Source organism: Alosa alosa, chromosome 8 (assembly GCF_017589495.1).
Source record: "Alosa alosa isolate M-15738 ecotype Scorff River chromosome 8, AALO_Geno_1.1, whole genome shotgun sequence".
Taxonomy (NCBI): Eukaryota; Metazoa; Chordata; class Actinopteri; order Clupeiformes; family Clupeidae; genus Alosa; species Alosa alosa.
Window position 1 is genome coordinate 21,492,080 of NC_063196.1, and position 144,179 is coordinate 21,636,258.

At 40.3% G+C, this 144,179-nt stretch overlaps 4 protein-coding genes and 2 long non-coding RNA genes across 15 annotated transcripts in view; 5 read left to right on the forward strand and 1 right to left on the reverse strand.

Moving 5' to 3' along the window:
- The first annotated feature begins 388 nt into the window (after positions 1-388).
- Positions 389-22,178, forward strand: LOC125299816. The gene is made up of 3 exons (XR_007194457.1): positions 389-430; positions 21,873-21,958; positions 22,130-22,178. It is a non-coding gene; the product is annotated as an uncharacterized LOC125299816 (long non-coding RNA).
- A 796-nt stretch (positions 22,179-22,974) lies between these two features.
- On the forward strand, positions 22,975-36,523 carry LOC125298801 (fibrillin-1-like; the record flags this gene model as incomplete). The annotated part of the gene is made up of 24 exons (XM_048249668.1): positions 22,975-22,981; positions 23,115-23,261; positions 23,368-23,526; positions 23,742-23,879; positions 24,457-24,603; positions 25,233-25,379; positions 25,471-25,617; positions 25,812-25,958; positions 26,050-26,196; positions 26,295-26,441; positions 28,994-29,140; positions 29,239-29,385; positions 29,473-29,619; positions 29,877-30,023; positions 30,138-30,284; positions 30,448-30,594; positions 30,686-30,832; positions 30,931-31,077; positions 31,165-31,311; positions 31,568-31,714; positions 31,829-31,975; positions 32,139-32,285; positions 32,463-32,609; positions 36,468-36,523. Coding segments are annotated over exons 1-24 (3,300 nt in total), but the record flags the coding sequence as incomplete, so codon positions are not given.
- A 99-nt stretch (positions 36,524-36,622) lies between these two features.
- On the forward strand, positions 36,623-54,365 carry LOC125299800 (adhesion G protein-coupled receptor F5-like). Its single transcript, XM_048251242.1, has 14 exons — positions 36,623-36,658; positions 41,802-41,905; positions 42,376-42,434; positions 42,834-42,970; positions 43,224-43,421; positions 43,794-43,991; positions 44,209-44,343; positions 46,227-46,414; positions 51,289-51,459; positions 51,642-53,018; positions 53,137-53,178; positions 53,413-53,469; positions 53,922-53,985; positions 54,160-54,365. The coding sequence occupies exons 5-14, from the start codon at positions 43,271-43,273 to the stop codon at positions 54,225-54,227; spliced, it is 2,451 nt and encodes an 816-aa protein (XP_048107199.1). The 5' UTR covers positions 36,623-36,658; positions 41,802-41,905; positions 42,376-42,434; positions 42,834-42,970; positions 43,224-43,270; the 3' UTR covers positions 54,228-54,365.
- A 27,743-nt stretch (positions 54,366-82,108) lies between these two features.
- LOC125299814 lies at positions 82,109-82,662 on the reverse strand. Its single transcript, XR_007194455.1, has 3 exons — positions 82,611-82,662; positions 82,367-82,428; positions 82,109-82,233 (listed from the first exon to the last, which is right to left on the reverse strand). It is a non-coding gene; the product is annotated as an uncharacterized LOC125299814 (long non-coding RNA).
- An 8,406-nt stretch (positions 82,663-91,068) lies between these two features.
- batf (basic leucine zipper transcription factor, ATF-like) lies at positions 91,069-97,489 on the forward strand. Its single transcript, XM_048251280.1, has 3 exons — positions 91,069-91,340; positions 92,865-92,969; positions 95,976-97,489. Exons 1-3 carry the CDS (start codon positions 91,275-91,277, stop codon positions 96,180-96,182), a joined length of 378 nt encoding a protein of 125 aa, XP_048107237.1. The 5' UTR covers positions 91,069-91,274; the 3' UTR covers positions 96,183-97,489.
- A 930-nt stretch (positions 97,490-98,419) lies between these two features.
- The window catches only part of LOC125299802 (feline leukemia virus subgroup C receptor-related protein 2-like), a 50,799-nt gene continuing 5,039 nt past the window's right edge, over positions 98,420-144,179 (forward strand). For 3 of the 10 annotated variants that reach the window (XR_007194450.1, XR_007194451.1, XM_048251247.1), the window contains exons 1-10: positions 104,056-104,950; positions 108,020-108,161; positions 130,807-130,947; positions 132,610-132,677; positions 132,785-132,888; positions 139,547-139,657; positions 140,330-140,435; positions 140,605-140,716; positions 143,406-143,461; positions 143,665-143,696. Coding sequence is in view for 5 of the 10 variants with exons in the window: in XM_048251247.1 (XP_048107204.1) it covers positions 104,327-104,950; positions 108,020-108,161; positions 130,807-130,947; positions 132,610-132,677; positions 132,785-132,888; positions 139,547-139,657; positions 140,330-140,435; positions 140,605-140,716; positions 143,406-143,461; positions 143,665-143,696 (1,496 nt within the window). In the remaining 5 variants the exon portion in view is untranslated. Of the gene's footprint in view, positions 99,703-104,055; positions 104,951-108,019; positions 108,162-130,806; positions 130,948-132,609; positions 132,678-132,784; positions 132,889-139,546; positions 139,658-140,329; positions 140,436-140,604; positions 140,717-143,405; positions 143,462-143,664; positions 144,092-144,179 lie in introns of those variants that run through there. The other 7 variants (XR_007194454.1, XM_048251251.1, XM_048251252.1 and 4 more) reach the window with 4 other exon arrangements.

Below are 144,179 nucleotides of genomic sequence, written 5' to 3' on the forward strand. Positions count from 1 at the left end.
TACTATGTAAAGCGACCTTGGGTTTGAGAAAGGCGCTATATAAAATAAACATATTATTATTATTATTATTATTATTAAGTACTGCTAGTAGTATAAGTCTATTAGTACTCATAGTTTGACACTTAGGATATGAAGTAGATACACATGACCTATTATCTAACAAGACGACTGGAGACAACACTGTGGCTAAGGGCCGTCTGTTACTGGTATGCACCTCTGATAAAGTTACAGATAATAGATATGCTTCAGCAGAAACAATGCCACCTCCTTCTAGAAGCAGGAAAAGGGAAAATAATTCAAAACAGGTTGATCAAGTCAGGCCTTTCTTTATCAAGTCACGCTGATGCTGAAAGAGTGTTGAATTAGTACTGTTGGAGTGAGGAACAGTGATGGGCTTCTTGAAATGACCCTACAAAGCACTACTACTACAGTAAGTACAGTTTTGATCAGTTGCTATTGCACATCAATCTCCTAACATTAAGTTATATGTTGAGTTGTTTAATCAGAAATGTTATAGTTTCCAGCTGTAGTCGGATGGTAGACATAGCTTGGTTTAAGAGGATTTAACATGGAACAACTGACTGATTGATATAACATTATCAGGATAACATCTTTTTAGAAATGTGTCATTCAGGTATCTGTGTTTTTGACAAGTGAGTCTTTTTAAAACATCTAACCAAGACTGGTTGTAAACTGGCAGGAAATTGGAAGCCTAAAAAAGATAACTGAGAATTTTAGGATGATAGCCCAACAGACATAGCCTGGTAATACCAATACAAACCTTTGGCAAATTTGAGATTTGCTCTGCAGGTCCGTCTGGCCAAGAGGCCATTACAATGTCCCTTAAACACGGGCATGCAAATACAATCGCTAATCTGGCATGGATGTGTATTTCTTTGGAATTGAGTAAACAATTGCATTTAAAACCTTTCTTTACCAGATTGATGCACTTCTGAAACTATTTGGTTTTAAGTCAAACAATTTTGACCTAAATTTCCCAATTTAAGTTTAAAGCAGCACTAAACAAGATTTTCTCTCGGGGTTATGTGCCATCAAAATGATTTTGGAAGCGTTGGTAAACTGCTGCTAGTTACGCCCCCAACTGGAAGTCCTAAGTCTCACAATTCCAATTGAGAAGCTCTGTGTGCTGACCGGGCTACAACAGACACGTAAAGGTCAGTATCATTCACTAAAGGTTACATAAAATGAAACCTTTAGAGGACTTTCTAGTACGCTTTGCATCGTCCCTAACAAGTCAAGTCAAGTCAAGTATTTATATAGCGCATTTCATACACAGAGGTCATTCAATGTGCTTTACATAAACAAAACCGAACAATAATAACAAATAAAAGCATAGAAGGGCAATATAGTCAAAGAATAGTTAAAAGGTAAAGATCATAATAAAAAGAAAACATAAAACACAAGGTTAAATCATTTAAAAATAAAGAATAATTAGTAAGTAAAAACAAAGGCAAAAGTAGTAAAAAAGTAATAAAAGACAAACAATTCTAAAATCATTGGAACCTATACGGCCACTCAGAGCTTATTATCGCTTAAGTATATCATCTAAAAGGCAAGATTGAGACGTCACAAACACACACTTTGTGGGGGCACAACCTTCGAGAATGGACCACAGACAAAGAATGGAATCGAGAATGGACCACAGACATTCCTCTGTTCTCCTGTTAAAGATACAGGAGATAAAGGAGTATTAGTGTAGGCCTACTACAAAACCCTTTCAAACCCCAACTGCACTGTTTTTTTTTATCCCACCACCCCCCAATGGAGGACTATTTTTCTTTTTCTTTTCTTTGTCTCTTTTTTCTTACTTTCTTTTCGTTCATTATAATAATGATCATAAGGAGACAATACAAAAATACATCACTCATGAAAAAATAAGAAAATAATCAACAAATAATAATCAACAAAAACAGTAATATCATCCTCCCTCTGCTTTTAGGAAGTGTGCCTATTTAATAAAGCATTCACTTATTTATCATATTTATTTATCTATTTGTCCATCCACCAGTCTTATTTCAATCTATCCATCTTTCTGCTTCTTTAAGTTTAGCCCATCTTTCAGCATACATAACTTTTTTTGATTCATGTGCCATTTGACATTCAGTTTTACAATACAGTTGAATATAATTTTTAAATCTATTAATATTAATAATATTTTTAGATGTTGATCTAAAAATAAATATTTTTCCAAGTAGAATAATTATATTTTGTATATTATTTGTCTCTGACAGGTTACCAAGTAACACTGTAAACATATCTATATATAATTTAATGTTATTTTTAGTTAGCCATTTCTGGACTTCTAACCAAAATAACGCAGATGTTGAACAATACCAAAATAAATGGTCTACTGTTTCTTCTTCTTCTTGACAGAAACGACAGTTTGGAGATGATTCTATTCCCCATATGTAAAGCATTTTTTTTGTTTCCAAATATTTATATATCAATCTGTATTGGAAATATCTTGTTTTACTATCCAATGTTGTTTTGTATAAATTTCTAAATACCTGTTTCCATGGTATGGAAGTATCCAACATTCCTTCCCAACTTGCAAAAAGTTTATGTGGTATATTCACAATCTTATTTTTTCCCAAATAAAAACTATATATTTCTTTATTTATTTTAATTTTAGCGATCCATTTTGCTGTTTTCATATGAGGTCTACATACCAAATATGATTCAGGCGATTTTTTAATGTATTTTTTCCATAATTGAGGTATTGATCCAATTAGTTGATTATATTGTTGCAATGTACCTATGTCACCAAACTTTTGTCTTACCTGTATATATGATAGGATTCTACCGCCCTCCACTATGTCCTTAACAAAAATAATTCCTTTTAGGAACATCTGCTCAAAAAAAAATTGTATTTCCTCCCATCAATATGTTGGAATTTAACCACAGCATTTGCTGTAGTACTTGCACCGTGTTATCTGGTGGATGGTACTGAAATTGCAACCATTTCATCAAAGCTTCTGACAAGAATCTTGAGATTTTGGCAAAAATAGTTGTTATCATTGGATAATGTATTTTCTGGAAAATATTCTTTTTCAAAAATTGGATGTATTTCAATTGAATTCAATTGAAATTGAATTTCAAGTCAAGTCCTTTTGCAGGAGTTGACTTGAAAGCCAATTGTTATTAAAGTAAAGTTTTGGTATAAGGGAAGCTTTTAATGATATGTTTAAGGCTTTCAGATTCAGTAACTTAATTCCACCAAATTCATAATCGTTATGTACATATACACGCTTAATTCTTTTGCTCATATTCTTTAAAAAAAGATTCACCAGGAGTTGGTAGTGCCTGCATGAGGTATGTGAACTGTGACACTATCAATGTATTAATCAAGGTTGTTTTACCATAAATTGTTAATTTATTGCCATACCATGGTTGCAGAATTTTAGACACTCTACTGAGCTTATTATTAAAATTAATTAATGCAATATTTCCTATGTTTTCTGGAATATAAATTCCTAATAGGTGTATAGAACCATCTGTCCATAGTTTATAATATTTTTCCATTTCATTTAAGATTGCTGTCGGTGTGCTCAGTATATTTGAGTCATCTACAATAATTTTTTGTATATTCTTTTTAGGTATATTTCTTTTTTGTAATTCTAAAAAGAATGTATTGCACCTCTCCCCTTTTTCCATCCATGTTGCCCTTTTTTTTAAGTATGAAATATTAGATTTTTCTATAATAAGGTTTTCATATTCTTTTTGCTTTTGCTCCAATTCCTCCAACTTATCCTGTGTTTCTGATTTATCTATTTTTTACAAACAAAGTGGTGGCAATCAGCAGTAAATTCTCTACATGCCCACTCAACGCATCTGACTCAGATACCGCACTCCTACAACCTCTAGGGACTGCTGGAACATCTTTTTCAGCATTCACGCCTCTCTCCGAGAGTGAAGTATCTAGACTCCTGACTACTGACTCCTGACTCGAGCCTACTTCAGTCCATCAGCCCGACCATCGCTCCAGCTATCACACATGTGATCAATGCCTCGCTAACCTCCGGCACATTTCCAACAGCGTTCAAAATGGCCTGGGTAACACCGTTACTTAAGAAAGCTTCTCTCAACCCTGCTCAAGTCGAGAACTACCGCCCTGTCTCACTCCTGCCTTTCCTATCCAAAGGCATTGAACGAGCAGTCTCCAAACAGGTCTCCGACTTCCTTTCACAGAACAACCTTCTGGATCCAAATCAGTCTGGGTTCAAAAGTGGCCACTCTACCGAAACGGCTCTGCTGTCTGTAACAGAAGCCTTAAAAGAAGCCAGGGCGACCGCTCGGTCATCAGTACTCATTCTGCTTGATTTATCGGCTGCCTTTGACTCTGCCTTAATCACCGCATCCTTCTCTCTATACTCGCTAACATGGGAATCTCCGGTTCTGCTCTCTCCTGGTTTGAATCCTACCTCACAGAACGTTCGTTTAACGTATCATGGCTTGGTCAGCTATCTGCACCTCACCATCTCACCACAGGGGTCCCCAGGGCTCAGTGCTGGGCCCCTTCTCTTTGCTATCTACACCACCTCCTTGGGACAGATTATCCGTTCGCATGGCTTCTCATACCACTGCTATGCAGACGACACACAGCTCTATCTGTCCTTTCCACCTGATGACCCCTTGGTTTCAGCACGGATCTCGGATTGCCTCTCAGACATAGCTACATGGATGAAGGCACACCACCTCCAGCTGAACCTCTCAAAGACTGAACTGCTGGTCCTCCCAGCTAAACCTACCATACACCACGACATCAACATCAAATTTGACTCCCTGTCTGTTTCACCTACCAGGACTGCAAGAAATCTAGGAGTTGTTCTCGACAACCAACTAAACTTCTCAGATCATGTTGCCTCAGTCGCCCGGTCATGCCGTTTAAGCACTCTACAACATATGGAAAAATCAGGACTTACTTGACTCAAGATGCTACCCAACTTCTGGTTCAGGCAATAGTCATCTCACGACTTCGACTACTGCAATGCCCTCCTGACAGGTCTCACAGCCTGCGCAGTGAAACCACTTCAGATGATCCAGAATGCGGCGGCGCGCCTGGTCTACAACCAACCCAAAAGGGCACGTTACCCCGCTGCTCATCCAGCTACACTGGCTACCTATGGCGGCCCTCATCAAATTCAAGGCTCTAACGCTTGCCTACAAAGTAGTCTCCGGTTCTGCTCCCACCTACTTGAATGCCCTCATACAGACATCACGCTACCTCCAGACCGCTCTGCGCTCCTCAGACGAACGACGTCTAGCTCTACCACCGATACGCTCAAGCCAATCCAAACTTTTCTCATCTGTTGTTCCTCGTTGGTGGAACACACTGCCAGTTCCTACAAGGGCAGGGACATCCTTCTCCATTTTCACTCCTTTAGACCCAGCTCTTTAAAGAACATCTCCTCTCATAGCAACACTTACAACAAGTCTTACTGATCCTAGCACTCACCAGCCGTCTTAAACTGACAAGTAACTGTTAAAAACAGCACTCACTGATGCACTTATTCTTACTGTACTCTAATGTTTTTAAATTGTCCTAAAATTGTTGAGAATTGCTCTAAAACTTAAAATGTTTACCATGTTGTTAGTCGCTTTGGCTAAAAATGCGTCAGCCAAATGTATTGTAATGTAATCTATATCTAAAGTCATAACTTCAATTTCTTTTTTGATGTTCTGTTCTTTTTGTTTATATAATTTTTGTCTGTGTGAAGCCCATTTTATTACATGTCCTCTAAAGGCACATTTAAAGGTATCCCAAACCATAAGTGGGTTTGCCGATTCAACATTATCTATAAAAAAATCTATAATAAATTGTTTAGTTTTTTCTACAAATACACCATCATTCAATAATTTTTGGTTAAATTTCCAGTACCCAGGTCCTCTAGGATATTCTGACATTTGCATATGTAATGAGATGAGTTGGTGGTCCGATCTTAATTTGTCCTCTATCATTACCCGCTTCACATTAGATGTCAGTGAGAATGATATGAGAAAATAATCAATTCTGCTGGCCTGCTTTTGCCTTCTCCATGTGAATCTTCGCAAATTAGGATACTTTAGCCTCCAAATATCAACCAAGTCTTTTTCATCCATTATTAGTTTTATCTCTTTTTGAGCTTGAACATGATAGCTGACAGAGTTATTTCCTTTACGATCCAAAATATTATCTTGAGTTACGTTATAGTCACCAACCATTATATAGTGATCACTAAGGAAGTTAGGTCCACTAATGATTTTGTTGATATCTTCAAAAAAACTTGAACTGTCTGAGTTTGGTCCATATAAATTAAACACATCTGTTTGTCATCAATAATAAACTTCAAAATAATCCATCTTCCTTCAGTATGTATTTCTGTATGTTGCATAGTTATATTCAAGTGTTTATTAAAAAGAATCATTCATACACAACACAAAGGTAAAAAAAACATCAAACAAACTAATAATCAGCAATATAGATCAAAACAAAACCAACAATAAACAAAAACAACAACAAACGCTAAACACAGTTCCATGAGTCTTTCAATAATTTCCAGGTTTCAACAAAAATATTATTTCATCAGTGTTTAGTTATCATTTTTCCCTCTTTTTACATCTTGATTCTTTTCTTTTGCTTCCTTTTCACAGCTATCAACTGAAGGTTTAAACATTGTTTTAGTGTTTTTATTTTTTCATGTTCAGACAAGTGTGATGAGAGTGTTACTCACAACCATGTAGTAATTTTGGAATCGCAGTACAGCTGATCATTGATGTAAAGTTTATCCATATTCAGCCGTACCTTGATTGTCTGATCCTTGTGCTCTTTCATAATTGGGTAAAGAGCGCGTCTTCTCTCCACAATTTCGCGAGGAAATTGATCAAACATTGAATAGTGTGAGCCTTTCAGCTTGATCCCCCGTATCATTACATCCATTTTGGCTTTATAGTTCTGAAAATTCACCACAATAGCCTGCGATTTTCCTTGTTGTTCCTTCTTACGGCCTAGCCTGTGCGCTCTTTCAATCACAGCCTTACCAACTTGCTCCTCCGACATTTGTAGATCCTTTTGCATGAATTCTTTTACAAGGTTTTCTGTCGCAGTATAATCTTCATTCTCTTCTTCATTAATTCCCCAGATTATCATGTTGTTTCGCATACTTCGGCACTGTATATCCAACATTTCTGCTTTCAATGGTTTGTTTTCGCTTGATAATCTCGTCGTTTCAATTTGCAAGGAATCAACGGTAGATTTTAAGGCGGCGTTCTCACTTTTTAGATCTTCAATTAATTTATTTGTGAAGTCAACGGACGTCTTCAGATCACCGATGTCTTTAATCATTTCATGTAAGAGATCCCGATTCTTTAGTTGTTTAATTTGTTCATGCATGGCTTCCAGCATGGCCCGATCACCTGCAGTTAATCCGCTGGTTGTCTCGCCATCGCTTGCGCTTGATAGTTCAGATCTACTTCTCTTTGGATCTTGTTTGGTCGACATATTAAAACAGTGATCAATAAAGTTCTCAAGATCCTCAATAGTGTTTGCCAGTATGATTTCCACCTTAATTAGAGCACATTTAATTAATCTTCATGGAACAGCGTTAATCGCTCACACATTCACTCCACCTGCTCCCACATAATTTTCAAATGTCTCTTTCTGAACAGGTTTCAACTGCACAGTTGGCTTGGCACTGATAAAAGCTTGCTGCTAGGTGGTGTTCTGTGGTGATCGAGTAGCCCATAGATATTAGAAAGCTAGATACTGCATTGTCCGTCGAGTTCTATTAGGTGGCATATTGGCCGCCATATTGCTGGGGGCAAACACCTTACTGTATATGGACAACATTTGCCGGCAATCTGAGACACCCTTTTCTCCATTGGCGTCCAGTGATCGTGCCCCCACCAAGATGGCGGCACTATTTACGTACGCTCTGGAGCCCAATGCGGTATCTAGCTTTCTAACATCTATGGACTAGCTGATGTGCTGCAAAAGCTTTATTTCATGGGGTAATTGACAGACCACAAAAACAAGAATGCACATATTTGCCAATCCCGTTTTCCCGGGTTTCTCCCATATTTCAAAGTCATCTCCTGGCGCCCTCCAGTTTTATTTTCATGACAATCAAACTTTATTATGAATAGTCTATCATGGATCCTTTTGTTTTCAATATTAATCTGACATTTCCCAAGTTGCCAGATGCATCCAATCCGATTTGTATACATACAAATCACTCACTTCATACCATTTTAACCCACTTGTCATGAAACGTGGCAACCCAAACCCATGTTGGCGAGCGTTTGCGCACTGCACAGCTACTCTTGCAAGGAAGTGGGCAAGATGAATGCTTGAGAACTGGCTAGGTAGCTGTTGTCAAATTGTTAGGGAAGAAATATAGTGATTGGTGATTTCACATCTGAGTGTCTGTATATAAATTGTTATTGAGTGTTGTTGAGTACACATTACAATAAGCTACTTTATGTCTTCGGAACTTAAATCGACAGCAGTTCAAGTGTTGGAGGTACCAGGATTGCAACATGCAGGCATGCAGCATAGCCTGCCGCAAATGGCAAGATCAGTGCAATGCAGTGTTGCATCTGGAGTGTTGGCTACAGTATGAAGGTTAAATATGCAAACACTGATCATGATGGAGGGTATGGCTAGCGTTTCACACAGCATTAAAACAACAAGTGGGCTATATAGTGCGATCCATTTGTCCAATGTGCTCGTCTTACGAGTAGTAAGTTGTCCGAAAAACAGGATAATGCGCAAAATTATGCGACGGTACACCCCCCTAAACTCCTCTGAAGCGATCTTGTACAAGTCAAAGGACCCCCAGTTCACAGCGAGTTCTTATGACAAGGAAGTTACGTCATTTCACAAGTTGCGAGCGTCTAGTGTTGCCTAGCATTTGTTTTTAGCAACACAGCAACATTGCCGTTTTTACCAACACCAACGGATAAACAACACATTCCACGATATTCCATTAACAACAAGACAACATGACGGGTGGAATGTGTACGAGTAATTGAAATCGACATAACATTTGCTACAGTAAAAAGAAGTAGTAAAAGAAGAGTAAAAGAGCACAGCTACTTAACACAAACACAGGGCGCAGCCTTCTTTGTTTTGAAGTCATAAGAAAGATCTCGAACTTGAGGGTCCACAGGTTTGTACGAGATCGCTTCTCATCAGACGACTTGAAATGGGCGGGTCGTTGCGTAATATTGCGTAACTTTCAGTTTTTCAGACAACTTACTACTTGTAAGACAAGTGTGATGGACAAGTGGCTCACAAAATAGGTCTATAGTTAGAATCTTCCCAAGTAGGCTAGGCCCATCTGACTTTTACATACAGAAGCAGCAACAGCAATGGGTTATGTTAACATTCAACCTCAACTACCCCCCACCCCAAAAGTGAGGCATCTTGCACTGCAGAATTCAATATTATGATTATGAGTTATAAAAGAAAACATACTGTAACCTACACAATCTAACTGTGTAAACGGCAACCTGAATTGACATTAATCTAGCTTTTAATCTTTGTACCTCAAGATGTTGCTAATTAGAATTATAGCTTTGTCTTTGGCAAAAGGTGGTAGCCTATAATGCTTTAAGATTATTTTCTCAAAATATAGAGCCGAGGCCTCATAAACTTCCTAACTTACTAGAAAATAAATGTGTTAGGATAGGAATTCTCTATTAAGCTGTGAAAATGTATCACCAATCCAAGGAACTTACTTCCAAAACTCCAAAGATTTGGTTCCGAGGGCACAAGTTCAGTGTATCAACAACACTCAATAACAGTTTATGTGATATGTTAATCAATTCAATTCCCAACAATTTCACAACAGCTAGTTCTGGAGTAGGCTAGGCCATTCAACTAGCCCGCTTGCTTACGACGAGACTCAGGCTGCGCAGTCGGCACCCGCTTCCTTATTTGGGTTTTGGGTTGCCAGGTTTTAGCCTAAGACAAAACGGTTGAAATTGAAACTAAGTGATCGTGTATATGTAAGGTGTATTTCATACACAATCTGGCAACCTGAATGGATCAATGATTTTAAAATGAAGTTTTATGGCCATGCAAATTACGGGAGTTTTCAGGTAGTAGCCTAATAACAAAACGGGAGGGTGCTGGGAGATGACCTTGAAATACGGGAGAAACCCGGGAAAAACGGGAGTGTTGACAGGTATGGGCTAGCCTACTATTAGCCATTGATAACTTAACAAGGCCGACGAGGCTATGATTGAAATTCGGGACTGGAGCTGTCCCTGACGGGACAAATCAAAATCACCCAAAATGCGGGATGTCCCGGACAATTCGGGACGGTTGGCATTAGCAACCTTAGCCAGGACAGAAAATACATTCGCCCATGACAAAATGCCTTAATAACAACATGTTTTGAAAATTATGCTGTCCTTTTGACATTTGAAAAGAATTTGAGAGCTTTTGTTTAGATAAAAACAAAATCAAGTGATAACGTTGTTGTCAGGTCGTCATGTTTCTGCCAATGCTGCAATTTTAGCAAACCAAACAGGATTGTTTTAAAAGAAATGGCACTAGATGAGATAATTTAGGCTATGCCTACTAGATAATTTAGGCTATGCCTACTAGATGAGATAATTTAGGCTATAGGCTACTCGGTTTATTTTTCAACATCAGCTGAATAGGCTCAGGGCTTAATTTGAGCCGGAACACGCGGGAACATGTTCAACATGTTTAAGTCAATATAAAAAAATAAATCGCCTAAACGAAAATGTAATAATTTACTGTTTTTGTAGTGTTCAATGTTGATATCTTTCTTATTAGTCTTTAGAAATAGGGGAAAGACCAAACAGGATACAACAAGCTAATCGAGGATTTGAAAGTGCTTTATCCACAATATTGGTCACAGGAGGGTGACGCGCTGTTCGGGGAGAGAGAAGTTGAGACGCCTTGCCAGCAGTTTTGCATCGATAGCCCGCGGAATGTCATCAGGGCTCACCATCTCCTCCCCATTTGCTTTGTCGGCCCGCCGCTTGCCCGGTTCAACCACTTTCCTTACGTGAGGTCATGGATTTCTAAAGGACATAGGTGTAGAAAAAGAAGCAGGGTAATGGAGGCCGGGGGTCTGGATGCTGTATGGGCCATTTTGGACAAGTAGGCCTAGGCTACGGTAGGAAGAAATCGCGCTTCCACGCTGTATCTAGTTGATCATTGATTACTGGGTGTGGGTGGTCACCATTGCAATATATAGCATACTTTAGTGCCGAGGCTATTAACCCCGTTGGACTGTTCTGTTGGTTCCCCTGTATCTCCCGTTTTCCCGGTCTGTGTGCGCGCGCGTGCGTGTTTGTGTCTCCCGCTCTCTCTCTCTCTCTCTGTCATATTATGTGTCAGTTCCGATGTGTTTTGATTGGGGGGAGGTGTCCGGGGGGAGTTTAGGGGTTTAGATAGGTATTCAGATGTGTCAATCAGAAATGACTAATCATTCCACGCTGTATCTAGTTGATTATTGATTACTGGGTGGTCATCAATGCAATATATAGCATACTATAGCCTATATGGTTTTTTTTTCTGGGCTATGTCCTTAAGCCCCCCCCAAACCGCAAAAATTAATTATGATTAAATGATACCCGGCCCGTGATCTGACCCGCCTATTTAACGTGCGCTTTTGGTTAATATAGCATATAACATGCAGTGTAGCCTATCATTATTGAGCCTATGTAAAACCTTTACATAAACAGGAACATAAAGCCCTCTTTAATCACGTCAGCCTGCGTTGAACTCTTACAACACTGGCTGGCTAAGTTAAAAGATGCGTTAGGCTACACAAATGGATGTTTCAAGCTTTTCAAAGGTGCATGTGTTTGTCGTGTCGGGGTGTTCCCCATGAGGTTTTTTGAAATTCTGTCCACTTAACACACCATTTTAACGCAGCTTGGGAGGGACATAAATATACATACGTGCAAATATACAGAACAAGCAGCTGGCTCATGTGACGTGAACATTGGCTACCTTATTCATTATCACTATACTACCCTACATGGAGACATATCTCACGTTACTAATGGATAAAACATAACATAGGCTCAAGGATTAAAGTTCTCCGTCGTATGACGGATTTCCGTCAATTTGATTTTAGAAATGTCATATTTGAGATCGATGCAGATCCGATGAGAAAAAAAAATAGGAGGGGGGTCTATCACCTTTTCTTTTCCTTTTTTTAAAACTACAAATATTAGGTCCGATTAATGAATGTGTGTGATGGTAAATGTTTAAAGACCTAATAGTGTTCTTGAGAACTTTCTGTGTCTCAATCAGAGACCGCTCAAGAAGATACGTCAGCCATGAGTTTCGCTTTGTTTATATTGTAGCTACACGCTTGTCTCATTGGCCTGGGGCGGTTGCTTAAAAAAAAAAGAACACGTCTGGAGGACGGTCAAAGTTGGATTATAGTGACACCATCGAGACAGCTGATGAGTTTGCCCAATCCGTTTAACTTTTTTGGATATGATATTGTGAGCTCTATGTGCGAATTTGGAGGCTGTGTTCTTTCCGTGCATCAATGTAGACAATTTCTTACAATCGCAAACTCTTGTCAGGGGAGGTCATTCATTTTGGGTGTCACCTATGACTTGAACAGATAGCCTATTGTTACAGTTTTTGATCAATGCAACTAACAGTATGTGTAAAGCGACGCAATATAAACCGTAGCCTATGCCTATCCCGTCTGTTTTTCACAATTTGCGACGGAAGGTTTTGACTGAGCATGTTAACATAAAATAATAATATCGCGAACTGTTGAGTAAGGAGGTCAGTCGTGTTTGTGACGCACAGACCACCTTGTAGCCTATTTTTCTTAGGCCTCATTTTAACGACAGTAGGTTGTGAGCGTATGTTGACAAAAAATAACCATGCAATTAAAATAGTCAACTTAAAACTTTGCTATTATTAATGTATAGCACAAAACCATAACCAGTAGGCCTACCAGAACCTTGCATATTAGCGTCATGATTTGTGTGCGTCTATTTGGCAAGGCCACTAGCTGTCATGGATGCGTTGCTAGTCAAGTTTATTTATATAGCGCATTTCATACACAGAGGGCATTCAATGTGCTTTACATAAACACCAATGTGCTTTACATAAACAACAATAAAGGAAGGCACAGGTGTCAAAAGTTACAAAATAAATGGAGATGGGCGGCTGTTGGAAACGGGGAGAACTAACAAACCATGGTGTAAAAAATAAAGTGCCAGGGGTTTGCTTTTGCGCGGTTTGCTGCAAGAAAATTGTTTATGGATGCAATAGGAAAATGTTTTAGCACGCCAACAATCAGAAGACCGCCATAAGGTTAACGTTCTTGCACTTCAGGACATCTTCCCTACCTGGTGCAACTAGCCACCACGACAGAGGTAGGCTACGTTTATCTATGGTTGACCGTGTTTGCGCTCAGAAAGTAGGTTACGCATGTTCTTTCATAGCGCAACACGATTGTCGTTATCAGATGCGCAGACCTCCTGCATGAGCACACACAGTATTGCTGCTCATTGGAAAACTTGAGTTGTCTGTAAAACTCAAAATTACCATGTTTTCATTAAATGCAGATGAGGCAACACATGGAAATATGAACAATATCTAGACTGTTCTGATTCGTTACTTTGATGAGGAAATGTGAAGTCTTGCAAACTTGATTTTATAGATTTTACTTAGTGTTGAATTGCATATTAACAAGAAAAAAAAAATCCCCTTTAAACACTTTTGGCCTGAAGTAATTAAATAAGAGTGTGTTAAAGCCTTTCTACAATATTGCTGCAGTAGAAAAGAACAGCAATGGCTAATCAGCAATGGTCAGGGATGGTATTGAAATATTGTTTTGTTCAACAGGAAAACTCAATCTCAATCAAGAACACTCTCAATTAAGCCTTATTCACATGGCTAAAACGAGGCTACAGGGTACACAAACCATAGGATTGTTATGTTCTATGGATTCACCTGTAGGTGGCATTAATTACATAGTAACTTAGTACCCTGTAGCCTCGTTTTGGTGTTTATTTGGTGCTTTACTTTGCTGTTTGCATCTTTTTGTACATTAAAAACCAATAGGTCGCGATAGGGGTGCTATCTCTATAGGTAGATATGAACAACGTATGACTTATGACCTGAAAAAAGTTCAGTCAAACGATTTTTTTTCACTTTAATCCCTGCATAGGCTATTATTTGTGCGAATGGGTTAGCACAAACTTAGCTTTTGGTGAAGGGAGATGCTGATCACTAATTCATTTCTTTGCGCAACAGCCCATGTTCTGCGTTCACTCCAGTGAGACAAGTGAAATTTGCCAGGCTATTTGCTACGATATTTACCTGCCTTCTGTTTTCATGGACAGTTACAGGAATCCACGGCATTCGTTTATCGTTGCTTCAATCCAACCCACGTTATCTCCAGAGTTTGTAAGTTTGTCATTTAGTTTCAGCCTCTCATCTAGCTCCTCTACACACCCATTGGAATTTATTAAGTTTTGTTACACTTTAGAAGAGATGACAAAGGGGGCCTCTGCATGGATGTCATTGTAGAACAGTGCGATGTGCTCAATTAGGCTAGCTCCAGAGTAGGCTATGACTGACGCCGCGAATACGGACACGGCCGTTTAATATTATGGATCATCATTATTATTATTATTAGGAGGCCCCTCATTGGTCGAGGCCCCTGGGCTGAAGCCCAGGTAAGCCCCTGCATTAAGGCGCCAGTGCACACGCGTTGTTTAGTTTTTTTTAGTCAGAGCTATGTACGCAGGTATGTTTGTTGTTGGTCCGTAACGGCTCCCACACACAGCTGCGTGCATCGCGTTGCTGGAGACGCATCCCATTCACTTTAAATGGGCTCACGTGATCCGTTGCCGAACTGAATTGTGGGTCCGTCGCGTCGCGTTTCTCCCGCTGCTCGCGTTGAGGAGTTCAGCTGTTGCTGCATCGACAGACGCACCGCCAATCAAACCCAATCTACGGACGGCACCAACCAATCACATTACGGTTTTACTTCAAGTCATTTGCATAGCTACCGTCGGGAACACCCACTGGAATGCGTTCACGGAACGCAGCTGTGTGTGGGAGCCGTAACCTCAAATCCCCGTTTTGAGTCGCCGGATCCACCCCCCCCTTTGCGCTCTGGCACCTCCCACTTTACAAATTAAGCACTGGTTGGCTAATAACTTTACTTTACCCTGCTCAACGTCTCCTCCAACATCGCGGTAAAGTTAGCCTGAAATTAGATATTCGCCTGACATTCAAAACATAGCTAGATTTCTCTTGAATTTCAGGCAAACTTTACCAAGGTTCTTTCGTTGTCAGTGTGCGTCAGAGGTGTGAAAAAGTTCACATCGATATGTCCTTATACTACATTACTTTGGTAAACTGACAAGATACATAGTTGATCTTATTTATCCTGAATTCTTCTTGTGATAGGAAAATGTTAACCTGACTCTCGCCAGATGAATTTCGTTCTGCCTAGCTCCACTCATCCATCTGGGATCAATCCATTGAAGTGTTGCTTCAGAAGGCTGGGCCTAATCAAAAAATGCTTGCATATGATTGGATAAGCCACACTTCACATCGAAGCCAACCCGTGATGCTGATAACAGTCTCACAGTCACTTCTACACTATGTCACATCTATGAAACTCCCGCACTGCGTCCTGATTGGCTCTACCATAAAATCTGGTGCAGAAATCACTCTCAACGGAAGAGGTCCCAGATGGATGTGAGTGGAGCTAGGCGGAGCTAAGCGGAACGAAATTCATCTGGCGAGAGTCAGGTTAGGAAAATGTAGGCTACTGTTTGGTTTAACTGACTTTGATAAGAATCTCATCTCTCAGTTTTATTTAAACCACCAAGTTTCTTGACCAAGTTTCACATTTATTAATATATTAATAAAAACAATTATATATCTTATTTTATATATATATATATATTTTGCAATAATAAGAAGGCTCTTAGAACATACACAAGGGCACTTTGGACATTAAGGGCACAAAGGGACAGATGCTTAAACACCCTTAGCGCTCCCATATATGTTTGACTTCCACCGTTCTGCCCTTGAGAACTTAACTCTGAGTTGCACGTCTGAGTTGCAATTGCCTTTGTTGAACTCAATGTACCCATACCAAAGAATGTAGCATATGCACACTCAAGGAAATGATACCCTCTTGGGACAACTGTTATTTGCACAATAGGGAAATCATTAACTAACACCACAAGGACACAGATTCCTGTCATATTTGCAGATTAGTACTTTCACTTGGCAATGCTTCTCAGCTCGTGAATGAGGATGTAGGTTGCGGTGACACTACAGCACTGGCATATTGTTTTCTCTCACCTCAGGCTGGCAATGGCACAACTGTCATTATATTTACAACCTTAAAAAGTTTTGAGTGCATTGCAAATCTATTCATGAACATGAAAGATTTTCTTTTAAGTCCTTAGGATAAATGTCTTGATGGTTTGATGCTCTCTTTGCATGTGTAATTTCAATTACTCTCACTTTGGGGGGCAGCCGTGGCCTACTGGTTAGCGCTTAACCGGAGGGTTGCTGGTTCGAACCACGACCAGTAGGCACGGCTGAAGTGCCCTTGAGCAAGGCACCTAACCCCTCACTGCTCCCTGAGCGCCGCTGTTGTTGCAGGCAGCTCACTGCGCCGGGATTAGTGTGTGCTTCACCTCACTGTGTGTTCACTGTGTGCTGAGTGTGTTTCACTACTTCACGGATTGGGATAAATGCAAATAAAAAGAATATATATACTTACATACATACTTAACCACAAACAATTTACCAAGAGTACTGCAAGGGTATAGGACTGGGTGTTCTTCTGGTGCTCTTCAGTTTAGTGATCCAAAAATAAAAAAAAAACGTTTTAAAGAAAACTTGAGGCACTCATGAAGTTTAGTTTAAAAATCTTTTAATCTCACATGGCTATTCTTTTAAAAACATGCTGTTACGTGACCATATATCATAAAGAATGGTTCAACATAACAAGGAAAGCCATAGAGTTGACGTAGTGAAAAGTTAACAAATTTATTAAAGTAAAGCTCCCAGACAGACGGAATAACGTGGCGGTGAAAATAATACAAAATGTAAAAGAAAACCCTTGGACTTACTGACTAAGATGGTATTTACTTTCTGCTCGCGTTTGAAAACAAAATACAGAAAAGTTTGTGAGTCTTCCGGTGTCTTCCTTCCAGAGTCTAACTAAACCTATAATACAAAAAAGTGTAAACCCGTCACCAAATCACCGCCAACGCAAGTACCATAAACTATAATATAAATTAAACAAATTAAGCCATGTGATTAACTATACGGATAAGTGTCAAAACAAATAGCAAAGTGCCGACGGTCTCGACAATGCGCCCCAGCAATGAGGAAGTGCGGCGAGGGGATGGGAGAGGCCGACAGGATGGATAGGTGGCGGCTTAAATAGCAGGAGGTCCAGCCCCCTGAATCAGCGCACGCAGCTACCTGCAGACAAAACACAACAGCACAAACACCGTTCTACTCCCCCAGGCAGAACAACGTAACACATGCCTACACTTTTCGGCATTACTGAAGGCAGATTAAAGGCTTTTAAAATGTATAAACCTCATGAGTGCCTCAAGTTTTCTTTAATACCCTCACATTCACTTGTTTTGGAGACTTGACAACAGTGTTTCCTCTAAAATGTATTCATCAGCGGCGCAGCGCCGCTCCTGGAATTCAAGCGTCACTGCAAAAAAAGTTGCCTAATTAAAAAAAAAAAATAGACGCAAGTGAACTTCAGGAACAGCTGCCGTTCGTTCAGAGGTGTATTCCAGAAAGCAGGTTTACTGGCTTAACTGGGTATGTTAACACAGAGTTAAACCTGGGATTTCAGTTCCAGAACGCTCAAATATGATCAGGCTGTGTAAATAACTATGGTAACATAGGCTCTGAACTGAACTGGGTATGTAAACCCAGAGTAAACGGTAAACCTGGGATTTCAGTTCCAGAAAGCTAAAAAATGATCAGGCTATGTAAGTAACTATGGTAACATAGGCTCTGTACTTAACCTGGTAGGGGGTAGGTTTTGTTCAGGTTATGTTCAATTATGTTCGGTTATTTCAGTGCATGTTCAATCAGGCCGCTATTTTTATACTTGTCACACAATGGCGTTTCATTTTGACGAAAGTCCGATTGACAAAGAAGCACAAAATCATGTAATATTCATCCGTGCAATTCACCGTGAGAGGGCGATAAGACCACATCACATGATAGCCTATCCATTATTTTCCAAACGAGTTTTTCAAGAGCGCTAGAGTTTTTCAGCTGAATCCTAAATATAGGCTACTTGAAAAGCAGCATGGTGGATTAGAATAGAATAAAATAAATATTTAATGTAGGCTACACCATAGTGGACATTTGTGTTTGGCTCACCAGACAGATGGACAAACAACATCTCAGACACATTGAAGATATAATTAAAACAAGTACAGTACAAAAAAGGGGAAACATAGCCTATAGAAAATGGTATAATAAGTTTAAATATAGCTGTACAGCTCAGCCGGGTATGCATGTTGTCACTAAGTTTGGTTAAGAATGCTGATGGCATTTTGGGATAAAATATTTTTTTAATAGGCTACACACGCTCTCCGTCTGGGAGTTTTTGTAGTGTTGGAGACGCAGAGCATATCGGCAAGCTGTCGGTCAGTGCGTAAAGTTTGCCTTGCGCTAAAGCAGTCCCTGCGCAACTTCATTCGTTTTCCTGGACACAAACCCACGAGGATCATTAATGTGTAGTTTCACCAACTGGCAGGTCAGCATCACTTATTACATTTTCCAAATGTGCACTGAAATGTGTCCAATAGGCTACCCATGCCTTCCGACATTAACCCTTCCCAAGATGGAGCGCAAAAGTTTAACTTGGCCCACAGCTGCAGAACCCATGTTAAAATAGAAAATTACATGTGGGATTCTCAAAGATTTCTATGGCCCACTCAATCTGTGACAAGGTAGGCTAGTTTAAGAAAACATCATTCAAAGCAGTCAATACAATACGTGATGTCCAGTGAATTATTTAATTGTGCCTTTGACATTAAATAGGCTATCCTAAACGTACGCATTTACACGGTCAGTTTGGCTATTCTCTGCCAAGCAAGGTCTCGGACGCAGGCGCTTAAGTATTGCTCTTTTTTTTGTTATTACAGTTCTCTCCTCGTAAGCCTCGACTACTCCGCCTCTGAAAAATACGGTGCTCTTCGTTTCGCCGGTTTCACTCATTGTTTCGACTCCCAATAGATGATGCCTTTATAAGTTCGCCGTGAACGCGCACAACTTTAGGTTATCTAACACAGGGTTGATTGAACTAACTGGTAAACGGTGTTTTGCAACCGACAGCTCGGGTTTAGTCGCCACAGGTTCAGACAACCCAGAGGTTAAGTTGTATCTCAGTGTTTGTTAAACCTCCTTTCTGGAATACCCCTCAGGTTTCATGTCAACAAATAATAGTAGGCTAACGTTGAAGGCGCAGTCAGGGATTCCACAGGAGAACACGCTTGTTTGTGTTTATGTTTAAGTTTATTAGCAGACGCAATTTTGTGCAAAAAAACGTAGCCTACATTATGTTAACCAAGGAACCAAATTAAACACGCCAGCGAGATAGCTCGCCCCTACCTTCAGTAGCCTATTCCCAGATAAATCCACGCATTGTTTCGTTTTTGTTTGTGATACAGGCAATGCTTTCAAGCCCTGTGTTGCTAACATACCTAGGCTGTGAAACTAAGGTCTAGGTAGCCTATTGGTGAATTTGAGTAATAGGATACGCAAGCATTTACATCTGAGATAGTTTGTAATTCCTGTAGAGCTCATCAAAATTATAGATATGATACAAGACACTTATCTGCTATAATCCAAGTGAATTTAGTTTCTTCGAATTTTTGACCATTTATTTTACCAAATGACATGGGAACATAATTAATTTCATCCACATATTCTTATGCACCATGCACAACAACGCTACTAAGTTAGCTTAAAACCGTGAGAATCAAGCCAGCGTCACGGGCCGTCACGGCATTAAAGTGACAGGCACTCAATTCGACTTGCACAGCACCAATACAGTGTAATGGCATGAAAGAGAAGTCTATATAGTTTATACAGTGCTGTGCAAAAGTTAAGACACCCATGCTGAAATTGACTAAAGGGAGGAATAAAAACATATTTTGCCTTTTGTCTTAATGCCTTAATTAAAAAAAAAAATAGGACATCAATTATTTTTAATACATCATGTATCATAAATAAATACATTATAGATAAATGTCTTAACTTATGCACAGCACTGTATATTCTAAATAGTAATAATTTGTACAGTGGCCTACAGTGTACAGTTGTACAGTGGCTAATACTAATAATGTAAATGAAAAAGGTGAAAGAAAAACATGAATAATCCTGTTCAAGTACTGCAATAATCATGCTTGTGTTGATGGTTATGTCATAATTTCTAACTCAATCTGTCCATTTCTTCTACAAAATCCACCAGAAGTCACAATTTAAGGAGTCATTTTTTCAAATGTTTCTCTTTTTTTTGGCTTCTTACGATCAACAGCACAGCTGCTGGAAAAAATTCTAGGGGAAACACTGGACAAACAATGTAATGTTTACACGTTAAAATTACAGCCTGTTTCTGCTCGTTGATGGATGATGGTATTCTGGACTCGAAACCTTAGCTTACTATGAGAGTTATTTGTTAAAGGACAATCTCTGTAGAAGTCAATTGCCGAATGCTGCACAAACTAGCCTGCTATCAATGGACACAAAATGGTTTGGTAATCAACTTTTGGGGCCGCCTTTGCCTACTGGTGGTTAGGGCTTCAGGCTTGAAACCAAAGGGTTACCGGTTCGATCCCTGACCAGTAGGAAAAATGTGGGCGGGGGAAGTGGTTGAGCACTGCTCTTCCATGCCCACATCCACGGCTAAAGTGCCTTGAGCAATGAGAATGAGGAAATGTTCTAAGTTGGAATACAAATAATATTATGCAACATATGCAACATATTATGTTACCACCCCTGTGTACTTTCCCTGTGTATGTTCCAGAAGGATACAGATCAAAGTTATATATCGGAAAACATTCCCATCTTATCAATCAAGTATTTTTGCCAGTTGTTCCAGTTTTCTGTGTGTGTATCTTTTTTCCAATTGTCTTGCTTATTATCAGTGGCCCATAGAACCCTTAAGGAAGTCATTAAAAAGAGTAGAATATATTTCAGATAATAGTGTGAACTTAACACAATCAATCATGAGCACAGAGCTTGTATATTATGGCCAACATAGATATCAAGTCTGTTTTTGTTTTTGTCTTTTGTCATGAAATTAAATTGTGACAACAGGACTAGGAAATCGGTGGCCTGGGTGAACAGTATTTGAATTTGCTCTGCAGATGTGTCTAGTGACATTCCCATTCAGCCTGATTTCCAAATAAAAAAAACCTCAGAACCAATCACAGTGGCTTATCCGGGGTGGGATTTATGATGACAGACAGAGGAGTATGATTGGCGGTGCTGAGGGCATTATTGTTAAACAACACGGACGTGTATTTTTTTTTAATTGAGTAAACAACTTCTATTAAAACATTTTTTACAAGAAAGATGTGTTTGCAGCACTTATGAAAAAAATGCTTAGAGTTTAATGTAACAATTTAAGTTTAATTTCACTGCTGATTATGCCCCAAGGAAATTGGTTAAGGGTCCCATGTATGCCATGGCTTCCTATGTAACTGATGTCATGGCATTGAATGGTGCTATCAGTTTTATTTTTGCAAGCAAGTAGACAAATTGGAATAAAGTAGCTTCTTCCATTTAATAATGGAGGTAATTTGTGTTTCCTCTTAAACGTGGACAGGTATGGCAATGTCAAGGGGAGAATCGGTCACCATCATCCTAATGATTTGTTCTGTTGTGGTAGCAGAGGCATTCACTTTTTCTCAGGTAAGGTAGACATTTCTAATTTGTAATTACAAACTGAGTAATGGATCTTGTCTTTAAGGATGTCTCCTTAGTCTTAGTCTTCAGTTAAATTTGCATAATTTCATTGACTCAGAAAGTATTTGTAAATATCTAAAGTATTTATAATATAAACACCCTTTCCTTAATCAACAGCTCACAGATGAGCATAGAATTCAACCCCACCTTCGAATGAAACGGTCTGGTAAGGAAACTTGGTAACACTTTACTTGACGGGTGAGTTCATAACACATTCATAGCAGCTGTCATAAACTGCACATAAAGCATTCATGACTGTTTCATGAGACATGACTCAACATTCATACCAAACCTTTCATGAATGTGGAAGACAGAATGACGGCAACTTGTCAAAATAAAAGTCCAACAATCGCAAAGCAGCATTGCCGTTTTTCTCTCCAGCTTTTGTGAATATTTCATGAATATCTTATGAAGTCTACATCGAATGTCACTTTACTATACAAGCTGTGAAGTATTCTTAATCACTGAGTTTAACACTGGGAGGTAAACTAGCCTACATTCAGCTGACCCGTATTTGTGTAACCTGGAACGGTTGGTCATTCCCAGTAGCAAAAGATGAGAAATCATCTGCAAAGGTTACATCATAACACAGATACATTTTTATGAAACAAAAATTATTTGCTTGACCATGTTCTGTCACTTTGGCATTGGAGTAGCCCATGCAGTAGCTCAGATGTGACGTGATCAGGTAAGAGGTTTGGAACAAAAACGGCAACGCTGCTTTGCGATTGTTGGACTTTTATTTTGACAAGTTGTCATCGTTCTGTCTTCCATATTCATGAAAGGTTTGGTACGAATGTTAAGTCATGTCTCATGAAACAGTCATGAATGCTTTATGTGCAGTTTATGACAGCTTCTATGAATGTGTTATGAACTCATCTGTCAAGTAAAGTGTTACCGGAAACTTTTTCTCACTTCATTTATTTGAAAAAACTTTAAAACAAAATAATTTAATACTTGAAATGAAGTGTTAGTCTGAATTAAACATTTCTCGATATATTCATTTAAAAAAATAAAATGGAAATATATATCATAAATAAAAATATATATTAATAACAATAATTACAGTTGTGCTGTTTATTTTTACATTTGCCTTTTTTAGCTACACAGAACCTACGATTTCTCCTTGAAGTTGACATTGACGTGTCCAGCCTGGGTGTAGCTAACGATCTAAAAAATATTGTGGCCAATTTCAGCTATCCGTTACTAGTGCAAAGTAATAACATCACAGATATTGATGTGTCAACTGGTAAGAAATGGATGGAAACCTTTCTACTGTACATTACACACATTTTTTAGAAAATAAAAAGAACCGTTATGTTATATGATATGATACACATTTCAATTTCTTTTAGTATGTCAACCAAACAACACCGGATACCAGTGCACATGTGAAGAGGACTATTTTTTATTTTATAACACCTGTGTTACCTATGGTGTTTGTGACAGCATTATCAATCAGACATGCGGATGTATTAATTCCCTTCCAGTCAGCGTACCACTGTGTCAAAAAGGTATGAAAATTGCAAATCACACATGATAAATTTGCTGATTTTGCTCATTAAATTATAGGCTCTTTTTGAAATTATGTGAATAGCAGTAATGACAAACTAACAGTGTTTTTAATGCCAGTCTGAGCCTCATGTGAGATTGCCCAAGTTGCCTCTGTTGAAGACACATCCCCTAACAAAGTGGTCCAAACAGTGTTGTTGTTCCCTCTCCTGCTCAGATGTATGTGGCCAGAGTGAGGTCTGTGGGCCCAATTCCAACTGTACCAATGTGCTGGGAGGACACACCTGTTCTTGCTTGCCTGGATATAATTTCACTGATTCAACTTGTGAAATCAGTCAAAGTAACCCATGTTCAGGTAAGGTCTTTATTTTATTATTTGATCGGAAATAATTTACATTTCTATTATTTTTTCCCTTCTTCTGCCAAGAAGTGTGTTGAAATTTACATTTATCACAATCTGTAATTTGTCATAATCTGTATAATGATCACAAAAGCTGTTAAAGCAACAGCAAAGAGTTTTTTGTACCTTAAAATAATGTTTCCAAAATCGTTTCAGTCGTTCATCAACTTGTAACAGGGTGAACGGCACTTATCCATTCGCTTTGCGGCCCTCTATCGGCTATAACCGCACTATGTAAGTTTGCCAGATCGGGTAGCAGATCTGTAGTTCAATGAAATGAGACATAAGAAACTACAAATTTGACTTGCATCTGATGTCGCAATACATCGTACTTTCATAAATCGTGCAACATATTCTACCTTGTCTGTGGACATCGTTATTTGCAAAGCCGGTGCTGGATAAACAAAAGCATGCCTGCGACCGAGGGGAAGTTCTTTGGTGTTGCTTTAATTTCCATTCAGTACCATACTCTCTAATTATTGATTGATTGATTGATTGATTGATTGATTGTCAACTTCTGGTTTACTTTAAGACTTAGATGAATGTCTTCAAACACCGTCAGTCTGTGGTCCAAACTCAGTCTGCAACAACACCATTGGAGACTACAGCTGCTCGTGCTTGAGTGGATATAATGTCAGTGATCCAAGTGTGCGAAGTAGTGCTAACAATTCCTGTACAGGTAATGTTGTTTTTACGAACCATATAAAGGACCTTGGCAGAATTTAACACAGTTTTCTGCATGAATATGCATTTTAACTTAAACTCTACCTTTTTCAGACATAAATGAATGTGATGATATACCAAACGTATGTGGACCCAACTCCAACTGCACCAACACCAATGGAAGTCATAACTGTTCCTGCTTGACTGGATATCAAGTGGCCAACCCAAATCAATCCATAAGTGATAGCAATCAGTGCACAGGTAAATGAAAAAGTACAGGCTTTAGCAGTCTTTTTCTACAATTTCTGACACTTTTTCAACAGACTATTGTTGACTTTGTGTTTTTAGATGTGGATGAATGCCTTCAGACACCGTCAGTCTGTGGTCCAAACTCAGTCTGCAACAACACCATTGGAGACTACAGCTGCTGGATATAATCTCACTGATCTTTGAAGTGGATATAATGTCAGTGATCCAAATCATATAGCACATGTGTTTTGTGCAAACACTTTTATGCTTGAGTTTAAATTTGTATTCCTGTACAGGTAATGTTGTTTTTATGTAAACCATATAAATGACCTTGGCAGAATTTAACACAGTTTTCTGCATGAATATGCATTTTAACTTAAACTCTACCTTTTTCAGACATAAATGAATGTGATGATATACCAAACGTATGTGGACCCAACTCCAACTGCACCAACACCAATGGAAGCTACAACTGTTCCTGCCTGAGTGGATATCGGGAGACCAATGTTAATCAAACCATAAGTGCCAGCAATCAGTGCACAGGTAAATAAAGACATGGACACTTTCTATGTCTATCTCTGAATTATAGTTGCCCATTCTTCCAATAAAATGTTGTTGACCTTATGCTTCTTAGATGTGGATGAATGCCTTGAGACCCCACCAGTCTGTGGTCCAAACTCAGTCTGCAACAACACCGTTGGCGACTACAACTGTACATGCTTGAGTGGCTATAATGTGACTGATCTAAGTGTGCGGAGTAATGCTGACAATCCCTGTACAGGTAAGGATTATTGTCGTGTGAAGGCAGGACTCTGAGTGGAATATTTGAAGCTTGAGTTGACCTTTCAGCAGATCCAGGCCACCAACTGAAGTGCTGGTGTTCTGAGGTCATTTTCATCAAATTTGTCTGTGCAAAAATGCAGTTGCTGTTGGTTTTCCCTTGCTGTGAGTAAATGTTTTTTCACTCTCTTTTAGACATAAACGAATGTGTTGTGATTCCAAACATTTGTGGCCCCAACTCAAACTGTGCCAATACCAATGGAAGTCTTAACTGTTCCTGCTTGACTGGATATCAAGTGGCCAACCCAAATCAATCCATAAGTGATAGCAATCAGTGCACAGGTATATGAAAAAGTACAGGCTTTAGCAGTCTTTTTCTAAAAATTCTGTTTGACCCTTTTTCAACAGACTATTGTTGACTTTGTGTTTTTAGATGTGGATGAATGCCTTCAGACACCGTCAGTCTGTGGTCCAAACTCAGTCTGCAACAACACCATTGGAGACTACAGCTGCTCGTGCTTGAGTGGATATAATGTCAGTGATCCAAGTGTGCGAAGTAGTGCTAACAATTCCTGTACAGGTAATGTTGTTTTTACGAACCATATAAAAGACCTTGGCAGAATTTAACACAGTTTTCTGCATGAATATGCATTTTAACTTAAACTCTACCTTTTTCAGACATAAATGAATGTGATGATATACCAAACGTATGTGGACCCAACTCCAACTGCACCAACACCAATGGAAGTCATAACTGTTCCTGCTTGACTGGATATCAAGTGGCCAACCCAAATCAATCCATAAGTGATAGCAATCAGTGCACAGGTAAATGAAAAAGTACAGGCTTTAGCAGTCTTTTTCTACAATTTCTGACACTTTTTCAACAGACTATTGTTGACTTTGTGTTTTTAGATGTGGATGAATGCCTTCAGACCCCACCAGTCTGTGGTCCAAACTCAGTCTGCAACAACACCATTGGAGACTACAGCTGCTACATGCTTGAGTGGATATAATGTCAGTGATCCAAGTTTGAAGAGCAGTGATGACAATGCCTGTGCAGGTAAGATAGTTTTTACTCATATAGCAATTCCTGTACAGGTAATGTTTTGTTTTGTAAAGCACATTGAACCATAATTGCGCAATATAAATAAACTTGACTTGACTTGAACGAATGTCTCTCATTATATCTGTCTGAAATTTTCATTTTAATGTGTTTTTCCTTATATTTTCAGATGTGAATGAATGTGACCAGAATTTAAACTCAGTTTTGGAGACTGCATGAATATGCATTTTACCAATAAGTGTAAAATCTTTATCATATTCAATATTAACTACCTTTTTTAAAATCAGACATAAATGAATGTGATGATATACCAAACAAACAAAATGGAAGCTATTCATGTGGATATCCAAACCAACAACAACCAATGCATTGGTAACTGCACCAACACCAATGGAAGCTACAACTGTTCCTGCCTGTTCTGTGGATATTTTCCATAGACCAATGTTAATCAAACCATAAGTGTTCCATATCAAGTGGCAATCAATCCATAAGTGCACAGGTAAATATGAAAAAGACATGGACACTTTCTATGTCTTTCTCTGAATTATAGTTGACCATTCTTCCAACAAAATGTTGTTGACTTTGTGTTTTTAGATGTGGATGAATGCCTTGAGACCCCACCAGTCTGTGGTCCAAACTCAGTCTGCAACAACACCGTTGGCGACTACAACTGTACATGCTTGAGTGGCTATAATGTGACTGATCTAAGTGTGCGGAGTAATGCTGACAATCCCTGTACAGGTAATGTTGTTTTTTGAAGGCAGGAACCATATTTGAAAAGTTGACCTTTCAGGATCCAGGCCAAACTAACACAGTTTTCTGCATTTTCATGCAATTTGTCTTAAAAATCTTGCTGTTTCCCTTGCATAAAATGTTTTTGATGATTTTAGACAAAACGAATGTGGATTCCAAACATTTGTGCAACTCAAACTGTGCAATACCAATGGAAGTCTTAACTGTTCCTGCTTGACTGGATATCAAGTGGCCAACCCAAATCAATCCATAAGTGATAGCAATCAGTGCACAGGTAAATGAAAAAAGTACAGGCTTTAGCAGTCTTTTTTCTAAAATTTCTTTGACACTTTTTCAACAGACTATTGTTGACTTTGTGTTTTTTAGATGTGGATGAATGCCTTCAGACACCACCAGTCTGTGGTCCAAACTCAGTCTGCAACAACACCATTGGAGACTACAACTGTACATGCTTGAGTGGATATAATGTCACTGATCCAAGTTTGAAGAGCAGTGATGACAATGCCTGTGCAGGTAAGATAGTTTTTCATATAGCACATGTGTTTTGGCAAAACATGCTTGAGTTTAAATTTGTATTAAATTATGCCTTGTTCAGGTGTGAACGATTTATGCTTTTGTTTATGTAAAGCACATTGAATGACCTCTGTGTATGAATTGCAGTTAAACTTGACTTGACTTGAATAATGTCTCTCATTATATCTGTCTGAAATTTTCATTTTAATGTGTTTTTCTCTCCATATATTTTCAGATGTGAATGATATACCAGTTACCATCAATCTGTGGTCCAAACTCAGTCTGCAACAACACCATTGGAAGCTACAACTGTACATGCATGAGTGGATACAGTGTCAACAATGAAGATGTAACCATAAGTGTTTACAATCCCTGCACAGGTTTGTAATCGGCTTTATCATATTCAATATTAACATTAAATTGTTCCTTGTTTTAAAATATTTTTTTTGACTACTGGGTACTTTTATGAGGACTCAATATATTATTCTGTGTTTAGATATACATGAATGTATGGAGACACCAAAGTCTGTGGGCCCCAACTCAAATTGTACAAACAAAAATGGAAGCTACAGCTGTTCATGCTGGAGTGGATATCAAGTAACAAATGCAAACCATCCCATAAGTGACAACAACCAATGCATTGGTAAAGACATTGAATATTGCATTTATTCCAATCGATTTATTTTCATATGAAATCATGAAGGTCATTTCATGAAGCTTTTTCATACAATGTCATGCAACTGAGCATGATTCTGTCTGATTCTCTGTTCTGTCTGTTTTGATTGTTTTCCATATCTCCTTTTTAGACATAAACGAATGTGTTGTGATTCCAAACATTTGTGGCCCCAACTCAAACTGTGCCAATACCAATGGAAGTCTTAACTGTTCCTGCTTGACTGGATATCAAGTGGCCAACCCAAATCAATCCATAAGTGATAGCAATCAGTGCACAGGTATATGAAAAAAAGTACAGGCTTTAGCAGTCTTTTTTCTAAAAATTCTGTTTGACCCTTTTTTCAACAGACTATTGTTGACTTTGTGTTTTTAGATGTGGATGAATGCCTTCAGACACCGTCAGTCTGTGGTCCAAACTCAGTCTGCAACAACACCATTGGAGACTACAGCTGCTCGTGCTTGAGTGGATATAATGTCAGTGATCCAAGTGTGCGAAGTAGTGCTAACAATTCCTGTACAGGTAATGTTGTTTTTACGAACCATATAAAAGACCTTGGCAGAATTTAACACAGTTTTCTGCATGAATATGCATTTTAACTTAAACTCTACCTTTTTCAGACATAAATGAATGTGATGATATACCAAACGTATGTGGACCCAACTCCAACTGCACCAACACCAATGGAAGTCATAACTGTTCCTGCTTGACTGGATATCAAGTGGCCAACCCAAATCAATCCATAAGTGATAGCAATCAGTGCACAGGTAAATGAAAAAGTACAGGCTTTAGCAGTCTTTTTCTACAATTTCTGACACTTTTTCAACAGACTATTGTTGACTTTGTGTTTTTAGATGTGGATGAATGCCTTCAGACCCCACCAGTCTGTGGTCCAAACTCAGTCTGCAACAACACCATTGGAGACTACAACTGTACATGCTTGAGTGGATATAATCTCACTGATCCAAGTTTGAAGAGCAGTGATGACAATGCCTGTGCAGGTAAGATAGTTTTTACAAATCATATAGCACATGTGTTTTGGCACAAACACTTTTATGCTTGAGTTTAAATTTGTATTAAATTATGCCTTGTTCAGGTGTGAACGATTTATGCTTTTGTTTATGTAAAGCACATTGAATGACCTCTGTGTATGAATTATGCAAATATAAATAAACTTGACTTGACTTGAACGAATGTCTCTCATTATATCTGTCTGAAATTTTCATTTTAATGTGTTTTTCTCTCCATATATTTTCAGATGTGAATGAATGTGACCAGTTACCATCAATCTGTGGTCCAAACTCAGTCTGCAACAACACCATTGGAGACTACAACTGTACATGCATGAGTGGATACAGTGTCAACAATGAAGATGTACCAATAAGTGTTTACAATCCCTGCACAGGTTTGTAATCGCTTTATCATATTCAATATTAACATTAAATTGTTCCTTGTTTTAAAATCTTTTTTGACTACTGGGTACTTTTTATGAGGACTCAATATATTATTCTGTGTTTAGATATACATGAATGTATGGAGACACCAAATCTGTGCGGCCCCAACTCAAATTGTACAAACAAAAATGGAAGCTACAGCTGTTCATGCTGGAGTGGATATCAAGTAACAAATGCAAACCATCCCATAAGTGACAACAACCAATGCATTGGTAAAGACATTGAATATTGCATTTATTCCAATCGATTTATTTTCATATGAAATCATGAAGGTCATTTCATGAAGCTTTTAATACAATGTCATGCAACTGAGCATGATTCTGTCTGATTCTCTGTTCTGTCTGTTTTGATTGTTTTCCATATCTCCTTTTTTAGACATAAACGAATGTGTTGTGATTCCAAACATTTGTGGCCCCAACTCAAACTGTGCCAATACCAATGGAAGTCTTAACTGTTCCTGCTTGACTGGATATCAAGTGGCCAACCCAAATCAATCCATAAGTGATAGCAATCAGTGCACAGGTATATGAAAAAGTACAGGCTTTAGCAGTCTTTTTCTAAAAATTCTGTTTGACCCTTTTTCAACAGACTATTGTTGACTTTGTGTTTTTAGATGTGGATGAATGCCTTCAGACACCGTCAGTCTGTGGTCCAAACTCAGTCTGCAACAACACCATTGGAGACTACAGCTGCTCGTGCTTGAGTGGATATAATGTCAGTGATCCAAGTGTGCGAAGTAGTGCTAACAATTCCTGTACAGGTAATGTTGTTTTTACGAACCATATAAAAGACCTTGGCAGAATTTAACACAGTTTTCTGCATGAATATGCATTTTAACTTAAACTCTACCTTTTTCAGACATAAATGAATGTGATGATATACCAAACGTATGTGGACCCAACTCCAACTGCACCAACACCAATGGAAGTCATAACTGTTCCTGCTTGACTGGATATCAAGTGGCCAACCCAAATCAATCCATAAGTGATAGCAATCAGTGCACAGGTAAATGAAAAAGTACAGGCTTTAGCAGTCTTTTTCTACAATTTCTGACACTTTTTCAACAGACTATTGTTGACTTTGTGTTTTTAGATGTGGATGAATGCCTTCAGACCCCACCAGTCTGTGGTCCAAACTCAGTCTGCAACAACACCATTGGAGACTACAACTGTACATGCTTGAGTGGATATAATCTCACTGATCCAAGTTTGAAGAGCAGTGATGACAATGCCTGTGCAGGTAAGATAGTTTTTACAAATCATATAGCACATGTGTTTTGGCACAAACACTTTTATGCTTGAGTTTAAATTTGTATTAAATTACGCCTTGTTCAGGTGTGAACGATTTATGCTTTTGTTTATGTAAAGCACATTGAATGACCTCTGTGTATGAATTGCGCAATATAAATAAACTTGACTTGACTTGAACGAATGTCTCTCATTATATCTGTCTGAAATTTTCATTTTAATGTGTTTTTCTCTCCATATATTTTCAGATGTGAATGAATGTGACCAGTTACCATCAATCTGTGGTCCAAACTCAGTCTGCAACAACACCATTGGAGACTACAACTGTACATGCATGAGTGGATACAGTGTCAACAATGAAGATGTACCAATAAGTGTTTACAATCCCTGCACAGGTTTGTAATCGCTTTATCATATTCAATATTAACATTAAATTGTTCCTTGTTTTAAAATCTTTTTTGACTACTGGGTACTTTTTATGAGGACTCAATATATTATTCTGTGTTTAGATATACATGAATGTATGGAGACACCAAATCTGTGCGGCCCCAACTCAAATTGTACAAACAAAAATGGAAGCTACAGCTGTTCATGCTGGAGTGGATATCAAGTAACAAATGCAAACCATCCCATAAGTGACAACAACCAATGCATTGGTAAAGACATTGAATATTGCATTTATTCCAATCGATTTATTTTCATATGAAATCATGAAGGTCATTTCATGAAGCTTTTAATACAATGTCATGCAACTGAGCATGATTCTGTCTGATTCTCTGTTCTGTCTGTTTTGATTGTTTTCCATATCTCCTTGTTCAGATGTGAATGAATGTGTTGAGACTCCAAACGTATGTGGGCCCAACTCAAACTGTACCAATAACATTGGAAGCTACAGCTGTTTCTGCCTGATCGGATATCAAGTGACCAATGCAAACCAAACCATAAGTGTCAGCAATCAGTGCACAGGTAGAAGAAGAATTCATATTGTATAGCATAAGGAATGAAACTGTAAGCATTATGTTTCAGTGCATCTATGCATATTTATACATCTGTGTGAAGGATTCTATTTATAACTGAATAATTCTGATTCACTTGGCTTGTCTGTCTTCACAGTATTAGTTTTGACATGCATTATGTTTTTAGATATCAATGAGTGTCTTCAGACTCCCTCAATCTGTGGACCATTCTCTGTCTGCAATAACACAGTTGGCCATTACACCTGCTCATGTCTTAGTGGTTACACTGTCAACAATGCAGATCCACTAATCACTGTTGACAATCCCTGCACAGGTTAGTTTGTTGCAAAGCTGATGATTCACTTTCAACATGATATATTGTTCTATCATGTATACCTGGCCTCTCCAAGAATGAATCTGTAGTGTGTAAATATAGTGCAGTATAGTAAATGGACATAGGCCTAGTGGGAGTGTGTAGTCAACTCAGAAAACACTGAAGCTCGTAGTCAAAAGTAAAAACAAAATACAGAAGAAGTTAGATAATCCACTCAGGAATCATTTTAATGGGTTAACATTAACAATTACATGCTGTTACTTATAGTGTTGAGCAGATGTTATTAGATGTCCTTCATTCTCATGCAAACACACCATAAGAATTCACTGAGATGGAAAAGGAAATTACATTGAAACATTGGTTGGTGGCTCATTCACACTGACAAAATCAGGGTACATTTCCAATAACAATCAGTTTAATCACAAGCACCAGATTTTTGAGTAGATTATAGACTAGAGTCCATGGCATAGTTATGCATAAGTTGTCAAAACATCAAATATCATATGTATTTAAAAGTGAATACATATTCAGAGAGAACAACTTATCAATCATAAATTACATGACACTGCAAGAAACTAAAAAAGTTTGATTCAAAGCCTCATTTAGTCATTTTTCAGAACTTTGTAGAAGTTTCTCCACCAGATTACACCCTTTGCAGCAACCTTGAATTCTCCCGCTGTGTGCTCAGCTAGCATGTGGAAAAATGTCTTGCATTCAGTGACTGTGTCTTTCCTGTGGAATGTGCTCCTGTATTTATTAATCCAGATTCTTAGTTGTCTATTAGTCTATATATTTTATACCACAAGGGTATGTCAGTAAATGGATCACAAACAAGGAATTAGATAATATGAAGAGTTCAGATGCAAAACCCTCTAAATCCGTCTGACCACTTTTCTTTTAAATGAGCATTTAAATTCAGGCTCCTATAGGTTTTTGCCTATAAATCGATATTTCAGACCAGGAAGCGAGTGGTTTTTAGTGGGTTTAGAAGTTAAATTATTTGATTAGCGTATACTATGTGAGGAGAGCATCCCCTCACCATCTTTATCTCATTTTTGACATAGGTGGCATTTAGAGGCTTTTGCATCTGAACCCTTCATATGTTATTTTCCTGAGATAGAGCATCTACATTTGCTGGTTCCTTTCCTACCTGTGGTGGCGCGGGATGTACAGCTGCAGAAGGGGGAAGAATTTTTAATCTACAGCTATAAGGGAAATTTAGGCTAACTGGAACAACCCACTTCCAGTGAATTATGCTAACGGTGTCAAACACGTGTGCGTTTCTAGAAAGGGTTGTTGGCTAACCTCAGTCACAATCTTTGTAGTTAGAACCGTCATTCTTGGATTTGGTGTTTCTAGAAAAGATAGTTCCAACAATCAATCGCAAACATGGGCGGAAAGTTTAAGGTAAAAATCTAAATTATAAAAGTTGATACATATCATAACCAGAGAAGTCATAAACAATTCAAATAAACATATGAAAATAGGCAAATGAAAAATTAGAGAAGATAGAATTAAAATTAAAATTATGGGAAAATAGGGGAAAGATTAGATAAAATAATATTAAGGGAAAGCAAGGGAGAAAAAGTAGGTCTTTAACTTTGTTTTAAAACAGTCTGTCTTTATGTGTTCAGGAAGCTGGTTCCAGAGTTTGACTGCATATGAGCTAAAGGCGGCTTCACCACATTTAGTTCTAGTAGTTGGTGGAACCAGAAGTAGTCTCTGTTGCGACCTGAGTGACCTAGGGGGTGTGTAGTAGTGGAGCAGGTATTTTAGATTAATGGGGCCGCTACCATTCAGAGTTTTAAAAACAAGTAGCAGTGTTTTAAAATCGATTCTGTGACTCACACGGAGCCAGTGTAAGCGTTTGAGTAGCGGTGTGATGTGATCTGTTCCTTTGGCTCTCATCAGAATCCTTGCTGCCGCATTCTGGATTAATTGGAGTTGCTTGATTGTTTTCTTGGGAAGGCCTGTAAAGAGACTATTACAGTAGTCCAGTCTGCTCGATATAAAGGCATTAATGAGTTTCTCAAGGTCTGTTTTGGTCATTAGTTCCCTAAGCTTGGATATGTTTTTTAAGTGATAAAAGGCTGATTTAGTAACCATTTTAATGGTTACAGGGCTTTCCCGAAAATTAGGCAAAGCTAAGATTGGCTCCATGAAAGCATGGGAGGAGTAAAGGCTACACTACGAGTCTTCCTAGTAGAACTTTCGCTGAAGCTATCTAATCTAATCTTTCCCCTATTTTCCCATAATTTTCATTTTAATTCTATCTTTTCTTGATTGTTTTTGTTTTTTTAATTCTATCTTTTCTTAATTGTTCATGGACTACCTTCATGGTAGGCCTACAACATGTACAGGTGGGTCTCGAAAAATTAGAATAGTTTAGAATTAGAAAATTTATTTCAGAAAGTGGATCTTTCATAGCCTGGAAATCCAGACCCAAATCCGAAAGATTAAGGGTCTGACATTGAGTAATGAAAATGGCCCAACTCGAGGGGCGACACCAAGCATGCATTTGAAAATCTCACTGCACACAATTGGATAACACTACGACTAATGTTTACGGACTGATTCCGAACTTTGATGCAATTGGATAACACTACGACCAATGTTTACTGACTGATTCCGGAGTTCGACATTGCAGTGCTGTCGTCATCTGTTTAGCTTGCCTCTGGCCCGCCTATATCAAATAGTTAAGCAATATAGCACGAGTGAGAGTGGGGTTGGTCATAGATATTCCCAATCCAACGGTGTTGTTACAAACAATTCTACCACAAACTAAATAATCTGAAAACACCCCATTATTGTTTAAAAATGTTAATTTCGAATCGTTCTTACGCATCAAAAAAATAGTTCCTTTTCAATAGATTGGTTGCTAGGTAACCAACATTCCATATCTTCATATCTAGGTGCATGCATGTTACAAAGGACACTGGGCCATGTCATGTATCTAGGGACATGGTACTGCAAAACACGGGCCACATAGTCTACATTGCAGAACCACTCAACTTTTATTAATGTATAGTGAATAAATGTAACACTACTGTGCACAGCCTGACGTGACGATGCTAGCTAGCACGTTAGCAGCGGTTAGCTAATTATGCTAACGTTAGTTATCTACAAGTCTCCTCCAAGTGACAATCATATTATACACAATGCTGGCAATGCTGAGAACAATTAGCATCCTCGTTTATCTTACTTACATTGAGTTGACTGTGTGGCTTAATCCACAGATGTGGTGAAGCACTGTTTCCTTATGGTTTGCTAAGGAGTAACCCATTGCTTGAAATAGTGGAGAGCTGGGTGTCAAATCTTCGCATTGTATCGCGGAGTGATTTATTATTAGCTGTGCCATCAGATGTGCTGTGCTTGAAATGTCCAGGGATATTCCAACTCATGGAACGTCTCTCGGCCAATCAGAAACAAATAAATAGTTCCATAGAACCCAATTGTTGTATAAACTGATGTAATTGGTGCAGCTTGGCTACAAGGGCATAGTTAATGAGCATCAGTACTTTCATATATTCTAGATTCATTAGATATAAAGTGAAATATTTCAAGCCATTTTTTGTTTTAATCTTGATGGTTACGGCTTACAGCTTATGAAAACAAAAAACGAGTATCTTAAAATATTAGAATTAGATCATGGCCAGTTACCAAACCAAACATGCTTTTAAGCTCGATGGATAAACTTGGGAGGAACATGAACAACAAAAATGTACATACTGTAGATCACAATTAACATAAATTTGGTGTCTTTAAACTCAATTAGTTGGTAGAACTGTTGTACAAAAGCAATATGGATATATATTGCATAAGACATTACATCTACAGTACAGTTTTAACTCATTACAGTCATAACAACACCAGCTCCTACAACAACAACAGCAACAACAACAACACCAGCTCTTACAACAACAACAACAACAGCTCCTACAACAACAACAACACCAACTCCTACCACAACAACAACAACAACCAAGCTCCTACTACAACAACAACAACAACAACAACCACAACCACAACAACAACCACAGCTACACCAGGTATGTATTAGCAAAGTTCAGCGGTATATTTAATGTTTTTATTTTGCACTTGGCAATGCCACTGTTATCTCTTGTGTGATTACAAAGGTCCTATATGTGAATATCAATTAATGTGAATATTACTACTATTAATGCCTGGTTCTCTTTCAGTCGAGTTCACACAATGTTAACCATTGGGAAGTCATCTTCGCATGATGTCATTGATCTCTAATCACCCGTCTCAGGGATTTTTTCATGTGCCTTAGACTATATAAGGGCAATCCTCTATAAACTGCAAAGAAAATATTTGTTAATCTTGCTGGCGAGTTTCAAAAGCTCATAGGAAATCCAGACTGACACAAGTATACTCGTATGCACTTCACTGTGAGCGATTCCTCGGTTGTGCCACACTCAACCCTCCCAATAGCATTAAAGGAGAACTTGGCAACTATTTCAAATAAACCTGTTAAGAAATCATTTGGATGGTTAAATGACCTGTTCTGGTGACTTTTCCCACTCCCCCTAGCGTCCCCAGGCAGAAAACCAACATTGGGACTACCGTCCCGGTAAGAGAAGTGAGAAACAAGAAACTCGTTTTAAATCGTGTTTCATACCTTGAAACATCCACATTATTCTGCCGAACTTATGCTAACCGTTTCACTAGCTTGTAAACAAATCCATGTGCTTTATTGTTACTTTGAAACAGTTTTCAGTTTGAAATAGCATACTGTAATGCACAACTTCTCCAGCAGAGGGGGAAATATAGCTAATCCTACCAAGGGGGGCTGTAAGTACTGACAAAGTCCTTATAGGCAAGTCCCTCCACTCAGCGGCCATATTGCAACATTTTTTGGGCACTCATCGGGCATCCTATTCGGCAGAAATGCGCCAATCTTGCTCCAGCGGCGAGTTCACAACACATAATTGGCACGATGTCTTCACAACACACCATATGATTGGTTCAATGTATTCACATCACACCACATGATTGGCTCAATGTATTCACATGTCGACGTTTTGCCGAGGAAGGGGTGGGATATGTGTAGACAACGGCCATATTGGCGTCGCCCTTAGAAGCAGAGTCATTGAGTTCCGCTTTACCCTAACGTTAAACAGCAAGAGATGTGGCTAGTGAGAGCACATCTGCCTGGTGAGAGCACTGCACGCCTACAACCAACAAACAAACCCAGCTGTTCATCTACTATGGAGCTATAGGCAATCTGCCGTGCGCTATCAAAGCAGACACTTTCCAGCTGGTTGATTGAGGCCTTCACTCTGGCATACATAGCTTCAGGTGTGCTTCTCCCCCTGAACAATTAAGACCCCATTCCACGAGGAGTGTAGCTGCCTCCTGGATGGCTAAAAAATGTGTATCCAGAGAACATGTCTGCTTAGGTGTAAGCTGGCCTTCAGGTGACACCCTTGTCCACTTCTATAACCTAGACGTCACCAGTACATCGTTAGCCTGCTCTGTGCTTTCAGCTCCAGCACCAGCAAGCTACCTCTGTCAACTTACACCAGTCGGGATCAGATACACATGCTGACCAGCGCTTGCTCCCAAAAAATTGCCGACCCACAGCCGGTAGCCACCAGCCATGTGAAGCACGCCTCTCAACTAGTCTCACGCTTCAGAGCTACTTTACAGCGCCAGTGAGCTACCGCTGCTCCTTCTGTACCGCGGCCACCAAGTTTGTCTGTGTGTGTTCGCCAAATGCAAAGCCTGTGCAACCATTGCTGTCATTGCTGCTTGAAATATTATGCACATTTCCAGCCTCACACCTGTGGGCAGCTCTCTGTTGTCAGCAAACTGCCCCCTCTAAAGGACCATTTACACCAACTATTAAGATAACTAAGATAAGATAACTGTAACTATTACTATAATGATAAAGGTGTCCACACTGACCAACGATAGGGAAAGTCTCTTCTTGTGTTGATGAATGTGATGGCTAACATTTGATGGCTGTCAATGGCTGTCAGCCAGGCTTGGAATTTCCCTATTTTAGGGGCAAGGCCAGTTGGGCATATTTGGTGGGGGGCACAAAGGCCACATGTCAGCTTTTTATCATTCTCAAAATCGCTCTGAAAGTGATCCCCTATGATATCATTCGTCATGTTGTTATTGTTATAGTTTATGTGAGGAAGTTGTCATCATATAAGCAAAAGAGATACTCTTTTGTTGTTATCATTAGTTAACGTTCTTGGTGTGATTGGCCCTTTAGACCACGCAGCATTGCTAATACTGTATTATACTGTCAGTCTGTTTTGTGTCTAATTAGCCATGTGTGCCAAGCACCCTGGCTGCAAATCTGGGTGAATTAGTCTGTTGCAATGAGGGCTGTGGTATGTGTTCCCATTGGTTAACGTCGAGTGAACTGAAAGAACTTATGGTTGCGAATATGGTTACAAGATATAAGACCACATGGCGCAGTGCTCTTATATTGTGTAAGGCCTGTGAGAAATGAGACGGTTGTGATAGGAGATAGGTTCAGATTGATAGCGCCATGCGTAGATGACTTTCCATTGGTTAACTTCTCGTGTTCTTGTTGTAAGAAAAATTGAGTGCAAGCAGACAGAGGCAGGTTTGAAAACTGAAGACATGGTGAACTATTTATTGGTTAACAATGGTGTTAGAACTACGAGCTCGGAGGCCAGCATATGAGCTCGGAGGCCAGCATATCTCATCGCTTATGGCGGCGGCCGACTGAACCTCTAGAGCTGCGTCTTCCTTCTGCATTTAAAGCATAGCCCACCCTCTTTGATTGTGTCAAGAGGAAAGGACTCATCATCAAATGATTAATCGTCGTCATGTGTCCTCATGCGGTTCTCATGATCGTCTAGTAACAATGGGTCATTGTTACTAGACCCAAATGGGAGCATTTGATTGACAAAGGTCACAAGAGCAGTTTGGTCGACAAAGGGTTTAGCATGATCAAAGGCTAGGGTGGTGATGATTAAAATGAATGTTAAAATGCATACACTCTGGAATGTTAAAATACATACACTCTGGAATTTCTCACTACATTCTCCTTCAGAGAACCGAGGTTATATTCATAACCATACTGTTGTGGGATTTCCCAGAGGGATTCCAAGAACGTTTTCAGTGATCAACTTGGCTACGTCAACTCAGACTAAGTGGTAAGCCTCCTCATTGTAGAGCCCTTTGTTTTGTCAGGAGGGCTCCACTATTTGGAGGGTTACCACTTATTATGACTGCCACGCAGCAAAGCGGCGGTCATCTAGGTTTAGTCACAGTTTTTTTTTCATTCGCAGGAGTAATTTTCCGTCAAGGATTCCCGGGACATTTAAAGACTGGGGTGCACGAAACTTGGTGGGCATGTAGCCCCACAAGGATAGCATGGAACCATTGCGGACACAGTTTTCTGTGAATATCTCGAGAATTGTAGGGCCTAGGAGGACCACCTTTTTTGTTTGTTGGTCTTAAGGGGCCATGTCAACCCATCCCATAACCACTCATTTCATGTATAGTGCCACCTAGTTACAAATGAAAAAGCAAAAATGAGATGTTATAATCGCAGGTATCTCTGACCTGACATGGTCAGAACTAACCTGACTCTCGCCAGATGAATTTCGTTCCGCCTAGCTCCACTCATCCATCTGGGATCGATCCATTGGAGTGTTGCTTCAGAAGGCTGGGCCTAATCAAAAAATGCTTGCATATGATTGAATAAGCCACTTGTCCGTCATCTATTGACGTGCTACTTAAACCACTCACATCGAAGCCAACCCGTGACGCTGATAACAGTCTCACAGTCGCTTCTACGCTATGTCACATCTATGAAACTCCCGTCCTGATTGGCTCTACCATACAATCTCGTGCTGAAATCACTCTCAATGGAAGAGGTCCCAGATGGATGTGTGTGAAGCTAGGCGGAGCTAAGCGCAACGAAATTCATCTTGCAAGAGTCAGGTTAGGTCAGAACTGCACGAAATAAAAATTGTAGGATCATTATGACACCGTCTGAATGCACACCAATACAATAAATTAATTTATGTTACTGTACACCAAGTGGCCTGTAGGTGGCCGGAGACAGTTTTCTGTGAATATCTTGAGAACCGTAGGGCCTAGGAGGACCACCTTTTTTGTATGTTGGTCTTAAAGGGCCATGTCAACCAATCTCATAATCATTAATTTCATGTATAACGCCACCTAGTTAAAAATGAAAAGCAAAAATTAGGTGTTGTAATCACAATATCTCTGGCTTACATGGCCAAAACTGCACAAATCATCAATCAAATGATCATTATGACCAGTGGCGCCGCGAGGGCTGAATTCCATAGTATGCACCATGGCCCAGGGCGCTAAAGGGTGTTTTTAAGCGCCAGAACTGCTTATCATGTCGTGACACCAATCATCTTCTAATGTATCCTTATGTTGAGATGTCCATTCTCTTTGCAGTAAACATAGGCTATCATTAGTGCGCGAAGCATGTTTCAATTAAGACAGTAGCCTACACAAGCTGTTTTTATTGTTGTAATATTGAATGATTTGATGAATAAAGCGTTTGAATAAAAATTGTATGCACAGTGCGTACTGGATTACGGCTAGCGGCGCCACTGATTATGACACCCTCTGAATGCGTGCCAAGTTTCGTGGACTTCCGTTCATGGAGGGCCATACAATAAATTAATTTATGTGTACATTTAGTGACTGTACACCAACAGAGTTTTCTGTGAATATCTTGAGAACCATAGGGCCTAGGATGACCAATTTTTTGCATATGTTTGCCTCCAGGGGCCATGTTAACCCATTCCATATGCACACATGTGCATAAACAGATATACATGCACACACATACATTCACAGTAATCATACATATGACACATACACACACAGTAGACATATGTACGCATGCATGCACATGTGCACACACAGGCACACACACAACCACATACACACACACACAAACAAACATAAACACGTACATGCACACATGCACACAATTCAAGAATTTCTCAGAATTGCAGGCAAGATGGGGGTGGGGTTGTATAAAATGTATTTTACATGTGAAATCTATGAACTAATCATGTTTTGGTACTTGTTATATAGCAGATACCAGTGAGAATTGAGTGTGCATAATGCAATTCAGTGAGACAGTTAGAATCATATATGCCTTTCACCTTTTGTGTACATTTCTGTTCACAGATAAGTCTGCGATCAGTGTGACATTGCAGGGTAACTTTGATACTAGTTTAAATGATCCAACAAGTGAAAGGTTTCGAAATTTGAAGAACAGTATACAAAATGCAGTAAGTATAATTTATTAATTTAAGAATCTTAATTTTACAATATGCAGGCTACAGTACATCCAAGATATTAAAATGTTTACACAAAGTAATGTGATGCAGCACATGCCACCCCTGGTAAAGTTGAGTAAAAAGAGGTACAGAGGTACTTTTTTTCTTTCAGAATAGATTAGCTTCCGTTAAATGTAGAATTTTTCCTATTTGTTTTATTTTTATTTTTTATTTAATTTTTTGTTTATCCTTCATTTTGCCAGGTAAAACCCATAGAGATTTTACATCTCCTTTTCAAGGGAGTCTTTTATGGAGTTTTTTTTTTATACCTCATTTTACTCAACTTTACCAAGTGTGCCAGTAGATGTGGAGGGTACTGTCATTAATTGTCTAAGCATTTCCAAAATACATGGTGCCCAAAACAGGATAAAACAAGCATTAATTCAGCACTTTAATAAGTCAATTTTGTATTCCTTACACAGATCGGCAGAAGTTATGAAAATGTACCTGGTTTTAGATCTGTAATTGTAACAGGATTCAGGTAACGTTGTGGCTATGTTCTTGTGAACCTTCTTCAAACAGACTAGCTCTTATTTTTTAGAGCATGTCATTGAATATGCCATATGTGTTGTAACAATTTTATTTTTCCATGATTGTTAATTGTTATGGCTGTTAGGATGCCAGGATATTTGTAAATCAATATTTGCACTGACAAATGTCCAGAGAGGGTGGCTAAGGCCATTTAGCATGCAGTCCATAAGGCAATTACAATCTTTATTTGATGCACCAAAAACATTTATCTTACCGGTAATATTCTGCCTGTATTCTTATGAAATGTTTTGTCAAACAATTTTGGTGTTTCACCAAGGGGTTCTAAATGTGTCATATTCTATTGTATTATGTATTAACAAACAAATTATTATTTTTCTTTCTTTTACAGGCAAGGTAGTATAATAGCTGACATAAACATTATTCATACCAATCTCGACTGGGCCCAGATAAATCAACAAAATAATGACCTCTCTAATGAACTGAAAAAAGAGGGATATGATGTTGCTGAATTTGTTTCTGAAAGTGGTAAGAATCCATCCAACATTAAATGATTTTGCATTTACTTTTACTCCTCCCCACACACACACCATTATCCCCCCCCACACACACACACAGGTACACCCCCTCCCCACACACCCCATTACTCCCCCCCCCACACACCAACACACACACACACCATTACACCCCACACACATCTTTAACGCTAACCTGGCTCTTGATAATACCTTTATGAGTACATGACAATAAATATATTGAACTTGAACTTGAACATCATCAGTAAGGTTCAAGATTCTTCAAGGGGAGGTTCACTCAGGAGATGTTTCCATGGAATTAAGATGCCCTGAATCAAATGAAGCTGTAGATGGCCCAGAATGGAGAATTGACGGAAAGAAAGTCTCTGGACTCAGCCCAGACAAATATGAAATTTTATCCAGCCGCAGACTGAAAGTAAAACGTGTTGTCCTTGGTGACCAGGGTAAGTCATTTTATTCAAATTATTACTATGTGTTTTGTTGTCCTGTATTGACATAAGAGGAGATATGAATGAACAAAATGAATACTGGGGTCGTGGTAGCATAGTGGCCTAGGACCTGGGCTAGCATGCAGTAGCCTGAAAAGGTTTGGGTTCAATTCCCAGCTTCCTCCGTTGTTCCCTTGAGCAAGGCACTTAACCCTGAGTTGCTCTGGGGAGAATGGCCCTTATAATATGATTGACATGTAAGTCGCTTTGGATAAAAAGTGTCTTCTAAATGGATTACTGAATGTAATGTAAAATGTGTGGTACATTGTCATGCTTGTGCTGTGCTCAATGGGACATCTCTGATGCTTGTCTGCTTTGCTTGTACAGGTCGTTACGAGTGCAGATATAACAGAGCCTCAAAACCAACCCTTATTTATTGGAGCAGTGTAACAATCAAACCAAATCCTGTGATTACACTGAATTTTATCGAAAAACGGGTTGCTTGTGAAGAAAGTGTTAATCTGAAATGCTGTGTGGCAGACACATATCAAGTCAAACTGACTTTTGGACAAAAAGATCTTGAAAGTTTGTAACACTTTTATTCTACAGTATTTCATTCTTATATACGATTAGTCATTCTGCCCATTCTTCAATGTTGTATTTTGTGGAATACATTCAGCAAGCTTTTGTAAAGTAGGATGTTGTAGAGTACCAGTAATTAAGCTTTTGTTCATAAACAATAATGATAATGATAATGTTGATAATGATAATGATGATAATGTTGTCTCTTTTTTTTTCTCAGCACAAGGAAAGTGTGCTGAACATCTATATAAGACGAAACCTGAGGAATGTGGCAATAAACTAACATTTACATGCCAACTTGACCGCCCAAACAGGGAACAAACTATGACACTGAATGTTCGTGAACAAAGTCAAGGTATATTTGTTTTATTTTTTATTTTTTGTGGTTACCAGCAGCTTAGAGCTCACATTCACGTTGTTATTAATCACCCAGTGTCATAGATATAATATTATATTATATCATTACATTTATTATTAAGTCCAATATAAAACTGTTCTATAACAGAATGATGTGACTTTCACACACACACACACAGACACAGACACAGACACAGACACAGACACAGACACAGACACACACACACACACACACACACACACACACACACACACACACATATATATATATATATATATATATATATATATATATATATATATATTTGTGCTGTGACTTTCACAGACACAAACACACACACACACACAGACACACACACACACACACATATATATGCCCTTTTCATATATATATTTGTGCTGAAACCTGAGCTAAAATAGATTAAAAACATTTGAAAACTTTTATAAACCTAATAATGTCAGAGTTCAAAAGATACAGGAGTTGTCAGTCTGTGTTTGTAGATACACTGTATTTCAGCCCAGATTTAAGCCTGGATTAGAGTCATATTTTATTTCCATATTGCCATTCCTTTGTTACACAGTGTCATACACTCAGCATAACTTAACGGAATACGCCACCCCTAGGTGAAATTGGGTCACTCCCCGCAGTCCCTAGAGTTGGATGAGTGAGCCAACGCGTTTTATAGCCGACCCAGCCATTGTCCTAATCTAGAAACGGCCCGGTTAGCTTTATCTTAGCGTAGTCGCTGTAATCCGGCGATTCCAGCTAGCATGTCGTTGCAAAAGTGATTCAAATAACTCAAGATTTTTTATAATTATTTCTCGTAACCTGTACATTCACATAGAGTACAAATATCAATGCAAATTAACACGAAGGGATTTACTAGACCAATTTAGATTTGGAACTATTTTCGGGCATAGCACCGGCAAAGCACCGCTGCCAGGCGCAAAGACATCACGCAGCATCTGAAAACCCTCAACTTCCGGCAATACACCAGCGTGACTACCAAGTTCTCTGCTACTAGGCTGACACTGACAGGTGGGCTTTCTCTAAGGGTTCTAATGGCGATGAATATGGAAGATTACACGATAGACGAAGATGATGACTTCGACTACCAAGATCCAAGACCCTACCTTTTCGAACCTGAGTTCACTGAAGAGGATTTGCGAGCTTTGGATCTAGGAAGAGAGGATGTTGCGACTAGTCAAGGCGAGTCGGATGAGAGAACGAGAGCAAACACAAACTGGTGGTGTGAGTGTGGAGTGTGCCAACCCATGCCGACTGAAATGGAGTGTTTATGCTGTGCAGAGTGGGATAAAATACTGCCATTGATGGTGGGCAACGCTCCCGAAGAGGAGCGTGACCGCACTTGTGTCACTGCTACCAACGACTTCTCAGCAATGATCCATCCTGCAGTCCTCAGTTTTTTTTTTCCACACTCCACACTCACACCACCAGTTCGTGTTTGTGACGCGTTCGTCACGCTGATGTATTTGCGGAAGTTGAGGGTTTACAGATGCTGCGTGATGTCTTTGCGCCTGGCAGCGGTGCTTTGCCGGTGCTATGCCCGAAAATAGATCCAAATCTAAATTGTTCTAGTAAATCCCTTCGTGTTAATTTGCATTGATATTTGTACTCGATGTGAATGTACAGGTTACGAGAAATAATTATAAAAAATCTTGAGTTATTTGATTCACTTTTGCAACGACATGCTAGCTGGAATCGCCGGATTACAGCGACTACGCTAAGCTAAAGCTAACCGGGCCGTTTCTAGATTAGGACAATGGCTGGGTCGGCTATAAAACGCGTTGGTATTCCTTTAACATAACACACACATACACACATACATGTGTCCTGATTAGAACTATGATCTTTGTCAGTTGTTACAACTTGTCCAGAGGATGAAGACCAAGGGTTAGGAAATGGTGTCGAAGGAGAGGAGGCAAAAAGTGTCTGTGGTGAAGGGAAAGTCGGTGAAATACTGTACAAATGTGAGGGGAGTGTATGGGTCCCCAAGCAAGACGACTGTGTCTTAGAAGAAATCCAAAACTTGGAAGAAGAATCACAGGTAATGCTCTATTTAATTGTCTAGATCCTTCTGTTATTTTAAGACAACAAAAAAAGCCTGCTTTGACAAGAAATAGCTTGTTGTCATTGTTCTACAACATCTATCTATAAAGCAAGAAGCGTCTGTGTGTCTGTGTGTCCGTGGCACGCATATCTCGCTGACCGTTTGTCAGACTGATTTCAAACTTGGCAGGTCTCTTGCTACGGGCATGAGTAAGTGCAGTGCCAAATATGAAGTTGTTTGAATAACAAATGCAAAAAATATCGTTAAATATATCGGTAAAAGAAGCACATTGGCTTTCGCCGCTAGCCACTCCCCCTCCCACACAGCACTGTACTGTAAGCTACCAGTGAGGATAGAAGCAGGGCTTTGGCAGAACTGGATCAGTGTAGGTTACACGGGTAAAAAGTAAAAACTTAAACGAGTGCAAGATAACTCCGTGGATTTTGCAACAACAGCCAACACCCACAGGTAGGCTATGCAGTGGCTCTTCAAAATGACGTAAATAATGTGCAATAAATGGACACTTCGAATAGACCAGGCTACTTTGGACTGTCTGTAGACTTTGAGATAGGAAACGACAATTCCAACTGCAAGGTGCTAAAGTGAAACGAGCGATAATGGTCCCGAATTAAAGAATGTCTCAGAATGCCACACATGCAAAGCAGCGACAAGCAACGAGTGGCAGACAGAGTGTGATGTCACTTATAGGCCACCAGAGACTGTGTTTGAGTCACACCGTTGCAAATTCCATATGATGCATCATTCCACAAAATGGTTTGTTTTCTCTATCGTCAAGTTATTCAATAGGCTAAGCATATAGCCTTGACTCAAAACAGCTGTTAGGATTATGTCATTTTGATTTGTAAAAAATGTCACATGCAGCCATGCTTAAATTCTGCTCACTTTTATTATATTATCTGTAGGCCTATTCATCATTGAATGCTTACCTGGAATTATGTTTTTCCCTATCATCCTATTTTTTAAAGCAGGCCTACCTGCAGGCATGTAATTGGGCTACAGGAATAGCATGTTTGAATGGGCACTGCACTAGTATAAATGAATGAAGTTATTGATTAATTATTTGCTGCATTGTGTGTCAGTGTTAATGTGTATGTTGAATAGGGAAAACCCTTTTTTCAGTTTTCCAGTTCATTTGTTCTCAAATAAATACAAGTCACATGTGAAGAAGCCCAAGGTTTTAGAACAGGGGTGTCAAACTCATATTAGGTAGTGGGTCGGATTTGTTGGAATGAGACCTCGTGGTGGGCCGTCATGGTCATCATTTTCTGCATGGATATCAGAGTGTTATTTGATATCACTTATGAGCAAACAAGTACAAATAATGTACTGCTGTCATATCCTGTTCTTTCTCTCCTGAAATGCTCTACTTCCATGTTAGTTTTCCGCTTCTTCAATGCTGAGGATGGTTTGTAGTGCTAGGTTATCAATTTATCATATCATAGAGATATTGCTTATTACACTTTGTTGAAGACAACTGGATGTGATCTTTTTTTTCTAATTTTCCCTTCCTACCTAAAACATCTGGGGGGTCATATGAAACCTGCTGGCGGGCCTGATCTGGCCCCTAGGCCTTATGTTTGACACCCCTGTTTTAGAATAACACTGCACAGTATGTGACAGTACAGTCTATTTATTGAAGAAGTCAACATAGAGAATAAAACAAGCATTGGAGACAAAATATTTGCCATGTTTGGTCCATTCTTAGTGCAGAACAGGAAAAACCCAACACATACTGTCATTTCAGTACTACATACTACATTTCAGCCCCAGATGTCTGTACCCCTATGGCCTGACTACAGAACGATCACTAGGATTTCTGACCAAATCGACTTCAGACAAGCATTATGGGCTCTGCACACTAATCTACCGTATTTTCTGGACTATAAGTCACACTTTTTTTCATAGTTTGGCCGGTCCTGTGACTCAAGTGCAACATATAAAAATATATATGTTTTTTTCCTCTTTTTGACTAGTGCGACTTATACTCCGATGTGACTTATGCAGTGGTCCCCAACCACCAATCCTCCAAAGATCCACGGCAAACCAATGAGTGGGTCCGCAACCCATTTGTCAATATCCCGAATAGTCCTAACTTGTCAGCGCAGGAGGAAGAGCAGTTGATCGAAATTGCAAATGATGGTGGTCTTAAGAGTGTGTATGAGGAAACCTCTCTGGCGGGTTTTTGGATCAAAACCAAAGCAGAATATCCCGAGATAGCCGTAAAAGTGCTGAAAACGTTGCTACCATTTCCCACCACGTATCTATGCGAGGCCGGGTTTTCGGCAATGACTGCAATTAAGACCAAATTGCGCAATCGACTGGACATTTCAAACACACTGAGGGTGTCACTGTCTTCCATCACCCCCACATGGAACCTTCTTGTTAAAGGGAAACAAGCACAGGGCTCCTACTAATTATATTTGTAATGCACGTTTAGTTCCCATGTTTTGTTCCCATATTTTCTTAAGCATGTTCACACTTGATAGATGTAGCTTCAAGTTGTTCAATATTCATAGTTCATATTGTTCAATTTTCACTTCTTCAAGTTCACGTTTTCCACATGTTTAAGAGATCGTTACCTTCACTGTTCATACATAACTGGAGCTAGTTCTTTTCAAGTAGCCTAATGCATGCACAACACATATGAAGCCGGTCCGTGAAAATAAAAATTTAGGAATCAAACTGGTCCATGGTACATAAAAGGTTGGGGACCCCTGACTTATAGTATATAGAAAATACGGTACTTAAAGTCGGCAAACCAGTTTCCTGTTCGTTGACATACAGTAGCTGTCAACAAGCACCTGAAGATGAGTGCTTTAGTTGTACCAAAACGTAAGAAATACAATGTGCCTAAGTCTTAATGTCCGTGGGCGGCTCTAAGGAGCACTACTGTATGCCACTCTGCTCGGCTTCAAGTTGTTATAAAAGCGTTTTTAGCTTCCACCTTTTTTCTAAAAACACCAGGATACGTGCAATGGCTGCACACAATAAGGAGGGAAGAATTTTTGGTGAGCACACGTTTTGGTGTTGTTCTCCACGCTGTTCTATGTGTGAGAGCTCATAGATCAGTTGCACATTTTGATCTTGTTATTTGTTATCATGTACTGTAGGGCATCTAATTAAACATGATGCCTAAGTTTACTGACGTTACATTACTATTGGTTTCTATGGACAGTATGATGTTTTCTCCAAGGATTTCCAAATATTTGAATGACTCTACCTACCCCTTTATATGTAGCTGATTATCTGTACCAGAGGAAGCAAAATAGGCCTAACGTATCACCTAGTTATTGCCATGCATCAGTTTAGACAGGGTGCACTTTTCAGTGTATGCTTCATTCTTCCTTATCCAAACATACTGCTGTTCTATAAGCATGAACAACACAAAATATTGAACCAAAACTGCCAAACCTACTGTCACTCATTTATATGTTGCTTAAAAACCAACATTTCTAAAGGGGTGCCAGTGTACGTGTGTCAGTGACTGTACAGTATATGCCTACAGTATTCTTCAAATTGATGGTCATTTGATACGGAACTTGACTAATGACATGGGTAATGCTAATCTAAAGTGTGTTATAATGGAATGGTGGTTGTCAGGTGGACTATTTTAAAGTAAAGTTTCCAGCTAATCAGATAATCACAGTGAATCTGGACATAACTCATAGGAAATACTCTGATGACTTCCTGTCAAAGTTGTGAATAAATGTTTGGGTGGGCCACAGAAGATTTTCAGAACTGAAATCGAGCCTCAGCAGTCTTAAATTTGGGAACCTCTGGATTAAGCAATCGGAAGGTTGTTGAATATGAAGACAATTGGGTGTTGTTTCCTTGGTTAAGGAACTTCATCTGTATTAACTCAGTCAACCCAGCTGTAAATGGATATCAGCTTCGGCTGGAGGCCTGTGATGAACTGGTGTTCCATCCATGCCAGCCTACAACTCTAAACTATAAACAAATATCGTTCTTGTTAATATGAATGACGACGTTCACACATAAACTATAACGTTAACGACATGAAGAACGATATCGTTGGGGATCACTGTCAGAGCGATTTTGAGAACGATAAAAAGCTAATAGCCAATCAGAACCCATTGAATTTTAGCCGTCACATTCATTAACACAAGGAGAGACTTTGTTTATCGTTGTTCAGTGTGAACGATTTTATCATTATGGTTATAGTTATCGTTATCATTCTTGGTGTGAATAGGCCTTAAGAATAAGCCTTAAGACAATACAATACAATACAATATGTGTGAAAATGTGTTTTTATGGTAAAGAGAGCAATTATATGATTTACAACAAACAGGTGCACAGTGGACTGCTGTAGTAGGTGGCATACCTCTTAGACAAGGTTTATTGGGGAAACCAGTGTTGTAGACCAGAAAACCCCCAAATATCTGAAAAAGCTCATTGTGAAATCAAAAATTTGACCAAACTAAATTCAGGTGTGATTAATTATTGGTGTTTTTTTGTTTTGTTTATGTTTTTTTAAAATGGGGGTAGTCTTGGCCTACTGGTTAGGGCTTCGGCCTTGTAACCGGATGGTTGCCGGTTCGATCCCCGACCAGTAGGAACGGCTGAAGTACCCTTGAGCAAGGCACCTAACCCCTCACTGCTCCCCGAGCGCCGCTGTAGCAAGGCAGCTCAGCTCACTGCTCCGGGTTAGTGTGTGCTTCACCTCACTGTGTGTTCACTGTGTGCTCTGTGTGTTCACGGATGGGATAAATGCAGAGACCAAATTCCTTGTATACGCAAGTATACTTCGCAGAGAAACCTGATTTACATGTTTCAGCCTTGTAGTTTATCACATTCCTGTTTTCAATTATATGTATGTGTTTCTCTTATAGAACCTAAATGGAGGGGATGTTTCAAACTTTGTTCAGGGGCTCAGTAACGCCACACAGCAAAATAATGATGACATTGTTACTTCACCAGCAACTACTGCATCTATTGTGAACATACTTCGCAATGTTGCAACAGCCTCCAGTCTAATCACAGTGGACCAGGAGGTTATGGGGGTATGGTGTTATGAATTGTAAAACTGAAATTGAATTGAGGAATTTAATTGTTTTTTACTAAGACTCACCCACACAAATGATATATTGACTGTGCCTCCTATTAAATTGATCTAGATGGGTAGCATTAACCACTAACCACCTATTAATTAATCCATTCCTTTTTGTTTATTGTACTTTTACAGGATTTCCTTGACACTGTGAATGTCATTGTCTCCCCAAGTGCGAATAATGTCTGGAGTAACTTAAATAGTGATCCTGATGAAACTCGTGTAAGTGCCAGCTCCAACTTGTTGCTCGCTGTGGAAAGGATGTCGGGTGCGCTCAGAGAAGAAGACACATTTCAGATTTCGACAGAAAGCCTTTCTTTGAGAAAATCTGTGGTGACTGCAGCCAGTAATATGCTCACAACAAATTCATCTGAAATTGAAATCACTCTAACACAGCGATCTGCGACGAACACCTCAGTTACGGTCATTGAATTTTTTACCCTTAATAATATAATGTCCAACAGAAACTCAGAAGAAGGTAACATAAATTCCACAGATTCCATAAATTCAATAAATGGCAATGTTCTTTTGGTCAATACAAGTCGAACAGTTGAAAACATTACTCTGACATTCAAGAAAAACGACAGTGACTTGGCAAACCCACTGTGTGTATTCTGGAACTTTGAACTTTTCAACAATACCGGTGGATGGGATACATTTGGGTGTGAGCCGAAGTTCGATGTAAATTCAACAGTCACATGTGAGTGTAATCATACAACTTCCTTCTCCGTTCTCATGTCACCATATATACCACCTGAAGCCAAAAGGGCCCTGGATATCATCACATATGTTGGAGTTGGAATATCAATCGCCAGCTTGATAATCGCCCTAATAATTGAGATGATAGTTTGGCGTGCCATGACAACGAATGACACGGCGTACATGCGACACGTCTGCATTGTTAATATTGCTGTGTCCCTCCTGATTGCTGACATCTGGTTCATCGTGGGAGCAGCCGTGTCGAATAAAAATGGTGCAGCCTTGGGGCCCTGCACAGCAGCCACGTTTTTTGCCCACTTCTTTTACCTGGCTATGTTCTTTTGGATGCTAATGTCCGCTCTACTGCTCCTGTACCGCATTGTGTGGGTTTTCTCGAACATCTCCAGGTTGGCCATGATGCTAATTGGCTTCTTTATCGGCTACGGCGGCCCTCTCATTACGGCAGTGGTAACTGTGGCATCGACAGCTGGACAGAAAGGCTACATCACGTCGTATGGCACATGCTGGCTCAACTGGGAAAAGACCAAAGCTCTGCTGGCCTTTGTGATCCCTGCCTTGGTCATTGTGGCCATCAACTTGTGTGTCATGATGGTGGTCCTGGTCAAGATGCTGAGAAGAGGCGTGGGAAACACTGTACAAAATGAAGAAACACACAACCTAAGGGTCATCGCAAAATGTGTGGCCGTATTAACTCCACTGTTTGGTATTACCTGGGGATTTGGCATTGGCATCATGATCAGCCCAGAGAGCTTTGGACTCCATGTTGTCTTTGCATTGCTAAATTCTTTACAGGTAAATATTGGCATTAGCATCAATTATATCAATTGATTACATAAAAGTAAAGAAATAGCTTTTCAATATTGTTCTGTATAGTTTATAATCTCATTTCATTCATGTTTCTGTTCAAAAGGGTTTCTTCATTTTAGTGTTTGGGATCCTCTTGGACAGTAAGGTATGCATTTCTCCAAACTCAAATCTACAGCTCTATATATGTATTTATTTGCTTGTTTGTTTAGAAATAAATTAATTAAGTTTGTTTTAAGTTTGAATTTGAATTAAGTTTGTTTAAGTTTTGAACACCTACAGTATATATTTTTTATACAGTTGAATAGTATTCATAATATAAGTATACATTCAATATGTGTCTTCAAAAATGTACTAAATAGTTGTCTTCTTTTATGCCAAGATTCGAGAAACTCTAGCTGGAACATCATCACCGGACTCCAGATCAGGGCAAACGAGAGTAAGTATGCATTAACATACAACAGACGAAAACAGTGGGCAAGAATGAAGAATTAATGTTAGGAGTGTAACATTTAATTTGTCCATATATCTGAATGTGGGGATTTGGTTATATTGATGTTCCATTTTGTAATATCATAATAAGTTGCTATTAGACAGACAGCTTTGTTCGACTTCAATATATAAGTTATGATAAACTTATATTGTAAATATTTACAATTTGGCTAAACAACCTGTTTTATAGACATTTGGGTAAACAGGTCTTCTGGTCACGGTGGCAATTTCAATGTTTTTTTTTATGTTTGTTTTAAATATTGTGTAACACTTCAGAAAATGTTTAACATTGCATTGTGCTTTTAAGGCTCCTTTGTGGAATTGTTTTGTGATGTACCTTTTGAATGTAAAATAAATAATGCATGCCTATTTATTTTACACTCTTTTTGTCTCTTGTAGAGCACAAGTGGAGGAGTGTCATCTTCTACTGGAATGCGCATCTTTCAACGGTTTAGAAAGAAAAGTAAGAGGACACTATGTTGTTGTTGTTGTTGGTAGTAGGAGTAGTAGTATAGTAGCAGTAGTAACAGCAGCAGTAGTAGTAGTAATGTCTATAGTTTTAATTCTGGCATGTAAATATCCTGAACATTTTAGGAATGATGGTCATCAATCACTTCACTTCATTATTTTTTTGCAGAGGGATACAACGTTGCTGGCATGTCAAACTACTCCACCTCTTCAGATTCTTCTTCTGCCAATGCCTAACAGTTTGCTGCCTTTCACTCTGTTGAAAGTTGCTTGGCAGTTTCATCTACTAATTGAAAATGGAAAATATTTATTGAACTAGATGTACCGCATAGCGGTACAAAATGTGACCGCCGCTCAGTCCTGTACATCCGTTCCGCGAAAATAAATCACACTTCAATTTGTCTCCATATTTTACTCCATCCCCCACTCTTGAAACTTTTGTGTATGCTTGTTTGGCATGCCTTAGTGTGTGTGTGCGGCTGCACAGAAAGTAGCCTACTGGTGCTGAAAAGGTGAATAGATTATAGAATAGCCAAAGAAGATGTAGCATTGTTATAAAACCTTTAAAATCTCTAAATCACAAGAAGGGCAGTTCATCACAGTTCATCCATGGCAACTGGATTGATGAAAGGTCACTTACACCTGTAGGCTACATTGTATTTGGGAAAAGCAAAAGGTATCAGCATAATGTTATTTATTTATTTATTTTTTTTTTATGTATTTATAAACAAAAACATCTCTGTCAGTTCCATGCCGTTTTCAACAGCTATAAAAAACAAAGGTCATTTTTGGATGGATGGATTTTTTGTGAATGTTTCTTCTTCTACATAAGATTTTAGTCATCTTTAGTTCATGTAATACTTTATTGTCAATGCACAAATTAAGTAACAGTAGTCTGAAACGTTATTGTTAATGCACAAATTAAGTAACAGTAGTCTGAAACGAAATGCTATTTTACATCTAACCAGTGGTGCAAATAACTGACATGTCCAAATGGGCCTTGATGAAATGCGTCGCTAGACTGTTCATACACATTTTAATGGGCCAAAGTTGAAGAGCTTTTGTCCGTTATTGTTCGTGCAAATATAGGCTGATTCATGATCCCTTGCATTGTGTAACTGAGGTCCATGGCTAGTCTGGCTTTCATCAGACCAAGCTCAATCTTTTAAGAAATCAAAAAATAAATAGCGAATCAGATCAGGCTGGGTTCACCCAGCCTAGTCCATAGGCACCCGATATTGTTTAATTTTCCGATTGAGATATACACGCTCTGGCTATTCTAAATGCAAAAATGCATCAGGGAGTTATGACAAAACTGTAACTAACAAACTAGATCCTAATAGAAAGCTGTTAGCTTCCCTAAGCTACAGGTAGGATTATAAGGTAGGCCTATTTACAACATAAATTGTCAATATGATATGCTGGCGACACAAATAAAATCTCCTTTGGAAACCAATGGCTTACGCCTTACACTATCAAGCGGACTTAAACTGCCATATCGTGGCAAAAAGTTGTAATAACATTCACGCAGCTCCATGAGTCAAGGAAAGCGCGAATGAAGTAGCCACTTCTAAATGGGACCCACTAAACAGTAGCTTAAGGTGTGTTGCTAAAGCAGCCATAATGAAATGAAGGTGTCATTGTTTGGATACTTCACACACACATGCTTTTTAATTTCACAGACTACAACTACCAAGCTGGAATCAAAGCACATCGATTCCCCTCTCACACCCTGCACGCACTTAAAACAAAATAAACAGGCGTCTCAGTCTCACGCATGTAGGCCTATAGGCAAAACTGTATCAGACCGGTATAACGTTGGTAAATCTTCCATTGCACAGAATGATTTTGTAGCACGTGCAATAAATGACAGTCGAAAGATACAAACTGTGCTGCTATCAATTTGCTTGGTATAACCGCATTTATAGTTTTCTACAAATGCAATCAATCAAATTGGCCTCCATCACTCAACCAACGCTAACGGTAACATTACCTAGGTCCTTATTGATATTATAAGATTAACGCATTTAGCAGTAAAACCAAGCATGTCCGATAAACATCCTCAGATTTATTTCGGCTTCAAGAAGAAATGGGAATTACATTTCATGTGAACATCGTCCTATCCTTATTAGATGTTAGCTGCTGTAAATTACAGTCCTTGTAGGAAGCGTCCATTGTTTTTCCAACCCACTTTTAACTTCCAACAAAATTACGTCTCACTGCAACGATGCGCCATCTAGTGGACAAACGACTACCTATCGCCAATACTGAAAATGCAGCCATGATGATGATGATGAATATTTATTTTGGCTTTCTTTTAATCCTACTGAATTTGTAATTATGTATCGGCCGTTCTAATACCGATAGTATGTGGGTGCCTGTGTGTGTGTGCATGTGTATATGTGTGCACCGCCATCTACAGGCCAATGAGTGTACAGTCACTAAATGTACACATAACCTAATTTTTTTAGACCCCCCCATGGATGAAATTCTACGAAACTTGGCATACCCCCAGAGAATGCCAGGTCAATCATACACATAAAATTTGGTCTTAACTGAAGATAGGGGCGATTAAAGCAGAATAATATTGCATTTTCATTTTTTACCGGGCGGGGGGTGCAAATCACAAATGAGTGATTGTGGGCCAGGTTGATGTGGGCCCTTGACATACCATACCAACATACCATAAAAGATTCTTCATCCTCAGTGCCACGGTTCCGGTTCGGGGGGTGTGGCCCCCGGGGACGAAGCAAATTTTTTCCGTAAAAGTCTAGTGGGGCTACATACCCACCAAATTTCAAGTACCCCGGTGGTTCGGTGTCCCGGGTATCGTTGACCAAAAATTCAGGAAGTAGATGACGGGAAAAATTCTTGAATTGTGTGCATGTGTGCGTGTACAACTTTATGTTTATGTGTGTGGGTGTGTGTGTGTGGCAAACATACGGAAAAAATTGGTCATCCTAGGCCCTACGGTTCTCAAGATATTCACAGAAAACTGTGTCTGCCCTACCCTCCTTTCGGGGGGTCCAGTACAGCGGGGGGGCTACAGATCAAAACGAAAACCGATGGTTCCATGCTATCCATGTGGGGTTACATGCCCACCAAGTTTCGTGAATCCCGGCTTTCAGTGTCCCGAATCCTTTGTTGGTGTACGGTCACTAAATGTACACATAAATTATTTTATTGTAAGGCCCCCAAGAACGAAAAGTTCACAAAACTTGGCATGCATTCGAGGGTGTCATAATGATCCTACACTTTCAATTTCGTGGCAGTTTTGACCATGTCAGCCAGAGAGATTGTGGTGAAAACACCTAATTTTTTGCTTTTTTAATTTTAACTAGGTGGCGCTATACATGAAATAAGTGGTAATGGGATGGGTTGACATGCCCCCTTAAGACCAACATACAAAAAAAGGTGGACCTCCTAGGCCCTACAGTTCTCGAGATATTCACAGAAAACTGTCTCCGGCCACCTACAGGCCAGTTGGTGTATAGTAACATAAATTAATTTATTGTGTGGCCCCCCATGAACGGAATTCGACGAAACTTGGTGTGCATTCAGAGGGTGTCATAATGATCCTACACGTGCAGTTTTGACTATGTTAGGTCACAGATACCTGCAATTACAACACCTCATTTTTACTTTTTTGTGTTTAACTAGGTGGCGCTATACATGAAATGAGTGGTTATGGAATGGGTTGACATGGCCCCTTGAGATCAACACTGGACTTTCGGGGGGTGCAGTCCAGCAGGGGGGGGCTACAGATCAAAACGAAAAACGATGGTTCCATGCTATCCATGTGGGGTTACATGCCCACCAAGTTTCGTCTACCCCGGTCTTTCAGTGTCCCGGGAATCCTTGACGGAAATTTGGACATGCAAAAAAAAAAAAATCTGACCAAACCTATTATTATGACTTCGCTGCGCGGCGGTCATAATAATGGCACTTATCTATGAACTAGCCAAAATCTTCACAAAAAAAGTCCCATTGGTTAAAATGAGAGCTTCGTAAAAATGCACTATAATTTATAGTCTTCTATAATTCTGTTCAGATAGGTTATAACTAAAGACATTACTTTTGAAATTTAGTTTTTCACATTCCTCAGCACTTTTTAGCACCTCTACAATTCATTCCACTTGAAAAGGTAAACTATGGCTCTGCTGTAACAGTATGATGGAAAATACTGGCATTTGTTTAACCTGTGTGCTGTGTTGAGGGTGCATTTCTCCGTTATCATACAATTATTGGTGCTATTTGACCCAATATCTTTAGCTTTTAAAATAGCACAGAATAAAGGAAAAATAAATTTGGAGTTCTTGGCAGATATGAGTATGATGTAACATCGGTGTTAAATGTTTTTCCTATATATTCCTTCTATGGTATTTGCAATGTCTCCTGCTCTGAAATGTTTGCATAGTTTACACTGGAAAAAGTTTATAGTTAAATGGGTTCAGGAAAGATGCACTATGAAGAACAATTCAGTGTAATTATATGAATGTATCAACAATGTGTCTCAACATAAATTTCTTTATCTTGTTAATCATTACTGTGATAACATATATGCTATATTTCATAAAATAGTAAACTCACACCTTAACAAAACATGTCAGTGTTTTCTGTAATTAGTTAAAATACCATGTCTGTAAAGTGTCTGTAGGCTACTCAGTTTATCAAAGGCTTTGACACACATTGTAACAGACAGTGACACTAGCATGTGGATGTGCTGTAGAGGGCAGTAAGAGCCTTATTGGGGAAATGTAAGAGTTAGAGCCTTATTGGGGAAATGTTTTCAGCCTTGAAACATCTGGATAGAAATGCTGCGATGCAAGTTATCTGGGTAGTTAAGTTGATCCTTTGGGGTCTTGAAAGAATCTGTATGTCATTATGGGATTTGGCAGACACTTTTGTCCAAAATGACTTACAGCAGCACACTACATTACTTAAAGATAATAGTTTAAAATAAAGTTGGAAAAGCCTACATTTAGTATAATAGTAATAACAACAAAATCAATAACAATATAAAATATAAACATAGAAAATAATGAGATTTCATAAACAAAAACCATAAACATACAAACCATAACTCTGTAAGAGTTAAGAGAGAGAATTAAGAGTACTTAATTAATTAATTCAACAGATGCAAGATAGCTGCGCTCTAAGATCTTTGCTTTAAACACTTGAAAGTCCCAAAACTCTGACAGGATCGTAGAACACCATAGGCAGTTCATTCCACCAATGAGAAGCAACCGTGGAAAAGAATCCTGATTCTCCATGATATCACAGTTAACAAGCAGCTGTATATTTATATGGGTTTATACCAAAGATTCTAGAACAAAGTTCCGCTCTAGAATCTTTGGTTTATACCTAGTACTTTCACATTTACAGTGTCTTTTTTTCACAATAAACTAGCCTAACTAAACCATTTTCAATGTGATATGTTGTTATTCAAAACACCAGCAAGAGAAGGCTAAACTGTTTCAACCATATTGTTTAAAATCAAAACAATAATAAATGTGACAACTGACTTTCAATGCATGCTGGGAACTGAATAAAGCTTACAAAGTTTTGCAACATTAACATGAAAGACGCTTCCAAATCAGCACAGCTCCGGTGCTTTATTGAATCCTTGGTCGAACCAGACAGAGAGCTAAAAGTATAATGCTAGCCTATCTTTGGTTGAACCTTTGGGTCAAGCTAAAAGTTTGCCATTACCCAGGCAACCCCCATGACGACTCTCTTTCTCTCTCTCACACACACACACTCACACACAGGCACGTTAGACAAAATCAGCTCCATAACACGATGACAGATCTACTCCAATGATTATACAAAAATTTGACCTTAATTAATCCTTCAGGAAAAGTTCCCAAAAGGTGCCCTGACAGTTGCATAAAACTTTACCTGAGAGAACATCTGTTAAAAGATTTACTTTTTAAAAATATCAGTAATATAACCATCAGGGAATGTTCCCAAAAGGTTCCCTGACAGTTGCGCAAAACTATACCTTTAGTGTAAAAGAGGGTGTTGTTCGGGGGTCTGACTTTGAAGGACTGTATGGTGAAGGCTTGAAATGCTGGATTCAGTAAGACAGCAATCGCCACAGGTTGTCCAGTGAGAACAATGAAATGTGATGTCAATTCCCAAATTATGGTTCTTCATTGTACACACATACACACACGCACATGCCCCTCATCAAGTAGACTGAACACCATGAACTGTGATGCTGGGAAAACTGTGAGAGCCGTGGTTTCTACAAATGAGAATGAATAGAAGATAGAGCAGATATTAAATATTATGCATAACTGCTATGAACAACATAGCATGACTGAGACAATAAAATAAATAGTTAACAAAGTGGTCCAACTATGTGAATCCAACCAGTAAATAAGCAACATATCTGACTATACAGATATAACATTAGGCTCACATTCTCAACAGCAGCCATGATACACATTAATTGAAAAACTCCAGTGTTAATAGTTACTTAGCAGTGACAAAACATTGCCTACTGCTGACATGACACACAGAAAATATAGCACTGGCAATTTAAGGGTGCACACATCACCGTCACACCATGCTATGCACATAGAATGCTGTACTGGCTCTTTAAGAGACACAAAAAAGAGCAAGAAACAAAGTTACAGGCTACTAAACCATTACTCGCTCCTGGTAACGGTGACAGTGTATAGATAAACTAGATGTACCGCATCTACATCTGTAGTCTGCATCCGTTCCGCGAAAAGAAATCACACTTCAATTTGTCTCCATATTTTACCCCATCCCCCACTCTTGAAACTTTTGTGTATGGTTGTTTGGCATGCCTGAGTGTGTGTGTGCGGCTGCACAGAAAGTAGCCTACTGGTGCTGAAAAGGTGAATAGATTGTAGAATAGCCAAAGAAGATGTAGCATTGTTATAAAACCTTTAAAATCTCTAAACAATCACAAGAAGGGCAGTTCATCACAGTTCATCCATGGCAACTGGATTGATGAAAGGTCACTTACACCTGTAGGCTACATTGTATTTGGGAAAAGCAAAAGGTATCAGCATAATGTTATTTATTTATTTATTTATAAACAAAAACATCTCTGTCAGTTCCATGCCGTTTTCAACAGCTATCAAAAACAAAGGTCATTTTTGGATGGATGGATTTTTTGTGAATGTTTCTTCTTCTACATAAGATTTTAGTCATATTTAGTTCATGTAATACTTTATTGTCAATGCACAAATTAAGTAACAGTAGTCTGAAACGTTATTGTTAATGCACAAATTAAGTAACAGTAGTCTGAAACGAAATGCTATTTTACATCTAACCAGTGGTGCAAATAACTGACATGTCCAAATGGGCCTTGATGAAATGCGTCGCTAGACTGTTCATACACATTTTAACGGGCCAAAGTTGAAGAGCTGTTGTCCGTTATTGTCCGTGCAAATATAGGCTGATTCATGTTCCCTTGCATTGTGTAACTGAGGTCCATGGCTAGTCTGGCTTTCACCAGACCAACCTCAATCTTTTAAGAAATCAAAAAATAAATAGCGGGCAGATCAGGCTGGGTTCACCCAGTCCATAGGCGCCCGATATTGTTTAATTTTCCGATTGAGATATCCACGCTCTGGCTATTCTAAATGCAAAAATGCATCAGAGAGTTATGACAAAACTGTAACTAACAAACTAGATCCTAATAGAAAGCTGTTAGCTTCCCTAAGCTACAGGTAGGCTTATAAGGTATAGGCCTATTTACAACATAACTTGTCAATAGGCTATGCTGGCGACACAAATAAAATCTCCTTTGGAAACCAATGGCTTACGCCAATTACAGTATCAAGCGGACTTAAACTGCCATATCGTGGCGAAAAGTTGTAATAAAATTCACGCAGCTCCATGAGTCAAGGAAAGCGCGAATGAAGTAGCCACTTCTAAATGGGACCCACTACACAGTAGCTTAAGGTGTGTTGCTAAAGCAGCCATAATGAAATGAAGGTGTCATTGTTTGGATACTTCACACACACATGCTTTTTAATTTCACAGACTACAACTACCAAGCTGGAATCAAAGCACATCGATTCCCCCCTCACACCCTGCACGCACTTAAAACAAAATAAACAGGCGTCTCAGTCTCACGCATGTATAGGCAAAACTGTATCAGACCGGTGTAACGTTGGTAAATCTTCCATTGCACAGAATGATTTTTTTGTAGCACATGCAACAAATGACAGTCGAAGATACAATTACAGTGCTGCTATCAATTTGCTTGGGATAACCGCATTTATAGTTTTCTACAAATGCAATCAATCAAATTGGCCTCCATCATCACTCAACCAACGCTAACGGTAACATTACCTAGGTCCTTATTGATATTATAAGATTAACGTACCTGCAGTGAAAACCAAGCATGTCCGATAAACATCCTCAGATTTATTTCGGCTTCAAGAAGAAATGGGAATTACATTTCATGTGAACATCATCCCTATCCTTATTAGGCGTTCTCTCACGGTAAACTATAGTCCTTGTAGGAAGCGTCCATTGTTATTCCAACCCACTTTTAACTTCCAACAAAATTACGTCTCACTGCAACGATGCGCCATCTAGTGGACAAACGACTACTTATCGCCAATACTGAAAATGCAGCCATGATTATGATGATGAATATTTATTTTGGCTTTCTTTTAATCCTACTGAATTTGTAATTATGTATCGGCCGTTCTAATACCGATAGTATGTGGGTGCCTGTGTGTGTGAATGTGTATATGTGTGCACCGCCATTTACAGGCCAATGAGTGTACAGTCACTAAATGTACACATAACCTAATTTTTAGACCCCCATGGATGAAATTCTACTGAGAAACTTGGCATACCCCAGAGAATGCCAGGTCAATCATACACATAAAATTTGGTGCAGTTCTGAACATCTTAACTGAAGATAGGGGCAATTAAAGCAGAATAATATTGCATTTTCATTTTTTACCGGGGGGTGGGGGTGCAAATCACAAATGAGTGATTATGAGCCAGGTTAATGTGGGCCCTTGAGACCAACATACCATAAAAGATTCTTCATCCTCAGTGCCACGGTTCAGGTAGTTATTTAGGAAAAACTGTTAGTTTTTTTTGTGGTTCGGGGGGCCCAGCCCGGGGGGGGGGCGGGCTGGTGGTGGTCCCCGGGGACGAAATGAAATTTTTCCGTAAAAGTCTAGTGGGGCTACATACCCACCAAATTTCATGTACCCCGGTGGTTCGGTGTCCCGGGTATCAATGACCAAAAATTCAGGGGAGTAGATGACGGGAAAAATTCTTGAATTATGTGCATGTGTGCGTGTACAAATTTATGTTTATGTGTGTGGGTGTGTGTGTGTGTGTGTATGTGCGTGCTTGTGTGTTTGCCTGCGTATGTGTGTTTGTGCATGTGCATGCATGCGTACATATGTCTACTGTGTGAGTATGTGTCATACGTATGATTACTGTAAATGTATGTGTGTGCGTGTGTATCTGTTTATGCACATGTGTGCACATGGAATGGGTTAACATGACCCTGGAGGCAAACATACGGAAAAAATTGGTCATCCTAGGCCCTACAGTTCTCGAGATATTCACAGAGAACTGTGTCTGCCCCCACCCTCCTTTCGGGGGGTCCAGTCCAGCGGGGGGCTACAGATCAAAACGAAGAATGACGGTTCCATGCTATCCATGTGGGGGTACATGCCCACCAAGTTTTGTGTACCCCGGTCTTTCAGTGTCCCGGGAATCCTTGTTGGTGTACGTCACTAAATGTACACATAAATTATTTTATTGTAAGGCCCCCCATGAACGAAAGTACACAAAACTTGGCATGCATTCGGAGGGTGTCATAATGATCCTACACTTTTAATTTCGTGCAGTTTTGACCTTGTCAGCCAGAGATATTGTGATGAAAACACCTAATTTTTTGCTTTTTAATTTTTAACTAGGTGGCGCTATACATGAAATAAGTGGTAATGGGATGGGTTGACATGCCCCCTTAAGACCAACATACATAAAAAGGTGGACCTCCTAGGCCCTACGGTTATCGAGATATTCACAGAAAACTGTCTCCGGCCACCTACAGGCCAGTTGGTGTATAGTAACATAAATTAATTTATTGTGTGGCCCCCCATTAACGGAATTCCAAAAAACTTGGCGTGCATACAGAGGGTGTCATAATGATCCTACAATTCCAATTTCGTGCAGTTTTGACTATGTTAGGTCACAGATACCTTCAATTACAACACCTCATTTTTACTTTTTAGTGTTTAACTAGGTGGCGCTATACATGAAATGAGTGGTTATGGAATGGGTTGACATGGCCCCTTGAGATCAACATACAAAAAAAAATGGTCCTCCTAAACCCTACAGTTTTCGAGATATTCACAGAAAACTGTGTCTGCCCTACCCTCCTTTCGGGGGGTCCAGTCCAGTGGGGGGGCTACAGATCAAAACGAAAACGATGGTTCCATGCTATCCATGTGGGGTTACATGCCCACCAAGTTTCGTGTACCCGGTCTTTCAGTGTCCCGGGAATCATTGACGGAAATTTGGACATGCAAAAAAAAAATCTGACTAAACCTATATGACCGCCGCTTCGCTGCGCGGCGGTCATAATAATAATAATAATAATAAAGCTTTATTTGTATAGCACCTTTCATACACAGAATGCAGCTCAAAGTGCTTTACATTTGAAACATTTAACACAATAATAGTCAGTCAGTCATTATCAATCACTTTTCTTTGCTGTTTATGATCTACTCAGCAACATATCAAAAATATAGAAAATGGCGTCATAAGACTGGCAGCCTTAACCCTCTTACCCCCACAAGCACGCCATATGGCAACTGTGGCAAGGAAAAACTCCCATATTCCAGGAAGAAACCTTGAGCAGAACCTGACTTAATAGGGAGCCCATCTGCTTCTGGCTGGCTGCGCCCTCAATAGTAGCAGATGTAGAATAATCTGAAAATGTAGTCTACAGGATAAGATGAGTTAACTAAAAGCTTTCCTGTACAGGTATGTTTTCAGATCTTTTTAAAAAATATTTACTGAACTCGCCTGCTTGATGTACAGAGGCAGGGTGTTCCATAGTTTGGGGGCATAATGGATAAACGCAGCTTCTCCACTTTGTTTGTGGAGCACTTTGGAGTACGATTAAAAGATTAGAATTGGATGATCTAAGTTTCCTTTGTGGTTGATAAGATATTAAAAGCTCAGAGATATATGAAGGTGCTATGCCATTCAGAGCTTTGTAAGTAATTAACATAACCTTAAAATCAATTCTATAGGAAATAGGGAGCCAGTGCAGTTCAGCCAACACAGGGGTGATGTGTTCTCTCTTCTTAGTCTTAGTTAAAAGTCTAGCCGCAGAGTTCTGTATGAGTGCCAATTTCTTTAGATGTTTTTGGGAAGACCAGTGAAAAGTGCATTGCAGTAGTCTAACCTGCTAGTGATAAAGGCGTGAATTAGTTTTCTGCATCTTGTTGAGTTAAAAGGGCCGCACTTTGGCAATGTTTCTCAAGTGGAAATAGGCTGTCCGAGTAACTTTACTGATATGGGGCTTAAAACTTAACTCTGCATCTAAGATGACACCGAGGCTTGTTACTTTTGGTTTGACCTGGTGTGCCAAGTTCCCCAGATTACTAAGAATAATATCTCACAGGCACCCACATACTATCGGTATTAGAACGGCCGATACATAATTACAAATTCAGTAGGATTAAAAGAAAGCCTAAATATATATCTATCATCATCATCATGGATGCATTTCCAGTATTGGCGATAAGTAGTCGTTTGTCCACTAGATGGCGCATCGTTGCAGTGAGACGTAATTTTTGTTGGAAGTTAAGCGTGGGTTGGAATAACAATGGGCGCTTCCTACAAGGACTATAGTTTACCGCAGAGAACGTCTAATAAGGATAGGATGATGTTCACATGAAATGTAATTCCCATTTCTTCTTGAAGCCCGAAATAAATCTGAGGATGTTTATCGGACATGCTTGGTTTTCACTGCAGATGCGTTAATCTTATAATATCAATAAGGACCTAGGTAATGTTACCGTTAGAGTTGGTTGAGTGATGATGGAGGCCAATTTGATTGATTGCATTTGTAGAAAACTATAAATCACGGTTATCCCAACAAATTGATAGCAGCACTGAAATTGTATCTTTCGACTGTCATTTGTTGCATGTGCTACAAAAATCATTCTGTGCAATGGAAGATTTACCAACGTTACACCGGTCTGATACAGTTTGCCTATACATCGTGAGACTGAGGCGCCTGTTTATTTTGTTTTAAGTGCGTGCAGGGTGTGAGGGGGGGAATCGATGTGCTTTGATTCCAGCTTGGTAGTTGTAGTCTGTGAAATTAAAAGCATGTGTGTGTGAAGTATCAAACAATGACACCTTCATTTCATTATGGCTGCTTTAGCAACACACCTTAAGCTACTGTGTAGTGGGTCCCATTTAGAAGTGGCTACTTCATTCGCTTTCCTTGACTCATGGAGCTGCGTGAATTTTATTACAACTTTTAAGCCCACGATATGGCAGTTTAAGTCCGCTTGATACTGTAATTGGCGTAAGCCATTGGTTTCAAAGGAGATTTTATTTGTGTCGCCAGCATAGCCTATTGACAATTTATGTTGTAAATAGGCCTACCTTATAAGCCTACCTGTAGATTAGGGGAAGCTAACAGCTTTCTATTAGGATCTAGTGTGTTAGTTACAGTTTTGTCATAACTCCCTGATGCATTTTGCATTTAGAATAGCCAGAGCGTGAACAATATCGGTGCCTATGGACTAGGCTTGGTGAACCCAGCCTGATCTGCCCGCTATTTATTTTTTGATTTCTTAAAAGATTGAGGTTGGTCTGGTGAAAGCCAGACTAGCCATGGACCTCAGTTACACAATGCAAGGGAACATGAATCAGCCTATATTTGCACGAACAATAACGGACAACATCTCTTCAACTTTGGCCCGTTAAAATGTGTATGAACAGTCTAGCGACGCATTTCATCAAGGCCCATTTGGACATGTCAGTTATTTGCACCACTAGATGTAAAACAGCATTTTGTTTCAGACTACTGTTACTTAATTTGTGCATTGACAATAAAGTATTACATGAACTAAAGATGACTAAAATCTAGTAGTATTGTAGAAGAAGAAACATTCACAAAAAATCCATCCATCCAAAAATTACCTTTGTTTTTGATAGCTGTTGAAAACGGCATGGAACTGACAGAGATGTTTTTGTTTATAAATAAATAAATAAATAAATAAATAAATAAAAAAAATTATGCTGATTTGCTTTTCCCAAATACAATGTAGCCTACAGGTGTAAGTGACCTTTCATCAATCCAGTTGCCATGGATGAACTGTGATGAACTGCCCTTCTTGTGATTGTTTAGAGATGTTAAAGGTTTTATAACAATGCTACATCTTCTTTGGCTATTCTACAATCTATTCACCTTTTCAGCACCAGTAGGCTACTCTCTGTGCAGCCGCACACACACACTCAGCCATGCCAAACAAGCATACACAAAAGTTTCAAGAGTGGGGGATGGAGTAAAATATGGAGACAAATTGAAGTGTGATTTATTTTCGCGGAACGGATGTACAGGAATGAGCGGCGGTCATATTTTGTACCGCTATGCGGTACATCTAGTTTTGTTTAGATCCAGTGAAATGGCTGCCTGGACAACGCTACGTCACGGCTTATGCAACTGCCAGATGGATTAGAACTCTGCTAGGTGGAGTCTGGCAGAGAGCTGTGATGTCATAATGTTCCGCCATTCATTTCAATAACAAAAAAAACCTAAAGGAAAACAGGCATAATGCAAAAACGACAAGGGGCAGTCACACCATTTATACAAGCTGGATACACAGGTTCGGGCCTGAATTTTTAGAGTTGGAACCGTGTCGATAGCTCAAAGGCTCTAGGAGCAGTAGTCGGCACAAAAAGTAGGTGAAAAAGATTAAGTACACTTAAGATGAACAATAATGGGCTTACTCTGCTTTGCCATATTGTGGGCTTGCATGATTAAGCCCACTAATAAGATAGTAAACAAGCCCACTAATTAACCAATTGTCAACACAAAACCCATTCATTTTGGTGTGCAGATTCGTTTTGTATAATTTATTTTATCTACTATTATTTTATCTACTACACAATCCAGAAAAATAACATGTAGCTTATGTAAAATTATAGCCCTCTATGCACAGGCGCCTGCAAAGTACAGGTGGGTCTCAAAATTAGAATATGTGTGGCAAGTGGTGGGTTAGCTCTCTAATAGTAATGTCGACTACGCCATCTGAGGCCCTGCCCCTCAGAATATTCAAATCAAATCAATTGGACTATAACTTGGTACATGAAGTCCAACCAGGAAACACAGGTTCATGGTCACAGAAAACCAGAGGTGTAGTTCCAAAAATAAACTGTCTTTATTAACAAATATTAAAAACATACAGGGAGGGAGTTCTTTCTAGACAGTCAGACTTTTTTTGCCACTAAGGCGCTGACACAAGTGGCCTACAAGGCCTGGACACACATGTATACACCCACACACACACACACACACACACACACACACTCATACACCAGAGTGTGATCATTAGAGTACTGGCTGAGGAGGGATGGGAGGAGCCAGGAACAGGGCTGGAGCCTACCCAGGGCTGGAGAGTATATCAGAGGGAGGGTCTACAGACACACCACACGTGAACATGTCAATAGTAAAATTCTCAAATGCACCACAGCAAGAAAGGTGAAGGGACGCCACCCCCTCGAGATAACCCGCCACCCCAGTTGGCCTGCAGCTCCAGTCCGGCAAAAGAGGAGAATCAAAGGAAGAGCCAATACTCCCAATACAAACACTGCACAGTATATGCACTCACAAAGGTGTTGTGAACATCGTATTTTATACAATAGCTATGGCCTAATGCTGGACGAGAGCGTCCGGTATACAGTTATTCTCCCGTGTGTAAGTTAAAAGATATGCAAACATACAATTAACAAAACATGTCAAATCGACCAACACAACTTAGGTACAGACAAAACAGCAGCGTTCGGAACTTGAACCAAGATGCCTTGATGTTGCCGCTCCTTGTGTTACCGCAAGCTCTGCTACACGAAAAAGATACAATTAAAAACCCACGCAAGCTACATATTATTTTGAAGACAGTTAAAATTACATACCAATCAGCTGAGGTCGGCTATAAGGCCCATGTTCAGTAGCCGACAGCAATCCTAAAACCCCCAAAGTTTGTGTTAGCTATACTACTAGCCTACATCATATAGGAAACTTTACTACTCACGCAATGCCACGATAACCTACCGGAATGTCACTGGATGCATGCAGTGAGCAGGAGGCCAAAAGAGCACAAGGGATCCCGCGGTGAAGGCAGGAGTCAGGTGGACAACCAACAGTTTGCAGCTATGACGTCAGCCTTCAAATTAAAAGCTGAAGTTAATATAGCCACTCCTATATGCGGATTGGCTCACCTCCGAATGCCAAGAGCCCCTGGCAATGGCACTCCTGACCTAGGCAAGGGGCGTGGACCTTGTCCTGTTACATTCGGAAATGGAAAAGTTCAGTTTTTCCCCCTAATTTAGTTTTTTTAGTTTAGGCTGCACACTACACTAAGTAGCGCAATAATGACCATGGCACTAGGTAGCGCAATAATGACCTGTTAATTAAGTGATGCGCACAAGAAGTGGTGGTGAAAAATAGATATTAGAAAGCTAGGTACCGCATTGGGCTCCAGAAAAGAAGGCCTATGTAAATAGCATTGCCATCAGAGTGGGGCATCACTCACTGGAGGCCAATGGAGAAACAGATGTCTCTGATGGTCAGCAAGTGTTGCCCATAGACCTCTGAAGTTCGCCTACAAAAAAGCTGCCATCTTTGAGATCCGGTATCTGGCGATTTTTCCTATGGGAAAATAACATGGGGATTTTGAATTATCGCACCTGTTAAACTCTCGCAGGGATGAAAAAGTCTTAAATGTAGATGTTTTCCTGAACATATATTCTTTGGTAGAAAACATCTTCTTTCTTTAATTTATCCAAATGTTTAAAAATGGACAACACACAATAACTTGCACATCAATCAGTCTCTCACACACCAACACCCTGGCCCTTTTAAAGAGCACCAAGATGGGTGTGGCCCAATTAACTCATTCACCTGCAGACAGCTAACATGCTGACAAGAACATGTGCAAAGTGCATTGAATCAAAAACAGTGTCCTAAAACAGGGAAGATGTAGTCAGCATCTTCACATTACCTTCCCCCTCTTTTAAGCTCGCAAACATGGTTTCAAGCGCAAATAAAAATCATAGATTGTGCAAGTCAGTACATTAAAAGATCAGTGCAAAAATGTTTTCACTCCTTCTTGGCCCAACACTGCACCCTTAGCAGTACACAGCCCCCCCGATACCTCCTCACCCAGGCCTCCAGACTCCCTGCCACACCGCTCAGCCCTCTGCAATCCCAGCAGATAACAGGCTATCCCTCCTTTAGGCGTAGGCCAACCCAACAGGACAGCAGCGCCACTCCTCCAGTGATCTTTTCCCCAGCAGGTCTCGTCATCAGCCTGCCATCCCCTTCTCCACAGTACACCTTCATGTTCCAAATCAATTGAAATGTGGGTCCCATCCACACAACTAGAGGGATAATCCCACCGCTGCCACCAAATGTGAAAAAAGTGTCCACCATCTTGTTTTAAAAAGATAAAAACAGGATATTCTTTGGTAGAAAACATCTTTCTTTATTTTATCCAAATGTTTAAAAATGGACAACACACTTGCACATCAATCAGTCTCTCACACACCAACACCCTGGCCCTTTTAAAGAGCACCAAAATGGGTGTGGCCCAATTAACTCATTCACCATCACCTGCGGACAGCTAACATGCTGTGCAAAAGTGCATTGAATTAAAAACAGTGTCCTAAACAGGGAAGATGTAGTCAGAATGTGGATGGTATCCAGGTTACACAAATATGGGTAAGCTGAATGTAGGCTAGTTTACCTTTGTAAACTAGCCTAGTTGTTTTCATTCTGTGTTCCACATTCATGAAAGAACAGTCATGAATGCTTTATGTGCAGTTTATGACAGCTGCTATGAATGTGTTATGAACTCACCCGTCAAGTAAAGTGTTACCAGAAAGTTTGTATGTGCAACGATTATTTAAGCAGTTTAGGTTCCGTATTGAGGCCCAAGCTCTTACAGTTGGGTTTTGCCAATGTTTTATGAATATGTACCACTTGATTGGAAGTTGAATGGAAGAAAATAAATGGTAATGCCTAGATGTGCAGCATGCCTATTCATAGCTCTGTGCAACTCACCGAGTGGTTAATGATGTTCGTTGATTATTAAAAACAAATATATCATCGGCGCAATGTATGATTTCAATCCGTGTTATTTGCTATTGTGGAACTATTTTTTCAGATACCTCACAACCGCGTATAAACTTCTGCTCAATATTTGAGTCTGAAGCAGAGACAGTAAAAGAAGGTCTGGCAGGGTAAAGACTACAACCGTAAACAGACCCCCTTTTTCGTTTCCGGTAGCGCAGTAATATCAACGGGCAATGAGTCTTCCAACAGAAATCAATGGGATTTTACAGAATGCCAAATAAAACACAACAGAAACTGTATTTTGCTACGCTACTTGTTTTGGAACATCAACGAACATCACTAACCACTCGGTGAGTTGCACAGTTTTAAAAACGAACGTTAAGGGTTGTTTTAAGGACATGTTTGTGCATGCCCATAGCCAGCCACTCTGAAACAGTCAAAGGCAATTCAAAACGAGTCAGAAAGTCGAGGCAGGACCCATCGTCAAAATTTCGGTGTCCACCACTCTAGTTCATCGTAAACAAACCAGAAAAGGGACTCAAAGTGCTAAATACCGGAATTATCCTTTAAGGAGACAACAACAACAACACAGGACCATCACTCATGGAGATAAAAACAGAGAAAAAAAACATACACAGGAAAAAACACAAACAAGAACGTTCACACAATATCACAGATATAACATAAAACATCAACAGACACTCTTAGCAACAGGCAGAATACATGTGATGTACTACAGATATTAAGAATTAAAAGTGTTCACATGGCTGACTCCTCAAAAGCCAGTCCTTAAGAAAGTGTGTTGGAAAGCACAACTTATTATCTGATTTTGGCACAGTGTTCCAGAAATTAGAAGCTCTTACAGAGAAGCATAGGTGACTAAAAGCACACACAGTCCCCTCTTAGGGCAGATCTTGTAGCACTACTGTTGGAGTTTTTTTGGTTTTCTGAAAGCACAGAGTGGTGGTAGAGCCTTACCATTTAGAATTTTAAAAATCTGCATGTAGTTGCATGAAAAGTTGTGGGTTCAATTCCCAGCTTCCACCATTGTGCCCCTGAACAAGGCACTAAACCCCAAGTTGCTATTGCAATCCTTGTAATAATAGAATTCATATAAGTCACTTTGGATGAAAGTGTCTGCTAAATGGATAAATGTAAACATAACATTGTTTTCTGTCCTTAGGACTTGACAGCACTTTTTAAAGCTGTGTCATGACGAACATACCATGGTAGCAGTCCTGTATGATGTCATAAGTAGTCATGTTTTCTGGTGGGAATGTGTTTTTCTGATATACCACAAATGGCCTGATTTACTGCTTATCTACTGATAGAAATGTCAGTGAGTCAGAAAAGGAGTTATAAAGAAGGTTGCTTTATTTTGTATAAAATATGAGTTTCCATTACAGTTTATCACATATTCTTTTATATATATATATATATATATATATAAAAGAATATGTGATAAACTGTAATGGAAACTCATATATATATATATATATATATATATATACCCTGTCAAAGCATTTTATACAATATAATATCACTTACATGTTTTGTGTCCCTCGTGTTTAATACTATTTCTATTATTTTATTTTTCTTTTCTGTTTTAACCCCATTGATCCCATAAAGATAAGCTTTATTGCCAGCATGCAACCCAAAAGCTTGCAAGGCAGCTGACATGGAAAATATCCACCACCACTTCAGGAACAGAACATGAAACTCTCATGGCTTGGAGGAAAGGGAAATAATGGCTGTTACTAGTCACTGATAACTCAGCTCTGGCCTTATTCTGGTACGGAACCTTTTATGAGCATACTGTAGAGGACTGAGAGGGAGCATGTCCTCTGATGGCACTGTGGCAAATTGCACTATATGTTGTCGGCTGGAACACCTCGGGACCACCGGTAGAGAATGGTGTAAACTCTCGGCATTTTCACATAAAACACATGCATTTAACCTCTACACTGTTACAATTTAAACAGACAAAAATGTTATCCCACCAGAGAGCAAAATAGGAGTATATATTTATATACAGTATTGTACATATTTATTTACATATATTTGTATATATACATTTTATTATTATTACTATTATTATTATTATTATTGTCAGCATCATTATCATCATCATCATTAGTTTTAACTTGTAATAACAACAAATGAGCATGTAAAGGGAGTATCTTTCCTAATTTTTTCCAGAAGCAGTCCCTGAACCCCCTTGGTAAAAAACCTGGCCTGCCATGCATTTAGGCGGTGTGATGTATAGTTTTACCTCACATCACACTCAATTTTTCTCGTTCAGTAGACACCGTGCCCACTGCCATCATATCTCTAGAATACCTAGTACACCCTGGCATCACGTCTTGGACTCACAAAACTTAATAAAATCCTATCTGATACCCTCATGCAGCATGCCTTAGTTATAATGTCATCTTCAAGTTCCCCTTTTAATAACTGGCACACTTTTTCTTGCAAAGTTGTAACATTTGTCCAAAATTACAGGAAATGTGTTGTCATCATCCCCATAAAGAATATCTAGGATGATCTCAAAAATAGTAAATAAGGGAAATCGTGTTAAGATAACAATATGTTTTCTTGTTTGCTTTTGTCGTTAAGATTTGCTTAGAGTAGTTAAAATGTGTTAAAGGAACACGCCACCCAATGTCAGTAGTAATATATGTTCTTACCTTAACTTTCACGAGTTTCGCAAATGTGTTAGCATGTTGCTATGCTAGCGGGCTCAGACGTAGCCTTAGGGCTATATCTTGCACTTTAGCGCAATTCACTTTGTGCAAATTGCTTTGTGGGCGGATCTTGGGCGCTGTTTCTATTTTACTGGCGGGATCATGACTGTTGCGCCCGACGCAAATCTAAAATGGGGTGGTCTGCAGTAGCTACATTAGTCATGGGTGTGGTTTGGGCGTAATGTGCAATAAACCAATCAGAGCGTCATCTTACATTCCCTTTAACAACAGGCACGCTTGTTCCATAGCGGATTGCTATTATGATGGCGGAATTGCCAGGTGCAGCCAGGAACGGTTCACAGCGCTATAGTCAGTTGGGAACAGTTTGCTATTGATTTTTCCTCTTGACAAAATGTAATACAGAAATGTCACTTTCCGATGTTTTGGGATCACTCTCACTGAATCACGAGGTTATGAATGCATGGTGATATTGTTGCAATGTAATCTACCTCACTAAAGAGTATAGACAATGCAGATCTGTCAGATAAGCTCTCCTCTCCCGAGCATTTGGGTTAAATGGCATTGGCATGCAGTTCAACATCACGTCTCATTAAGTCCTCTAATATTTCCTAATTTATGTCATCAACACATCCGTGAGTCGTGGAAATATGTAAGCTAGATTTATAGCTATTTTTTCACATCAGACATCACACTGATTTCCCTCGTGTAGCAATATTTGTCCTTGTAATTGTGACAGGGCCCTTAGGTTTATCCAACTAAATGGATGAGGACAGAGGCAGTAGTATAAACAATGTTATATTTATTATTTCTTTTCTTTGTTTAAAACGGATGGCAGGGGCGTACAGTAGGTAAATCCGATAAAAACAAAAGATAATACACATAACCATAGATTAAATGCCCAGTGGATTGGTGGCTGCTACACGCCCTGAATTAACACAGGTACAGTAACCCTCGGATGGCTGCCCAGCCCCAAAAGTGATCTATGGCCATACACACACACAACCACAAGTGTAACACTCAAGCTTTCTAAATACAACCCACACGAGTATAAATAGGTGTTCAGTACACGCTCAACCACTAGAATGTGCCCTCACCGCGAAACTAGGGAAGGCGGCAGTCCTAGAGTACCTTAACTGTGTTACCTAATAGACCGAGCAGGCCATACTAGCAAACAGGGGGGGAAGGAGGGGGGCATTCAATAAAGGAAACAATACAAGACAAAACAAAAACAAAACAAACACGCTATTCAGCCAGTGGAGTGCTACCCGATACAGCTACAATGAATAGCAGAAGCTATAATGAACTAATACTACCTGGGACATAGACCCCTATGGCCCAAGAGTAACAGTCTACTGTGTGGAGAAACTAGGTTGGGAGTCACAAAGAACTCAATATGAACTAATACCACCTGGGGCATAGATAGACCCCTATGCCCCAGGAGTAACAGTCTCCCCGTGTGGATAAGCTAAGTCAGGGGTTACAAGAACCCATTAAAACTAATACTACCGGGGGGAGGGATAAGTCTCAATAGCCTCGGAGTAACAGTCTGAAATCGCTAACTGGCTGCTAATATGAGCTCAGGGATGGCAACAGCACTACACCTGGTCGTGTAACAGACCCTGGCAAACAGTGTAAATGCACCAGTGTATCACACTCAGACAAGCATACAACACAAAGAAAATAAAACCAACACAAACAAGCATACCGCATACATCCAACTTTGACGTGCTGTTAGTTTAACACTGACTAATACCAAAAGAAACTCTAATGGGGAAAAACAGTGGTCAAACTGTGATAGACAGCCAGCTGTGATCTACAACAGGGAGAAACGTTTAACACCCTGGTCCATGGTTATGTCGCATTTCATAACAATACACAACAGTTTTTATGAAGTTTAATTGTTCATAAGTCAAGCGACATGAAAAAAAAAAAGAAAACATTGTACCAGATACATATTTAAAATAGGACCGTTACACTGTTAGAACAATAACCAATGCCTACCTCGGCCTTTTCCACAATGCGAGCTAGCCCAGGGGAACAGGAGCAGAGGAGGGAAGTGTGTCAGCTATAAAAACAAGGGAGCGAAAATTACAGGCGCTGCATGCTGTTGTTTGGCCCATTATAGCTCACTTAGTCTGCTCACATTAGTTGAGTGTTTGACCATAGCTATTGCAATGTTGCTATTGTAAGAGGCCTACCTCCACGGTCAGCATTCGCATTGGTAGTCACAGGGAAACAGGAGTAGGGAGGAGATGACAGTCTATAGCAAGATGAGCCAAACGTTACGACACTACAACCACCTGCCCCGTGTTCAAACTACGTGGATAAACACAAACTCTCACTTTATGCTATTACCTACATGTCAGACAAACGTTCGTGGTCTACGGCAGTGGCAACAACTCACATCAAAAGTGTAAGGAGTACATGAAACATTCCACCTACCCAGACCATTGAAGCAGGGAGTTGTTCGCAACCAAAACCCAGCATGAAGTGCGCGGTTTGTACCGACCAACGACAAGCAACTTAGGTGCCAAACAATTTGGGAGAGCTTCTTTTGTGTTTGTCAGGAAGGAAGTTACGTACCCATGACCCCCAGCCCGCACGCCCAGGTGATTGCAATTAGTCGTGATCCTGACCTGATCACATACACCCCAGCTTTTAATGTTCACCGACCCAGTGAACCAACTCTGACATAATACTACACAAAGAGGAGAGAGAGAGAGAGAAACATTATCAGCAGCATTCACCTACACTATACCTGACCCTGAGTTGTTGGAGGCAGACTGTGGTAGGTGAAAGGGGTTAGAGTGTTGCCCAGCTGTACAGCGTCTCGAACGTCTAAGGGTAGACATGAGTATAGGGCTCCTAGCTGGGCTACCAGATGCCTGCACAGGGGGGGAATCTACAGGTTCTGGTGACATGGGATCCATACCTAATTCTCCCTCTGTAGGTGGTATAACCAACTGTTCCACTGGGGGCAGTGGTGGACTCGCATTGCTTGCTCGAGTGGAACCACTCGGTAAACTCTCGCCTCTGAGGCCCGGCAGAGGGTCATGGCTTCCTATGGTACTTGGTCTGGCCGATGTGATGGATACTCTCCAAATGCTGTCGTCCTCGGAGTCATCTGGGGTGGTAACCTCCCTGTATGTTGGAGATGGAGGATGAGTGGCATCAGCCACTAGGGATGGGGTACCAACGGCTCCATGCACCGGCGGAGGGTGGTGGATTGCCTCTGTTTGCCTGCCCTCTGTCCCACCTGGGACTGGTTTTATCTCGGTGCGATGTAAGACTTTGCAGGGGCCGCCGTCACCCAAGGGCTTGATCTTGTAAAGGGTGCCCACCTCATCCAAGCATTCCAACACCTCATAGACTGTAGAACTCCAGATGTCCTGTATCTTGTGCCTACCATGGAAGTGGTTCTTACAGTACACCAAGGTGCCTCTTGACAGGATGGGGGCGGGGTCAGCATGGTCTCGTCTCCGGTAGGCTGCAGCAGCTTCCAGCTTTTCCCGGGCATTACTATACACCGCCAACAAATGTTCTTTGTGTTGCCCCATCCAGTCAGCTGTATTGGCGTATGGGGGATCTTCTTCTATGACACCAAGTAACTGGTCCACGGGGAGCCGAGGCTTCTGCCCGAACATCAATTCATACGGGCAGTATTCATACTGATGCACTGTGGTGTTATAGGCAAAAAGAAGCTGTGGGAGCAGTTGGGGCCATTTTCTCTTCTTGTCTGGGGGCAGTGTCCGCAAGAGGTCGTGGAGAGTGCGGTTAAACCGCTCACACTGTCCATTCCCCTCCGGATGGTAGGGGGTGGTCCGACTCTTCTGAACGCCATACAGTGCACATAGCTGATGCAGTAGTTCTCCTTCAAAACACCGGCCTTGGTCAGAATGGATCCGCTGTGGTACCCCGTAGATATAGAACCATTTCTCCACCAGCACCTTCACAACAGTCTTGGCTTTTTGATCTGGGGTGGGATACGCCTGTGTGAACTTGGAAAATACGTCTGTCACCACCAGAACGTTCTCCTGCCCGCTGCTGGCCCGGTCAAGGATGGTGAAGTCAATTGCTATAATCTCCAGGGGTCTGGTAGCCAGAAGACTGCCCATAAATGTTCTAACTCTGGGTTGGGTAGCTTTTGCTACTGTACAACGTTGACATTCGTCACACCACCGCTTGATATCCTGACACATCTTGGGCCAATAACACCGTTGACGGATTAAGGCTGTAGTCCGGTCCACTCCTTGATGGCCGTGGTTATTGTGCAGGCCAGTTAGAACCTCTCCCCGCAGAGCTGCAGGTAACAGCAGTTGGAAAACTTGGGCTCTGGATGGGGGAATCTGCACTTCCCTGTACAGCACACCTTCTCTCTCTCTGATTCGGGACCACTGTCTGGCAAGCTCTCGAACTCCAGCAGGTGCGGTCTTCAATTCGATGGCAGTCGGTGGATGGTTCCTCCTCCAAAAGCGCATAAATGCCACAATGCAAGGATCGGCCGCTTGGAGTACTCTTAAGTCCTTCTTACTCCGTGATGGTGCAGCTTCAACTTCACAGATGTTGGCCACCTGGGGGCCCAGCCCAGGGGCCACGCTACTCAGTGCACATTGCGGGGGAACTGGAACACCTGGCATGACAAGCCCACTTGAAAGGGATTCGACCCCCCGGGGGCCCAGCCCAGGGGTCTCAACGCACATCACCCATGTAGGGGGGGGAGGATCCCCTGAAACGATAGCACCCACCTTGAGTGGATCAGCCACCCGGGGGCCCAGCCCGGGGGTCTGAGTTCGCATCACACCCGTAGGGAGGGCAGGAGCCCTGGGTACAATAGCCCCCACTTCCAGTGAATCAACCACCCGGGGGCCCAGCCCGGGGGTCTCACCTGGCATGGAACATTGGGGAAGAACAGACACCTCTGGGGTAGATGATGGATAGGCCGGGGTAGAGGGCAGCCGGGACAGTGCATCCGCATTGCGGTTAGCGGTGCCGGGTCGGTACTTGATCTCGTAGTCAAAGAGAGCCAACTGGGACACCCAGCGTTGTTCCACGGCCGCCAACTTGGCTGATTGCAGGTAACTTAGCGGGTTGTTGTCCGTGTAAACTGTAAACTTGTGACCAAGAAGGTACTCACGGAATTTTTCGGTAACCGCCCACTTCAGGCCTACAAGCTCCAGCTTCATTGAACTGTAGTTGGTCATATTCCTTTCACTGGGGCGGAGACCTCGGCTGGCATATGCAATTGGCCGTCGCTGCCCAGCCTGCTCTTGCGATAATACCGCGCCCAACCCAGAATTACTTGCATCAGTCTCTACGATAAATGGGAGTGTGAAATCCGCATATCCTAGGACGGGGGCATGGATCAGTCGTTCTTTCAAGGCTGAGAAAGCTGTTTCACAGGCTCCAGTCCAGTGCTGTGCGAAGGAACCCTGGATCCGAGGCCCAGGTCTCTTGCGGGTACCCTGTAGGGCACCTACCAGCTTATGCAAAGGGGCTGCAAGGCTTGCAAACCCCTCCACAAATCGCCTATAATATGAGGCGAACCCAAGGAAGGAGCGAAGCTCTTTGACTGTGGAGGGCCTCTTCCATTCTGCAACCACTCGGATCTTCTCAGGATCGGTGGCCACTCCTGATGCAGATATCACATGCCCCAAGTAGCTGACCTCAGTCTGAAAAAAACGGCATTTCTTTAGCTTCAGTTTCAGGTCTTGTTGCTGAAGTCGGGTCAATACCATCTCTAGGCGCTCAAGGTGTTGTTGGAACGTGGTGGAGAAGATCACGATGTCGCCCAGGTACAATAAGAGGGCATGGAAGCTCTGATCTCCAAAAAATGCGCCCATTAAGCGTTGGAAAGTACCTGGGCGTTACACAGCCCAAAGGGCATCCTGTTGAATTCAAAAAGCCCAAAGGGCGTGCAAAACGCGGTCTTCTCACGATCTTGCTCGCTGACTGGGACTTGGTTATAGCCACTGGCAAAGTCCAAGGTACTGAACCACTTGGCTCCACTCAATGCATCCAGGGACTCTTCTATCCTGGGGAGTGGGAATGCGTCCTTACGTGTCTTGGCGTTGAGCTGGCGGTAGTCGACACACAGGCGAATTGAACCATCTTTCTTCTGGACCACCACAATAGGTGACGCATAAGGACTGCAACTGGGCCTGACGATGTTATGGTCTAGCAACTCTTGGACGTGCTTTTTCACCAAGTCATATTGAGAAGGTGGAAGGCGGCGATACCGTTGCCGCACAGGGGCATCATCCAGCAAGGGAATGGTGTGTTGGACTAAGTTGGTACATCCTAAGTCCCCATCACTCTGACTGAATGTATTGCTGTACTTCTCCAACAGCCCGCGAGCTTCCTGCTGTTCTTGATCTGACAATGTGGGCCAGGTAAGCTGGGAAAAGCTTGTATCGGTGTGTTCTCCTGTGTGAATGGACTGGATAAAGGCTATCTGCTCGTGACTGTCTCCCTGGATTTCAAAGTTGATGGCAGAAGCAGAAACCGGTGAGGTGGCAACATAAAGTTTCCCGAGCACGGTCTTTGGCCAAAGCCACTGATCTTGACATCCTATATTAACAACTGGCACTTGAACCCGGCCACAAGTGACGGAAAGGTAAGCTGTTGGAATGAGCAGGTTACCTGGCAGATGGCCATCAGTGAACGATACAGGCTCTAGAAGAGCAGACGGAAGTGTGGACCCCAATCCTGGGTGGCAAGTGGCTGGAACCAGCTTCATGGACCCTGCTGGCACTTGGATCGCTGGCCCTGGCTGCACCCGTACAGAACCCACTTTGCCACTCTCCAAGGCACGTTCAAGATGTTGACATTCAGACAGGGCTTGCTGCCACACCCTGCTCGCAGCGCCAAATGTGACAGGGCCCTCAGGTTTATCCAACTAAATGGATGAGGACAGAGGCAGTAGTATAAACAATGTTATATTTATTATTTCTTTTCTTTGTTTAAAACGGATGGCAGGGGCGTACAGTAGGTAAATCCGATAAAAACAAAAGATAATACACATAACCATAGATTAAATGCCCAGTGGATTGGTGGCTGCTACACGGCCTGAATTAACACAGGTACAGTAACCCTCGGATGGCTGCCCAGCCCCAAAAGTGATCTATGGCCATACACACACACAACCACAAGTGTAACACTCAAGCTTTCTAAATACAACCCACACGAGTATAAATAGGTGTTCAGTACACGCTCAACCACTAGAATGTGCCCTCACCGCAAACTAGGGGAAGGCGGCAGTCCTAGAGTACCTTAACTGTGTTACCTAATAGACCTAGCAGGCCATACTAGCAAACAGGGGGAAGGAGGGGGCATTCAATAAAGGAAACAATACAAGACAAAACAAAAACAAAACAAACACGCTATTCAGCGCCAGTGGAGTGCTACCGATACAGCTACAATGAATAGCAGAAGCTATAATGAACTAATACTACCTGGGACATAGACCCCTATGGCCCAAGAGTAACAGTCTACTGTGTGGAGAAACTAGGTTGGGAGTCACAAAGAACTCAATATGAACTAATACCACCTGGGGCATAGATAGACCCCTATGCCCCAGGAGTAACAGTCTCCCGTGTGGATAAGCTAAGTCAGGGGTTACAAGAACCCATTAAAACTAATACTACCGGGAGGGATAAGTCTCAATAGCCTGGGAGTAACAGTCTGAAATCGCTAACTGGCTGCTAATATGAGCTCAGGGATGGCAACAGCACTACACCTGGTCGTAACAGACCCTGGCAAACAGTGTAAATGCACCAGTGTATCACACTCAGACAAGCATACAACACAAAGAAAATAAACCAACACAAACAAGCATACCGTGCATCCAACTTTGACGTGCTGTTAGTTTAACACTGACTAATACCAAAAAGAAACTCTAATGGGGAAAACAGTGGTCAAACTGTGATAGACAGCCAGCTGTGATCTACAACAGGGAGAAACGTTTAACACCCTGGTCCATGGTTATGTCGCATTTCATAACAATACACAACAGTTTTTATGAAGTTTAATTGTTCATAAGTCAAGCGACATGTAAAAAAAGAAAACATTGTACCAGATACATATTTAAAATAGGACCGTTACACTGTTAGAACAATAACCAATGCCTACCTCGGCCTTTTCCACAATGCGAGCTAGCCCAGGGGAACAGGAGCAGAGGAGGGAAGTGTGTCAGCTATAAAAACAAGGGAGCTTAAAATTACAGGCGCGGCATGCTGTTGTTTGGCCCGTATAGCTCACTTAGTCTGCTCACATTAGTTGAGTGTTTGACCATTGCTATTGCAATGTTGCTATTGTAAGAGGCCTACCTCCACGGTCAGCATTCGCATTGGTAGTCACAGGGAAACAGGAGTAGGGAGGAGATGACAGTCTATAGCAAGATGAGCCAAACGTTACGACACTACAACCACCTGCCCCGTGTTCAAACTACGTGGATAAACACAAACTCTCACTTTATGCTATTACCTACATGTCAGACAAACGTTCGTGGTCTACGGCAGTGGCAACAACTCACATCAAAAGTGTAAGGAGTACATGAAACATTCCACCTACCCAGACCACAGCGAGGGAGTTGTTCGCAACCAAAACCCAGCATGAAGTGCGCTGGGTTTGTACCGACCAACGACAAGCAACTTAAAATTCCCAAACAATTTGGGAGAGCTTCTTTTGTGTTTGTCAGGAAGGAAGTTACGTACCCATGACCCCCAGCCCGCACGCCCAGGTGATTGCAATTAGTCGTGATCCTGACCTGATCACATAATTATGTATGGTTTGGAGAAATGTGAACTGCGTCGTATAGATGAGAGGAGCAAAGTGCACAGGCGCCCAAGCAAGCGCTCCTGCAGGTGTAAGCTACGGCTGTACCTTACCATCAGGCAATAGAAAGTTACAGGTAAGAAACAGGTAGTTTCTAAGTTGACCTTTCCAACTCTGCACAGTATCCCATTAACTGCATAACAATAGGCTATTTACAATATTTTATGTAAAGTAGAGTTTGTAAACACGTTATCATCAACTTAATGCACGCACAATTTTTGTTTGAGCAGGAGAGAGAATAACAATGAATGGACGCAGCAACTACAGAAATTGTAGCCAAGGCTACTTGCTGCTTTCTTTTACTGTCTATGGTTGCTGATTAACAGCACATAATAAGCTTATTTAACATCAGCCTATAAGCATTATTCCAGCTGCGCTAAGGTTTTGACAAGCACCACAATTTTGCCTACCTTGTTGTAGCCCATCTGAAATAACTCCAAACTTTGCTTTGTTCCCTCCATCCTTTCGTTGTTTTCAAAAAAACGTTTTATATCCATGATGGCTTTGAAGTTTTGAGTTTGTGAATTTGCTTAAAGCGCACACAATGTTTAAAGCCATACACAACGGTAAATTGGAACAAAACTAAAGGTAACTTTAGCCTTTATAGGGCTGTATAAAGTTGTCCAAATGAATAGGTCGTAATTAGGCGTTGTTGTTGTAAAGATATTGCATAGATGTACTATATAGTGTAGCGATCTCACCCTCAGACAGAAATCACCTTTGGCCAGGACGGCCATTTAGGGACCGTTCGTTATTTATAAACGGGGTCACCGGAGGAAAATAGGGGAGGGTCATGTCTTTTTATTCTTTGTTAAGGGGAGGGTCACCTAACTTTTTTTTGTCAAGGAGGGAGGGTCACCCATCTTTTGTATTAACGAAAACAGCAAAAAAATTGTGGTGGCTTGTTTGATTGTTGATTTCTGTCACCATATAACGTTCTCTTTCGTTCCATAGCTCTGTCAACATTGAACAATGAAAATAAGGGAGATTTCACGGGTTTTTCACGCAAAAATACGGAAAAATGTCAACATTAAGTCCCCATTAACGTTGGAAGGGTTGGAGCCACAAAGTAGCCTACTTTATTCACGCCTAACAGCCTATATCCATTTGGTCAACTTTATCCAGCCCTAAAAGGCTAAATTTAACTTTGGTTTACTTGTAGTTTACCGTGTAGCCTAACTTTAAACAGTGTGCATGTTTAACATACTTGTGCTTCATTCATCCACACATCCAGCTCCTAACGTTTTGACAAGCATTTCTAATACCAATTGACCTCGTTCCTGCCCATCTCTAGCTTTGCTGTCTCCATCCTTTCTGTTTTTGTTGTTTGCAAAAAAATATATAGTAGGCCTATTTATTGGTAACCAGCAACAAGTGCAATTTGTTAATCGCTGTCATTCTCTCTCCTGCCAACACAAATGTGTTACGTTCCAAGTAGCAGTGCGTAATTCTGCTTCATAAAGTTGAACAAATACATTTGGTCATATAAATAGCCAGTTTATGGTCTACAGTGTAGTTGGTAAGTTATGGTAGGCCAACTTGGAGTGAATATACGATTCTTTGTCTAGCTGAGTAGCCTGGCAGGTGCGCACGTAGGCATAGCCTACGGCCGAACACTGCAAGCGCTAATGAATCGTGTTCTCACGACGTTAACTTAAATAGGCCTAGGTTAACATCACACTGAGTTCGCATTCAAGCAAGCAAAACGATGATTTGAATACATCTGTTTCACTGGAAGGGCAAGGGTAACAACAGGACAACACAGAGACAGGCCAGAATGCAGGACTAATGTTATGAGAGTATTACAGTAGGGCCTAATATGGGATATTCTACGGGAAAATATTAAAACGGCAAGACAGCGGGGAAACGTTAAAATGATAAACCCGGAAAAAGTTGGCATGTTAGGTATTTTTCGGTCCCTGTGATTATTTATGAAACTGTGCAAACGGCCTTTTCAAGTCATTTGAGAAGGAAGGAGTGTAAGCTCCCAAATTGACGCTTCGTCTGAGAAATTGAGTTTTGGATAATGTTCAGCTTCGGCAGCTTTACAATGACTGAGGAAGCCTAGAGACGAGTCCATAGCAACAAGTTCATTGTTGAATTTATTACCCAGTGTGCTTTGTTGAATGGTCTCAATGCTTTATTGTTTTATTTCATGTGAATACTTACTAGAGGAGTAACTTAAAACTAAAAAAAGTACAATTTTGGTCATGGTGATTACGTAGGAATGAATTTACACAAATGTGCATATTGTGACGTAACTGACTGGGTCTTCAACCCATGCCTTCAGGCGCACCATTGCAAACCTCATTCTGATGCAGGTTATATAGACCAGCCTTTCTCAAACTTCTTCGACCTGAGGCCCGGTCATGGCAGACTTTGAAATTTTACTATACAATACTCAATGCTATACAGTGTATTATACAGTCTCTGCTCTGTTTCTAAGGAAGTTCCAAAAAAACAACGTCGTTCTATTAAGTTTCGTTAAATAAATAAATAGCCTTCCAACAGATTGAAGCGGAGCTTTGGTACCAACGTTATCGATTAGTTTCAGTTTCTCTCGCGCAGACGCGCATTGAATGAATGCTCATAGTACCACCACTTAATTGTAGGGCTCCATGTTTAATGCCATCGATAGCAGAAACGTTTGTTTTCTTTTTTCATCGATCTGCGGTTTCTTGATCAACTGCGCAGCAATCAGATGAAGCACCGGGCCTAATTTCACTCCACGACTCCGGGGACCAGCAGTCTCCACGTTGCGGACCCATATTTTGAGAAATGCTGAATAGACCACAACCAATTTCAATACTTCGATACGAAGCGTAGGCCATAGTGTGACATGCGTAAAACCAATGGTGTAGAGATGACGCCACAGGGTTTTATTTAAGTGAGCCATGTAGGCAATTTATATTCACAATACTTAGGCCTACTAAAATAAATATTATTTTATTGCATTTGTATTGGTTGTTTATAGTAAAAAAAACAATCGGTCGGTATTAACGCAAGTTTATAACCGGCAAGTCGGTCAGACTAAAAGGGGAAAAAAAAATCAATATTTGGGTCGGTTCTAAATTGACAGGGTCGGTCGGGTTACAGCAAACGAAAATATTTTTAAGGATGGCCTAAACGTAACTACAACTATTATAACCGACATTACACATTCTAGCATTCACTCGCACTGCATTCTGGGAGACACTCATTCAACGTTAAACATGTACATCCACCAACGCTACATAACCCCCTCCCGAGCCATTGTCGTCCCCGGCAATGACCGCTCAGCTCACCACTCGCGGCTGCATCGGTGTCAGTCCCAGTGCTTAGTCCAAGTGACCGGAAAGCCTCCGGCTGCACGATAACCCCTCCCGACTGGAAGGGCTCTCGGCTGCCTCTGTCACGTCAGTTCTCCCCGAACAAGCACCAGAACCGCCCAGGCGTGGGTCGTGGTGTCGCTTGGCCCTCGGTTTCCCCCCGTGCAGCTGCGCTACCTCAAACAGCAGCAAACAGTCCCACTGCAAGCCGAACCCCCGGATAACCCCTGGAACCCCTGGACGTTCGGTAGCCCCTTCTGGCTACTGTGACAGCTTCGTGGCGTTGCCACCTGTCCACAGTGTGCCGATCTCCAGGCGGTCAGCAGTCCACGTCGAGGTCCCTCCTCGCGCTGCCCTCTTGTAGAACTTTTGTCGGCTGTCTCTCGAGCACAACGTACCAAGGTAGTCAGAGAGTTCGCGCTCTCTATGGATGAGATCTTCGGATGACGGCAGCATCAACATCGGCGTCGAGCGGGGAACTTCGTGCCAGCCGCGGACACTTCCGCGAATATCAGCCGGGGCCCTTCTTCCAGCGCTGGCAGCTCTCGTCGGCTGTGCAGGGCTGGTCCTGCTGGTCGCCTGCACAGGTCCCGCGCCAGGCCGTAAGATCCTCCATCCTCCGCAGTTGCTGGCTAGTCCTTAAAAGGACAATTGGAACATCTGCTGAGGTTCGCCGCCATCCTACTGGTCTGGTCTTTGGCCTTCTTCTCCACCTTGATCTGGCGTAGATCTTTGTGCCCCGGGAGGGGCCCATCCCACTTCTGACACCAATGTAGCGATCTCACCCTCAGACAGAAATCACCTTTGGCCAGGACGGCCATTTATTGGAACAGGAAGACTCAGACACAATCAGACATATTAGGACAGGGCAACACAGGGGTAGTCTCCGCCGCACATGCTACACACAATAAGGGTTTACCACACACATCAACACGAGGATAAACACATGAGGTACAACCAAAGAGACTAACACGCTAACAAATACACAACATGGTAAACGCAACTACAACTATTATAAGCGACATTACACATTCTAGCATTCACTCGCACTGCATTCTGGGAGACACTCATTCAACGTTAAACATGTACATCCACCGACGCTACAATAGGCTACTAAATTTTTAGTTGACCAATGCATGAACAAAACCGGGAAATGGACAAATATTATCAAGGCTTTGAATGTTTCCATCTGTGCACAGGGTGTCTGTAGATCGGTTTGCATAGCATTCATTTCTGCAGGCCTGTGGCCATGCATGCATATAAAATAGCATCTGAATTTGCGCCACTGACTTTTAGACCATGAGGTTCCTGGTCTGTGGCGGAATTGTTTTCTGAAACTGCAAAATATCAATAGGGACCGTTTAGCGGAACACGCCCCTCTTTTCGCTAAAAACGCCCGGGGGTATACATGTACCTGTGGAGGGAAAATTCCGATATGCACTGACTGCAAAATAGGAAAGACAAATGCGCGAGTATACAAAGTCAATTGCGCTGGTGTGCACGATAGAGCCCATAGAGGGAGGAAGATAGTAGTAATGAAAAACATTCATGTTTTCCCTACTTAAATACAGTTGCACGAGTAGTTGATAAAAATGTGTAAGGTCACACAACATGAAACGTGGCGATTTTCCAAGCGAACTACAATGTGTGGCGCAATAGCACTTGAGAGTACTTCGACCTAGCGTAGTAATATTAATTAACACCTAATTGTAGCTCCTATCCACCATGAAATCACTATAATACTTCTACTTGTTATCACAACCCTTCACAATGCATGTTATAACCATGATTGATCACAATCTACTTTACCACTACCTGCTACTTTGCTAAGTCAGCTCAAACTAACGCCAGCAGGGCAGGTTGTCTCTATTTACGGATGACTGTGTGTGTGCCTCGGAGGGGAGGGGGAGGCTGAGGGGTCGATCCAGCATGAACTCTGTGGTGGATAGGATCTACAATTAGGTGTTAATTAATATTACTACGCTAGGTCGAAGTACTCCCAAGTGCTATTGCGCCACACATTGTAGTTCTCCTGTTTATTCGCTTGGAAAATCAACTACTCGTGCAACTGTATTTAAGTAGGGAAAACGTGGATGTTTTTGATTACTGCTATCTTCCTCCCTCTATGGCTACATCTAAGCCCGCTAGCATAGCAACATGCTAACACATTTGCGCCGCGCACCAGAGCGCTTGAGTGCACGTACCGACACGGGAGAGGTATGACTCAATTCATGAAAGTTATATTACTACTGACATTGGGTGGCGTGTTTCTTTAACCTTGTACTTTAAGCATACTACAGGGATCATGACATTCTTATCTTGTGAGTTCGGATCTCGAGGCATACATTTAACTAAGCTGAACTTGGAGGGTTGTGAATCTCATCGTGTTCAATTTTTACAGGATGTGTCGCCTCCGGTCTTTTTCTCCAAAATAGTTGTCCCCAACATAAAAGACTAATATGGATGTATGTACTTGCTCAATTAAAAGCCTACACAGATTTCATGTCTTGACGTGTTGAAGGCCTATTTGCCGGATAATTTTGTCAGCAAAATGTAACCCTTAGGTTATAGTAGGCTACAACGTGAGAAAACACCAGAGAAGAAGTAGGCTGTTTCAGTCAAAGATCAAGAAATGACTGTTTTCCTCACCCACCTTCTGCTGTCTGTCATGTCCAAGAAGCTGCAGACTCTAGTTTTTGTTATATGTTAATCTGGGGGTGCTAATCACTTTTATTATTTATGTTATTGATACAGAAATGGGATGGAACTGTGATGGAACTAAAGAGAGACACAAGAAGAAAAAAGAAAAGGGTGCCCTCCATCAGCGACAACTCAGGCGTTTGAATTCCAACGTTGGCAGAACATATTTCACACGTGGGAGGACTGTTCTGCCTGGTGTAATCTGTTATTTACCCTATTTTGTCCTAAGACTCACGAGAGGATTTTGCACTGATGCCAACCCACGCCGAGGGAAATATTTAAAAGGAGAGAAAATCTCATATAGAGAGACCTTTATTGGAATGTAACGCAGATCAGGCCCAAAGCCATATTAGATATTTGTGATGACTATCAAATATAGTTGTTAATAGAGGCTTAAAGTCATGGCACAGAATACTAAACCCCCTAAATACTAAAAAATTTGACACAAATCTTAGCTTCACCAGCCAAGTTGAAAAGGGTAATTTTGGTCTAATTCTCTGTCATTAAAACTTTAACAATATGTCAGTTTAGTAGCCTATTGAATTATTGAAGTTTTATATAACTTGTGCCACATATACAGAAAACAGACAAATTAATTGGGCTTTTGGTATATGTACACATTATACATGTTATGTTATGATGCCCAACATATATTTTTCTTTCCTTGAGGTAACAGTCCCATACTTCAGTATTCATTAGTACGATATTACATCACATTATGACTGAGTATGTTGAGGATGAGTTATTTAAAAAGAAAAGGTTTCTGTAACTCTCTATGTATAAACGATCTGGTACCCGATAGTTAAGAAGCCAATATAATGTAGATGGACCTGCCTTTGGAAAAGTGTCGAGGCAGACAGACCTAAAGCAGGAACAGAGCATATCACAGTTCTGTTTGCTCTGTTCAGCTGTCCAAAGTTTTGGTAGAATAGCAGGGAACTGAGAACCACTGCCAAGCTGCTTTTCTGCCTATGGTAAAACCCCAAATAACCACTCACAAACCTTTAATGCTCTCTATCAAGTCCATATATCCATTCTGTACCGCAATACTATTTTAATGAGGTTCAGAGGAGATATGAAACACACACACACACACACACACACACACAAAAAAACACACCTCATGGTGTGAATCAGATACATGCGCTGCTGCTGTGGGCATTGTCCACATGCTATGGCCTGATTTCACTCACTCTGATGCATAATGTCTTCAGTGTGGTATCATCTTACTTCATGCTTGATTGGTTGATAGGTTCCAGATACAGTATATTTTTGAAATTTCCACCCAAAAAATATTAATGTGGGAAATAAGCACTTGAGCGTAAGTGTGGGCTTGTTCACCTTTACGACAACCTCTTGTGTGTGTGTGTGTGGTTGGGGGAAGGGGGATTGGGGGTTGTGCTAATTTTTTTAAATGGTAATTTGCAGGGTGAAATTTGGTGGAATTTTTGAATGAATTCATAGGACCATTTGAATGCAGCTGCTGCCAAAGCTGGTCTCACAGCAAGGGGAAGCACCATATTGCTCAGTGAACCATGAAGATAGACAGAGACAGAGAGCTGCAATGAGCAGTCATGGTTTATCAAATACTCTTTATTGTAGTATACAGAAGAGAGTTGATCCCTTCATTATGGGTCTATAATCTTCATTTTGCATCTATTTGAAAGATTTAATAGTCCATTTATGATAAAGGCTGTTGAACCTTTTCTAAGCCAAAGTGGGTTCATCCAAGAAAACAAACATTTTATCAGGTACCAAGCTACTGTCTTAATGTATATAATTAAGCTTTACCCCCTGATTGCTGGAGGAGTCTGAACTGAACTTTGATTTTTAAAAAGTCAGGTGTTTTTCTGATGTTGCCATGTTAATGACTGGGTTCAGCATTGAAAGGGCCATTAAAAGGAGAAGTCATACTCAATCATAAACCTGCACAACTTTGCACTCCAGATCATACAAAAATTTATTATTCAGCCCCTCACCATGAGTTCTCATGCAAAGTTTCCACTGACCATGTGACTTCCAGTCTGGTGTCACTTACACTGTGTTTATCAGAAACCACATCAGACACAGCTAATTGGGCAGGACCGACTCTCACAAATAGTAGAGCGCTCAAGAGAAAGTCTGCGGCAAAGACAACAAGTGTGTGTGTGTGAGAGAGAGAGAGAGAGAGGAGAGAGGGAGAGAGAGAGAGAGAGAGAGAGAGAGGAAAAAGAAAGGAAAACAGGCATTGCTCATTTACAAAACAGTGATCAGCGCAACGCTCGCTTCATCACCTCCAGTGTACATATTTGGAACACACACACACAGCACACAAACAGAGAACCACTACGCACACAGAAAGCAGAAGTCAAAAGAGGAAAGCCGGGGTTTTTTTCTCAGCAACGAGGCTGGCATGGCACAGGGCTCTGACAGTAACGACACCAGCTACACCAGGTCCCCTTCACCGGGCAGCACACGGGTAAGCGGCTGGTCTCTTTGCTCTCTTCCAAGTTGGTAGCTTTAATAACATTCTGTGCACTATTCAGGTTCAGTGTTTTTTTATCGATTTAAAACATGCTGAAGTACCCAGAGAGACACATATCTCATATTTGTCAAAAGAATGAATGGTGACAATATGTTTTTCTTATTAGTCACCATAGTGAAATGCAGAGAGGAAAGACATGTGCAGTTAGCTGCCCAGTATATTTAACATTATTTTGTGTTCCAGCTTTACAAGTAATGATATTTTTTCTTCTTCTGAGTAGTAGCCACAGTTTTCCATTGAACTTAATGTGGTCAAGATGACATGTTGAATGATAGCAGGTTGAGGTTTTAGCCCTACCAGAGTTTATTTAGCTCCCAAAGGCACTTCTTATAAGTCCCATTCAATAAAGCATGGAGTGCATTGATTGGAGTCCCTATCTTCACCCTGAATTCATGTTTTATCATGCATTTACCAAACTTAGCACCTTATCTATGAGAACTTTGTGATAATTGACATTTCATTACAGAAACTAACCTCGGTTGCACTTCTTGATTCAGTTATGGTCTAAACTGGGAAACAAACTCTCCCCTCAAATGTTTGAAACAGTGTGTTGCCTCCCTCAGTCACTTCAGGCGACATGAAGGAGTTTATTGGTAGACCAACAACAGAGTTTATCTGTGAGCTGTTGCATGGTGACCGATTCAATGTGATACACCCTGTTTCAGGTCATTGAAACACCATTGTATGTGGTTTCAGAATAACTAAACCCTTAGCTTCAACTTGAACCAACTTACTTGTAGTGCATAGAGAGGTCTATGTACTATCTTTATGGCATATGCACAGGAGGTAATTAGTAATACGATCCTCAAAGTGCTGGGAAATTAAATTAATACATTTCTAAAATATGTGTGGAGTCTGTCTGTGAGGCCCAGCAACTAATGCAAATCTGTAAGGCACAGTAAGCTATGCTGTTGGTTTGTCTACCTTACTGACACAAAACTCAATGAGAACTGAAGCTGAATACCTGGGCAGTTCATCATTGGCATGAGACAAAAGCACAGCCCAGCAGCCTCTTCCTCCTCTGTGCTTTTGTTATCTATCATACTGAGAATACAGAGGGAATTTCATCTGACCCATGTTTTGTGGATGCAGGTCCATCATCTATACAGTTTACGAGAAAAACCTCAGGCTGTTTCTAATGTTGTTCATCTTTCACTATCAAGTCTTAACAGCAATATAGTTTGCATCAAAGAATGTCTGCATCGTTGATGTTGTTTCTTAATCTAGGAAATCTAGGCAAGAACTGGCTACACCATCCTCATATGACATTGCTTGAAGTAATGTTCTTAAAATCCTATAATTCTTCTTGTCCAGCAACCATTGGCCAGGGAGAGCTATGAAGCGTCCAGTAGAGTGTGGAGAATGTGTATGTGTGTGTGTTCTTGTCTCATTGTATGTGTGACATGAATCTGTAATGGTGTGCATGTGTGACTTGTGTGTCCGTGTCCGACTTCACAGGGCTCCCAGGACGACATGAGAAAGGTGATGAGGAGGGAGAAAAATCGCATCGCCGCTCAGAAGAGCAGGCTACGACAGACCCAAAAGGCAGACAGTTTGCATTTGGTAAGCGACTCATCCCCTCGTCCCCCCAAGCATGGTTTCTCTGGAAGCGTTGTGCAAGATAACCAAAAAAAGTTCCACTGCCCTTCTGGATGCCATGCCATATTCAATGGTCTAATTTTTGGTTGAAAGGTCAAATGTGACACATGGTGATATTATCACAGGCATGATTCAGGGATTACAGTTAATAAAGTGTGCGTTGGAAAACAATCTAAACACTGACTACACCGTAATATGGGATGGATAGTGTGGGATATTGGCCAGGGTGAAAGCTGAACATGGGTGAATTAAATCAATATATCATAAATGTAGAGTATAAGAGAAAATTATCCTTTACATTTACAAAATGTGAAGCTAATGTAGCTGGCATTGTGAATAGTATTGTTGAAAAGATTTGAAAATGTTCAAAAATATTTAGAGCTTCAATGCAGACATTCAAGAATACAAAACGATCGTTCAGTTGCAGTACAGTTTGCAGGGAGTGGTATGTAAGGGGAGAATCAGTTAGTCACCTGGCATCTATGCAGACACGGCAAGTGATAACTGCCTGGATACAAGTCTATTATATTTACATGGTGAAGACTTGACCATGTGGCGATGTGTCATGGCTTCTGTTGCATTTCACACCCAGGATGTGGTGCGTGCCATCTCTGCCTCTCAATTTGGCATTAATTATCATGTGTGGGTGCTTTGCCGGTCACCTCCAAATGAAAAAAAAAAAACAGAATTCTGCACAGTGGATGACTGATTCAACAGACTTTCTGCAAAATGTTTGGCACTGGTTTTGCTCAGAGCTCTCTCCTCTCCTGTTCTCGTTGATTCACGAAGGCCAACACGTGATAGGTAGCTTGTTGAAGACGAAAGCAGTCAGTTTCATTTTAACCTCTCTACATTCATTGACTGCAGTGTGAAAGGGGTGTTTTTTACCTTTCACTCTTCGAAGGGGAAGGAGAGATCATATCCGTTGACACCGAAGGCATGCTTTGGTTAACTTTGTGGTTGCTGACACGGGGGGGTTATATTGTTAACATAATTATCTTTAGAAGGTACCATGTTTTGGAGAAAGCTATAGCTTCACATTCAGCAGTAAAGATTGCATCATAAATACATGTGCTTCCCCATTCAAATGAAAGTGGAAATGAAATGATAACTTCAGTGACATAAGTGTTATATATGTTCTCATTTAAATTCTCCACAGCAAGTTGGATTGTCACACTTAAATGTATCTTTATATTTATGTGTTTTTTATACGTATACTTTGAAGTTTTACATTATTTATGTTAACCAGACAAAGGCTTAGGCTATACACACTTTTGCTTATGCAATTCTTGAAATGTCACTTTCTCGGAAATGTCGGTCCATTTCTCATCTATTTTAGCAGTTGTCATCCTGCATCATCCTGCTTGGCCAGGTCATTCAATGTCATCAGGTGTCACTAGGTTTTGATGGTATCTTTTGGAGTATTTTTTTGGAGTCCTCTTAATAACTTTATTACAGTCAACAGATACTCAAGAAGGACATTTTGTGACAATAACTATTAAATATAGCTAGTGTTGATCATTATCAAAATCAGTTCAAATGTATTGTGGAAAACCATCTGTCAAGGCTGACATATTTACAAGATTTAAAAGATTTTAACTTCTGTATCTTCAGATTCACTGAGAAGTGTTGCATGTCTACAAACACTTGTGCAACCATTCTGTAGTTCTCTCTTTTTGATACTGATAGATAGCAGACTTTAATTACAGCTTCAGAAGCTGGTGTGCTCAGTGTAATTTGTGTGTGTGTGTGTGTGTGTCACCGTGTCATAGCCACACTTGATAAACAGGAAGCTGAAATTTCCCTCCCTGTGACATGTTTCCTGAGTTGTACTTTTTCAAGAGAATTGGTTTTCTGTCTCATTCTATCTTCAGCGTAAACGAGGCCTCACTGTAGACTGTGGGCCGTGGGCGCGGGACGGGAGGTGTATGTAGTTCGTCATTTCTCGTAAAAGCTGAGCTGCAGTCGTGGGCCGTATTTGGCTTTGTGACGCGAATGTCGGGGCTTACCCAGGTCTATCTGTGACAGTAAGATTAGGGCCTGCACGTACCATTTCCCCAGGCTCCTATCACACAAACACACGCAGGCCTTTTGCAGAAGTTCCCCCCACACAGCATTGTTTTTCCAACACCTTTGAGAACACAGCAAGGCTCCCTTAAATGCCACTAATGAATTTCTAATGAACTGATAGTTTCAGATTACAGTACATGAAACTTATGAATATGATGATATACAGGCTAGTGCAGATAGTAAGATGAGATGAGGAGTTTCTGTGGTAAAACTGGTGCTAAAGTGGTAAAATTGAAATCATTCCAATCAATCTTAACTAATCATTCCTTTCACATAGAATAGTAACTAGCTGAAAGAAAATCATTCTTCAATTATGCTATAAGGTACATAGGATTATTATTTGGGGACTTGTCCATTTTGTCGTCGTCCCCCCCCCCCTTTTTACCATTTGCTAACCCAATATCTACACCTTTGTAGCAAAGCAAATGTGAAGGCAGATTATCTTTCCCATGACACATTTGAACCACCACACTTCACACAAACCAGGGCAGATGACCAGGTTTGCTACTGGATTGGAAAGGTTATGACTACTTAACCTATTTATTGCTACCTTTCGGGCACATATAGGACAACAGTGATAACATTACAGGAATATTTTACTGCAGCAGGCATTTCACTTGCAAAAGGTACACTGATATAACAACAATACAATAAGGATTAATATATTATACCTTTGCTCTAATTACAAGATTTGTGTTTACAAACTTGGGGTGGTACAAAATAGCCTACTTGTACGGTTCAATGGCATTTTTACATATGGTCAACTACATATTCAGATCTTTCAGTAAATGTATCATAATTAATTTTTCAGGCTTTGCCTGTTCAATCAAGGGTCTGTATTTAGAGAGTGTCAGAAATCGCTAACCCTTGTTTCCGTCTGCATGCTTGTGTGTACACCAGGAGAGTGAGAACCTGGAAAAGGAGAACGCTGCCTTAAGAAAAGAAGTGAAGAGGCTTCGGGAGGAAGCAAAGTATCTGACTTCAGTCCTGAACAACCATGAACCCGTGTGCACTGGCCTCAGCTCGCCTTCATCCTCAGATCTGCTCTATAGTGCTCACCACGGAGGTTACCACCAGCACATTGCAGTGCAGCACTACCCACTCTGACCATGGGGTGGCGCAAACAAGTCATGAATGAAGTATCACCTTTTTGAGGAAAAGGTTAGGTTGGCGAGATTGAACTTTCACTTGGATGCAAAGAGGCTTTCACAGAGCCACCTAAGACATTGTTTTGGATCAGTGTCCGTCTCAAATTACTGGTTTCCACAACGTGACAGCTGATGAGTGTAACTAGTAGCCTAGCCTACTTCTGCAATTGAGAAAGCAAACCATGGTTTACAAGTTTTTACAACACAGAGAAACAAAGAGGTTCTCTTAATAGAAATGAATGTAAAAAAGTATTTTATGTATGAATATAACTTTGTATATTGGACAACTTTTACACCTCTAGTGCAATTATGATTAATGACAAAATACAATAACGCAAATAATGTCACTTGTCTCTGCGCATATAGCCTACTTTGGGTACCATTTGTGAAATAACTTGGCCCTTCAGTACTGAATGTAATGTTCCTTTTTTAGTCTTTGAAAAGATATCTGGTGTATCTCCTTTTTGCTGAGATTTTTAGTCCGCTATTCTAATCCACATTTCCAAATTCAGCTGTCTGTTCTGTGTGCACGCTAAGAGAAATAATGGCGTTCCTTCACGATCCTGTCCCTGTGAATGAGGGACAAACAATTGTGTCTCAAAACCGGACCACATAGACAATTCCAGCCAATCAGCACATTGCCTCAGAAGGACAGAAGGACGTCATTTGATTGGATCCACTCTGCATCAGAATGGTGGACTGTCCGTCTTCAATGATGAGCCCTTGCAATAAAGTAGGCTGTATTGTTAAATTAGCAAATTATTATTTAAAATGTTAATTTCTGTTTCAACTTTTCAACCCTTTTAAAGTTTTAATGTAAATTTGCATAGATGCATCCTGTTCCTTTCACACCCGTTGCTCTTACTATTCCATCTAAATAACTTAAGCCTATATTATTTTGAAAATGTTTGTGCTGTTGTTTATAAATGTAGGCTATCTTTGGAAAAGGTTTATTTTGTGGTGTACTTTTTGCTTCTTTGATTGTATGCAGAGCTATCCTTAGCAACACTCTGATTATGTAGAACGTTGGAGGGAAAAGGGGCTTTAGTGACTGAATCCGATTATGATTTTGCAATTGTAATGCCACATACGGACTCTGGTAAATCCCTCATTAGGAAACGTTGGCCTGTAGAGGGCGCTCCAGTATCATGGTTCTAAATTATGACGTCCCAGCAAGTGAAGAGCCTGTTAAGAACTGCTGCCGTTTTCCTGGGTTTGCTGGTTTCTTTGATATTTGGCATTGACAGTAAAGATATTGTGAAAATATCCTTGTGTTGGTTGCAATATTGCACATATCACCTTACTTAGGCCTATTGCATTATCCTACTGCCTTACTTTTAGGCCAACGTGATTTTTTTTATCTTCATTCCTGCTATCAGTAGAAACAGGAAATGCAAACAGATGAGCAGATATAAAATATACCCTAAATACTACCAATATATTAAGTATTTAGGCCTATTAATAAACAGCAAAGCCATACATTTACAATAGACAATTAATATAATAAATATCGGAATATATATCTGAATAGGATATACAAAAATATGCACGCTTGTGAGATGACAGAACTTTACAAAAGGCTAGCTAAATAGATATCTTAAACTTATCAAGTAGACATTTGGCTATAGGGACTTGATTGTAGCCTAAGTGTAATTCAGGGAGGAGACAGGGCCTAACCAAAGATTGTTAAGGCGGAGCAAGATACTTCGTCGTAGTTCATGTCTATGGGCGCGAAATGGGGATCGAATCCTGTCTGCATAAAGAGGCGTGTCGATGACGTATTGATGAGCATACGTTGCAACCGGCCAACAGCAGCGGCATAAATAACCGGCGCACACCTGATATAAAGTCAATTTTCTCCAGACTGGAATGCTCAAAAATGCTAAAAATGTACCTGAAATGTTCAGAAGGGTTTGAGGATCATGAAAACGTGCCCGAAATTCACATTCCTAACTCTATAGAACCAAGACCTTAGCATATGTGGTAAAATTCTGAGCTATGCCCATAGACTTCAATGGAGCAGTCGCTGCCTCTGCTCTGCATAAAGGGGGATTTTGACCCCCCCTCGTGCGATCCGGGTTCCCGGAAGTGGCTCCTGATGAAATATCTTGCTCCGCCTTAACAATCTTTGGCCTAACTACACTGGTGACATTTCATTGGGTGAAATGCACTGATCACATGAGGTGGTACCACCAACACATTGGTTACTTGTCATTTCGAACAAAGTAGGCTTTTGCTTGCTCCGCACTTGAAATTTGCCGTGGTTCATGGTCAGAGGTAGAAACGCAATTATTTCAATAACGCTCGATTTTATCGTTGACTTGCTAAACCACAATGCGATAGCATGCGCCATATGATAAGGGTTAGAAGTTTTTCATTTACAAGTCCACTTGTCGAGCTAGCTATTAGCCATTGGCTAACCAACTTCTGCTTTTGCTGGCTCATGTGCCGACAGTGTGGTGTTTAAGTAGGCTGTCTTCGTCAACTTACCCGAGGACACTAAGGCATATACAAACTCAGGTCCAATGTCCACTTAAGGTACTATCAGGTAGGATATGGGTTTTTACATCTGGTAGATTTCTGTCACTGTCTCGACATTCTCCGAGGTGACTGGAAGAGAAGGTTAACTTAGCTAGCTAGACTACATAGCTCGCTAATGAATTGCACTAACCTCCAACAATTAACGTGAAGCCTTTACAGTGAACCTCCGGGAAATGTAATGCACTACTACTGGAACTAGATATTGCCTACCTAAATAACGTTTACGTTTACATTTGACGTGACTGACCATATTGTGGTCTGCTTCTTTTGACAGCTGAGTTAGCTTGTTCTACAGGAGTTTAAGGTAGCCTATCCCACATTCACTGTAAATTCACTCTGACAACATGAGCGGAGGCAAAGAATTGTCTGCTGGCGACATCAGTGACAAACAATATTTTGAAGTAGCTAAAGATTCGGAGAAAGACCCGCAGATTAATTTCATAGGTGGGCCACTGCCTTTAAATGACATTGATGTAAGCGCTGACAAGAGGCAGCCAGTCACACGTTTGTACAAGAAACGTTGGCTTATAGTGCTTTTATTTAGCTCTTATTCTCTCTGCAACTCGTACCAATGGATTCAGTACGGAATTATCAACAATATCTTCATGAAGTTCTATGGAGTCGATACATTCACCATAGACTGGATGTCTATGATATTCATGCTGACTTACATACCCTTTATATTCCCGGTTACCTGGCTACTCGACAAAAAGGGACTGAGGGTTATTGCGCTGATAGCCACGGCTATGAACTGCGTCGGGACATGGATCAAGGTGGCTAGCGCACGACCAGACCTGTTCGCGGTGACCTTTTTGGGTCAGTTCTGCTCATCATTTGCTCAAGTGTTCATTTTAGGAATGCCTTCGCGAATAGCATCGGTGTGGTTCAGCTCAGAGGAGGTTTCAACGGCGTGCTCAATTGGAGTCTTCGGAAACCAGGTAGGTCAGTACGTCCATAATGCATGATGCCATTCTTATGTTGACCACATGGTCAGTAACCTGGGTAGGCCTACATATCACCAGGTGCCACATCACTACTGCGTAATTACGCATACATTTATCATAGCGTCGATTAGAACATGCAATGCTCATATGACTAATTTGATGAAAGTATGAATTATGTATGTTTCTGATATCCAGTACAAACTGTGATGTACTTATAATGTTGCTATTTACACAAAACTCTATTCATAAAAACAGTGCAATTCCTTGCCATCACAGTTGATTCAAGTGTTTGCCCTGTGAAATATAAAGTGTCAGCCTATCCCTTAATAGTAGAGGTTTAAATGAGGTTTGTATGAATGCATAATCTACACTGTCATTGTGAAAATGTACATATTTACTCAGATTACACATTAACATCAGAGTCATTCCGTGTCTAATTAGACCGAATCTTGGAAAGTTATTGCAGCAGTCTCAGATATTGCTCAAAGTTTCCCAATGTAGAAAAAAAATCGGCCTTGATTTTTTTATTTTTTATTTTTTTTTTAACACTGTCAAAACTGCCTGATATGCCATGTTTGGACATTAATATATTTAAGAGTATGCGCAAATTTCATAGGGTGAAAGGCAAACATGTTCTCAGCATGACTGGGCCATTACAAGTTTGTACTGCATGCCCACTGATTTTATACAAGACCCTATTCCTTACAATCTTCTTGCTCATTGTATTTTGGAGAACTCAGATAATGGCCCAACATTAGTGTATCTAAAGAAAGAAATAATTGTTTATATACCAAAATGGTTTGGTTCAGTGTTATTCTTTCTTATCTAGGGCCTTATAGAAAATCAATAAGCATGCCATACAAACATGTAATGTTTCATCAAGTGCTGAAAAAAAAACATTGGATTTGAACAGAACTTTTTCACAGGCCTTGGTTTAGGGGACCCATGATAAGAAAGGTTTTAAAAAAATCTGTGCAGCAGCAAAAAAGTGCAGCAGCAACTTTCTGATTTGACACAGAATGACCCATCAGTCCCTTCAGTCATCCTATAATCCTTATTGATATGAATGTAATATGGAAAATGCAGACTTGTTAAGGCCTACCTACCTTAGAAGTAAGTGAAAATCCTTTTTGCTGAGTAGCTTTAACTTGTGACAGGAGACGCCTGCTGACCGAAACTTCTCAGAGAACACTCTAGTGCCAAGCTGCTGAGTTTGATGTTTGGCTCCCAATGGCAAAACCTGGGTGGCCATCGGTGCCTACTATTTTGCACAAACGGTGGACCGACTTTTGTGGTGTCCCGCTCAAAAACAGGGATACAATCCTTGCCCCGTTATATCATTAACTTGTCTAACTAAATCTGTGAAATGTAACTGTTAAACTACAAGCAACAAGGTCAGTAATGAGTCACATATGTGGAGTGGACCGGACCGGACCATAGGATGTAAAAATGAAACTTACTAAATTACAGTTATTGCAACATTTACTTCATTTATCCCCCTCAGTTATCCATTGTGTAGCGGTAATAGCCTACTAGATCAGGTGAGTCAGTGTACTAGAGCAGGATCAGTGTAAATAAAGTGGCCTAAAGGCCTAGTGCCCCTCAACAGCTAAGATACTGTTTCTGGATAAACTAGATGTACCGCAGAGCGGTACAAAATATGACCGCCGCCCAGTCCAGCACATTTTTTCCACAAAAAGAAATCACGCTGAAAGGCCTATATGATTCTAACTGTCTCACTAAATTGCATTATCTACACTCAATTCTCACTGGTATCTGCTAGACAACAAGTACCAAAACATGATTAGTTCATAGATTTCACATGTAAAATTCATTTTATACAACCCCACCTCCATCTTGCCTATTCATAATTCTGAGAAATTCTTGATTGTTTGTGTTATGTTAATGTTATGTGTGTGAGTGTGTGTGTGTGTGTGCGTGCTTGTGTGTGTGCCTGCGTATGTGCCTGTGCATGCAAGCGTACATATGTCTACTGTGTGAGTATGTGTCATACGTATGATTACTGTGAATGTATGTGTGTGTGTGTATCTGTTTGTACATGAAATGGGTTAACATGACCCCTGGAGGCAAACATACGTAAAAAAATGGTCATCCTAGGCCCTACAGTTCTCAAGATATTCACAGAGAACTGTGTCTGCCCCACCCTCCTTTTGAGGGGTCCAGTCCAGCCGGGGGCTACAGATCAAAACGAAAAATGACGGTTCCATGCTATCCATGTGGGGGTACATGCCCACCAAGTTTTGTGTCCCCGGTCTTTCAGTGTCCCGAAATCCTTGTTGGTGTACGTCACTAAATGTACACATAAATTATTTTATTGTAAGGCCCCCATGAACGAAAGTACACAAAACTTGGCATGCATTCGAGGGTGTCATAATGATCCTACACTTTTAATTTAGGTGCAGTTTTGACCTTGTCAGCCAGAGATATTGTGATGAAAACACCTCATTTTTGCTTTTTAATTTTTTAACTAGGTGGCTATACATGAAATAAGTGATAATGGGATGGGTTGACATGCCCCCTTAAGACCAACATACATAAAAAAGGTGGACCTCCTAGGCCCTACGGTTCTTGAGATATTCACAGAAAACTGTCTCCGGCCACCTACAGGCCAGTTGGTGTATAGTAACATAAATTAATTTATTGTGTGGCCCCCCATGAACGGAATTCCACAAAACTTGGCGTGCATACAGAGGGTGTCATAATGATCCTACACTGACCTATGTTAGGTCACAGATACCTTCAATTACAACACCTCATTTTTACTTTTTTGTGTTTAACTAGGTGGCGCTATACATGAAATGAGTGGTTATGGAATGGGTTGACATGGCCCCTTGTGATCAACATACAAAAAAAAAATGGTCCTCCTAAACCCTACTGTTTTCGAGATATTCACAGAAAACTGTGTCTGCCCTACCCTCCTTTCGGGGGGTCCAGTCCAGCGGGGGGGCTACAGATCAAAACGAAAAACAATGGTTCCATGCTATCCATGTGGGGTTTACATGCCCACCAAGTTTAGTGGTACCCGGTCTTTCAGTGTCCCGGAATCATTGACGGAAATTTGGGCATCTTAAAAAAAAAAAAAAAAAATCTGACTAAAGATTTAGTCAGATTAAAACTTAAACTTCTTGTGGCCGGTCATAATGAGAAAACATTTGCATGATCCCCATTATCAGGCTGATGGCCTGTTTGCATCGTCCTCTTTTGTAATAATCTATACCGGACTCAGTTACCTTACCTACTCAGAAACCCGGAGACAGTTGCCTTGAGGAAGCCTGACAGGCACAATCCAGCACCAAGTGATAATAAATCATGCCTGAGAATGAATCTGAGAGAGCTTAGCCTTGGCCCAACAATAGGGAAGGGGTTATAAATACAGAGGGGGAAACTTTAGGACAAACAGTTGTCCATGACCAAAATGCATTGTAATTTTCTACAAGGCAAGCATTGAGTCATGGCTCTCTAGTATTGTTAGATTAAAACTGAGGTGAAACACATCCGACGAACTGTCTTAGAAAAGTTGGAAGATCACTATGTGAACGAATATCAATGCTATCGACTGCTTGCATTTTATTCCATGATTAAGCTCTTGTCCTTGTCATGCTATGTGGAGGTTTGGTAAATGATGTCTAGCTCATAGGCATACGTCAATATGTCTGAATCTGTTCAGACAGTATGCTCAGTGTTCTTGTTCTTTTTGGTCAAGTCTGTGCTGTACAAAAGCGGCTGTATTGCGTTGGTCTACAATAAATAGTCATCTCCTGATCTTGTGTCTCATGTTATGTTGACGTTTCTTTAACATAACTGTCAATATATCGCCTGTGCTACTGCTCTATATAAAATATATGCTTGGATTTAATGCCTGCATCTGTGCGATCATCGTAGCATTTACTCTCATTAACATGGGCTTTTGAATTGACTCTGATTTTCTCACCAACAACCAGCAGGTGTTGTCAGAATCTCTTGGGATGGTCCTTAAGAAAACATCACCAGCAGAGTAAAAAAGTGCACCCGTGCACTCTGATAGATCAGCTAGGAATAGATGGAAGCAGTAGGAGAAAGTTCAGTGATGTCCTGTCCAGCCCTGTGTCACAGTAGGAGAAAGGTCAGTGAGGTCCTGTCCAGCCCCGTCTCACAGCTCATGTTTGATTGTCAAGATTGTATTGCAACATTGCAAGTCAAGACATATGGTACAGTTGGTGGGAGGGGTCTTGGTATTGGCGAGTGAGGGAGGTGCGAGTTCCAAGAAGATTTTGTGTCACATGACTTGGTGTGAGGTGATATATACTGGAACGTCTGGACAATTCACGCATACGGTTGAAAGTGATCAGGCATGAAAACTAGTGCTGCCAGAACGACCCATGAGACCAGCTGCTTTTTTTTTCTCACCTCACACATTCTGAGGGAACACCCCCCCTCCTCCCCTGACATCCTGTGACAGGAGCACCAGCCGAATCTGTGGCCAAACCGAAAGCGAAAGGCAATAGAAGAAGTTAAGGAAGAAAAGAGAACTGTTTGTTGTTGTCATATTGGTTATAAGGGTATAAACACTTGTGATTGGCTGCAAGCCTACGTAACTCCGGCCCACCGATAACACTCAATGCCTCAAAGCAATGAAGTAGTAAGCAGAAGCTCAGAGATGAGCAAGAGCCCAGCGGGTGCCCTCGAGCACAGTAGGGAGTTCTTTCCCACCAAGGCCAACAACAAGCTGCTGCCCACCGGCCCACTGGGCTCACCGCTGACCATAGAGGCTGGGGAACGTGTGGGTCTGGTGTCCAAGACAGAGACGCGCGTGTACTGGCACCGCTGGATAATGCTCTTCCTGTTCAGCGCTTACTCAGCCAGCAATGCCTTCATGTGGCTCCAGTACGGCATAGTCGGGAACATCTTCATTCGCTTCTACAGCATCGACAACATGGCCCTGGACTGGCTCTCCATGATCTACCTGCTTACCTACGTCCCACTCATTGTGCCAGTCATGTGGATGCTCGACAAACGCGGCATGCGGGACGTGGTCCTTACTGGGGCGGCCTTCAACTGCATCGGCGCCTGGGCGAAGGTTGGCAGCGCAGCGCCAGACCTGTTTCCCTTGACGTTTTTTGGGCAGTTTGTTTGCTCAGTGGGCACTGTGTTCATCCTGGGAATCCCACCTCGCTTGGCATCGGTGTGGTTTGGAGAGAATGAAGTTTCCACTGCCTGCTCCATTGGAGTGTTGGGTAATCAGGTGTGTTGTGTGTTTACCCTGGGTCTTAGTATATTTTGTCATGGCCATTGTATAGCTCTATTTTGCCTGCATGTGAGGGTGAGAGAGTATGCATGCCATAGGGTATGTTAGGCCAGGTTTTGCCTTTATTGTGTGATGAAGGGATATGGAAGAAGAGACGTATATACAGTAATAGTACAGTCCTAGATTGTGTGTTTTACAAAAGCAATTGAGCACATATTAGTAACCCTTACATTTTCTTCTTTTAATTTGCTGGCTACGGCATGTTTTGAAAGAGTTCACCCATCTATGAAAACATTATTTTTACTTCATGCCTGTAGTAGACATAATTGGATTTACTTGTCTGTATTATGGGCTTGTGAGAGAGGCTCTGTTTCTATAGAGGGAAGGTGAATGATGACCACCCCTTTTCTGCAGCCGGTGTTAGATAGACAAGCAAACCTAATACAGGCTTTCACTGTCATGAGGTAAAATTTATTTGTTTGGTTTTTGGGTGAACTACTGTAGCCTAAGTCGGGCAGTGTATCTTTGAGTTTATTGCGTTTACACTGGATAATATGTATTCTAGCTTGTTTGACTTCTTGCTGAAGCACTTTTGTTGAGAACAGTCCAGTTTATTTTGAGCCTAAAAGCTCAAAGTTCAGTAGAGCAGAGGGGAGAGTTCAAGCACTCCATGTGCCCTAGATACAACAGTTCAGCAGGTAATCCGTTTCTGACTGAGTCATTTTCATTTCGACCAAAAGCAGCTTTTTACTCTTACTGTGATGTGTACTCTCCTTTAGAAATATGAGGAAACAGTCACACGAAGCAATATGATATGAGGACGGTATCATTGGTATGATAAGAGGATGATGTCACTGTGTTTGGAGACTAGTGCTTTTCCTGGGTCAGGCTTCTTGTTTTGACGTGTGCAATGAATGAACAGGAATAGAACCTGATCTTCAGTCTTCATTGCTCATGCATCCGTAAAGACATCAAGCCTATAGTATGTCCCTAGTAGATTATCCTAATGTTATTTTGTGTCCATTGAACAGCCCCCTACATTGTACTGATTCATTAAAAAAACATAAAAAAACAGGATTAAAATGGGAAAATAAATCCATTGTTCTGAAGTAGATTCCACACTTGCTGATTAGAATGATTTTGCCTTGCTGATCTCTATAGCTATGTCTTAATGTGTACAGTTGAGATACACACTATCAGGTGACGTGATGAGGGGATGTTTGTGCATGACTTTTCTCTTGTGATGTTTTTTCATATTCTATTGATATTCTATTGATAAAAGTTCCCTGGTCATTGAAACACATGATCGAGCAGCAGGTCTATTGATCATTTTTAAGACGATAAGTCTAGTTATTGATGTGAAGTACAGTTCTAGAAAATAAGACTTCAACAACAATATCAGGATTTGTTTTAACCCTTTAATACTCAGTTGTGCAGGAAATCTCTCCAAGAATTTAAACGTTCAAAAAGAAGCTTAGGAAGTTATATAGATTGCTAATAAACTTCTTGGATACAGCACAAAGGAGTTTTTAGGATCAATACAGTATGAGATTATTACCACTTGGTCTTAAATCATAACACATGGAGACTTTTCTTGCAAGTGATAACTCAAGTGGCTTTGTTGAAGGTGAAGCACACACACACACACACAAATGGAATGCATTTAAAAATATAGTGTAGAGCAGGGTGAGAGCTTTTGAGCTATACCAGAGCCCGTCTACGGAGAGCCTTGCCACTCCGTATTAAGTCCCATTGTACCGAATTTTGGATGCAGTTCCACCAGAGTTCCACTGGGGGCGATCGCCATGAGTGCAGAATGAATGGGAGTCAATGGAGCTAGACAGCTAAATTGGTCTCTTTCACCTGATTGTCGTTGACAAATCTCAGATTTGATTGTAGTTTGTATAACTTCAACATGGGTTATAGGTCAAAAGTTGAATGAACGAGTACTTATGTCCTTTTGATTTCTTACAGGTTGGGTCGTTGTTGCACATAACACGCTAGCATTGTGCTAATGAATGACGTCATTGACACATTTGAAAGGCTTTTTAGAACAATTAAGTGACTTTAAAAAATATAATACTCAACCAAGTGTATTTTCTTTGCCTCCCCTTTCGAATGCAATACTCAAATTACTTGAAAAAAAAATATATCCCAAGAAAAGTGGATTTTGAGGGGTACAGCTCCATAGACCTCCATGCATTCTGCACTTTCGTGGGATGGCGCCCTCATGTGGAACCACAGAAAGAACTGCAACCAGTTCAGAAACCGGAAGTTTTCCGAGAGTGGCAGTTCTCCCCTTATTAGACATTCTCTGGCGATACCCAGCTAGTTTGAATCTTGTGTGTACGTGTAAATGAGTGGCCTCTTAAAAGTCATAGTTGAAACAAATTATGTAGAATAAACTGTTATTCTTTATAATTTACCACCTTGTGCAAACTCACCTGTTGCCCTCAGTTTGAGAAGGGTTTGTACGGCACTACCCATCCCATGGCAAGGTTACATGCTTGTGTCACTGGACCACAGGGCATGTTTCGCCCTCCACTGCCACGATGGCCCTGTGTGTTTGCTGTGTGTTGAGTCAATGAACGCCCAGTTCATAAATGACAATAACCTTCTCTGTTGGGGGCTCGGGGAAAGAAGTTAATACGCCTACTCTCACAATCAGATTATGACATGTAGACGATTTAGGCCTGGGAAAGCTAAAGTCAGACATTAACAGCAAACAGTAACTTAAGAGTAGCTGACCTGTATTGATTCATTTGATGTATCTATTCAGCTATTCATTTGCAATCACCAGGGCTCACAGACAGTGATAACATGTCATTGTAATAAAAAAGTTCTACTCCGAGTTGGTCATTTCACAGTTTACACTGTAATGTAGTGGAACACATTTTTGTTTCGATAGACTTCTCCAGTGTAATGAACTGAGGCTTAATAGTTACGCATCAGTTTATCTTAACTTGAGTCATAGCTTATCAGTATACATGTAAGATGGCCTGTGAACCATGATAACATGGCAAGCTCAGAAACTCATCCGTGTGCCTTCTGACCTTCTTCCTACAGCTTGGCATTGCCATTGGCTTCCTAGTTCCCCCTATCCTGGTGCCAAATGTGGACGACATGGACGAGTTGGCACACCACATTCGTGTGATGTTCTACATAACCGCTGGTGTGGCTACTCTGCTCTTTGTCCTGGTGGTCATTGGTATGTATTGCAAAACATGCTCACTGAGTTCATCTCATCTCAAAAGCTCATCTCATAACTCATAACAATTTGTTAATTGTGTTTGAATTGATGTCTGTTTGACTTTCTCCTGTCTCATATGTTTGCTGTGAAAATGCGGTCAATGTCTAATGCACAGCATGAAGCCGCATGAACCAGTCTTCATATACTGTGGTTGCTCTGTTTGATCAGAAGTCATAAGGTATCTTCACAGGAAATTAAAAAGGGTTGACAAAGAGATATGAAAGTCTTTTTGTAATCATAGCCTCTTCCGCTTTCCAGCGGGAATGACCAAAAGAAAATAAGGGGGAAAAAAGGGAACGTCTGGGGACAAAAAGCCTCTGCTCCCTTTCACATTGAGAGCAGGAGATGAAGTCAAAGGAGGAAGGGTCAAACACAGATCAAAGGAAAGAAACTTCCTTCCAGGCAGCTCAGTAAAGAGGACTTTTAGGGCGGGGTTTGTTGGCAAGTCCCAGCCCCATGGTCTCACATGACTCCCGAAAAAAACATTCATTCACATTTAACCCAAAAATAGTTTGCTTCATTGAAATGGGCAAATTGACAGCCCAGACACCAAAGAAATATCTGGTTTCTAGTATTGACCATCTGGTAAAGTGATGCTGGTATGATTTAAAAATAGCCATTGGATAAGATAGGTTCTAAGGTCGTTAATCAGTGGACAAGGTTGACACTGTTGTAAGCAAGTAGGGTTGCAAAGGGGCGGAAAATTTCCGGAAACTTACTGGAAACTTTCCATGGGAAGTTAAGCTGGGGAATTTTGGAAATATTCCAAATTGGAAACGTTAATGGAATTAAAGGAAATTATGGGAATTAATGGAAATTTACAGGAATTAACTGGGAATTTTTGGTAATTCCTACTTTTTCATATACAAGCATTAACATTTTGTTTCATAATAACCAATATGATTTGTTTGTTCATATTTTCGCTTCGCTTAGCATACAAAGCTAGCTACCATGCTAGCGGGAATCCCATTCTCTGCATATGGTTTACTAGCGTGCTAAGCTAGCACTGAAACCACTGAACTGCCCAAGATGCACCACGCCACTCAACAACAAAATCCAATTGGTTGGAACATTAACTATCTTGACTATCAGTTTACATACCACCCCAACCAAACCTTATAGATTATGTAAATTATATATAAGTTGTCAAGCTTAATCAGATTAATCGTCCCATTACAGTTTAATTACAGTTTAATTACAGTGCAAAATGACGTTCCCCAATTTGAATGAGGACAAAAGTGACGACAAGCCCATAACTGGGCAACTCTGGGAAACTTCTCCCAGTTTCACACCAGCTATTCCCACGAGATGATGTTTTCACTGGGAATTTATTTTCCCCATGCACATGAACGCACCATAGGTTTCCTTTACGTCTAGTAGCCTATGATGATTGCTGTGTGCATGGGATTGACGTATATGCAGGGTAGAAATTTGACTGAAATTGCATTAAATCAGGTTGTTTTAACTAGTATTATGCTGCAAGATGGGGTTTTGTCCACTACATTTAAGTTCCCTGTTATAGACTAACTTGCCATATTAAAAATTCCCAGTTTATTCCTATTAATTCCCGTTTATTCCCATTAATTCCCGTATATTCCCGTTAATTCCCAAAGTTTCCAACTGAAAATTCCCGGAATTTTGCAACCCTATAAGCAAGCCATAGCCTAGGAACTTCACCAGCTAAGTAGGGCTGTGAAGGTAACCGCATTACCGCAATACCTCGGTCACTTGTACCTACGTTGTAACATTCACATTAGCGTCATGAATGTAACAGTTTGCGATAGCCTTGTTGATAAACTGCTTATTTCTTTCATGTCTGAAGCATTTGGTCCAGTGGTCTTTGAAGTTGCTGCGGCTGTCTAAAGTGTAATTGGCTGTGATTGCTGATGGCGGCACAAAATTCATAATCCATAATCCATTTTTTTGTGTGTGTGTGTGTGGGGGATACCTCGAACCCGCGGTAAGAAAACATCCATGCCGTCCCAGCCCTACAGCCAAGAACAAAGTGTTGTACAGTTTAGCTGAATGTGATTGTGGAAGCAGCCAAAGTAAGAAACAAGGGCGAGGGGGGCAGTGAGGACATGGCCAAGTCATGTGCAGAAGAAAGGACAACAAATGAAAACTGTGTTTTCTGCAGATAGTGGAGCCTTCCAGTATACACACACACACACACACACACACACACACACACACCCACACACACACACACACACACACCCCCCACACACACACACACACACACACCCCCACACACACACACACACACACACCCCCCACACACACACACACACACACACACACCCCACACACACACACACACACACACACACCCCCACACACACACACACACACACACACACACACACACACACACACACACACACACACACACACCCTCCCCACACACACACACACCCCCCCCACACACACACACACACACACACACACACACACCCCCCCCCACACACACACACACACACACACACACACACACACACACACACACAGAGAGAGAGAGAGAGAGACAAACAAACACACAGTTAAACAGAAAACTACAACAAAGGATTGTATTCTTACACACACACACACACACACACACACACACACATCCTCTCATCTTTCCCATCCATTGTTTATTTGAAAAAAAATGGCATCCTTATCGGGAACCTTTGCCAAGGTCTGTGACACACACACACACAAACATGCCCGCAAGCACACACACACACACATACCCTTATCAAATGCTGTCCATGGAAGAGCTTGCTCATGTGGCTACACCTATGAAAATAAATCAAACCTTAATCGGATAAAAAAAAAAAGTTGGCTCAACACATGGTCCGTTCCAGCTGGCTGGAAGCATAACAGCCCTGTGTTCACAGATCAGCATGCACAAAGTTGGTTTGTACAGATATCATTTCCTGAATCAGATGAATCATATTTTATGACATGTTAACATGTTAATTAAAAAAGGTGTAGGATAGAGTAGTTTTGGCGGTAGTACTAATAGCGTCAATAGTTGTGATCGCAGCAACTTGTCACATACAGTACACTAGCCATATTAGTAGTCAATTAGGAGAATGTGGTACTGGCATTGAAGGAGAAGAGTATATTTTGCATTTGTCATTTGTAAATACTCACAGTTGATTGACAGTTATTTAGTTATTAAATAGTTATTTAGTTATTAAATAGTTGTGACCATTACGAAAAGATGGCCCTCTGAATTGGTTTAGCAACATTACACATGCATCCCATAAGCTGTAATGCAGCAACATTTGAGAATTTCTGGTATTTGGAACTTCTCACACATGCTTTAGCCCCTGGAATTCAGTTGAGCCACAGTAGAGATAACAACAGGCATCCGCCCGAGAAGCGGCCTCTCCTCTTTGTGCTCTCCTTTGTGGTGTCAGTGACTGGGTGAGAGATCTGTGGAGATAAGACCAAAAGCAAAACAGATGTTACTTAGTATGCAAGTGGTGCAACTAGGGGAGTTGTTCGACAGAAAAGAAGACAGTCCCCTTTAGGGGATTACCCTTGAACGATCTGGCATGTATCTACCAGACCTTGGTCAGTTGACTACAGCAAAGTCCTTTTAGGCAGTTCCCCCCATTCGGCGGCCATCTTGCAACACACTTTGGGCAGTTATCAGGCATCATTTGTTTTATTCATGTTAGAGCCCGACCGATTTATCGGCCGATATTAGGCATTTTCCAAACTATCGGTATCGGCATTTATAATGGCCGATAAATGAATATTTTAAAAATAAAATAAAAACGGACGAAACACCCTTCAACCATGTCATGAGTGTTGGCGTTGTATAGTTTGTCCACCAGAGGGCACTCTACACCGTCCCTGCTGGCAACACTCGTGTATAACGCGCCACACATCCTGCAACCTGCTGATCCAGCCAGAGTCGGGCAGAGAGAACCAGTTATCCGCGAGTGAGATCATCAGTGAAGTGTGTTCATGGTGATTTGGTCACGAGACATACATTGCTTGAATTAACAATTAAAAGAACATCCCCATCAATTCTCTTAACTCAAATAAGCATGACAAAATTCGTGAAAACAATGTACAGTTTTGCTGCTGTTAAATAAGTCGAGAGTGAAGCGGAATTAGCTAGTAATTACGTTACGTTATTACAGTGTAGTTGACTGTCTGTCCTTTAACTTTTGACAATGTGACTGAAGATGTATTTCTTTAATAGCGTGACAGTTATAGCAGTGAGACGCGTCCTCTCTCCCCAGGCTGTTATTTTGAAAGCGTATGTTTTACAATTTGCAGTATGACGTTATCCATTGCTAAATTATGGCTCATCATAGACTAGCTAACCACAAAGCTAGCTAATGCCATGAATATCAGTGGAAGACCGCTAAAGTTAACATTAATGAGCTTGGAAACCACAACAAACTTATTCTGCCTAAATAAAGTAATGATTACTATTTATAACTAGTATATCTGTAGTTACAGTCCCTGCATTGTAAAATGTAAGTTAGACGTGCGAGGAGGGAACATTTAGACATAGAGAAAAAGTATCAAACGTAGCTTGTGCAAAACGTAGCTTGTGCATGAAAGTTAGCTTTTCTTTTACACGTGTGTGAAATCCAATGACGCCAAGTGTGCGTTTCAGACTGTCGTTCAGCCACAGCATTAACGAGTTACATGGAATTAGATCACTAAATAGTAGGTTTTAGAAGGCAGGCAGCAACTGATGATTGAAAATGGTTTAATGTAGCTTGATGGAAATCATTTTAAAAGTGCAGGTAAAGGGATAAGCAAGCTGACATTGTAATTATAAGGTAGCTTATAAGGCAGCTTATAAGGCAATAGGGACTAATTATTACACACGCACACTCAAACTTTTAGGAGTGACCTTAATCTTGTTTAATGATAATACAAATGATGATGATGGTAATAATGTCATCATTATTTTTTGTAATTATTAAGTCTTAGTTCAAAGTTATATTTATGAAGCTTACCAAGTCTTTTAATAGGCCTACTGGTAACTTTGATTTGGTTGTTGTTGTTAATGTGTTTTTGTTCAAAAGACTAAGTTTCATATCTTAAGTTTCTATTTTTACACATTTTATTTATCAGAACTTTAATATATTTCGATGTTCCTCTGTTCCACTGTGACAATATTATTTAAAAAATCAACAAGTTTGTTTCTAAAAGGCATTATCATATTATTTTTTAGTCAATACTCATAAATAACTACAAATAACTAATGTTAGGGAAATCTGTTAATGTTTTGTTGCGCGTTTCTGGAAAAAAAAAAAAAATATCGGCCGATATATCGGAATATCGGATTTTTAAATCAACAAATATTTGTATCGGTATCGGCCTTCAAAATCCTTTATCGGTCGGGCTCTAATTCAAGTGAATGGGGAGGCATACAGGAAGGTGCGGGATATGTGTAGAGACTACTGCCATATTGCCGTTACAAACTTACCCCATGCATTTCTTTGGAGGAGTCTTTTCTCCTCATTAGAAAGTCTCCAACGTTAGTATGCAAGCGGTGCAGATAGGGGGAGTTGTTTGACAGAAAAGAAGACAGGGGGATGACCTTTGGGTCTGTGAGATCCATCGCTGTCCCCCTGGACAGCTACCCTACTGAGCTGCTGCTCCAGCGCCTGGTTAGAGAGATCAGACTTGGACACAGGCTCTTCTGTGTGGGACCTGTCTCGCTGTTTCCAGTGGAAATGTCCACCAAGCTGTCTGCCTACTTTTGCCTCTGTGTGAATGGAGCAGTTCGTGCTCAGTTTCACACTGGTTATTGGGACCCGATGCTATTTGAGCTTCACTGAGCTGCTGGTCAGTGGGCTAGCTTTCCAGAGTCTGGTTTTGCTTGTATCCCAGAGAAGTCGCTGGCAGCTGACTTGTGATTCTGGAGCCCTCCAGTTGCCCTAGCATTGCCTGGTTGGATTGAGCACCACGCTACAGCCAAATGTTGCTTGCAGTTTGGACTGTTCAATGAACACCATGCTGCTGTTCAATATAATGTTAGGCCTAACCAATGAACTGATTGAATTTCACTTAAAGATTTTTATTTATTTATTTACTTTTTATTATTCTTCATTTGTTTGTTTCCTGTCTAAAGGCCCATTCACACCAAGAACGATAACGATAATGACAACTATAACCATAACGATAAAACCGTTCACACTGAACAACGATAAACAAAGTCTCTCCTTGTGTTAATAAATGTGACGGCTAAAATTCGATGGGTTCTGATTGGCTATTAGTATTTTATCGTTGTGAAAATCGCTCTGAAAGTGATCCCCAACGATATAGTTCTTCATGTCGTTATCGTTATAGTTTATGTGTGAACGTCGTCATTCATATTAACGAGAACGATATTTATTTATAGTTATCGTCATCGTTATCGTTCTTGGTGTGAATGGGCCTTTAATGTCTGGGTACGAGTACGCTGGCGAATCACGCCGCTCTGTCCAGCATTTTGTTTCTATATTTGTCAATTTGTTCATTTGTCTGTTTATGCCTTGATGTCTGTGTGTGGAGCGCTTTGGGTTGCACAAAAATGCATTATAAATAAATGTGACATGACTTGAACGATCTGTCAGAACTTGGTTGGAACCACCCTACAGTCAGTGTAGTGACACAACTACAGCAGTTGATTGTTTAAAAATGCAACCTGTAGATTTGTCATTTGTACACTGTATGAGCTTAAACTAGATTTGATTTATTGTGGTATTAAACCTAATCCTTAGTATTGCCACATTCTCAGAATTTCCTGGGTCAAATTCTTTTGAAAAAAAAAAAACCAACAAATGCTCTGAAATGTATTTTGTGGTTGTGAATTTTCCATGTATTTTACACCATTTATTTTATCTAGCTGCGCAATCTTCAATTAGCCTGGGTGTTCCCATGCTGCCTTGCGCGCGATTTGATTCACGCTGCTAAGGCAGCCTGGAAACTACCGCCCTAATTTTTGCCTCAGATAGGGAACCAATCACAGAACAGGGGGGAAAGCAAGACGATGATGAGCTATGCACAGACGCATTTGATAGACATCCGTGGCACCCAATAAACGGATCTGGGTATTTTTTTCAAATACGAGAAAATGAACGTTTGGTTCCCAGACCACGTCTCATTGAGAAGTGGTGGCGCTAGCCAGGCTAATCTTCAATGGAAATTTCTATTCTGTTTCAAGTGGAAGTTTCCACTGACATATGGATGCAGGACAGTTGACACTGACATAGCAGCATGTTAACAGCTGTCAACTGACTCCTTGTGATCCATCATACAATTACTTAATTTCCAGACCCGAAGGAATTGCCACTAACTACGTAAGCCTTTATCTGCAAACATATAAACAACCTACAACATTTAAGGGGACAGTTGTGGTAGTCTTTATATTCTGGGTAGGTGATAAGACCCCCTTGATGAAAGCTAAGGTTCCTAAGCATGGTACCTATGCAAAAGTTAGACTTGCTTATTATTATTATTATTATTATTATTATTACAGTGCATGCAAATGCACTGTATTGTTATTCCTTAGACTTCTTCCGACTTATTACAGTGCATGCAAATGCACTGTATTGTTATTCCTTAGACTTCTTCCGACTTATTACAGTGCATGAAAATGCACTGTTCTGCTATCCGAAGTCGTCTTCTTATTACAGTGCATGACAATGCACTGTACTGTTCTTCCTAGGCTTCTTCTTATTCTTCTTCTTCTAACGCGTTTAATGCAGCTTCAACCGTTTAACGTAGAAACTTCATTCAAACTATGTTACGTAGGTCTTACTTAGGACATGGGTGCTATGTATTTGTCAGCTTTGTAACTTTTATACTTTTTAAACTATTAATTAAAAACTGTTCAAAATTTCCCCATAGACTTAACATGGGCTGATGACATCACAATAGAGCCGTTAAGCAATTAGAATCCTATGGCAGGTGTTCGGGCCACCTGTCCCAACTGCCATTCTCAGGCTTTAAGCATACAAACTGGCCCTATTAAGACTACACACCCTATTCAACTGCTTCCTCTGCCAAAAACTGTTTCAGAATAAAAGTCCTCACTACAATATTTCACTGTTAAACAATTTAACCCTTTAAACTACTGAACCTTTTAACTGTTCAGCCATTGTAACTGTTACTTGTCATCAACTATGACTCCTACCCACTGGAGCTAGTTAGCTAAGTTAGCTAAGTCACATGGTTAAGATAGTTAGCATGCTAAGATGCTAGTTACCATTTTTAGCAAAACTGCTTAAAATGATTAGCTAAGTTAGCTAAGTCACATGGTTAAGATAGTTAGCATGCTAACATGTTAAGATGCTTAGTTAAGATTTTTAGCAAAACTGCTAAAAATGATTAGCTAAGTTAGCTAAGTCACATGGTTAAGATAGTTAGCATGTTAAGATGCTAGTTACCATTTTTAGCAAAACTGCTTAAAATGATTAGCTAAGTTAGCTAAGTCACATGGTTAAGCAGTTATTACCATGTTAGCATGCTAACATGTTAGCATGCTAGTTAGCATTTTTAGCAAAACTGCTTAAAATGATTAGTTAAGTCAGCTAAGTAACATGGTTAGCATAGTTAGCATGTTAGCATGTTAGTTAGCATAACTGCTAAAAATAATTAGCTAAGTTAGCTAAGTCATATGGTTAGCATACTTAGCATTTTAATATTGTTAGCATGCTAGTTGGCATAGTAACTTGGTTAACATTATTATCTTTGTTAATATAGTTTGCATAACTGCTAGCAAACATTAGAGCCATTCCAAGTGTCAGTTATCGTCAACTATCTACCTAAATAATTTAACCATTTAAACTATCCACTTATTTAACCGTTCAATCATTCCAACTATATTAAACCTTATCTACCAAGTAAATTATTTACCTATATAAACTATCCACCTATTTAACTGTTGAGTCATTCCAACTATATTAAACCTCATCTACCTAGCAACCAATATAGTTTGTTTTTACTCTTGCACTGTATTTCCTTCAGGAAATGCTTTTCTAGTTCTTCTTCTTCTTCTAACGCACTTAATGCAGCTTCAACCGTTTAACGTAGAAACTTCATTCAAACTATGTTACGTAGGTCTTACTTAGGACATGGGTGCTATGTATTTTTCAGCTTTGTAACTTTTATACTTTTTAAACTATTAATTAAAAACTAATCAAAATTTCCCCATTGACTTAACATTATGATTATGACATCACAATACGGCCGTTAAGCAATTAGAATCCTATGGCAGGTGTTCGGGCCACCTGGATCAACTGCCAGTCTCAGGCTTTAAGCATACAAACTGGCCCTATTAAGACTACACATCCTGTTCAACTGCTTCCTCTGCCAAAAACTGTTTCAAAATAAAAGTCCTCACTACAATATTTCACTGTTAAACAATTTAACCCTTTAAACTACTGAACTTTTTAACTGTTCAGCCATTGTAACTGTTACTTATCATCAACTATGACTCCTACCCACTGTAGCTAGTTAGCATGGTTAACATAGTTAGCATGTTAGCATTGCTAATATTGTTAGCATTTTTAGCAAAACTGCTAAAAATGATTAGCTAAGTTAGCTAAGTAACATGGTTAGCATAGTTAGCATGCTAGTATGCTAGTCAGCATATTTGGCATAATTGCTAAAAACGATTAGCTAAGTTAGCTAAGTAACATGGTTGGCATAGTTAGCATGCTAGTTAGTATAGTTAGCATAACTGCTAAAAATGATTAATTAAGTTAGCTAAGTAACATGGTTAGCATGCTAGCATGTTAGTTAGCATTTTTAGCAAAAGTTCTAAAAATGATTAGCTAAGTTAGCTAAGTCACATGGTTAGCATACTTAACATTTTAACATTGTTAGCATGCTAGTTAGGATAGTAATTTGGTTAGCATTATTATCTTTGTTAACATAGTTAGCATAACTGCTAGCAAACATTAGAGCCATTCCAAGTGTCAGTTATCGTCAACTATCTACCTAAATAATTTAACCATTTAAACTATCCACTTATTTAACTGTTCAGTCATTCCAACTATATTAAACCTCATCTACCTAGCAACCAATATAGTTTGTTTTTACTCTGTATGATATTTTACATCATATTTTTGCATTTTCATGCACTGTATTTCCTTCAGGAAATGCTTTTCTAGTTATTATTATTCTTCCCACCAAATTTCTGCATCTAATTCAGCTTTAACCGTTTAACGTAGAAACTTCGTTCAAACTTTTTAACATAGGTCTTGAAAAGGACACGTGGGGAATGTATTTTTCACTTTTGTAAACTTTATACTTTTTGAGATATTAATAAAAAAAACAAGCTTATTTTTCCCCATAGACTTAATATGGGCTGATGACATCACAATGGGCTAATTAACTTGATTTGCACCTGTATCAACTTCCAGCTGCTCACTACTAGGACCCATCAAAGGACCAGTTAAACTGATTGCACCTCAGCTGCTTTCTGCTTAACTAGGCCAACTCTCTCTACAGTATGTCTCTCTATTCTACAAGGATATAAGGCACATTCCATCCAACTTTCTATCCATTCATCCTCTTCAAACCATTCACTCATCCACCCATTAAACTATCCACCAACATCCATTAAACAATCTGCCTATCAACATCCATTCAACTTTCTGTCTATCCACATCCATTACACTATCTAAATTCAACTTTTAAACTATATACTCTGTCTCAGGCTTTAAGCATACAATCTGGCTCTATTAAGACTACAGATTCTGTTCTTATTTCCTCTGCCCACAACTGTTTCAAAATAAATGTCCTCACTACAATAATTCACTATTAAATAATTTAACTATTTAAACTACTCAACTATTTAACTGTTTAGACATTTCAACTGTCAGTTGTTATCAACTATGACTCCTGCCAACTGTTTCCAAATAAAAGTTTGTTTGGCATTTTATGTTAATACAGTATATTTATATTTTCATGCACTGGTAATTTCCTCGAAATTACATTTTCTAGTTTTTACAGTGCATGCAAATGCACTGTATTGTTATTCCTTAGGCTTCTTCTGACTTATTTTTATTCTCTATTATTACAGTGCATGGAAATGCACTGTACTGTTCTTCCTAGGCTTCTTATTATTATTCCGCTTACCACTTTTTCCGCACGCAATTTCTCTTGAACAGTTTAACTTAGAAACTTCATTCAAACTTTGTAACGTAGGTCTTCAAACAGATCGGGTTGCTATGTCTTTTCAACTTTGAAACTTTTATACTTTTTAAACTATTAAAGAAAAACTTTTTAAAAATCCCCATAGACTTAACATTGCCGATTATGACGTCATAATACGGCCATTAAGCAATTAGAATCCTATGGCAGGTGTTCAGGCCACCTGCAGCCTCAGGCTTTAAGCATACAATCTGGGTCAATTAAGACTACACATCCTATTCAACTGTTTCTTCTGCCCAAAACTGTTTCAAAATAAAAGTCCTCACTACAATAATCCACTGTTAAACAATGTAACCCATTAAACTACTGAACTTTTTACATTCAACTTTTAAACTTTTAAACTATATACATTCACTAGCTGTCTATCAACAACTTTTAACTTGTCATCAACTACGTCAACACTTCATCAACTATGACTCCTACCCACTGTAGCTAGTTAGCATGGTTAGCAAAGTTAGCATTGCTAGCATTTTTAGCAAAACTGCTAAAAATGATTAGCTAGGTTAGCATTGTTAGCATAGTTAGCATAACTACTAAAAATGATTAGCTAGGTTAGCTAAGTCACATGGTTAGCATGTTAGCATTGCTAACACTGCTATAAAACATTAGCTAAGTAGCATGGTTAGCAGAATTAAAAATCTTAGCATAACTGCTAGCAAACATTAGAGCCATTCCAACTTTCAGTTATCGTCAAATATCTACCTTTACACAGCCATTAAACTATTTGAATATCATTCAGCTTTTAAACAGTCTACTTTTAAACTATCAACTTTTATTAAGCTATGCAACCACCATGTCTATCCTAGCATCACCGTAGTAAACACCTCTGTATTATCTGTTTTAACTATACATGATATTTTACATCACAACTTTAGCATTTTCATGCACTGGTAATTCCTTGGAATTGCATTTGTAGTTATTATTATTCTTCCAAGCCCTAATTTGGCTTGAACCGCTTATCGTAGAAACTTGGTTCAAACTTCGACACGTAGCTCTTGCTGCAAATTATTCTTACTTTTTTTTACTATTTACACATTTTAAAGCATGGTAACCACTATAATGACCCTAGCAACAGCCTAGCAACCACCTTAAGTACCCTAGCAACAATCTAGCAACCACTTTTATTATCCTAGCAACAGCCTAGCAACCACCTTAAATACCCTAGCAACAACCTAGAAACCACTTTTGTAGCATAGCAACCACTATAATTACCCTAGCAACAGCATAGCAACCACTTAAGTACCCTAGCAACAACCGAGCAACCACTTTTATAGCATAGCATCCACTATAATTTCCCTAGCAACAGCCTAGCAACCACCTTAAGTACCCTAGCAACAACCTAGCAACCACTTTTACAACATAGCAACCACTATAATTACCCTAGCAACAGCCTAGCAACCACTTTATAGCATAGCAACCACTATAATTACCCTAGCAACCAACCCAGCAACAACTTTGCATGCACTGTATTTCCTTCAGGAAATGCTTTTCTAGTTATAATAATAATAATAATAATAATAATAATAATGATGATGATATTAATAATAATAATAAGTTTGCTTTATATAACGCCTTTCTCAACACCACGGTCACTTTAAATCTTCATGCCCTGTCAAAGTCACCCATTGAAATTACTCTGAAGTAATTATGTAGTGGATGTTAGTCTGAGCTATTTACAGAATCACCGCTCCTCTGTCAGATCCGTTTTCTCTTCACAAACTCTTTGCTCACCTGCCAACAATAATTAGAAAAACTACGGAAATCCGATGTTGTAGAAAACAATTTGTACTTGGTGCCTTACAAGAAAATAATCAAACCACCATCAGGAACACAACAAAGTCAGCGGTGTTGAAGCGCCAAGTCTGTTTTTGTTTTGTTTTTTGTGACCGGGTGTCATACTTTCTTTGGCTGTGTATCAACTTGTGCCTGTGCAGCTTGTCTAAGTTTCAGCAGGAGCCACAGGACTCCATCTGTGCTGACTAATTGCCAGACCATCTGGGTCTCTTACTCAAGATCATGTTCTTGGCCCCACAGAGAACGCTTCTCCTCTGTACGGTCATAGGAATGGACGCTCAAGGTTACAACCAAACCAATAGGATCGCAAACTCACTAGTAATGTTTTTTGATTTTTTTTCTTAAAAAATTACTTTCATAATAACTGATCTCAGTATAGCGGGATGGGTATGAGGGTAGTGTCCATTTCAGTCTCCTTGCTTTACACCCTACCCTAGAGCCCGACCGATTTATCTGCGGGCCGATATTAGGCATTTTCCAAACTATCGGTATCGGCATTTATAATGGCCGATAAATGAATATTTTAAAAATAAAAAAAAGACGGACGAAACACCCTTCAACCATGTCATGAGTGTTGGCGTTGTATAGTTTGTCCACCAGAGGGCACTCTACACCCCTGCTGCTGGCAACACTCACAGATAACGCCCACACATCCCGCAAACCTGCTGATCCAGCCAGAGTCGGGCAGAGAGAACCAGTTATCCGCGAGTGAGATCATCAGTGAAGTGTGTTCATGGTGATTTGGTCACGAGACATACATTGCTTGAATTAACAATTAAAAGAACATCCCCATCAATTCTCTTAACTCATAAGCATGACAAAATTTGTGAAAACAATGTACAGTTTTGCTGCTGTTAAATAAGTCGAGAGTGAAGTAGAATTAGCTAGTAATTACGTTACGTTATTATGACCGCCGCGCAGCGAAGCGGCGGTCATATAGGTTTAGTCAGATTTTTTTTTTTTTTTTTTTTTCGCATGCCCACATTTCCGTCAATGATTCCCGGGACACTGAAAGACCGGGGTACACGAAACTTGGTGGGCATGTAACCCCACATGGATAGCATGGAACCGTCATTCTTCGTTTTGATCTGTAGCCCCCCCGCTGGACTGGACCCCCCGAAAGGAGGGTAGGGCAGACACAGTTCCTTGTGAATATCTTGAGAACTGTAGGGCCTAGGATGACCAATTTTTTCCGTATGTTTGCCTCCAGGGGTCATGTTAACCCATTCCATGTGCACACATGTGCATAAACAGATACACACGCACACACATACATTTACAGTAATCATACGTATGACACATACTCACACAGTAGACATATGTACGCATGCATGCACAAACACACATACGCAGGCAAACACACAAGCACGCACATACACACACACACACACACACCCACACACATAAACATAAATTTGTACACACACACATGCACATAATTCAAGAATTTTTCCTGTCATCTACTCCTGAATTTTTGGTCATTGATACCGGGACAATCGAACCACCGGGTACATGAAATTTGGTGGGTATGTAGCCCCACTAGACTTTTACGGAAAAATTTCATTTTAGGCCCCTCGGGACCACCACCAGCCCCCAACCCCGGCCCCCGAACCAAAAAAAAAAAAAACAGTTTTTCTAAATAACTACCTGAACCGTGGCACTGAGGATGAAGAATCTTTTATGGTATGTTGGTCTCAAGGGCCCACATCAACCTGGCTCATAATCACTCATTTGTGATTTGCACCCCCCCCCTCGGTAAAAATGAAAATGCAATATTATTCTGCTTTAATTGCCCCTATATTCAGTTAAGATGTTCAGAACTGCACCAAATTTTATGTGTATGATTGACCTGGCATTCTCTGGGGGTATGCCAAGTTTAGGTAGAATTTCATCCATGGGGGTCTAAAAAATTAGGTTATGTGTACATTTAGTGACTGTACACTCATTGGCCTGTAAATGGCGGTGCACACATATACACATGCACACACACAGGCACCCACATACTATCGGTATTAGAACGGGCCGATACATAATTACAAATTCAGTAGGATTAAAAGAAAGCCAAAATAAATATTCATCATCATCATCATGGCTGCATTTTAAGTATTGGCGATAAGTAGTCGTTTGTCCACTAGATGGCATGATCGTTGCAGTGAGACGTAATTTTGTTGAAAGTTAAAAGTGGGTTGGAAAAACAATGGGCGCTTCCTACAAGGACTGTAATTTACCGCAGCGACATCTAATAAGGATAGGACGATGTTCACATGAAGTGTAATTCCCATTTCTTCTTGAAGCCGAAATAAATCTGAGGATGTTTATCGGACATGCTTGGTTTTACTGCAGGTAATGCGTTAATCTTGTAATATCAATAAGGACCTAGGTAATGTTACCGTTAGCGTTAGTTGAGTGATGGAGGCATTTGATTGATTGCATTTGTAGAAAACTATAAATGCGGTTATACCAAGCAAATTGATAGCAGTACTGTTTGTATCTTTCGACTGTCATTTATTGCACGTGCTACAAAATCATTCTGTGCAATGGAAGATTTACTAACGCTATTAACCGGGTCTGATACAGTTTTGCCTATACATGCGTGAGACTGAGACTTGTTTATTTTGTTTTTAAGTGCGTGCAGGGTGTGAGAGGGGAATCGATGTGCTTTGATTACAGCTTGGTAGTTGTAGTCTTGTGAAATTAAAAAAAACGCGTGGGTGAAGTATCCAAACAATGACACCTTCATTTCATTATGGCTGCTTTAGCAACACACCTTAAGCTACTGTGTAGTGGGTCCCATCTAGAAGTGGCTACTTCATTCGCTTTCCTTGACTCATGGAGCTGCTTGAATGTTATTACAATTTTTCGCCCGCGATATGGCAGTTTAAGTCCGCTTTGATACTGTAAGGCGTAAGCCATTGGTTTCCAAAGGAGATTTTATTTGTGTAAGCCAGCATAGCCTATTGACAATTTATGTTGTAAATAGGCCTACCTTATAATCCTACCTGTAGCTTAGGGAAGCTAACAGCTTTCTATTAGGATCTAGTTTGTTAGTTACCGCTTTGTCATAACTCCCTGATGCATTTTTGCATTTAGAATAGCCAGAGCGTGTATATCTCAATCGGAAAAATTTAACAATATCGGGTGCCTATGGACTAGGCTGGGTGAACCCAGCCTGATCTGCCCGCTATTTATTTTTTTGATTTCTTAAAAGATTGAGCTTGGTCTGATGAAACCCAGACTAGCCATGGACCTCAGTTACACAATGCAAGGGGAACATGAATCAGCCTATATTTTGCACGAACAATAACAGACAAAAGCTCTTCAACTTTGGCCCGTTAAAATGTGTATGAACAGTCTAGCGACGCATTTCATCAAGGCCCATTTGGACATGTCAGTTATTTGCACCACTGGTTAGATGTAAAACAGCATTTCGTTTCAGACTAGGCTACTGTTACTTAATTTGTGCATTAACAATAACGTTTCAGACTACTGTTACTTAATTTGTGCATTGACAATAAAGTATTACATGAACTAAAGATGACTAAAATCTTATGTAGAAGAAGAAACATTCACAAAAAATCCATCCATCCAAAAATGACCTTTGTTTTTGATAGCTGTTGAAAACAGCATGGAACTGACAGAGATGTTTTTGTTTATAAATACACGAAAAATAAATAAATAAATAAATAAATAAATAAATAACATTATGCTGATACCTTTTGCTTTTCCCAAATACAATGTAGCCTACAGGTGTAAGTGACCTTTCATCAATCCAGTTGCAATGGATGAACTGTGATGAACTGCCCTACTTGTGATTGTTTAGAGATTTTAAAGGTTTTATAACAATGCTACATCTTCTTTGGCTATTCTACAATCTATTCACCTTTTCAGCTCCAGTAGGCTACTTTCTGTGCAGCCGCACACACACACTCAGGCATGCCAAACAAGCATACACAAAAGTTTCAAGAGTGGGGGATGGAGTAAAATATGGAGACAAATTGAAGTGTGATTTATTTTCGCGGAACGGATGTACAGGACTGAGCGGCGGTCATATTTTGTACCGCTATGCGGTACATCTAGTTACAGTGTAGTTGACTGTCTGTCCTTTTAACTTTTGACAATGTGACTGAAGATGAATTTCTTTAATAGCGTGACAGTTATAGCAGTGAGACGTGTCATCTCTCCCCGGCCTGTTATTTTGAAAGCGTATGTTTTACAATTTGCAGAATGATGTTACCCATTGCTAAATTATGGCTCATCATAGACTAGTTAACCACAAAGCTAGCTAATGCCATGAATATCAGTGGAAGACCGCTAACGTTAACATTAATGAGCTTGGAAACCACAACGAACTAATTCTGCCTAAATAAAGTAATGATTACTATTTATAACTAGTATATCTGTAGTTACAGTCCCTGCATTGTAAAATGTAAGTTAGACGTGCGAGGAGGGAACATTTAGACCTAGAGAAAAAGTATCAAACGTAGCTTGTGCAAAACTTAGCTTGTGCATGAAAGTTAGCTTTTCTTTTACACGCAGTGTGAAATCCAATGACGCCAAGTGTGTCTTTTCAGACTGTCGCTCAACCGCAGCATTAACGAGTTACATGGAATTAGATCACTAAATAGTAGGTTTTAGAAGGCAGGCAGCAACTGATGATTTGAAAATGGTTTAATGTAGCTTGATGGAAATCATTTTAAAAGTGCAGGTAAAGGGATAAGCAAGCTGACATTGTAATTATAAGGTAGCTTATAAGGCAATAGGGACTAATTATTACACACGCACACTCAAACTTTTAGGAGTGACCTTAATCTTGTTTAATGATAATACAAATGATGATGATAGTAATAATGTCATCATTATTTTTTGTAATTATTAAGTCTTAGTTCAAAGTTATATTTATGAAGCTTACCAAGTCTTTTAATAGGCCTACTGGTAACTTTGATTTGGTTGTTGTTGTTATTGTGTTTTTGTTCAAAAGACTAAGTTTCATATCTTAAGTTTCTATTTTTACACATTTTATTTATCAGAACTTTAATATATTTCGATGTTCCTCTGTTCCACTGTGACAATATTATTTAAAAATCAACAAGTTTGTTTCTAAAAGGCATTATCATATTATTTTAGTCAATACTCATAAATAACTACAAATAACTAATGTTAGGGAAATCTGTTAATGTTTTGTTGCGCGTTTCTGAAAAAAAAAAAAAAATATATCGGCCGATATATCGGAATATCGGATTTTTAAATCAACAAATATTTGTATCGGTATCGGCCTTCAAAATCCTTTATCGGTCGGGCTCTACCCTACCCTACCGATTTGCGCCAGAAGGATTGGTCATGCAAGATTGTACTGGCTGTTATTCTGTGCTAATGTCAGCACATCATGAGTGAGTAGTAGCACAGAGAAAGGAGAGGAGGCTTCCTTCTGCTCGAATTTCGCTTATCCTGCAGGTCTCCAGGTCAGTTATAGACAGAGAGAGAACGACTCTGAAAAAAAGTTGTAGTTCTTTGGAGGTTTTGTTGGGGGGCACTTTAGACATACAGCCTTACACGCTATAGTGACGCTGAAATAAATAAAAAGAACGCCATAGATCAACACAGGCAGAGAGTTACATGGTAGAGGAGTCCTTTAAAGCTTGAAAAAACTGATATTGCACTTCGAAAGTCTAATTGCTGCACATCCACAGGGAAAGACCTGTCTTTCAGAAACTGCAGGGAACTGTCATTCAACACTGCTCTACAGTGCCACTGTCCTTTGGCCCTGTGAAGTCAAGTCGTGGTTAGAAGACACTCTAGCCATTGTGCCCTCTCCTGAAAAGTCCCATTGTATTGTTTTGAAGTAAACATGTGACCAGAAGAGCGCACTTCTTGGTTGGAAAGGGGTTGTAAGTGTTTGAGGGGCGAGAAAGCAAGTAAAGAGGGGCGCAGGTGGGAGATGAGACTCCGGGGGCCCTTGATTGGCCGAAACAATCACAAACACGGACATCTGCATGTCTGCCCCCCCATGTCTTGGAATTTGTACATCTCACCAGCCCTCAAGGTTGACACAGAGCCTGTTTTTCCAGTTGCTGAGGTCAGTAGTGTTCATTCCAGGCCAACACTCTTGTGGGTCACGTGAAATTCATGTAGCATGTTCCTTTGTTCCCCAATGGTAAGCCTATCCCCCTGATGGCCCTTAACCTAAATTGCTTGTGGGCAAGGTGTGTTTTTTTGTCTCCTTTTGTCCTCAATCTCTGCAGTCTCCCCTAAATATATTCCAAGACTAATCTCAGAACACTACTTTTCTCTGTGCATGTCTGACAACATGGTACAGACTAACAAATTACACAACTACAAATCCCAAATGGCTCACAGAAAATGTATCAGGCTATATATATATATATATATATATATATATATATATATATATAGCCTAAGTATAAGTAAGTATATATACTCTTTTGATCCCGTGAGGGAAATTTGGTCTCTCTATTTATCCCAATCCGTGAATTAGTGAACACACAGTGAGGTGAAGACACACACTAATCCCGGTGCAGTGAGCTGCCTGCTACAATAGCGGCGCTCGGGGAGCAGTGAGGGGTTGGGTGCCTTGCTCAAGGGCACTTCAGCCGTTCCTACTGGTCGGGGTTCGAACTGGCAACCCTCCGGTTTCAAGTCCGAAGCGCTAACCAGTAGGCCATGGCTGCCCCCCAAGTAGACCCTTTCAACAATAAAAACAAAAACAATGCTTGAACGTTCTATTTGGTTCCCAATCTACTTCCTCTGCATTAAGATAACATATGGAATGTTAAAACGGAAGCCTTGTGGGGCCAACTATGATGCTGATAATGGAACTCTCTTGAAAGGGTCTATATATATATATATATATATATATATATATATATAAGCAATATTTAAGCAAGAAATGTTGAAAGTCGGGCTGAAATCACATTCATATCTAGCTTTGCTGCATGCATGTTACAAGGACACTGGGCCATGTCATGTAAGGGACATGGTACTGCAAAAAAACAGAAACATAGCCTACATTGCAGAACCACTCAACTTTATTAATTTATGGTGAATAAATGTTACACTACTGTGCACAGCCCCACATGCTTTTCTGACGTGACGCCAGGGCTCTCAAGTTTTGAAGTTTGCAAGGAGTGAGACTTTGTTTCTCTGAGACTGTGCCAATGCCACCCCCCGATCGAAGTACATGAAAGTCCTACGTCTGCTTGAACTACTCGTGGCGCCACGCCCCCTCCCCCGATCATCAACAGACCCACCCTCCCCATGTCCCATCGACCCAGCTTCATGAGAGAGCACAAATTCCATTATTTCAAACACACTATTTTATTTATTCTAGAACCCTATAGTAAATAATAATAACATAAATTATAATAATAATTTCACCCAAATGGGCCCTTTGAACAGCAGTGGCTCATTCTGCTCTAAACAAACAGAAAACAACCAAATAAGAAAAAGCACATTTAGCCCCAAAATGGTCTCTTGAACAGTGGTGGTTCTATCCGTGTGTGTGTGTGTGTGTGTGTGTGTGTGTGTGTGTGTGTGTGTGTGTGTGTGTGTGTTTGAGTGATGTTGTGTGTTGTGTAAGTGTTTGTGGCAGATTTTGATGCCTTGATGACTGATACTGGGGGCTCCCATTTAAAGCACTATGGTTCAATGTCAGCCATTTTCACAGTCATGAGGCCATCCTTAAAAATATTCTTGTTTGCAGTAACAGCCAAAAAAAATAAAAAATGGGTCGGTAGGTAGGTCAATATTTTTTTTTTTCAAGATTCAAAGTATAAAAAAAAAAGTACAATTTTGGTCATGGTGATTTACATAGGTATGAATTTAAACAAATGTGCATATTGTGACGTAACTGACTGGGTCCTCAACCCGTGCCTTCAGGCGCATCACTGCAAACCTCAATCTGATGCAGGTTATGTAGACCAGCCTTTCTCAAACTTCTTTGACCTGAGGCCCAGTCATGGCAGACTTTGGGGTCATAGGGCTCATCTACACGTACCCAACCCCACTTCCTCCAAATCAAATTGTCATTATCATTATCACAATCATTATTATACCCATATTGTTATACATGCACTTTCACTTAAATGTTTTGTGACATGCACATCAGAGGACTGCTTTACTAAAGTAAGATATAATTAGTTTCATTGCTTTTGCATGGTTACATGATGCTTGCATAAGAAAAGAAATACTTCTCAAAACAGCAACAATTATATGGGTGCTATTGTTTTGGGATGTTTCCCTCATGCAACCATCATACATTGGTAGGAAATGGAGAAAAAAAAAGACATGTTTTTTAATTAAGTTTAATTTGAATGCCTGAATGTAAGGATTCAGGAAACACAATACCAGCTTTTTTGGCGAGCAGATAGGCGTAAATCACTGACCTGTTGATCTTTAACAGATAGAAAGAAGGCTACAATAGCTTTTGGCCACGTTATATTCAAATTTGACTATACAATGCTCAGTGCTATACAGTCTCTGCTCTGTTTCTATGGAAGTTCCAAAAATCAACATTGTTGAACAGTGTCGTTAAACAATTAAATAGCATTCAACAGGTTGAAGCGGAGCTTTGATACCAACGTTATCGATTAGTTTCAGTTTCTCTCGTGCAGACGCCTGCATTGAATGAACGCTCATACTACCACTTTATTTTATGGCTCCATGTTTAATGACCTCGATAGCAGAAACGTTTGTTTTCTTTTTTTGTTGGTCCGCGGTATCTTGATCAACTGCGCAGCAAATTATCAGACGAAGCACCGCGCCTAATTGCACTCCACGACTCCGCGGACCAGCAGTCTCCACGTTGCGGACCCACATAAAAACAAAACTATTTCCTGATTGGTTGAGAAATCCTATTTTCTGATTGGCCCATAGGTTAGTAACTGAACAGCAGCTCTCTGAGCTGAATGAGCGCACAGACAGCAACATTGTGACACGTTTGTAAAATATAGCCCTTAGAAATTTCTGTGCGGGCAAGTTAATAATTTCTCGGAGTAAAAAAATGCAATGTGTGGCGTGTGATCGTGTGAAGTCATTGAAATGCGTGTGTCTCACGCCCAATGCGTGAGACTTGAGAGGTCTGCGTGACGCTGCTAGCACGTTAGCAGCGTTTAGCTAACTATGCTAACGTTAGTTATCTACAAGTCTCCTCCAAGTGACAATCATATTATACACAATGCTGGCAATGCTGAGAACAATTAGCATCCTCGTTTATCTTACTTACATTGAGTTGACTGTGTGGCTTAATCCACAGATGTGGTGAAGCACTGTTTCATTATGGTTTGCTAAGGAGTAGGCTAACCCATTGCTTAAAATAGTGGAGAGCTGGGATAAGAATGACATATTGGATAAATGAGACTATCAAGGCAATAAAGTTTTATCAGAATCATGATGGCCTGACAACGTGCAATCAGATTAAAGTGGAACACATTATTTACAGCTCTTTGCATTGTATTGTGGAGTGATTTATTATTAGCTGTGCAAAGTCTGAGTTGAAATGTCCAGGGATATTCCAACTCATGGAACGTCTCTCGGCCAATCAGAAACAAATAAATAGTTCCATAGAACCCAATTGTTGTATAAATATAAATATATATATATGATGTCTCTTCTTCTCTCTCTACAGTCTTCCAGGAGCAGCCTGAGATTCCACCAACCCAGTCTCAGGTCACAGCCAGAAGCATTCCCCCCGAGGACTACTCCTACATGGCCTCCATCAAGAGACTCCTCAGCAACAAGCCCTTCATCCTCCTTATCATCAGCTATGGTGAGTGGTTACACATAGCCTCAGAAGCCTCATTTGGCTCGTCTCCATAGATGAGCTGCTGAAGGTTGTTCAGTGTGAAACTTTTAGCTTCTTACATAAGTTATATTATCAAATAATAAACATTTAGCTTCCTTTATGGGGGTACAGTGTTTGTCCAAGCCATTGGTTAATATGTCTATCATTAATAGTATTAAACTGCTGTTTGCCTTCTGAGCTGTAAATAATGTGTTCCATTTTAATCTGATTGCACATTGTCAGGCCATCATGATTCTGATAAAACTTTATTGCCTTGATAGTCTCATTTATCCAATATGTCATTCTTATCCACCCACTATAATGCACTTGAGCTGTACTCAAACTTGTTTACACACACAGACACACACACACACAGACAGACAGACAGACAGGATGGGGTGGGGCTCAATAGACCATTTTAAACGTAAAGACGTGGTAATATTCTTGTGTTTACCATGTTGTGTCTATGCTGCTTCTGTGCTCACGTGCAGATTAAATAAAGGTGTCCCGTAACACCGACGGGAATGTTGGAAAATTAACGTTTTAAAGAATATCTGGGTTCATTGAATTCAACATAGAATTTTAGAACCTTCAATTGTTGCGGAACGGAATCTTATGTTAGAATGTTCAAAAACCCACACCTTTAGGCGGGGATCACATTAGCCAGCGGCAAGCGACAGTGGCAAACGTAACGCAACGCTCCATACCATAATAATAATATGTTTTATCTCGTTCCTAAGCAACACAAACGGTTTGTCAATTGAATACGCTCACGTTGCGCTTTGAAAGTTGAACCAAGTTCAACGCTCAGCTTGTTCAACGCTAGCGTTACGCCAGCGTTACCACCGTTCCGCTGCTGAACCATAGAAAACAATAGGAAACCTGTCGCTTGCCGTTGGCTAATGTGATCCCTGCCTTAAGGGTTAAAGATCAGCATGTTCAAGGTCAATTTATCTGACAATGATTAACAGTCATAGATCCCACTCCACGAGGGTTAGCCATATCTTAAGCACTTTACAGTCACTTTTATGTGAATTATAATGGCCATTGCAACTTTAAGATTTAAAGGGTTTTTTTTGTCTGCGAAAGCAGTGTGCTGTTGAGATAAACTGTGCCTCTCAACAACAAGCAACACCCATATTCAGCCGCATTCAGGAAAAGATTAATTGAGAGTTAACACCTTTAGCTTTAGCCCTTAGGCTTATTGTCCATTCATGCTGAAAGTCTTTAAAATGTGTCTCACAGTTTAATTCATTTAGCATTTATTTGCAATTAAAATTTACCAATCTACCTTGATAGCAATAATTCAGATGTTTATCCTGTATTGAATATGTTACTTAACTGTATAAATAGCACCTGTTTTACAGGTCATTAGTGGTCAGTTATTGAAATTTGTAACACCGGTGTCACTGTCTTGTATCATGTGTACTAATCACTTTAACATAAAGATGAAAATGAGTTTGCAGTGTGACTTGGTGAAGAGGTCATTGTAGTTGCAAAATTATCTAGTGAAGGGGTAATTTCTTCGCTGTATCGGTTTGGTTAGCTTTGGACAGCTAGTCTACTTTTTGGGAAGGATGTGATCGTGTGAAACAAAAGTATTCACTGTCTTGTTGTTCTCATTGTATCTCCTTCTTGTCTCTGCAGGCCTCAATGTGGGCTGCTTCTATGCCGTCGGCACACTGCTCAACCGCATGATTATTGAGTACTATCCAGTGAGTTTCACACACACACACACACACACACACCACAGCACAACACAACATAAATCATCTCAATTATTCCATCTGAACATTCATCACCGGTGTGTGTCATTCTGTAGGGTGAAGAGGTCAATGCTGGCAGAATTGGGCTTACCATTGTTATCGCTGGAATGGTTGGCTCCTTGATCTGTGGAATCTGGCTTGATCGGACCAAAACCTACAAGTAAGAAAAATGTTATACTTTTTCGATTTTGAACTGTAATGGTCATATTCACATTGGACAAACGTGTCTGCTCAGTAACCTGTGTGAAGCTACACATCTGTTGTGTGCCTCCTGGTTAAATGCTTGGGGTTACACTGACCAGCTCCCAGTAGTGTGCAAGGCATGTCTGGAATGAGCGATGTTTGCTCAGCCAAACTGCACTGGGTAAATAAAGGAGTAAGTAAGTACACTTCAAAGGAAAAGGCATTCAATTTTGGACATAGCCATCTGTAGTTACAGTATCAATATGTTTTTTTTTTTTTTTTTTTTTTTCAGTAATAATGTAATGGATGTTTGCCACCCAGCATATAGACAGAAATCCTTCACCACCGCTGTAAACATACGGTTATCATCTGATGTGGTGAACATATCTCTACCAATATTTCATTGCTGGTTGCAAAGAGCAGTCACAAGGAAAGGCTTTAGCTGCTCACTTCTGAAAGGGATAACAACTAAACGTAAAAACAAGAATTCTGATGTGTGGCCGTGGCCTTTTTTGTTTCAGTTTGATTGGTCCAATTACTAATGGGGTCTAGGAATCGGCAGTACATCCGACTGGGTGAAGCTTGATCCTTTTTATTTTTCATTTGCTTTAATTTCATCCACCTCAAACAGGCTTTGGCATACAAATCAGTCATAGGTTGACCCCCAGGAAGGGCACCTTAGGAAAGGCAGTGGTAGCGTAGTGGCTAGGAGCTGGACTAGCATGCAGTAGTCTGAAATGTTGTGGGTTCAATTCCCGCCCTTGTGCTCTTGAGTTGCCTTTATAATATAATTGAAATATTTAGGTTTTCTGCTAAGCGTCTGCTAAACAAATAAATGTAAATAGATATAAGGGCACTATAAGTCATTAGGGGTGTAAAGATTAACCGATACGTATCGGTATCCGTTTTTAACGTGTAAGATACGGCTACATCGATACGTGAAGCCACGTATCGGAAAAAAACTTAAATGAACCGGTCGTTATATCGATTTACTTGTTATGTTACTCTCATTTAAGTTCCAAGCAGTGCGTTCATCCCACTTCCGGTTTTGAAACTATACGTGGTACGGAATTGTGGGTAATGCAGTACATCTACTGCAACTTAAGCATGTGACAACTTGCACTCGGTCGGCTTTTGTTTTTCGAAATCCAGCGCGAAATTAAACACTTATAGCATTCCTAAACAGCAATGATAGTCTGTAGAGTAGCCTTACCTTTGATAAAGGGATTTCCTTAATGTTAAATAATAATTTGGCCCTTGCTGCTAAAATGATGCACAAATTATTAGCCAATGATTTTGTTCATATTCACTCAGACTTGTGGCATTATAGGTTTCTGCATTAGGTCTACTGTTGGAACAAAATAAGCCCAGAGAGTTCATTGATTTGTAGGCCTATTTTATTCTTGTAGGGTAGGCTAGGCTATATGAGAAAAGGCCAAGAGTTTCTTAAGCACTTTTATTTTGGTATTGTCTTACCTCAACAAGGCTACAGCTCCATGAAAACAATCAGATAGGCCTATAACTCTATAAAATCTGTGAAAGTCTATAAAAATGTATTTTTATGTTGTATTTGGCTGCTGCGTTTGACTGAAATGTAGACTATTCTTTTTTCATTTCAATACAGTATATGAAACAAACCTCAGTTTAGATAATCATATTCACACATTTTTTTTGACTAATTGACAACCATGACCATGATAATTGATAATATAAAATGAATGTGCACCATGAGCAAATTATAAAAAATCTTTCAAAATGCTTTCCATTCTTGAACTGCATCGAATTGCATCGATTCGCATCGTCTTTTACATGACAGATCCACACCCCTATAAGTCATCTTTCAAAACTGTATCAGTTTGTAGGAGTAGACGAATAAAAAATAATTTAAAAAAATAATAATTAAATCAAAGCGACTTAAATATGTTTTTAAAACAAATTACTTTCCAAGGTGCTTAATTTGAAGACATGGTTTGAAAATAGTCCTAGATGTATTAATCATAAACCCTTTTTTTTCTAATTTTGCGTTGTTTGTCCTTATCATTTACTGAACTGGGTCCATAAGCACAGTGAAAGTATATTTCTGTCCATTCTGGATGGGCTGTGGTGTATATTCTTTTCAGGGTATTCTTTTCTGTTAAGTCGTTAATTTAGTCTTGCTTTAATATAGCTACTCATGATAAGATCTGCTATTAATTAGACCATTATAATTCTGACTTTGAGATGAGCAAAGGTGAGAAAAAAATGTTAGGGCCTCTTCTGTGATTCCCAATTAAACACCACAGTATTAGACTTATTTGATTTAAGGATAGAATTGTATGCATCAACATGGATCACGATCATAGGACTTTGGTAAGTGAAGGAAGTAGATATCTAAGTATAATCTGTGAAGCTGTGATAATAAGTTTGTTATTTGGTCTAATAAAAGAATATAGAGATTAATGGGACAATTCTAATCACATACACTTTTTTGTCATATTCAGTGAATGTCTCTTCATAGTCCTCTACTTGTCCGTTTAGTGCTCAATAACAAAAAAAACTTTGTCTTTGTACACGCCCAAGCTTTTAACTTGGAAACTCAGACCCAGGCATGAACATTAGCCTGGTTAAAAGTAGATGCATTCACTTCAGGAATAGAGTCTGGGGACTCACAAATCTGAAACCTTTCCAGCACTAGCATGGTGACGGGCGTAGACATTGTGTTAACTTTGAAATCATTGGTCCAGCCTAGCCAATCGCATTGATCAGGGATTCCTAACGTTACTTCCTACTTTGTCTAAACTTTACAAACTGACAATAAACAGCATCTGCAGTAGGGCTGCTCGATTTGGGGAAAATATCTAATTGCAATTTTTCTGACTGATATTGTGGTTTGCGATGTTGTGACTTTGTTAACACAGGGCTAGGAAGGAAGCAGAAGGGCTCAGATCGTGTAAGGATTGACCCAGAATGAGGATGTGGCCACCGAGCTTAGCAACTTTTATGCACAGGCTTTGTGTGAAAACAACTCACTGAACATCAAGAACAAAATACACAAATTACCTCTGCTCTGTTGGAGAGTTATTACTTAAAACAACAAATTGCAGGAAAACATGATGGGGCTGATGGCTTTTATAAGAATATGCTGAAGGCTTAGCAACCATCGTTGCACATCTTTTCAAACAGTCATTCTCAGAAGGCAAGCTTCCAGCTATCTTTGTGCAAATGTGATTCCCGTTCCTAAAAGAGCCAGGGGTTAATTAGCTGAACCAGTACAGACCAATATCCCTAATTAGTGTAATAGCTAAACTCTTAGAAAAGTGCATGCTAAAACAAAGCAGTGATCACGTCCTTTCTGTGGTGAAAGACCAATTCACTTACAAAAAGAAGTCTTCAACCACAATTGCCCTGGTCAAAGCCTACCAGTCCTGGCTTACAGCACTGGACCCTCATGATGACATAGTGATCCGGGTTTTACTGGCTGATATGAGCAAGGCCTTTGATAGTCAACCATGCAACAATGATGCAGCGCTATTGTGAGGTCATCTTAGACCCTCGAGACATTGCATGGACCCTCAACTACCTCCACGACAGAACCCAACAGGTACTTGTTAACAACACACACAGCCCCTGGACTCACATAACATCAGGATTCCCTCATGGAGGTGTGTTGTCCCTACCCTCTATATAAGTTCTAGGAACACACTCTGTGATGATAGTCTCTGTTGGATACGCAGACGACATCAGCCTTTCAAGATGCCTGGCCACCAAGTCCCTTCCATTAGATCCAACCATGCAACTCAAAGCCCAGCACCTAATTGAATGGGCCCTGCGAAACAACATGATGTTGAATAGGAAGAAGAGTTTCGAGGTGCAGATCACCAGTGTAAGAAAAGCCCCTCGGCTGGGGCACCTGCACCGTATGCCGGCGACCCGGGTTCGATTCCCGCCCCGTGGTCCTTTCCGGATCCCACCCCGACTCTCTCTCCTACTCACTTCCTGTGATTCTCAACTGTCCGGTCACATTAAAGGCATAAATAGCCCAAAAAATATACTTAAAAAAAATTATGACTAGGTCTACCATTTACACAGCCACTTTCGATTTCAAACTATAGTGTCATCCCCTCTAGTCACTGATTGGCCCCGCGCTTCTGCAGACCAATGGAAGCGTTAGTGAATTATGGAGATTCCCAGCCAATGAAGTATTGAATATGACTCGGATATGTGCCAATGCGACTGCAATCTGACCATGCAGATCGGATATTCCCTGTTATTTTCAACTTGCACATCGTTGAAAATGCCCTCATCTTTTACATTCTCGCATAACATTACATATAATGACACTTTCAGTTTCACGCCTGGCAGAACAGTGTAATTAAAATGAAAACAGAGATGGAAAAGCTGCATTAAAAGTTACGGAGCCCGGGAGAGCTCACTTTAAGTGATATTTTTTCTGGTCGTGATAATTTGTGAGCACGTTTTCCTTTAATTAAGCCCTCGAATTAATAAAACGTGAGCACGTTTTCCTTTAATTGAGCCCTCGAATTAATACAGCGTGACCCGTTGTAGGCCTAAATTGAGCTCTCGAAATATGTATTTTAGTGCTCACATTTAGTAATTCCGACATTTTCTCAAACTTCGCTGTGCTGTGGTGGCAACTTGTGTTACCTTGACATGGACTAGGCCTACAGCTGTCTGTAACAGTTCATATTGGTAATGTGATGATAACCGTAAGCAGCTAATTAAAGACTTTAGGTGGTCATGTTTTATAGCGGACTTCTACTCTTTGTAGCAGGGGCACTGTGGTGTCAACCGCCAGCTATGGAGACCCATAATGGGGAAATTCTACTAGGCTACAAAGGCTACTCCCACGGGCTCTGTTGTAGCCTAATGACCGGTTTCCACTATCTCCTGGATTGTTGACTTAACTGTGAGGTCTAGAAGTCAATCGAAGCACATCACAGCGACAAGCTCCCAAACAATTACAACCATTAGACCTACTGTTGGTACAAATAGGCTACTCGCGTTATTAGTAGTATAGCCTAATACCCACCCAATACAATAAGGTTCCCTCTAGCGCCCGATGGGCCTCACCATATAACCCACAGCGCACAACGAGGTAAGCTTTGATCACGGACTATGAAGCGGGAGACATAAACAGTGTATTAGTTCCGCGATGCTCAGCTTCTCAGGCTATGTAGCCCAGCTCACACCGTTAGCGATAAACACCACAGCTCTGCAAAGACTTGGACCTCAACAAACACTCAAAACTTCGGGCTGGACGATGTTGGCAAGGGGCCTGTACAAACACACACAATCATTTGCTCTCCCACCTACAGCCTACCTAACGGGGCTATATCCAGGTGCACTGCAATCAATGAGATTCCCTCGTCACGTCACTACAAGCGACACACCTCGGCGTCATTCCGGGGATACCCCTTGACACCACAGTATGTTTTTTGTGCACACAATTTAATTTCTTGAGCCCATGTTTTTTAATTATTAATGGGTGCGTTTTTTAGTAGATCGAGATCTCGAATATACTATAACGTGCTCATGTTTACATGTGTCAAGACAATATTGAGTGCACGTTTTACAAATTGTGGCCACGTTTAAGTAGATCGTGCACACAACGTTCTATAACCATGTTCACAAATTGTGCTCGTTTTAATAAATATGTTTCGTTTTAGTAAATAGTGCACTCCTTTAATAAATTGTGCCCTCGTTTTACTATGCTTAAAATGAGGCTCAATTTAGTAAAATGAGCTCACACTATAGTAAAACGAGAGCACAATATAGTAAATTGTTAAAAACACGAATTAGTAAACCGGCGCTGAATTTAGTAACACGTGCACAATATAGTTAAGCGAGGGCACAATTTAGTTAAAAGCACAATTTGGCACAATATAATTAAGTAAAAGCGAGGGCACATTCTCTCAACATTTAAACAAGAGCACAATTTAGTAAAAGCGGCACAATGTAGTAAAACGAGTGCACATTCTCTCAACATGCAAAACATCTCTCATCTGGGGCTCCGTAAAAAGTGGTAGGCACTCCACTTTATTTTTACCCTTAAAATAAAAACGACAGCCTAATTTGCGGACTTCTCAAGATACTTTGGAAACTAAAGTAAACAACTAGTCACTGAAATACCCTAATGCAAACTTATTTCGTGTATTTGCAGTGCCGTCTGTTTGTTTGCTTTTATTTCTGTGACCAAAATTCTTCTGGTGCGTATGCGGGTTGTCTCGAGTGTTATACAGCAGCTGCACTCCGTCAGTAGGTGGGAATAGGTGTCATGGTGAGGTGGTGGGCATGACCTTGGGGGGGAGGCAGGGTAGCCTGATGCCTCTGGCAAAGTGGGGGAGCTTAGTTCCAGCACATTCCAGACCATAACTGCAGGGCTCTTGCCGCTGCAAGCTCCAGTGTTGTTTACTAAGCCTGCCCCCTAAACTATTTAAAATTGACCCAAAAAAAGCATCAGCAATCCAAACACCCATCTTAAATCTGTCGACTAAATGGCTTTTTGAATACACTGTGTTCCTATCAACTATGTGGTTTCACATAAACATTGTGACGTAATATAGGTCACATCAATATCACCTTCACTAATAAATGTCTAATAGAAACTAAACCGTTTGTTATTTCTCTGTTCCCAGGCAGACCACTTTGGTTGTGTACGTGATGTCCTTCCTCGGGATGATTGTGTTCGCTTTCACGCTCGACTTAGGGTACTTGTGGGTTGTCTTCATCACTGCTGGAGCATTAGGGTGAGACTGCCAAGTCGACCTCAGACACCCATAACACATTTTTTGGACCCTTGGTTTCTTGTTTTGAAAACTCTAGTGAGCTGTCTTTTAATGCTGTAACATGCTTTTGAGTCGCAGCAGAAATTCATGTCAGGAGCCTCAAGAGATTTAGTTAGTCTCAGTAGAATCTTCTGGAAGTTAGGACTATAGTTTGTTAAGCGAGAAGTTACACAACACCTAAATAGATGTTCAACTACTGTATGTTGGTCATCATTCATCATTTCTATGAAAGAGATACGCAGTTTTTTTCCAATGTCCACTTGTTTGTTATTGCCTTAGAATGTACAACCAACAGTTGTGCACTGAACCATGACATAATTGTGACATAGCTGAAGGAATGGCATCCATTAGGGTATGTTTCCATTTGAAGTTCACACAGTTGCACAATTTAGCCAGTGTGCCATTTTCTGACACTTGTTAACAGTCACAACTTATTAAGGAAATATTTTTATTTAGCTGGCCTGCCACCAGGGTTATTCTGTAATAATTTACCTTATAATGAATTATTATAAGTGTGTGTGTGTGTGTGTGTGTGTGTGTGTGTGGGGGGGGGGGGGGGCCCAGCATCATGTTTGTGTGTGAAGGTTTTTCATGACCGTTTTTCATGGCCCAGCATCATGTTTGTGTGTGAAGGTTTTTCATGACCGGCTACCTACCTCTTGGCTTTGAGTTTGCTGTGGAACTCACCTATCCAGAGTCGGAGGGCACATCGTCAGGGCTACTCAACTGCTCTGCTCAGGTGTGTGTCTCTGTCTGTGTGTGTGTGCTACAGTATGTACACTCCATATGTCCAAGCATTTGTGCAAGCCTATTTGTTTGATGTTTCTTTATGTGTGTGTACAGTAATAATTTGTGTGTTTAAGATCATCTGTAGTACATTATAGCCAACTGTCTGTTTCCTCCAACAGGTTTTTGGCATCATCTTCATCATCTGCGAGGGAAAGATCATCGATTCCTACGGCATTCTGCCCGGCAACATTTTCCTCTGTGTTTTCTTGCTCATCGGCACAATCATGACTGGTACTATTACGCATATCCATGATTTGGCACAATCACGCCATGTGACTAAGCACTTCGCATTGAATGATATTTTTGTTGCACACTTACAAAAAATGTTCATTTGTGATCGACAGAATGTACCCTAAAAAGCAGCATCAAACAAGGGTTTGTTTGTTTGCTGTACAACCACGCTGCATAGCTTCAGGCAGGCAAGCGATAAAACCTTAATAGGATAATAACCTCAAAATGTAATAAGAGGCAATGGGCTAGACCTCAGGGGATAGACCATGCTGCCAGTTGAGATCATATCACAGTTCAAATCTCAGTGTCAAACACATTTCGGATAATTTTAATAGTTTTCTTGAAACTTCAGTTGGTTCATGCTAGTTACAGGGTAATCTCATTTTGTTAACGATTACAGATTATGACTGAAGCATTAACACCCCTCAGCATGTTGCGTTTTTATTTCCTTTTTTGTAAAACTCTATTTCCAGGTACAGTGTTGCTCATGGGAGAGGAGAAAGTTCTAGAGAAATACGTGGTCTCATTAAATCTGCCAGAGCAAAAGCCACCTGTGTGGTAACAATGCCACGGTTTTTAACCGCTTACAAAGGCCAATGCTCTCAGCATAGCATTGCTATGCATGCACCACATTTATGATTCATCACAGAGAATGTGTTGAAATATTTTGAGTTACTGAACAACAAACTCCAGTAAAAAGAAAAGGTACCTCTGAAAAATCATTTGGAGAATGCTGGCCCCCAGTAGTCGACTTACCCGCGCTATGCATTAGATTAAGTTGGGTTACGTTTGGATTATGTTACCTAAACTCAACCCTCCATCAGTCAGACGTGGACTCCAGCCATATAGTGTATACAGTTTAGATTTACCGGTACCTGAGCTTAAATCACAGTGAGCCTTAAAAAGCACCAGTCCTATTTTAACAAGCACATCTATTTAAAAACTGACAAAATGTTGGCAGCAATGTGTATACACCATATACAACAAGATTCATCATAGCATAACGCTGTACTTTCTAACCTCCAGGTTAAGGGTGCAACATATAGTGGTAGTGATTTTATAGAAGTAAATCCAGAGTACATGTAGGCCTAGTGTTTTTTGGATTATGTTACCTAAACTCAATTCTCCATCAGTCAGACGTGGACTCCAGCCATATAGTGTATACAGTCTAGATTTACCGGTACCTGAGCTTAAATCACAGTGAGCCTTAAAAAGCACCAGTCCTATTTTAACAAGCACATCTATTTAAAAACTGACAAAATGTTGGCAGCAATGTGTATACACCATATACAACAAGATTCATCATAGCATAACGCTGTCCTTTCTAACCTCCAGGTTAAGGGTGCAACATATAGTGGTAGTGGTTTTATAGAAGTAAATCCAGAGTACATGTAGGCCTAGTGTTTTTTTTATGAAAAATGAGAAAGTTCTTAGACCCATCAGGCCATTAGTCAAAACATTCCACCCACGAGGAATCACAGAGGAAGAGTATTGGCTGTGTCCATTTAGTGTTGATGGAAAACTGACATGGCAGACACTCATGAGAGGACCGCAGCAGGCAAGAGGGGCAAAAGAGCTGGATTGTGGAATTAAAGATGGCAAGGTGCTAAGTGTCCTATAGATCAGAGTGAGGGGAATGAATAATCTGGCTACTGTAGAAAGAAAATGAAGAATAACTAACAAAGGAGTAGCATGTGTCTTTCGGCTAATCGAAACCAGACGTGCTGCTGCATTTTGAATGGTCTGTAATGGTCTCACTGCACAAGCAGGAAGGCCAGCAAAAACTATAACTGTATAAACCTTGAGTCGTTAGAGACAAGAAAGCCTGTCATACCTCCTCTACCAGATAAACAGCTGCAATGGGCAAAGGCATAATTAGTTGACAGCTTTCTAGTTGTGTGATGCACATGTAGGGCCCACTGAATTGCCCAACACGTACATACTTTTGTATGAAAGTTCACTAGGCCATTTTTTCTTTTCCACTGAAATGATTATATGCAACTTGATTGTAACAAACATCTCAAACATTAACAAGTCGTTTGTTATTGAATGGGAAATAGGTTTTGGATTCATCTGCGATAGTTACTAATTTGTTTAGTGTTGTTTCGACAGACTTTTCCTTTTTTCCCTCTCTTTAGCCATTTTCCCTTCTCCCGTCCCACGCTCTGGAGGTTTTGTCAGCCTCTGATGTTGTGCATGTCACCATGTTTATTGTAATAGCAGAATCACAGTGTGTTCCTGCTTGGCACGCCTGCACGCCTGCCAACACTTTCGAACAGATTCAAAAGGGTTTATTTGGTCACACTGTGGGACGGGTGCCGGCTTGGCGAGGAGCACCTGCTCTCCCGATGTCTGTAGGAAAAGCACGGGCCAGTGACCTCAAGTCAGCAGGAGGGCATGCCCTTGGCCCGTGTCAAGCAAAACACTCTTTGATATTGCCGTACAGCTCAGACTATTTGTGTCATTTGTTACTTACAGACTAAATTTATTTCTTTAGTAGTCATTAGTCAAGTCGGATGCTTTGGCAGCAGAGTGGATAGGAGTCATTTTGGAATTGAGGTGCTAGGTGCCACAGACACAGCCAGTCAGATGGCTATTGAACATCATGCTTTTATATGTGAAGGGCAACGAAAGGACTGTGATCTCATGTGTTTTTCCCCCTTTTTTCTTTTCTCCTCGTAAATGAAAGGCATTATCAAGTCAGACCTGCGGAGACAGAAGGCAAATGCGTTGGCCAAGGAAGCTGTGAGTATGACAGTCCTCAAATTCACAGTGCCACCAACGTTTTGTGTGTGTGCGTGCGTGTGCGTGTGCGTGTGCGTGTGTGTGTGTGTGTGCGTTGTGTTCCTTGTCCAAAATAATCTTCAATTGAGCATGCAAGCTCATCCCCATTCTCCTCTGTGGTTAACATGTGCCCCTTGTGTTGTTTCATCTCACTTGTTTTAAAGAGCGAACTCAAAAAGCCCCCACACGTGGACGTGTAAGGTATAGATCTATTGCATGTTCTGAGGAGCATGCCATGCCATAGCATATTTGTCTTTTTATAAGTGGTTGTTCATGTTACAGTAAAAAGAATTTGATACCTAAAAGTTCAAAGCAAAAGTACAAAACAAAATCAAATTGGCTATATGACGTTGCATGATGTTAGGATAACATCATTACAAATTTACTATAGTAACAAATTTACTATACACAATATATAGTCATATAACAACATATGACTATGCTGTGGAAAGCAAATAAATGACACAGATGAATGATCCTGAAATAATAAGTATGCTAAACCGGGAAACCCTAACACCTGTTTTTGGATATGATCTCTCAACTGATGCACAGATTACACTATTATGAGTCTAATTCAGTTCTGAATTTTCACAGAAATAATCGCTAGTTGAATGTTTGTGTTAATGTACATTCTTCCACCAATCAGCTCGCTTTAAAACAATGCCATGAACCATGTTTG

Bases quoted from the DNA above. Each gene is read 5' to 3' on its own strand.
- LOC125299800 (XM_048251242.1), top strand. From the start codon at position 43,271: ATGGAATTAAGATGCCCTGAATCAAATGAAGCTGTAGATGGCCCAGAA. The intron at 43,992-44,208 runs GTTTGTAACACT...TTTTTTTCTCAG, and splicing joins TGGACAAAAAGATCTTGAAA to CACAAGGAAAGTGTGCTGAA. The intron at 44,344-46,226 runs GTATATTTGTTT...GATCTTTGTCAG, and splicing joins TGTTCGTGAACAAAGTCAAG to TTGTTACAACTTGTCCAGAG.
- batf (XM_048251280.1), top strand. From the start codon at position 91,275: ATGGCACAGGGCTCTGACAGTAACGACACCAGCTACACCAGGTCCCCT. The intron at 91,341-92,864 runs GTAAGCGGCTGG...CCGACTTCACAG, and splicing joins CTTCACCGGGCAGCACACGG to GGCTCCCAGGACGACATGAG. The intron at 92,970-95,975 runs GTAAGCGACTCA...TGTGTACACCAG, and splicing joins AGGCAGACAGTTTGCATTTG to GAGAGTGAGAACCTGGAAAA.